Source organism: Ahaetulla prasina, chromosome 2, assembly GCF_028640845.1.
Source record: "Ahaetulla prasina isolate Xishuangbanna chromosome 2, ASM2864084v1, whole genome shotgun sequence".
NCBI classification, from domain to species: domain Eukaryota; kingdom Metazoa; phylum Chordata; class Lepidosauria; order Squamata; family Colubridae; genus Ahaetulla; species Ahaetulla prasina.
Window position 1 is genome coordinate 185153996 of NC_080540.1, and position 126328 is coordinate 185280323.

At 42.7% G+C, this 126328-nt stretch overlaps 1 protein-coding gene and 1 long non-coding RNA gene across 4 annotated transcripts; both read right to left on the reverse strand.

The window, feature by feature from the left end:
- Positions 1–21111: 21111 nt before the first annotated feature.
- Positions 21112–63523, reverse strand: QTRT1 (queuine tRNA-ribosyltransferase catalytic subunit 1). 3 transcript variants are annotated; one of them, XM_058166756.1, is made up of 10 exons: positions 63249–63521; positions 59958–60026; positions 34696–34834; positions 32469–32547; positions 27365–27480; positions 26606–26744; positions 26432–26507; positions 26116–26225; positions 25468–25552; positions 21112–21563 (listed from the first exon to the last, which is right to left on the reverse strand). In XM_058166756.1, the coding sequence occupies exons 1-10, from the start codon at positions 63459–63461 to the stop codon at positions 21411–21413; spliced, it is 1179 nt and encodes a 392-aa protein (XP_058022739.1). In that variant the 5' UTR covers positions 63462–63521; the 3' UTR covers positions 21112–21410. The 3 variants fall into 3 exon arrangements, with proteins under 3 accessions (XP_058022739.1, XP_058022740.1, XP_058022741.1); XM_058166757.1 differs by lacking the exon at positions 59958–60026 and having other exon boundaries at positions 63249–63523; XM_058166758.1 differs by lacking the exon at positions 25468–25552 and having other exon boundaries at positions 21426–21563.
- LOC131190003 (uncharacterized) lies at positions 48916–54628 on the reverse strand. Its single transcript, XR_009153196.1, has 2 exons — positions 51571–54628; positions 48916–50291 (listed from the first exon to the last, which is right to left on the reverse strand). It is a non-coding gene; the product is annotated as an uncharacterized LOC131190003 (long non-coding RNA).
- Positions 63524–126328: the final 62805 nt, after the last annotated feature.

Below are 126328 nucleotides of genomic sequence, written 5' to 3' on the forward strand. Positions count from 1 at the left end.
CTCTCCCCTGAGGGCTACCTGCTTCCCCTCCCCTCCACCTCGGGCCCCACATCCAGCCCGGGACCGGGAGATGTGCACTTCCATGAAAATCTGGCCAGCAGGAAAGAGTGCTGCACTGGGGCTCTTCATGCTCTCCCGCCCCTCTCTGCTTTTTCTCGGCTTCGCTCAGGATGAATGGAAAGACCGCAGGTACCTGGCACTAAGCTCTTGGAAGCAATGCTTGTTAAGGTAAGTCCTAAACTCAACCAAAGGGCTGGCTATGGGTGGGGTGAAGTGGGCAGGGCAGTCTCTGGGTCCCCCGCGGGCCAGATTAATGGATTGGGTGGGCTGTATCTGGCCTGCGGGCCATAGTTTGAGGACCCCTGCTCTATACAATCCCCTTTCCCATTTTCCCACAGTAGAATTTGTGGCAGGCCTGAAGGCTCAAAAATAGAAAGATCGTTTTCAGTTCTGACAGGCTGCCTGTTGTGACCCAGGTTCCTGGACCCAGACTCCTGGACTCGGATGATTCAGAAAATGAGGGAGAAGACCTGGCAAGCCCTGCTTCTCTTGAGCCCTCTCCCTCCCTGGCACCCACTCAAAGGGAGGGGCCGGCAAGGCCTGATTCTCCCGGGCCTTCTTCTGATTTGGCAACGCCCCAAGAACAGTTTTGGAGGGACGCAAGATTACGAAGACTTGATCGGCGTGCGCAGCAGCGGAAGAGTTGGGACAAAGCCAAGTCATAATTGTCATGCAGTGACATCTGCAGAGACTATAAATAGGAGGCGGGACTTCCTGGTTTTTTGTCTTGGACAAAGCAATGAATTTGGCGCGAGCTAATTCATGGAGGGAAGAATATATTCGTGAGTAATTCTGGCCTTATCTATAATTTCCTCGTTATCTCCAGAAACTTGGCAGGCCCGTGGGTAGACGTGGCCAGGACATGTATCTATGTAAATAAAAGGAAAAAAAAGGAAGGCCTCTGACGGACTCTTTGCTGGGAGTATTGGGGGAAGGGAAACAGAACACTGCCCCCCCTCAGAAAAGACAGGTGTCTTGGAAAGAGAATAATACAGGAGGTTAATCATGTTCCTAACCACCTCTCCCTCCCTGGGGGGACCCTTTGGCTTATCAGGTTAATTATCGTGGAATTGTTTGACTAGCCTATCTGCTTTCACATTCCAACTTTTGACCCATGTAGCTTCAGACAAAGGGTACCGTTTCCAGTGTACTAAGTATTGTAACTGACCTCTGTATAGTCTACAATCTATAATAATAATAATAATAATAATAATATTTTAATTTGTATACCGCCCTTCTCCCGAAGGACTCAGGGCGGTGAACAGGCAGATAAAATATAAATACACACAATAATTAAAAACACCCCTTAAAAAACTAATTTAAATGCCCAAAATGTTAAAAAACGTACTCCCCCGTAAAATTATTATTATTATTATTATTATTTAATTTGTATACCGCCTTCTCCCAAGGACTCAGGGCGGTGAACAGGCAGATAAAATATAAATACACACAATAATTAAAAACACCCCTTAAAAAACTAATTTAAATGCCCAAAATGTTAAAAAACGTACTCCCCCGTAAAATTATTATTATTATTATTATTATTATTTAAATTTGTATACCGCCCTTCTCCCGAAGGACTCAGGGCGGTTCACAGCCAAGTAAAAAAAATACACAATACACTATAAATACAATTAAAATACAATTAAAAAACTTATTAAATTGGCCTCAATTAAAATTTAGGACTAAAACCCATTAAAAAACCCATAAACTTAAAAACTAACCCAGTCCAGCGCAGATGAATAAGTGGGTTTTAAGCTCGCGGCGAAAGGTTCGGAGGTCCGGAAGTTGACGAAGTCCTGGGGGGAGTTCGTTCCAGAGGGCGGGAGCCCCCACAGAGAAGGCCCTTCCCCTGGGTGTCACCAGACGACACTGTCGCTACCGACGGCACCCTGAGGAGTCCCTCTGTGAGAGCGCACGGGTCGGTGAGAGGTATTCGGTAGCAGCAGGCGGTCCCGTAAGTAACCCGGCCCTATGCCATGGAGCGCTTTAAAGACGTTCACCAACACCTTGAAGCGCACCCGGAAGGCCACAGGTAGCCAGTGCAGCCTGCGAGGATAGGTGTCACTCGGGAGCCACGAGGGCTCCTCTATCACCCGCGCAGCTGCATTCTGGACTAACTGTAGCCTCCGGATGCCCCTCAAGGGAGCCCCATGTAGAGAGCATTGCAGTAGTCCAGGCGAGGCGTCACAAGGGCGTGAGTGACTGTGCACAAGGCATCCCGGTCTAGAAAGGCGCAACTGGCGCACCAGGCGAACCTGGTGGAAAGCTCTCCTGGAGACGGCCGTCAAATGGTCTTCAAAAGACAGCCGTTCACCCAGGAGAACGCCCAAATTGCGCACCCTCTCCATCGGGGCCAATGACTCGCTCCCGACAGTCAGCCGCGGACTCAGCTGACTGTACCGGGATGCCAGCATCCACAGCCACTCCGTCTTGGAGGATTGAGCTTGAGCCTGTTTCTCCCCATCCAGACCCGTCGGCTTCCAAACACCGGGACAGCACTTGATAGCTTCATTGGGGTGGCCGGTGTGGAAAAGTACAGCTGGGTGTCATCAGCGTACAGCTGGTACCTCACACCGAAGCCACTGATGATCTCACCCAGCGGCTTCATATAGATGTTGAACAGAAGGCGAGAGAATCGGCCCTGCGGCACCCCACAAGTGAGGCGCCGGGCCGACCTCTGCCCCCGTCAACACCGTCTGCGACGGTCAGAGAGATAGGAGGAGAACCACCGATAAACGGTGCCTCCCACTCCCAATCCTCCAACCGCGCAGCAGGATACCATGGTCGATGGTATCGAAAGCCGCTGAGAGGTCTAATAGGACCAGGGCAGAGGAACAACCCCTATCCCTGGCCCTCCAGAGATCATCCACCAACGCGACCAAAGCCGTCTCAGTGCTGTAACCGGCCGGAAGCCGGACTGAACGGGTCCAGATAGACAGTTTCCTCCAGGTGCAGGGGAACTGATATGCCACCATACTCTCTACAACCTTGCGCGAGCGGGTTGGAGACCGACGATAATTACCTAAAACAGCGGGTCAGGAAGGCTTCTTGAGGAGGGGCCTCACCACCGCCTCTTTCAAGGCGGCCGGAAAGGCTCCCTCCAACAAGGAAGCACTCGTAATCCCCTGGAGCCAGCCTCGTGTCACCTCCTGAGTGGCCAGCACCAGCCAGGAGGGGCACGGGTCCAGTAAACACGTGGTGGCATTCAATCTACCCAGCAACCTGTCCATGTCCTCGGGAGTCACAGGGTCAAACTCATCCCAAACAACATCACCAAGACCGCCCTCAGATGCCCCGTCCGAATCACCACAATTTTGGTCCAGACCGTCCCTAAGCTGAACGATTTTATCGTATAGATAACCGTTAAACTCCTCAGCACGTCCCTGCAACGGGTCATCCCGCTCCCCCTGGCGAAGGAGGGAGCGGGTCACCCGAAACAGGGCAGCTGGGTGGTTATCTGCCGACGCAATGAGGGAGGAGGCGTAACAACGCCTCGCTTCCCTCAGTGCCACTAGGTAGGTCCTAGTATAGGATCTAACTAGTGTCCGATCAGCCTCTGAACGGCTGGACCTCCAGGAACTCTCTAGGCGTCTTCTCTGGCGTTTCATCCCCCTCAGCTCCTCGGAGAACCAAGGAGCCAGTTGGGATCTGCGCCGGGTCAGAGGCCGCAAAGGCACGACACGGTCCAAGGCCCCAGCCGCAGCCCGTTCCCAGGCTGCAGCTAGTTCCTCTGCCGTGCCGTGAGCCAGACCCTCAGGAAGTGGCCCAAGCTCCGTCCGGAACCTCTCTGGGTCCATCAGGCGCCTGGGACGGTACCAACGTAATGGTTCCGTCTCCCTGCGGTGTTGGGTAGCGGTCAGAAAGTCCAGGCGAAGGAGAGAGTGATCTGACCATGACAAAGGTTCAATGACTATTTCCTTTAAGTCCAGATCTCTCAACCACTGACCAGAGACAAAAATCAGGTCCAGTGTGCCTCCCCCGATGTGAGTGGGGCCATCCACTACTTGAGTCAGGTCCAAGGCCGTCATGGAAGCCAAGAACTCCCGAGCTACCGTCGATGACGAGCCGGCGGATGGCAGGTTAAAGTCCCCCATGACTAAAAGTCTGGGGGTCTCCACTGCCACCCCGGCAAGCACCTCTAGTAACAAAATTTTAAAAACCCATCCAATAAAAATAAAAATCAGGCTAGTCCAGCCATACGAAATAAATAAGTTTTAAGTTCGCGGCGAAAGGTCCTAAATCTAAAATCATCTTGACTTCATAATGAGTTTCTCTTGTACAACTATGGGAGGAAGTGGTGGTTGGGTTTGAGGTCTTAAACTGGACCCAACTGCGGGTTTCAGTGAATTACAGGGTGTATTTTCAGTGAATTACAGGGTGCATTTTCCCTAAAATGCAGGGGAGGCTAAGCTGAACTGTCACTGAGTTAATTATTTTTATTATTGGAAAAGGACCTAGGAATTTTGGTCCTAATTTCTTGCTAGGCAGCCTCAACCATATATATTTGGTTGATAAAATCTCCCACCCGGAAGGTGGGTTGGAGAGAATGGTACTTGTCTGCCTGTTTTTTATATTCTTCTGACAGCGCTTTTTTCGTATTTTCCCATCCCTTTTAGAGGACTCCATCCATGGAAGGGGGCTCTCTGGGCAGTTCAGGCATGGGGACAAACTCCTGAAAAGAAGTGACCTGAAAAGGGGTCAGTCCAGTGCTGCTGTGCACTGCATTGTCTTTTTTTATTTATTTATTTTTTAATACAAACAAACATAAAAATATCTTCAATCCAGATACAGTGTGTCAGTGGGTTCATTACAAATCTTTTGTGCAATTTCAACATTTACGTATCATTAATTTATCTAATCTTATATTTTGTCAATCTAATATGTATCCAAATGTTTGAATCAATTAATCCTTTAATTAACTATAATATTTCATTCTCTCATTTCATCTAAATTATTCTAAATTGATATTTTATCTTATTACATCATTCATTCCATCATCTTAAATCAATTGTATCATTCAACAATTCTTTCTCTATAAAAACCTCTCTCAAATCTTTTTTAACATATTTCTCCTTTTACCATAGATAAAATAAATCCCATATCTTATAATATTGTTTATCTTCCTGTTCTCTGATTTCAAATGTCAATTTACTCATTTCTGCACATTCCATTATTTTCTTAATAATCTCATCTTGCAATGGTAATTTCTCATTTTTCCATTTCTTAGCAAACATAATCCTAGCTGCTGTTATGACATTCACAATCAAATGTCTGAATTCTTTATTATAAGTTTCAGGTATGATCCCCAATAGGAAAACTTCTGGTTTAAAGTCTATATGCTTCTTTATTATTTTTTCCAACCATGCATGGATTTAAGCTTGGATGCATGGATCTTTTAGCTTCCGTACATGTCCACCACATATGGTAATATGAACCAGGTTCATATTACATCATATTACATTACATGACATTTCCAACATTTTTTGGATTTATTCTTGAACATTCTGGCTATTCTTGTCGGGGTGCCATCTGTAAAACATCTTATACAAATTCTCTTTATACGCAGTAGACATTGTCATTTTATAATTTTGCGTCCACAATTTTTGCCATACCTCTAAGTCAATCCCATGCCAAAAGTTTTCCCCCCAAGCAATCATTGTGTCTTTAACTTGTTCTTCTAATTTAACCTCTAGTAAATATCCATATAGTTTTCTAATTAAATTATCATCCGTACCTTTTAAAATGTTATCTAGGTTAATCAAATTATTATGAAAACCTTCCGTTTTGGAATCTTTATCATATCTGGAGTGTATTTGCAAATGAGAAAACCAATTCATTTTTATACCTTGTGTTTCTAATTCTTGCATAGTTTTTAGTTCATCCTTTTCATTCAACAATTCACTATATCTAACGATTAGTTCCTTTCTAAATATTATTGAATATGAGAATGCCTCAATAGTTGATACCCAGACTAGAATTTTTAAATAATAATTTTTCTTAATCCTTTCCCAGTTTAACAGCAAAGCCTCTCTTATGAAATGTCTTCTGAAATACTCCTGTGTTTTAGCTTCCCCATACCATAAAAAGGCATACCATCCCAATAACAAATCATGACATTCTAAAGTCAATATTCTAGTATTTCTTAATGTTATCCATTCCTTGATCCACATTAAATTTGCTGCTTGGTAATATAATTCCCAATTGGGCAATCCAAAGCTGCCTTTTGTTCTCGCATCTTGCAGTAATTTTAATTTTATCCTGCTTTTTTACCCTGCCAAATGTATTTCAACATTATTTTATTCAATTCTTCAAAGTATCCTTTCCCCAATCTAATTGGGATTGTCTGGAACAAATAGAAGATTCTAGGCAGTATATTCATCTTAATCGCTGATATTTTTTCAATCAGTGATAGTTGTAAATTCTCCCATTTTGCCAAATCTGACACAATATGTTGTTTGAATTTACTATAATTATTCTCTTTAAGTGTACTGCAACTTGCTATCAAATATATTCCCAAGTATTTAACCTTGTTTGTGACCTGCATCTCTGATCGTTCTGCCAATTCAACTTTTTGTTTTATTAACATGTTTTTTGTTAGGATCTTCGTTTTGTCTTTATTTATTTTCAATCCTGCTACTTTTCCATATTCTTCTATCTTGCCTATCAATATAGTTATATATTCTAATGGATCTTCAATAATAAAAACCAGGTCATCTGCAAATGCTTGTAATTTGCATTCTTCCTTTTGAATTTTCATACCTTTTATTTTTTCCTCTTCTCTAATATTTCTGTTTAATACTTCCAGTGTTAATACAAACAACAGAGGTGACAGTGGGCAACCTTGTCTTGTTCCTTTTTGTATTTGAATCGGTTCAATCAATTCTCCATTTATCATTACTTTGGCTGTTTGTTTATGATATATGACTTCTATAGCCTTAATAAACTTTCTACCAAAGCCCATCTGTTCCAATTGTAATAACATAAAACGCCAGTTCACGTTATCAAAAGCTTTCTGTGCATCAAGAAAAATCAAAGCCATCTGTTTTTCAAGATGGGCCTCATAATATTCCAGGGTATTTATTTATTTATTTATTTATTTATTTAATCAAATTTTTATACCACCCTATCTCCCGAAGGACTCAGGGCGGTTTACAGCCAGATAAAATAGAACAAGAATAAATACAGGATAAAAACAATATTTAAAAAACTTATTAAATTAGGCCAAATTAAAATTATAATTAAAACAGTAAAAAAACCCATTTAAAACTAAAATCCTAGGCCAGTCCTGCGCAAATAAATAGATATGTCTTCAGCTTGCGGTGAAAGGTTCGAAGGTCAGGAAGTTGGCGGAGTCCTGGGGGAAGTTCATTCCAGAGGGTGGAAGCCCCCACAGAGAAGGCCCTTCCCCTGGGTGTCGCCAGTCGACACTGCCTGATGGACGGCACACTAAGGAGTCCCTCTCTGTGAGAACGTACGGGTCGGTGGGAGGCGATCGGTGGCAGTAGGCGGTCCCGTAAGTAACCCGGCCCTATGCCATGGAGCTCTTTAAAGATAGTAACCAAAACCTTGAAGCCCACCCGAAAGACCACAGGTAGCCAGTGCAGCCTGCGCAGGAGTGGTGTCACATGGGAGCCACGAGCGGCTCCCTCTATCACCCGCGCAGCTGCATTCTGAACTAACTGGAGCCTCCGGTCCAGGAAAGGCTTCTTGAGGAGGGGTCTCACTACCGTCTCTTTCAAGGCAGCAGGGACAACCCCTTCCAACAAAGAAGCATTGATAATCCCCCGGAGCTAGCCTCATGTCACCTCCTGTGTGGCCAGCACCAACCAGGAGGGGCACGGGTCCAGTAAACATGTGGTGGCATTCAACCTCCCCAGCAACCTGTCCATGTCCTCAGGAGCCACAGGATCAAATCCATCCCAAACAGTCTCAACAAGAGGAGTCTCCAACCTCTCATCTGGATCCACCCAATTTTGATCCAGACCATCCCAAAGCTGAACGATTTTATCGTATAGATAACCACTAAACTCCTCGGCACGCCCTTGTAACGAGTCATCCCGCACCCCCTGTTGAAGGAGAGAGCGGGTCACCTGAAACAGGGCGGCCGGGCGGTTATCTGCTGACGCAATGAGGGAGGAGACATAAAAACGCCTCGCTTCCCTCAGTGCCACTAGGTAGGTCCTACTATAAGACCTAACTAGTGTCCGGTCAGCCTCCGAACGGCTGGATCTCCAGGCACTCTCTAGGCATCTTCTCTGGTGTTTCATCTCCCTCAGCTCCTCAGAAAACCAAGGAGCTGGTTGAGACCTACGCCGGGTCAGAGGCCGCAAAGACACGACATGGTCTAGAGCCCCAGCCGCGGCCAGTTCCCAAGCCGCGAATAGTTCTTCAGCCGTGCCATGGGCAAGACCCTCAGGGAACGGCCCAAGCTCCGTCAGGAACCTCTCTGGGTCCATCAGGCGCCTGGGACGGAACCAACGCATTGGTCCCATCTCCCTGCGGTGTTGAGTGGTGGTCCGAAAGTCCAGACGAAGGAGAGAATGATCTGACCATGACAACGGCTCAGTAACTACATCTCCCAAAACCAGATCATTCAACCACTGTCCAGAGATAAAAATCAAATCCAGTGTGCCTCCCCCAATGTGGGTAGGGCCATCAACTACTTGCGTCAGGTCCAAGGCCGTCATGGAGGCCATGAACTCCTGAGCCGTCGTCAATGACATGCCAGTAGATGGCAGGTTAAAGTCCCCCATGACCATAAGTCTAGGGGTCTCAACCGCCACCCCAGCAAGAACCTCCAACAGCTCGGGCAGGGTTGTTGTCACGCAGCAAGGAGCCAGGTACGTGACCAACAAGCCCAACTGACCTCTATGATCCCACTTCACAAAGATGGATTCACAACCAGCAATCTGAGGAACAGTGATCTCCCTCGGTTCTAGACTCTCTTTTATAACAACCGCCCCCCCACCCCTACCTTGGGCCCTCGGTTGATGGAATGCTCGGAAACCCGGTGGGCACATTTCAACAAGGGGCACCCCCCCTTCCGTGCCCAACCAGGTTTCCGTAATGCCCATCCAGAACTATCTTCATATTATCTTTAATATGTCTTTTGGGCAGAAATCCACTAACCATATTATTTTCCGGGATTCTTTCTCTTTTTTCAATTTATATGCTAACCATCTACCTGGTTTATTAGCATTTTCAAAATAGTTCTGTTTCGCATCTCTAATTTTTTGTGCTAAATCTTCTTTTTCATTTTAATATCCTTTTAATCTGGAGATTTCTGCAGTTCTTCCGCAAATTTCTTGTGACTAATTTGTAGTATTTTGTAGGCTTGTCTTTTCTTAGCATTTCTTTTCCTTGTACAATCTATCATCAAACCTCTTGCATAGGCCTTCATTGTATCCCAATGGTTTTGTACTGATGTATCTTCTTTTTTATTTTCCTTTAAAAAAAAGCCAGTTCCTTCTCCATTTTCTGTACAAATTCCTTATTTTTTAATACTGTGGTGTTTAGAGTCCATCTGGTTCTTCTCCTTTGTTCTTTCCATTTCATCGTCAAAGGGTTATGATCCGCCCAAGTATTGGTTTCTAAATCAATTTCTTCTATATTAAAAATCAATTTCATTGTCATCCATATCATATTTATTCTAGACCATGATAAGTGTCTATTTGAGTAAAAAGTATATTGTCTATTTTCTGGATTTCTTTCTCTCCATGCAACTTTTAAGTTTATTTCCTCTACCATTCTAAAAAAGGATTTTGGAAGAGTCTTTCTACTTTGTTTCGTTGCCTTTTGTGTTCTATAATCTAATTTCTCATCGACTATGCCATTATAGTCTCCCATCATACAGATATTTTCATAGTTCAATTCAATAATAATTTTCGTGTGTAATTTTCTATAGAAGTCTTCATGGCTGTCATTTGGAGCATATATTGCTATTATAAGATTTTCATATTATTATCTATTATTTCCACTATCAAAATTCTACTATTTTCATCTGTGTGTACTACCTTCGCCTCAATTGTGTCTCATATATAAAACTATTCCTCTTTTCTTACATTGTGGCAATAAGGTAAATATTTTCCCCAGCTTTGGTTGTACCAGTAGTTGTCCATGTTGCTTTTTAATATGTACTTCTTGTAAACAGATTATGTCAAACTTTAATTTTTCTAATTTGTGAAATATTTTTCTTATTTTGATAGCTGAATTAAGTCCATTTATGTTTATTGTTATCCATTTCCTCTCTTAGAATTAGAATTTAGAATTAGAATTTTTTTTATTGGCCAAGTGTGATTGGACACACAAGGAATTTGTCTTGGTGCATATGGTCTCAGTGTACATAAAAGAAAAGATACGTTCATCAAGGTACAACATTTATAACACAATTGATGGTCAATATATCAATATAAATCATAAGGATTGCCAGAAACAAAGTTACAGTCATACAGTCATAAGTGGAAAGAGATTGGTGATGGGAACGATGAGAAGATTAATAGTAGTGCAGATTTAGTAAATAGTTTGACAGTGTTGAGGGAATTATTTGTTTAGCAGAGTGATGGCCTTCGGGAAAAAACTGTTCTTGTGTCTAGTTGTTCTGGTGCGCAGTGCTCTATAGCGTCGTTTTGAGGGTAGGAGTTGAAACAGTTTATGTCCAGGTTGTGAGGGATCTGTAAATATTTTCACGGCCCTCTTCTTGATTCGTGCAGTATACAGGTCCTCAATGGAAGGCAGGTTGGTAGCAATTTTTTTTCTGCAGTTCTAATTATCCTCTGAAGTCTGTGTTTTTCTTGTTGGGTTGCAGAACCGAACCAGACAGTTATAGAGGTGCAAATGACAGACTCAATAATTCCTCTGTAGAACTGAATCAGCAGCTCCTTGGGCAGTTTGAGCTTACTGAGTTGGCGTAGAAAGAACGTTCTTTGTTGTCCTTTTTTGATGATGTTTTTTGATGTTAGCTGTCCATTTTAAATTTTGCGATATGATAGAACCTAGAAATTTAAAGGTTTCTACTGTTGATACTGTGTTGTCTAATATTGTGAGAGGTGGAAGTATGGAAGGGTTTCTCCTAAAGTCTACCACCATTTCTACGGTTTTGAGTGTGTTCAGTTCCAGATTGTTTCGGTTGCACCACAAAGCTAGTCGTTCGACCTCTCGTCTATATGCGGATTCGTCATTGTCTCGAATGAGACCAATCACTGTTGTATCATCTGCGAACTTCAATAGCTTAACAGATGGATTGTTGGAGATGCAGTCATTGGTATACAGAGAGAAGAGAAGTGGGGAGAGCACACAGCCTTGGGGGGCCCCTGTGCTAATTGTACAGGTATCTGATGTGATCTTGCTTAGCTTCACCTGCTGCTTCCTGTTATATTCATACTTTGTAGTTAGGGTTTATAGCTCTAGTCAATCTTGATTCACATTGTGTTTTAACTTCCACCCTGCCACCCACAGCGCTGCCTTCTTTTTCAATCATCACTAACAATTCTGTCTCCTGCAGTTCAACCAATGTGACTTCTCCACTTGTCTCCATTTCTTTCTCTTTAAGATATTCTGTATAGAATTTTCTAGCTTTATCTATTGAATTTATCCTATATTTTTGTTGTTGCCATGTAAACACCAGGCCTTCTGGTGCCAGTCATCTATAATTCACACCTTTCTGAAATAGAATTTTAGTCAAAAAATGATATTCTCTTCTCATCTCTCTCACTCTTCTCGGGATTTGTTTCAACACCACAATTTCCTTATCTTTATATTTCAGTATTTTGTCTCTTGCAACCTGCAATATTTGCGCTTTAATCAATTTTTTGGTGAATCTTATATGAACTTTCCTTGCAAGGTTATTCCTCATTGCATATCTTGTATGTACTCTAAAAATCTTGTCAATACCATCCATCATCTTTTCTTTGCTAATTTCTAAGGCTTTAGCCAAAATTTCTACCATTTTCTCTGCCAAGTTTTCTCCCTTCTCCTCTTCTATATTTTGAAATCTAAGATAAAATTCTGCTCTGTCCATCTCCCATCCCAATATTCCACTTTTATCTCATTCAACCTCCTCTAATCTACTGTTGATATTTCTAATTTTTTGGTCTCTTTGCTCTTCTCTTTCTTCAACTTTTTGAAGTCTATCCTTATATTTTTTCATCATTTGGTGTATATTCTCCATCTTTTCATGTTTTTTCTGTTTGTTGCTCATTTTTTTCTTTTCTTTGCTCAATTTTTTCTGACTTCTGTTCAATATTTTCCACTTCTGTTTGTAATTTTTGAATTCCTTGCCAAATCATTTGTAAGGTGACTTCTTTGTCTTTTTCCTGTTGGAGCATTGTTTGAATCGACCTTTGACCTCCCAATGGTGAGTAGGAGGGAGTTAATGTGGCCGATCCAAATGTTGTTCCTTTTCTACTTATTGTAATGTAAAAATCAAGGTAGAAAAAGAAAAAACAGCCTCAAGAATAGTAATAAAAAATAATAATAATAATAATTAAAAAATCTAATAAAAAATCTTCAAACTCTTGTACTTCTTAATCTAATTAGTCCCAAAAAAGTGTGGGGGGAGGGAAAAAGAAAAAAAAATTAATCACTTTTACTTTTTTCAGTCAAAAAGAGAGAAAGGAGGGAGGGAAAGAGAAAGGTCTCTTATAAATTCTCCACTTTGCAGATCTCTTTCCAGAGTCACTGCGATCTTTTCAAAAGTTTTTCCCACTTTCAGACTTCTTTTGCTTGTAGTTCCCAGAAGAGCACCTGAATAAACAAATTTGCAAAGTCTCTTTGATGCTCTCCCCCACTATCTTATCTGAAGTGTAGGGTCCTTGAGGAATACAAAGTTACAAGTTTCTTACACCAGGAGAGAGAAGAGAGAGAAAAAAGTAATATTTCCAATCCACTAGATGGCAGTATTGCTTAATATTTCCCTGCTTTCCCTCCTTAGTCTAAAAAAAGGGGGGGGGGTTAATTTAATACAAAGCCGAAAAATATTAAAAAAGAAAAGAGCACTAGAAATTTTAAGTTTCAACAGAGGAAACCACCTAGTTTCAATTCAGTCCAGTCCAGCTTTACAAACCCAATCAGCCACAGGCATCCACCAACAAGTGAGAGGAAAAAATTTTAAAAGGCAAAGAAAAAAATTTGCTTCTAAAATAGTCTTAATTCTGCCGCTCAACTTCTTTTATTCTCAGTTTTGGTCTTCTTTTAATCTCAGGGTGAATTCTAAGAATTTTTTAACAAAAGAGTCTCTTCGCCACAATGGCACACTTCCTTCCAATTCCTTCCATTCTGGAGCTGTCCCAACTTCAGCAGCTTCTATGGCCGGATTACCGGAAAAAAGGGCTTTTCTGGATCAACCAGGGACTTTGCAATGTCCCTGGGATCATCAGGATGTGCCCTTACCAATCATTGTCTCTATGGGACACTGAGGTCCAAAGCGGGCCATCCAGATAAGAAGATATTGACGGCGATCCTGGAGCTTCCAGGTCACCAGTCGTGCCATCGTGACGTCAGCTCCGCCCTCCTGTGCACTGCATTGTTGTAAGCCACCCCTGCAAATGGTAACAGATCTGCCCAGTTCTCTTGGTAATCCACATAGCATCTGATGTACTGCTCCACCATCGTGTTTGCACATTCCGCCGTCTGTTCGTGCTCAGATGAAAAGCTGAGCTAAGTCCTTGTGTGGACCCAATGGACCTCAAAAATTATCTCCAGAATTTAGCTGTAAAGTGGACTCCTCGGTCTGAGATGATGCGGTGGGGTATTCCATGCAGGTGGTAGATGTGTTTGATGAATAGTTTTTGAATAGAGTTTTTTTGCGGACAGTAGTCTGGAGCAAGCAGTGAAATGGGCTTGCTTTGAGAGCAGGTCAATAACTGTCCAAATCACTGTGGTCCTCCCACTTTCTGGGAGTTCGACTATGAAGTCCATTGTGATTTCTTCCCAAGGTCTGCTTGGGCTTGCTACTTGCTGAAGGAATCCAGGTAGTTTTCTAGGTCTTGGCTTCATCACTGCACACGTGGCACAGCTCCTTACATAGTCTTCCACTTCTGCTTTTATTCGTGGCCACCAAAATTGCCTCCTAGCAATGTGTAGGGTCTTCAGGAATCCAAAGTGGCTGGTCAGTTAGGCACCATGGCTGCGCTGGAGTACTTCACATCTCAGGCTTGCTGTGACATACAATTTGGATCTTTTCCATGCTAGTCACTCCCTCATGGTCAATATGCCTTTATTGTCTGTGAGCTAAAGGTCCACTGGTAGCACCATTTTCAACTTAGCCATCAATCCATCCCAGTTTGGGTTGGGTGGTCGCCTGAAATTTGAAGCTCAAATTTTGTATTTCGTTGTTTTTACCCTGGCTGTAAACTGCCCTGAGTCCTTTGGGAGAAGGGCGGTATAGAAATTAAATAAACTTAAACTTAACTTAACTGAAGGGCCTGAAATATTGAGCCCAGTGAATTTGTTTGGGAGACAGTTTCCTGGGGTTCTTAAGGGTTTCAAGGTTTTTGTGATCAGTCCAGACCTCGAAAGGCATTTTATTTATTTATTTATTTATTTATTTTATTTGATTTTTATACCGCCCTTCTCCCGAAGGACTCAGGGCGGTGTACAGGCATAATAAAACCAACAATACAATATACAAGTTTAAAAATACGATTTAAAAAACTTATTAAATTAGCCCAGTGATTAAAATTTACCATACTAAGACCCCGTTTAAAATTAATAAATTTAACATTAAAATCCCAATTTAAACCAGCCCCGCGCAGATAAAAAGATGGGTCTTGAGTTCGCGACGAAATGTCCGAAGGTCAGGTATTTGGCGTAAACCCGGGGGAAGCTCGTTCCAGAGTGTGGGAGCCCCCACAGAGAAGGCCCTTCCCCTGGGGGCCGCCAGCCGACATTGTTTGGCGGACGGCACCCTGAGAAGTCCCTCTCTATGGGAGCGTACGGGTCTGTGGGAGGCATGTGGTAACAGCAGGCGGTCCCGTAAGTACCCAGGTCCTAAGCCATGGAGCGCTTTAAAGGTCATAACCAACACCTTAAAGTGCACCCGGAAGGCCATAGGCAGCCAGTGCAGGCTGCGCAGGAGCGGTGTTACATGGGAGCTACGCGTAGCTCCCTCTATCACCCGCGCAGCTGCATTCTGAACTAACTGGAGCCTCCGGATGCCCCTCAAGGGGAGCCCCATGTAGAGAGCATTGCAATAATCCAGGCGAGACGTCACGAGGGCGTGAGTGACCGTGCATAAGGCATCCCGGTCTAGAAAGGGGCGCAACTGGCGCACCAGGCGAACCTGGTGGAAAGCTCTCCTGGAGACGGCCGTCAAATGATCTTCAAAAGATAGCCGTTCATCCAGGAGAACGCCCAGATTGCGCACCCTCTCCATCGGGGCCAGTGACTCGCCCCCAACAGTCAGCCGAGGACTCAGCTGACTGTACCGGGATGCCGGCATCCACAGCCACTCTGTCTTGGAAGGATTGAGCTTGAGCCTGTTTCTCCCCATCCAGACCCGTACGGCTTCCAAACACCGGGACAGCACTTGATAGCTTCATTGGGGTGGCCGGTGTGGAAAAGTACAGCTGGGTGTCATCAGCGTACAGCTGGTACCTCACACGAAGCCACTGATGATCTCACCCAGCGGCTTCATATAGATGTTGAACAGAAGGCGAGAGAATCGACCCCGCGGCACCCCACAAGTGAGGCGCCTCGGGGCCGACCTCTGCCCCCTGTCAACACCGTCTGCGACGGTCGGAGAGATAGGAGGAGAACCACCGATAAACGGTGCCTCCACTCCCAATCCCTCCAACCGGCGCAGCAGGATACCATGGTCGATGGTATCGAAAGCCACTGAGAGGTCTAATAGGACCAGGACAGAGGAACAACCCCTATCCTGGCCCTCCAGAGATCATCCACCAACGCGACCAAAGCCGTCTCCGTGCTGTAGCCGGGCCGGAAACCGGACTGGAGCAGGTCTAGATAGACAGTTTCATCCAGGTGCAGGAAACTGATATGCCACCATACTCTCTACAACCTTCGCATGAGCGGGTTGGAGACCGACGATAATTACCTAAGACAGCGGGTCAGGAGGCTTCTTGAGGAGGGGCCTCACCACCGCCTCTTTCAAGGCGGCCGGAAAGACTCCCTCCAACAAGGAGGCACTCGTAATTGCCTGGAGCCAGCCTCGTGTCACCTCCTGAGTGGCCAGCACCAGCCAGGAGGGGCACGGGTCCAATAAACACGTGGTGGCATTCAGCCTACCCAGCAACCTGTCCATGTCCTCGGGAGCCACAGGGTCAAACACAGAAAATGTCACCAAGACCACCCTCAGACGCCTCATCTGAATCGTCGCAATTTTGGTCTAGACCGTCTCGAAGCTGAACAATTTTATCGTATAGATAACCGTTAAACTCCTCAGCACGTCCCTGCAACGGGTCATCCCGCTCCCCCTGGTGAAGGAGGGAACGGGTCACCCGAAACAGGGCGGCTGGGCGGTTATCTGCCGACGCAATGAGGGAGGAGGCGAAGCAACGCCTCGCTTCCCTCAGTGCCACCAGGTAGGTCCTAGTATAGGACCTAACTAGTGTCCGATCAGCCTCTAAACGGCTAGACCTCCAGGAGCTCTCTAGGCGTCTTCTCCGGCGTTTCATCCCTCTCAGCTCCTCGGAGAACCAAGGAGCCGGTTGGGATCTGCGCCGGGTCAAGTCCAGACCCTGGGGAGCATGAATATGTGTTTCTTTTGCAAATCTGAGCTCTGTGTCAAAAGTTAGGTTTTCTGGCTGAATTGAGTCCTACCGTCCTACCGCCATTTCTGAGATACAGCTTGTTATATTTCCTCAGGGAAAGCTCAGCTCTGAAAATGAAATGTGATTTGGGGTTTCCAGACCCTGGGGAACATGAATATGTGTTTCTTTTTCAAATCTGAGCATTTAGTCCTACTTCTAATTCTAATTACATACATGCAGGACAATGGTTGGAAACTAATCAAAAAGAGAAACCATCTGGAATTAAGGAGAAACTTCCTAATAGTGAGGACAATTAATCAGTGGAAGCTTGCCTACAGAAATCATGAGCGTTGCATCATGGGAGGTTTTTAAGAGACTAGGCCAGGGGTCTCCAACCTTAAACACTCAGAGCCATTTGGACCCATTTCCCACAGAAAACAAAACACCGGCAGCCACAAAACCTGGATGGGCCACTCCCACCCAATCACATGACCCTCCCAGCCATGCCTACCCAGGTTTTATGACTCCCGGTATTTTCTTTTCTATGGGAAACACAGGTATCTCTCTCTCTCCTTCTTTCTCTCTCCCCCCTCTCTTCCTCTTTCTCCCTCTACCTCCCTTCCTCTCATCTCTCATCTCCCTTTCTCCCTCCCTCTCCCTCTCATCTTTCCCTCTCTCATCTCTCTCTCTCCCTCCCTCCCTCTCCCCCACCCCCACTTCCCAACCCACTCAGCCAGGGAATAACTGTAAGGAAATTCAGCCACATTCTATCTGGCTCTGGAAAGATACAAAAATAAACCTTGCGTTGCACAAGGAGTGACTGTCAGGCTGTTATATCACAGCACCACGAGGTTGCCACCATAGATTGCTGCACACACTTCAGAGAAGCATCATCCCAAGCAGCAGCACACTCACACAGGCACAGATATGCATCCTGCAACTTGGTCCAAAGTGGCTGGAAAATATAGTCCCTGGGTGCCCACGAAGACACTTAGCAGGCATAGTAGAGGACGACATCCCCCTCCCCCATCACAAGGCAGTGTCCCCTGAATCCTTGCAAAACTGGGCAAAGGCAGAGAGAAGGGAGAAGACAGAGCCGAACCAAGCTGAATCTGTCTTGCTGCCCATCTGCAACAGGAAACGGGGGGCCGTTTCTTCCAGCCTTGGTGCTGGACGTGCCCCAAGAGAGCAAGTTGCCAGTGGCAAGTCGGGCAGGGTCGCATTGTGTCTCTGCATCATAATGGGCTCCAGAAAGAGTAGAGGACCCAGTCCCCCCTCCTTGTGAAGTGTGCTTTTACTGTGCTGCGTAAGGTGCTGTGAGAGCAGGCCATGAAGGGGGTATTGGGTCTTCCCTTCACCCCACACCAAAAGAAAAGCTAGCTGGGCTTTTCCTTGTAGAAGATCCCCTACCCTTCTCCCCCCTACCTCCCACCCAATCCCATTTTGGGACAGAGGAGTGTGCGCTGGAAACACGTGTTGGGGCAAGGTTGGAGCACGCCTTCTGACCCTCCAGTGTTCAGCTCACAACCCTCTGCGCTCCTCCAGGCCCAGCTTGCTGAGGAGGGAGAAGCAGCCCTGACACCTTCGCTGCCACCCTCCACAGCCCCAGCCATTGCTGCCCGGCTTCCTCAAAAGCGCAGTGCATTTCAAAGGTGGCAGCTTGCATTGGAGGTGCCAAACACTGTCCCACTGTGAGAGTTGGGCCAGGCCTCTCCACCATCCGACTTGCTAAAGGGGGAATTTCTGTCAGGCGAGCAGCCCCCCCCCTCCTGCTGTGCTTTTGTGTTCGGCACTTGGCTGGGGGAGGGGAGCACTTCCCCATGCTGCTCCCTTCTTGGCCCTGCCAACGAGGGAGAAGGAAGGCCAGGCTTGGGGGATGGCCCCCACCCTGCAAGTTCTGCCCCCACCATTCTTTCCCAGCCCTCTTTGCTGGCGGCAACAGCAAATGTACCAGGTGGAATCCTGTTGCTGTGCAAAGGCAAGTACAGGGATGCTACTGTCCTGCACTAAGGCTCCACCCATCACCGCTGCCGCAACAGTGACAGCTCTTTCATCCCTCCGCCATGACAGGGTTACAGGGAGCCGCAGCAGAGTGGTGAAAGAGCCGCATGCAGCTCCGGAGCTGCGGGTTGCCAACACCCGGTCTAGGCAGCCACTTGTCTGAAATGGTATAGGTTCTCCTGCATGAGCAGGGGGCTGAAGTAGAAGACCTCCAATGTCCCTTCCAGCTCTGCTCTGCTCTGCTCTGCTCTGCTCTGCTCTACTCTAATTATTTCTTCTATTTCTATTCTATTCTTAAAAAAAATGGCAGGGAAAGCTGATTACAAGAAGACTTGGCAATGGCTAAGAGCAGGAAAGTTGAAGAAAGTGACCCAGAAACTAATTTTGGCTGAACAACACCAAGCCTTAAGGACAAATGCATAGAAAACCAGAATTGAGAAGTCAGCAATAAGTGCCATCTATGCAAAAAAGCTGAAGAAACAATGGACCAGTGGTCCATTGTTTCTTCGGCTTCTTTGCATAGATGGTACCTACTGGTAAGCTGCTGCACGATCACAAACACGGAGTACAAGCAATATCATGACACAGTATGGTGGAGTGGAAGATCCACAAGAAATATCATTTGTGTGCAAGCAAGAACTGGTGGGATCATAAAATAGAGAAAGCCATAAAAAATGAAGATGTTAACTTGCTCTAAGAAAAACAAAAAAGTCTGGATAGTCGATGTGGCAGTGTGACAGCAGAATAGAAGAGAAAGAATTGGAGAAGATAACAAAATATAAAGACATAAAAATAGAATGACTGTGCCAAAGGCAAGCAAGGGTAGTACCGATAGTAATGGGTACCTTGGGTGCAATCCCAAAACAACTGGAGCACCATTTGAACACCATTGTTAGTGGCAAATTTGCCATCAGTCAATTGCAAAAGTTGGCTTTACTGGGAACAGCTTTCATTCTGCAACGCTATCTGTAACACTATCAAACATCCAGATCTGCCTATCCTAGGTCCTTGGTAAGGGCTTGATAAGACAAAAAAGTCAAATCCAGTCTGAACATCTGGCTGACTTCACAATGAATAACAACAACAGCAACAAGAATTGTGGAGGAAGAATTCAATGGTTGTACCAATAGTAATAAGAACCCTTGGAGCAATACCCAAAGATACACGGAAATTTTGAACTTAGCAAAAACCACCTTACTCGGAACTGCCTATATATTCAGACGTTATCTTAACAGCTCTGAGGTCCTTTGTTAGGACTTGAACTGTTACCAGTCCCAGACTATGAGTTGAATCTATAAGAACATTTTCCCACTATTTTCTTATATTTTTCTTTTCGGTAGGTTTTTTTACTTTTTAGTTTGTATTTGTTTTGTTTTTCTTGTAATTAGTATAAAAATATAGTGTAAAAAGATTTAATAACTTTTTATGTTGATTTATTGCAGTAAAGAAGCCATTTCTAGTTGTGACAAGATGGCAAATGGAACATTGTAATACAAACATTGCTCTTTTGCAATGCTCTACCATTTTGCTGATATTAATTCACATTCTGGATTGCAAATGCAAGACTTTTTGATAAAATCAAGAGTCAAATGTTCTTCCTCCTGTCTGCATAATATCATGGGCTACAAGTCAATTTCTTGGAGCAGCAGACAGAGTTGTAGCTGATGGAGCTGATGTGGTATCAGGCTGTTTGTTTGGGTCCATGTGAGAAAAGTATTTCAGTTTCCCTTGAAAATTGATTTTGTATAGATGCAGAGCTCTGGCTCCATTTTCTGTAAAGCACCAAAGACATTTAAACAAGCCACTGGCTCTTATGTGCAAATCATGCTCATGGCCTGATAGCCAGCTTGAAAACAATTTCAGTGAAGGAATATGCATACCATACACTCAACATTTCTGAGGAGAAAAGAAGGAAGCAGGAGGCAATGCTAGCAGAGAATTCTGCTTTTGGTGTCTGATGTCAGCAATAATCCTCTTCCGGCTTCAATTTTTCCATGTAAATTCCTTGTTTATCTGTAACAATGATACCTGTGTGTTTCAATGCTGTTCACCAATGCCAGCCTCATATTTTTTTCCCCCTCCCATGGAAGAAGAAAACTGGAATGTTGATCAGGGACAAGGAGCTAGTGATTGTACTAGAAAAACCCTTAAAAAAATCAGGGCAGGGCATGCTGCTACATATGTATTCATCTCTCTTCTTTATTTTTGTCTTCCTTCTATTTCTATATTTCCCTTTGTATGAATAAAGCTTTTACAACAGCCCAAGATCAATGATGCAAAGTTAAGCTTATAAATTTTAAATAATACGCACTGAGGCACACATTCAAACAAACCATTTAGCCAGCATAAATTTTAGAAAATTTAATGAGAAGTTTACAGCTATAAGAACTACTACTACTTTTGTAGTTCAGCTAGAAAGAACTTCTAGGCATCTTTAATTTAAACTCCGACTACTGTGACAAGACCATTGTGCTAGATTACCAGACAAGGAACTCAACTTTTCTCCACCACTCCTTGGAGAGAAGTTTTCAAGTTTTATTATTACCCAAGTAATTGTTCTGGAAAGCAAGGCTGAGTCAACCATGAAAGGGCAACCAAACCCAAGGAAAGTCTAGGACCCAGACTGTTTCTTGATGTCTCTTACTCCAGGTTAATTCCAACTGAGGCCAGGGCCTCCATAGCCCATTGGGGATAGCTGCTGCAGTTCCCATACATAGTCTTCATGAAATTCTGAACAAACTCTGGAAACTTTTGCTCAGCTATACTCTCGCGGATCGAATGCATCAGGTTCATCTGGAGGAAAAAAATGAATAGGTATTATACAGAAAGAAACATGTTGAGTGGGAAGAATAAATAATGATAACCCAATCCAATAGGTAAATTAGAGACTGCACCAATAAGTAAATTAGAGATTAGAGACCCCCAACTTGTGATCTGTGGTGGCCTATTGGCCAACAGGCTGCATGAGTGGTTGGCTAGCGCATGCATGCCTGTGCACCCCCCCACTTGTGCTAGCATTGCTGAGAGCATCGTGCACATGCTTGCAGCCCCATTCTCACATGCGGGTGTAAAGGCCTATCCCTCCCTTTCCCTCCAGCCTCCAATCCAGAAAGGTTGCGGAACTCTGCTGTAGAGCATGGATAAAGGCTCCAAGAATTATTTGCTTTATATGGACAGCCATTATTGCCTAATCTGAGGTCTCTACTCTTTAAGTCTTAAATAATTTCTAGAGAAATCTCTCTGTTACTACTGGCTACTCATGCTGGGTTATCCAGTGCTATACTCAAATGGGAGACAGCATGTACTGGCCAATTTCTCTGAAGGTGAAGAATACAAACAGAAGGCATATTCTATAATTACCTTGGCAATAATAATAATAATAATAATAATAATAATAATAATAATAATAATAATAATAATAATAATAATAATAATAATAATTATTTAATTTGTATACCGCCCTTCTCCCGAAGGACTCAGGGTGGTGAACAGGCAAATAAAATGAAAATGATACATTTCAATAAAAACAATATTTAAAAAACTTATTCCAATAGCCTAAATTTAAAATACAATACAAAATATAAAATAAACCCCATAAAATCCATATTTAAAACCCTATTAAGCCAGTCCTGCTCGAAAGAATAGATATGTTTTAAGCTCGCGGCGAAAGGTCCGGAGGTCTGGAAGTTGTCGAAGTCCTGGGGGAAGCTCATTCCAGAGTGTTAAGCAATGGCAATGTTAAGATGTGTGAACTTCAGTTCCCAGAATTCCCCAGCCAGCGAGACTGAGAATCACTGATCTAGAAGAAATGCTCAAGAAGCATCCCAACAGCACATTTTCTCTAACAAGAAACATCCTGGTATGTCTACTGCCTACTTATCTGACTTCTATCTACCGTATATAGAGCCAGTTTGGTCTAGTGATTAATTACCAGACTAGAAACCAGGAGACTGCGAGTTCTAGCCCCGCCTTAGGTATGAAAGTCAGCTGGGTGACCTTGGGCCAGTCACCCTCTCTCAGTCCAATCCACCCCACAATAGTTGTTGTGGGGAAAATAGGAATGCTGATGGAAGGGATCCAGACACAGAAATACAGATACTGTTTATAGCCAAAAATTTGCATACACAGCGGAAGTCCCTATTCTGGTCTTATTATCAAGAGATAGAGTAAATGAATATCTTAGACCTGCCATCCAAAATTATTAACACCTTTGTACAGTTAGCTCAAGACGTGGCTACCACTTTGAACGTTAGTAATTGTTTTGTATGTGGTGGAACCATTATGGAAGGAAAATGGTCTTGGGAGGCACAGGAATTGAACTATTCTGTAGTATTAGAGATGGAATGAGAGGGAAACTTAACGGCCACCCCAGGGAAGGATGCTAATTGGGCCCTGACCTTGAACTTAGTGGGTTCAGTCTGCTATGCCCGAAACCACTCAACAAATTGTCTCCAGGTAGGATCCTAATCCAAGTCTATCTAATGGATAACATTATCCAAGTCTTTCCACTTGGAACAATGGCAAATGGTGGTCAGGCCAAGGACGCACGCCCTCAGTAGAGGCAATGGCCCTTTCAAGTGTTTCCCTTCTCAGCTCCTATATCTCCCAGCCCCATAATACCTCTCTCATTTGGTTTCCCAGATGATATGTTATGTATTGGATATGTGGAAAATTTGCCTATGCCCAACTCCCAGCCAATTGGTGTAGGACATGTGTGCTTAGAATAATTAGACCAGGATTCTTCCTGTTACCCCTCCGACAGCGTCAAGTCTTAGGAGTACCTGTGTATGATGAAGTAGGAAATCTCCGGAAAAAACACCATATTGACACCTCCTTGATTGGGAAGGTGAGGGTAGGTAATTGGATGGACAATGAGGGGCCCCTGGAAAAAAATATTCATGTATATGGGCCAGCCACCTGGGCAGAGGATGGCATGTGGGGATACCGCACTCCTGTTTATTTGCTAAACCGATTGATCAGGTTACAGGCAGTGGTGGAAATAATAACAAATGAAACTGTGAAAGGTTTAACTAAGTTGGCCGCTGAAAGTGTGAAGTCCAGAACCTATATCATGCAGAATCGCTTAGCTCTAGATTATCTCTTGGCCAAGGAAGTGTGGGGGGGGGGTATGTGGGAAGTTTAATTTGTCTAACTGTTGTATTGAAATAGATGATAGTGGAAATGTTATCCAGGAAATAACAGATAAAATGGTGAAAATAGCCCACGTACCTGTTCAAACCTGGAATGGCTTGAATCTCGGGGAGGTTTTCTCTGGATGGTTCCCCAAACTCCCTTGATTGCAGGCAATTGTAGCCCTTATTGGATTAATTGCAGCAGGATGTGTAATTTTACCATGTATTCTCTCAATCCTTGTTCGTATTATTTCTAACAGCCTTTCTATGTTAGTGGAGAAGAGAGCAACTGCCCAGGCACTAGCCATGTGGGAATATGAGCAGCTGGACGCAAGGGACATACCAGATTATGAAACTACATAGTAATCAGATGATTGGTGTGTAGTCTCAAAAGGGGGGGAATGATGTAGATCCCCCAAAGTAAGGGTACCAATATACACCAAAAGTTGAATACTTAGAAATCTATAAGGCTTAAAGGAATTTTCCTATCATATAAGCAGAAGTAACATAGTATCTTGCAGAGGCGTTCTGTCGCAGCAACCGACAGGAAGATGTGAAATCTTGCTAACTTTTATCCTTTGTGACCTGTGTACCAGCTACTTTCTGTAACGTGATGTTGAAAGAGGAGGGCATCGAAAGCGACATATGAATCAGGTGGTATAAGATATCTTCCATAAATGGACATTATTATTCATTATTATGAATTGACATTCAAGTTAAATGTCAACTTCTTCTTTTCTTGTTATCTTACTTTCGGTAAGAAAGTAAGTAATTAAATTAAATTAAATTAAATTAAATTAAATTAAAGTAAGTAATTAAACCTTGTTTTTCCTCTCATTCTTTGTTATTTCTCCTGATTTAAAGACTTAACTTTTTAACTTTCTGTAACAAACACAGTTAAGCAAATCCCAGCTTATTATAAAGTGTAAGCCTAATTACAGCATATACATAATAAATTATATAACTGATAAATTTTGCATACTTTCCCTTTCATTGTAAACAATGATTGGCAAAGGGTAGAAAAGAATAAACGAAACAAAGGATTAGATAAGGAAAAAAGTAAGAAAACAACTAAATTGAACTTCCCAAATTTAGATAAGAAAATTTTGATTATGATTGCATAGGCAGATGTCTTGGAACTTAAAGAGAGAATATAGAATTTAAAAAGTGAGCAAGAGAAAAAAGCTTTCTGTTCACTTTGATAAAAATTACGGTAAAAGATAGAAAAGTCAATTTAGCACTTATATACTGCTTCTTAGTGCTTTATAACATTCTTTAAGTGATTTACAGAGTCATCATATTGCTCCCAACAATCTGGGTCCTCATTTTACTGACCTCGGAAGGATGGAAGGCTGAGTCAATTTTGACCTGGTCAGGATTGAACTCCTGGCACTGGGCAGTGTCAGCCTGCAATACAGCATTCTAACCTCTGAACCACCACAGTTCACCTATTGGATCTATTTTCTTAGCCTTATTTCACAGCCCATATGCTGCAGGTCCCTAGTATGCATTAGCTATACTGCTGCCCATTTAGCAGATGCTTTATGGCCTCTGAACAGACTAACCTGGTACGCAATATTATGGATGGTAATGTGGTGCTTGGCAGCTGAATCAATAGGATAGAGAGCACTCAAGAAAGCTCGGCTATATCTGTTAAGACACAAATAAACAAGGAGATCCTCTTGTAACCCGAAGTTTATGGAAGACTTTGATACATCAAGAGTTAGAGAATAAGGGGGAAATGTTTTTGTTTTTTACAATACAAGATAAAATACAGAAAATTAGACCTAGTATCAGCTGAGTGAAATTATATCAGACAATTCAGACATCAGTACTTTTACAAGATGGAGAATCCAAATGCACTTCTGTGGCCATTAACTCAATAAAAGAGGAAGAATGCAAAAATTGTTGTGTAGCATAGAGAAGTCAAAGAAAATTTAAGATGAGGTAGCTGGACTTTTCAAACTGAAGACAATTCTAAATTAAATGTTTTACTGCATTTTTATTCCACTCAGAATGATGTCACCACATTTTATCCTCACATCACTGATTGAGATCAATTGGTTTGAATAAGCATATGTAGCTGATAAAGATTATATGCTGAATTTTTTGACTAAATGAGGATCTGAATTTAACTTTTCCTTTAAATTAATTAAGCTCTTTTTTGCCATTCCTATTTGTTTAAAAATACACTCCAACCCAAGCACACAAACCTCTGGCAGGTAGGGCAAGTACAGTTTTCATCAATGGGCCGGAAATCCTTGGCATATTTCTTGTTCTTCAGCTGTAGGGAGCCCCAAGGGACCAAAGCTGAACCAAAGCGCTGGAAATGAAAAGAGGCCCACATATTTCAGAGATACCACTGAAAACAACACTGGTTGCCTAGGGGATGGGTATTTCAAATCCCTACAACCCCCCCCCCTACCCTATTTTACAGTGTTTCAATGCCAATCTGTTTCTTTGCATCAACTGGTGAAACTGCATTCAACTTGCCACTCCATTTCCTCCCAAGTTGATGCATGTACTTACTGCTGTCCTTGTGGGATAGACACAGTCAAACATGTCACAGCCCAGGGCTACACACACCACCAGATCAGTAGCATAACTTTGAGCAGAACAGAGATAAGAAACATGTATCAGGTGAGCAACTGCAAAAGGTGGATATCCTTATCCCATTTAATAACACGGTTTGTTTGTTCCTACCCAACTCCCATAAGGTAGCGAGGTTTGTTCCTTGGGAGATGTTTTGTGCTGAGGGCTACCATCCTCCAGAAGTGATCTTTGGCCTCACCACCACTCAGACCTCCAATAGCAAAACCTGGCACATCTCGTTTAGTCATCTCTAGCAGGTGGCAGGGGGTGGGAAGGAAAAGAGACAGATGAAGGACACTAGTGTATCTAAAACTTATTATTTATATATTGTAGTAAGTTTTAAAAGGGACGCGGTGGCTCAGGGGCTAGGACGCTGAGCTTGTCGATCGAAAGGTCAGCAGCTCAGCGGTTCGAATCCCTAGTGCTGATGTGTAACGGGGTGAGCTCCCGTTACTTGTCCCAGCTTCTGCCAACCTAGCAGTTTCGAAAGCCTGTAAAAATGCAAATAGAAAAAATAGGGACCACCTTTGGTGGGAAGGCGTTCCGTGCGCCTTTGGCGTTGAGTTATGACCACGGAGACAGCGCTGGCTCTTCGGCTTGAAATGGAGATGAACACCGCCCCCTAGAGTCGGCAATGACTAGCATGTATGTGCGAGGGGAACCTTTACCCTTACCTTGTAAGTTTTACAAACCATTTTGGCAAACAAATGCCCAGGAGATAATTGAAAGTTTCAGAGTTTTTAGCCCTTATCACAATCAGAATCACAGATGAGACTTTTAGATCATCCCAATTCCCTTGCAGTCTGTTCTAAAATAGTGGCAGTTTAAAAGAGCTGGAATTGACCAGTTTCAAAATAAAAGTGACCTTACCTTCCAGACATTTGTTTCGAAAGATAGGATCCAGCCCACCCTGAATAATAGCAAATAAATTCTGCTGGTTAGGTTTGCTGTGTGCTGCAATACATCTGTCCAACCAGCGAATAGACCTGCAGCAAACATTGTATTAATTTCATTTGTTATTTCATTTTATTATAGAACTTAAATTAAATCAAATTGGCAACTGAGTGCTTTATAGCAATTTATTTAAATAGATTTTATTTGATTTGAATGCTGTGGCTGTAGCTGAAGTCAATAACATTTTGGAAGTATTGAGATTCCATTGCCTTTATAAATTTATATTTATAAAGAAGTTGAAAGGATATAGATAAAGCTGGCATAATTTATTTACACAATAACTAGAATACTATGCTTTAATATTTTTTTGTGGAGTAATGCCAGGTTGTTTTAAAGTTAGTTATTGTCCTTTGAGCTTAAAATCAAAATATAATTTTGATTGTAAATATTTAGCATCTCAGAAAATATTCTGAACAGATGGTTAAGATTGCTTTGCTTTTGGAGATGCAATTCAAAAGATGAAATCCTAACTCATACTGGGCTTATCCTATTACTGCCACCATTGAAATTTTGAAATTCATAAAGTTATCTGCATGGATTAGAATGATTTTTCCTTCACAATAAGCAGTATATTCTCTTGACTGTAAAGTAAAGTCTTCCTTATAACCAGTTTAATTCTTGGTGGATACGAACATGTTCATAACATACGTTTTGGGCTGTAATATGGAAATGGTTCCAGTATTTTCTGGACATCTCCTTGTCTATCTTTATGAGGAAGTCAACTAGTTGCTTCCATATTTGGAATTAAAGTGTGAGGGATTTGGACACTTTGCAGATATGGGGTACAGTAAATTGGTAAAATCTGTTATTTGTAAACATATGAATTAGTCCTTTTGCAACCATAGCTGGAAGAAGACTGAAGAAAGATTTGAATATTCTGGTCAAATTTCCTCAAATAGTTCTATTTTATCAATTTCCATATATATTTTTCTTTTAACTTTCTCCGATAATGTCAAATTCAAGTCTAAGAGCTTCCTGAAAATAAATGCTTCTCTGATAGTCTTCAACTTCAAAATTAATTCTATATTCAATCCTACCCCACCTCCAGCCCAGCATAAAATTGCATATATTAGTCTACCTTTGTATGTGCCTACAAGTTCTGTTGGACAAATTCCTCTAAATGTCTGCTATGTAATAAACAATTATTCTGCTGAGTTCAGGGACAATTGGAAATTGATGTCCAACATCTCTGGGGGGCACCAATATGGATAAAACAGGTGAATCAATCTTTTATAGGCATCAGTTATTCACTTTTGGCATATTCTTATTTGGTCACAAAGGATACCAGGAATGCAACAATAGGCATATTTGTCTCCCTTACTTCTTGTTTTCAACCCTTTATTCAGCAAGGGTTCAGAAAGTTCCAAGAGAACACTGCATAATAGACATCCTTTAAAATTGCTTAAAATTCCATATAAATTGTTAAGTTTCCCAAGATTTTAGCAATCTCAAAAGATTTAATGCCAAGCAAGGTCTTTGGACAATCTTATACAGAAACATCTAATCTGAAATGGAAACAGATCTCTAGAATTGATCCAGAAGCCTTTTTCAGTCCCTTTATTTGAGAGGTGCTAAGACTCAGGGGCTAGGACATTGAGCTTGTTGATCGAAAGGTCGGCAGCTCAGCGGTTGGAATCCCTAGTGCTGCCGTGTAATGGGGTGAGCTCCTGTTACTTGTCCCAGCTTCTGTCAACCTAGCAGTTTCGAAAGTACGTAAAAATGCAAGTAGAAAAAATAGGGACCACCTTGGTGGGAAGGTAACAGTGTTCCGTGCGCCTTTGGCATTGAGTCATGCTGGCCACATGACCATAGAGACGTCTTCGGATAGCACTGGCTCTTCGGCTTTGAAACGGAGATGAGCACCACCCCCTAGAGTCGGCAACGACTAGCACGTATGTGCGAGGGGAACCTTTACCTTTACCTTTAAGAGTGGAACTGCTGTATTAAATACATGTTCTCTATGAATATATAATGGTATAGATAGTCTTTAAATTATGACCATTGGTTCAGGGATTGTTCCAAGTTACAATGGGGATGAATGAAGGGGATTTATGACCAGTCTTCGGAGTTGTGTCCATTGCAGCATGCCTGTGGAATGTGATTACGATTCCAGTATTGGCAACTGGCTTGCAATCACAATGTTTCCCACAGTTGTATGACCATCATCTGTGATCTTCCCACCATCTGGCTTCCCACAAGCAAAGTCAATGAGGAAGCTGGCAGGAGGTTGCAAGTCAATTCTGTTCCCACTGCTTTTTCTTCTGAGAAGCCGATGGATAGCATGGGGATCTCATATTCCATAGTGCCTGGTTGCACTCTGTAGCACCCACTGGCTCATACTCTGCAGCGGTGACCCATGGCACCCACCATACTCTGTAACATTCACCTGCAGCATCCACCCACATGCTGCACTCCATAGTGCCTGTGCATAGCATGCACTTGCCTATACATACTCCATATTGCCCACCTGTGACCTGCAGTTCTCATCCACCAACCTGCTTGCCTTTCAATGCCTCTTCTTATGTTGCAATCACATGTGGTCCCTATTTAATAACCCATGTGGCCTTTGCTTAATGACAGCAACTAGGACTACCATGATTGCTGTCACTAAACAATGTGATCACATGACATTACTGTTTATGACATGACCTAGCAATGGAAATTTTCTTTTGTAACCTGAGGACTTCCTATATGATAATCTTGCTGGCCCTGTGTGTCGAATCAATAGAACATGCATAAACTATCTTCCTCGTAGGGTTGATTAGGAGAACCTCTTGTTTTCCACTGATTTTAGTAGTAAGATATTAGTGATACTGAGGAGGTCCATTAGATAGAGAAATGGAAGTCTTTATCTCCCATCTCATGACCTCATTTAAGATTTTGGGTTACACTGCTAAATGGGAATGGAACCAAGTTATCAGCCTGGCTGGGCGCTCCGCCCCCCAGTGTGCTTACAAGACGCAGCAAGTGTGCAGGCACTGATGGTATCCAGCAGCAGCTGCAGCCCGCCAGTCCCTTGGTCGGCTCACTCGGGCTGCGGAGCACGCACAGCACAGGTGACTTGATTTCCAGTCCAAGCAGTTGGAGGCAGAGGTGCTGGGGGGGGGGGAGGTGATCCAGATGCGCTGCATGGGCTGCAGAAAAGCCAAGAGTTGGTGGGGTGGAGTGCTCAGCCAGTCATGGGAGGCTCATATTCATGCGGTGGCACCAGCAGCAGATGGAAGACAAAGGCGGAAGGCAGGCAATCCTGATGCACCGTGTGGGCCTCAGGCAAAACGACACATGAAGGCGATCCTCCTGCGGCTGCCCGCTCTGGCTCACTAATTCTTGCCTTTTCCATGGCCTATGTGGCACATCTGGATTGTCCGCCTTGCCCCCCACACCTCTGCCTCCATCTGCTGCTGGTGCCACTGCATGAAGACGAACCTCCTGCAGCTGGCTGCTGCTACAGCCCAGTGATTCTCCGGTTTTGTACAGCCTGCACAGTGCATCTGGATCCAGTGTCTTCCCCCTGCCTCTGCCTGCTGCTTGGACAGGTAATCAACTCATCTACAGTGTGCAGGTTGAGGCTACTACCTGACACCATCAGCCCATGCGTGCTCGCTGCCTCCTGTGCTGGCCACGCCCACCCATTTCACTAGGGCTTATTTTGGGAGGTAGGGCTTATATTAGGAGGATGCTTAAAATCAGATTAGGTCTTATTTTGGGGTAAGATTTTAGGGGAAACATGGTATATAGGTCATATAAAATGCCACGCATGATCCATGGGCTGCCCATCTATACTATTATAAGAGATCTAAATATGTAGGCATAACCTTTTGCATATTGTCCTATAGCACAATGGCATGTAGGTCAATTCAGTCTTTCTGAATTGGAGTCCCACAAGAAATTGCTAGGGGTTCTGCATGGTTGAAAAAAAAGCAAACAAACATTTTTGAACTTTGAGCATTGCACAATTTTTGCACAAATTTTGGAAATTTATATGTTTTATTATTATTTATTAAATTTATATATCCATTTTGTTGTCAAAAGTGACTGGGTTGCAACTCAGCTGCCAACTTGCTGCTTTGCTGTTGCTATAAATGGACTGTGTGGGTTAAAAATGGTTAAAAATGAATTATGTTACGAAGTTTTTATATTTTTTGTAATTTTTATGAAGGGGCTCTCAAAGACATTGCTAACAGGAAGCTATCTGTTTGGAAAAAACTATGACTTTCTCCTAACTTCGAATGGTAATTTTGCACTTATTTATTTCTTTTTTCAGATATTATATTCTTTCCAACACAATAGAATGTTGGAAATAAATTACATAAAGGGGCTTAGTACTGTCATCAGGATAGCTCTCCAAAACTTGAACAAACCTATGTCAAATTTGGTATCAGTAAAACAAAGTTTGAATTTGAAAATGAATCAAACCCAATTTTCCAGAAAAAAATCCCCCAATGCCCCCTGTGGGAGAGGCCCTTGGTAAGAACTGCTAACTCCTCCATTGTAAGCTCCTCTGGTGATCTGACTGAATGTAAGTAGCTGTCCTGTACTTTCCCATGCACATATACACACAAGCATGTATAAGAGGAACTCTAAGAGACATCAAAAACCCACATACAGATGCAACATGTGATTTCATATCACCGAAGAAAATACAGTTGCTTCTTATGGCTGTTGCCAATCAACATACTTTAAAGAATTTCTGAAGCTATGCACTGCATGATTTTCCTAACTTGTTTGATTCCACAGTAATCCAAACATTGTCTCGCAATATTTTGCAGCTGATGAGTTTTTTCTGAAGTCACTTCAGAAAGTCTTATATGCTTAAAAATAAAATGAAGGGAACATGTATGATTAAATAGCATAAAGCTAATTTTATTGGCTACCACTAAGCACAAGTTTCAAAGCTTCCTGGTAATAGACAAAGTTTTCACCAAAAAGCCAAGTGTACAAGCCACACAGAAGCCAAGGATTGGGAGATGCTTAACGGAGCTGGCAATGTAATCAAAGAGTTGATTGACACAGCACAAACCTTAACATGGCATCCTCCACACGTGGGCCACTGAGAGTGCTGCTGATCACATCATCTAACTGCATTATAATGTCAGAGCCTAGGGGGAAAATACAAGTTAGCTAAGATCAATCAATAGGGAAATGGAGGATAAAGTTGCCTGAATAAATGTTAACAATATTTAGTTTATAGTCTGTACTATTTGATCTATGAGGCACATATAGGACCTACAATGAGAAAGCTTTAAACAAAAATAGGAGAAAACCACCTTGTTCTAGCTCATTTCCAGAAAACGTGGAATGAACATCCAAAGAAGTTTTACTTTTTATTTATAAATTTATTTTATTTATTTTGGTAATTTATATACTATAAGGTCCAAATTGGTTCACAGCAGAAAACAAATAGAACTGATAAATATCAAATCGAACACAAATACAAGTAACTTGTGTGATTCTAGGCCGACCATATCTAGAAGTGGTGAAGGCACATAAACAGGGTGAACAAAAGCCAGGAAAAACTCCCTCAGGTGATGAAGCTCCCACAACTTCTGAAGGCAAGCTGTTCCATTGGTTAATTGTTCTGTTAGAACATTTCTCCTTATTTCTAGGTTGAATCTCTCCTTGGTCAGTTTCCATCCATTATTCCTTGTCTAGCCTTCAGGTGTTTTGGAAAATAGGAAACCCTTCCCCACCAACAAAGCAAAGACTCAGGGATACAAAGAAATCCTGAAGCCTCAAAAACTACTTTTTGACTCATTTTTGGATCCCAGACTTTGTAGCTTCTGTCCCTCTGGCTAGTGCCAGGCAGCCTAGTTGTGAATGAGAAGGGGAGGGAGAGAGGGAGGGAGGGAAGGAGAGAGAGAGAGAGAGAGAAAGAGAGAGGGAGAAAGAGAGCACAAATAGATATACTTTATAATCAGTAAAAACTTGCTGTTATTTTAAAATCACTGGGTCTCCATGTATTTTAAAGAACTGTTTGTGCCTCTGTTCAGTTGAAAGTGATTTGAGTGTGGCAATTTTCCAGGGCTGTGAGCGTGTGTGTGACTGACTGACCATAAGCTAAACAAATGCGAGCACACTTGTGTAACATCTGCAATAAACTATAAAAAATATAAAATTGTCTTATAGTATAACAAAGTATCACCAAATAGCAATAGAACTGAGACTTATATACTCCTTCACAGTGCTTTACAGCACTCTAGAAGCAGTTTACAGAGTTGCCCCCAACAATGTGGGTCCTCATTTTATCCACCTCAGAAGGATTGAAGGATGAGTCAACCTTGAGCCTTGTGAGAGTTGAACTACCAAATCGCAGTCAGCCGGCAGTCAGCAGAATTAGCCTGCAGTACTCATTCTAACCACTGCACCACCATGGCTCTTAACATCATAAATGTTATAAATGACATAATATCAGTATATCCAAGGTAGTAAAATCAGTATTTCAAAAGATAATTAAAATAAACAATGAGGAAATACATAACAAATAAAAACCTAGCAAACTGACTTCTATTTATTTATAACAAGTAAAACACATTTAAAGACTTTTTAAAAAGCATAATAAAGAAAAGGTCGAATGTATAGATTAAATGAGAAAATTCCAGTGTGCTGGCCCTCAGCCCTAGCTGATTCTGAATGTGCATCTCTCTATAACAGAACAAAGAGAAGGCTGTTCTGGCAGAATGTAGCTTTCAGGAATACTATATGGGGAAAGCAGTACCCTCAAGCAGGAGGGGAGGAGCAGGAGCCATTTGAAGGAATTGATAGGTAACAAATAAAACACCTGAATGATAGGATCTAGAAGGCAAACAGCTTAGCTAAAAGCAGGTGCTCTGAGCTCCCAATGTGACATTCCATACAGAACATTTTCAAATCATTATAATTTCACTACTTCTTTCAAGAACTTTATTCCCACACAGATCGATTGCAACAGTCTAATTGGGAGGCTAGCAGTGCATGGGCAACAGTAACCAAATCTTATCTCATCAAAAAGGAGCACAGTAGATAAATCATTCACTAACAGGAAAATAAGAAATGCAGTATGCATTTAAGTATGCAAATAGAGTCAAGTAGCGTGTTTATGAGCTACTGAACTATTTTCTGCAGTTCTATTTTTTTAATAAATTTTAATAAATTCTTAATCGGGTACTTCTGACATGATGGATAATCATGTCTGACATGATGGATAATCATGAAACAAAATGAAGTGTTAGATTGGCCAGTCATATTATTATACAAAACGGAATAGTTACCAAGAGCATTCTGTATTTCAATGGATTTTTCTGGTGTTAGCAGGATCTGCTTGCCATCGTAAGGAGAACAGAAATGTACTCCCTCTTCTGTCACCTTGGAGAACTCCACCAGAGATACCATCTGAAAACCACCACTATCCTGCAGAAAAGACACTTTGAAAGGAACTGAGAAGTAAGAAAACTGGTACTGCTAATTGTGTAATGGTAACAAGTATCCCTTCATACATGAGCTGCATTCACCACCAGCCCTATAAGGTGCCCCACACATTTACACATTGCACCAAATCAAAATCAAGCAAATTATACTACGGCTTATGTTAAATAATATGTTAAACCAGACCTCTACATACTTCCACTATGGATTATGTAAGCCAGTAATATAAAAATGACTGGGTTCAGGCATTTTGCTGACCCAGGTTATGTTTTATCAATATTTTTATACAAGTTACAAATGCTGGATTTGTAATTGCTTTACCCAATAAATTGTGGTTTATTTAACTTAATGACTGGGTTAGGACAAAAAACTCATATTACAGCATTAGACAGCATTAGACAGACTCGGGCAATATGCTAAACAGCATCTCACAATAATCCTTTAACTTTCAAAACAAGTTAAAAACATTACAAAGAACCAGTAACATGTCTTGAATGTTGTCAGTACACTAAAGGAATGTATATAGGTAGTCCTTGATTTAACAACCATTCTTTTAGTGACCATTTGAACTTAAAATGGCAGTAAAAAAGTGACCTATGACCAGTTTCACATTTATAACCATTTACTATGTTCCCCATAGTCATGTGATCAACATTTGGGCCCTTGACAATTGGCAAGTATTTATGACAGTTGCATGGCCCCAAGGTCATGTGATCACCATTTGTAACCATCTCAGCCAGCCTCCAACAAGCAAAGTAATGGGAGAAACCAGATTCATTTAATGATTCATTTCACAACACAAATTGTAAAATGGGGCAAAATTCACAACTGCCTTGGTTAGCAATAGAAATTTTGGGGTCAATTTGATTGTAAGTTGAGAACTACCTGTAACCACATATGTCTAATGTAACTCTATGGTTTTAAAAGAGTTATAGAGGCTGGCAAAGGGCAGAATAGCTGGCAGAACAGTTCAACTGCAAAACTCAAAACAGTCCAATCTAAATGAATATTAAGTGAAGGCATTACTGGCTATTCCTCTGATAAGATTCAAATTTACATTTCATAATAATAATAAAAACAACAACACCATGTTTCCCCAAAAATATGACCTTCCCGAAAATAAGTCCTAGCTTGATTTTACATGTGTACCTAATATAAGCCCTAACCCCAAAATAAGCCCTAGTTAAGACCCCGCCCACTCTGTTCCACCATCCGGTTGTACAAGGTGGGGTGAGGCCCATGCGTAAAAATCAAGCTGGAGTGGCGGTGTAGAGGTAGAGCTGCCCCACACCCGCTTACCTTAGGACTGCTGCAGTCAGGCCTCCCATGCCCCAACACCTGTTGTGTCGTTGCTTTACTTCTGAGGCCGCTTACAGCCATACACTATGTGGCTCGTCACACCAGTGCCGCCACTCAGGGAATGAAGCTGCATGACACACTGTGCCAGTGCCCCTGCTTGTGACATCCCTCCATGGGACGCCTGGCTGAGGTGGTCCTAACATAAGCAGGTAAGACATACCTCAAAAATAAGACCTGGTGCTTATTTTGGGGCCAAAAAGAAAATAAATCTAGGTCTTATTTTTGGGGAAATAATAATAATATAATAACAACAACAACAAGAAGAATCCTATGAAACACAAAACTGGGATACCAAATCTCAAGCCAACATGGCAAGATAAACTATCTACTATACATGGGCTGCCTTCCTTCCCCCACCCCATACCTGATCCTGCCTTCGTGACACCAAAAGAGCATTTGGGCAGTTGGGCTACTTTTCTCCCCCCACCCCGTCAGAGGTGCTATTCAGCAGGTTCTGACAGGTTCTGGAGAACCAGTAACGGAAATTTTGAGTTCAGAGAACCAGTAAATACCACCTCTGGCTGGCCCCAGAGTGGGGTGGGTATGGAGATTTTGCAATATCCTTCCCCCAAGAATGGGGAGGGAAGGGAGATTTTGCAGCATCTTTCCCACTACGCCCACCAAACCACGCCCACAGAACTGGTAGTAAAAAACTGAATTCCACCACTGCACCCCATACCTGATCCTGCCTTCCTGACACCAAACAGGCAGTTGGGCTGCTTTTGTTCCCCCACCCCTTTTTATAATGGAATAAAAGTAAAAATAAAATGGGAAAACTAGAAATTGAATGATGGTATTATTAAGTATCTTTAATAATATTGTGATTGGCACTGTAATAATATATTGAAACACTAAGCAATTAAATAATGAAAGAATATATTTTAATATAAACATGTGTATTATTATCAGAATTATATAGATTTGATGGTTGTAAAGAATATTAGAATAATTTTGTATGTCTAAATAACATTGGGATTGGTATTAGAATTGTGTATTGTAACATTGAATAATGAAATAATGAATGATTGTATCTTAATACAAATAGATGTGAAGAGTGAAATATGGAAGGTAAGTTAAAAATGAACAGGATTCAAAACACCAAAGTGGGCGAGAGATGTTGGATAGAAAGAAAACATCTTTTAATAAAAGGGTGACATGATTAGAAGTTAGAATAGAGATAGATTTTCCGGTGGCGTCATTGTAGCAGTGTGGGGGAAAGAGAACAGTCTCCGTTCCTAATCCCCGAATATTCCACGTTTTGGGAACCTTCGGGGTGCAGAGAGCCTGGAGGGCTTTGCGGACTAGAGGGGAAGTCCGGAGGGCAGCAAAAGTGAAAGGCGATCACCAGCTGCTGAGAAGGACACCCCTAAAGAGCATAATTATAAAGTTGTTTGGAAATGGTATTTGACTCCAATAAGATTGTCACAAATGGATAAAAAAATTAGTAAAAAATGTTGGAGGTGTGAGATGGAATTGGGGACTTATGAACATATGTGGTATAAATGTGATAAGGTTAAAAAGTTTTGGCAACAATTGGAGAAAATGATATTTGAAATGATGGGGAAAGTAATAATATTGAGAGTGGAAACTATATTATTGTTGGTAATTAAGGAAATAGAATTAACAAAATATGAAAAAGAATTGATTAGAATTATGATTATAATAGGCAGAATTATAATAGCTAGATATTGGAAATTAGATGTGATTTTTAGAATAGAAGAGTGGAATTCTGAAATGTGGAAATTAGCCTTAAATGATAAAATGACATGTGATATTAAAATTAGAAGTGGTGTGTATAAAGAAGATATTTTCTGGAAGACTTGGAAACCATTCGTGGACTATGCGCTTGGAAAATTGGACGCTTCGGTACCTGTACCTCGAGAACGTGGATTTTGGCAATCATGAGGACATATCCGAAGACCCAAATCTTCCTTTTTTTATGTATAGCACAAGGGTGCAATAATGTATTTTCTTTTTTGTTTGTTGGAAAAAAGTAATAAAAAAAAAAAAGAGAAGGACCAACCCAATGTGAAGGTGTCTGCCATCATGCTATGCGGACCCGAGGCTGCAATGAGCCAGAAAGTATAGGGAAGTGAAGATTTTGATAACAGACCGTGACATTGAGCAGACTTGAGTATTCCGAGAATTGCAAGGCTTACGATCATTTGGAAAAGTGAGTCCTGGCAGTTTGGTGAGAAGAGAACTCCAGCGGAGAGATCGGGCGGCGACTGGGCGGGAGGAGCAGTGATTCAGCATAATATATCTAACCGCTAAAGTGACAAAGAAGAGGAAGGACTAAGGAAGAACTAAGCAGTTTAAAGAATGATTTTGCAGCAAGACAGGGGGACTCTCTGAAGAAATGGGAGAGTGAACAAGAAGAGAGAGCTGACGGCCCAGAGCAACAGGAAGAGAAGGAGGAAGGAGATAGAGCAGACAACAGACTGTCATGATTGCAAGAGGCTTAAATACCCAAATGTGACTGCAGAGAAGGATTTTATTGCCGTAACAGAACTCTTGAAATTTGGGTCTGAGGGACCAGACTAATCCAAGATTAATTAAAGACGGAGAAAGACAATAACTTTACATGTGAGGTATTGAAGACCCAGGAGAAATAAAGAGATCTAAAATTGGGTGAAGATATAAGGATTCACTTATACTTAGGACCAATTCATGGAACTTTATATCTAAGGCATATTTTTCACTTATTACTTAATTATGGACTAACTTTAAAGTATTTAAGAGGATTTAAAAAGATTAAATATATCTATTTAGTTTATATATACTTAGTAATGGAAATCTAAGCATTTATGAACTAATAATATTTACAAACTTCGTAGGGCATGAAGTGAGAAAAATAATATATGTATTTAGTTTTTTATTATTTTATTAATCTGGAAACTTTTAGAACTATAAATAGAATTAATTCTAGATATATATTAATCAATGGAGTAGTTTAAAGCTTTGATTTATTTACTTAACATATATAGATTATTAATTGTGAATTATATGTATAGTCATATCCCCTTTTTTACCTTTTTCTGATAATTCTGATAGCTTTATTGCTATAGTTGATCTGTAACAGGGTTAGATATTACCAGTGGAACTGAATGCTTAATATTCAATATTTAATAAGACAAAGCAAGTAAAAGGGGGGGATAAATAACAACTGATAATATAAATTGGATAATAGTGTGGGATAACATCTATAGAATATTGGAAGAGCAAAACAGAGTTTTGAAAGAAATGACGAGCATCACAACAACGACCCTAAAGGCAGGGAAAAAAACATCATCATATCCAACAATAACAACAGCCTCCCCATCAAACCAACGGCTGACAGAGGGGTCATCAAAGATGGAAAAAACTAATACGACCCCAAGCATGCAAACGATGCAAGATACATTGACATTGATCCAAGAAACAATGATTAAAATGCAGGAAACAATGTTTAGCAACCATGGAGAATTGAAAGTGGATATCCAGAAACTGGACAATAAAATGAATTCAATACAGGAAGCAATCCAGAAGAACGAAGAAAAAATAAACATAGTAGAAGCCAAAACAGAACGAACGGGAAAAAAGTAGATCTGCTAGATCAGAAATTGATGGTAATCAATAAGGAACTCAAAAATTCAATAGTCCAGTTGGAAATGGAACAGGCATCCTTCTACTTAAGATTTCAAAATGTGAGGGAGGAAAAAGATGAAGATATAAGGCAAATAGTGGCAGACATAATAGCAGAATCTCTTCAAAGAGATATACAAGAAACTCTTAATGAATTGGACGAGGTGTACCGAATCCAAACGAATTATGCTAGACACCATAAACTGCCCAGAAAGGTTCACATTAGATTTGCCCGAAAGAAAATCCGGGACATTGTCTACAACATTACACAAGAAGAACCAATGATATATAAAGAAAAAGAAATCATTACACTAAAACAAGTCCTGAGAAGGGGTCAGAGAACAACGTAAGGACTATCGTTTTCTGGCTTCACAACGAAATATCCTATTTAGGTGGATATTGCTGGAAGGAATGCTTGTCACCTGGCAAGGCAAAAAGGTGAAAATTGACAGTTTAGAGATGGCACAGGATCTTTTTAACCAATTAAAAAGGGTAAGGAGGAAGATCAGAGTAGTAAAGAGGAGATGGAGAATGCAAGTCAAGAAGAACATTTACAGCAAAGCCAGGAAGAGAAAGGAGGAGCCCGGGAAGAGAGAAGTAAAGAAGAAAAGGAAGGAAAAGAAATAGGAGGTATTAAGACTAGAACTCAGATAGTTACAAGGTCCAGTAGATACTAACACACAGCTTATAGTGAATAAGATGGAAGATTTGAAATTATTATCGATAAACGTGAATAGATTAAATGTTACGGCAAAAAGAAGAGAAATATTCACAAAGTTAGTTAAGCAAAAAGCAGATATTGTGTGCCTCCAAGAGGTACACATCCAAAAGCAGGATGAAAAATATCTAGAGTATAATAAATTAGGGAAACTATATACAGCACTGGCAGAAAAGAAGAAGAAAAGGGTGATGGCTTACATCAAAGAAGGAATAATAGCTGATCAACTCTATGCAGACCCAAAAGGAAGAACTTTGATGATAGAAATAAAAAAAGGAAATATACCAATTTTGTTAGTAGTAATTTATGCGCCTAATAAAAATCAGGGATAATATTATAAAAAATTGCACGAAAATATAATTGCGACAGGCTACAGGAATATATGTATTGTGGGTGATTACAATGGGATAGTCGATATGAAAAAAGATTATACTGGCAATAAAAAAAAACAGGAAAAACAGACATATTACCCAAACCCTTTTTTAGAATTTTTTTTTTTTTTACATTTATATCCCGCCCTTCTCCGAAGACTCAGGGCGGCTTACATTGTGTAAGGCAATAGTCTCATTCTATTTGTATATTTATATACAAAGTCAACTTATTGCCCCCCCCAACAATCTGGGTCCTCATTTTATCTACCTTATAAAGGATGGAAGGCTGAGTCAACCTTGGGCCTGGTGGGACTAGAACCTGCAGTAATTGCAGAATGATAGAAGAATTAAATCTGACTGACATGTGGAGAATTCTACACCCAAAAGAAAGTATTTTATTGTATTTTATTTTATTGATCACATTTGTATACCGCCCTATCTCCCGAGGGACTCAGGGCGGTTAACAGGCATATAAAAAGAACATATAAAAAGAACATATAAATACAGATTAAAACACTAATAAAAAACTTATTCTAACCAGCCTGATTACCAAAACCAATTAAAATCAATATAAAATTTAAAATTTCAAAAATTTAAAAATCTAAAAAACCTAGTCCAGTCCTGCGCACCTAAATAAGTGTGTTTTAAGCTCACGACAGAAGGTTCTAAGGTCCGAGAGTTGGCGAAGTCCTGGGGGGAGCTCGTTCCAGAGGGCGGGAGCCCCCACAGAGAAGGCCCTTCCCCTGGGCGTCGCCAGACGGCACTGCCTAGCTGACGGCACCCTGAGGAGTCCCTCTCTGTGAGAGCGCACGGGTCGGTGAGAGGTATTCGGTCGCAGAAGGCGGTCCCGTAAATAGCCCGGCCCTATGCCATGGAGCGCTTTAAAGGTGGTCACCAACACCTTGAAGCGCACCCGGAAGGCCACAGGTAGCCAGTGCAGCCTCGCAGGATAGGTGTCACCGGGAGCCACGAGGGCTCCTTCTATCACCAGCGCAGCCGCATTCTGGACTAACTGCAGTCTCGGATGCCCTTCAAGGAGCCCCATGTGAAACATTGCAGTAATCCAGGCGAGGCGTCACGAGGCGTGAGTGACCGTGCATAGGGCATCCCGGTCCAGAAAGGCGCAACTGGCGTACCAGGCGAACCTGGTAAAAGCTCTCCTGGAGACGGCCGCCAAATGATCTTCAAAGGACAGCCGTTCGTCAGGAGGGCGCCCGTTACGCACCCTCTCCGTCGGGGCCAATGACTCGCCCCAACAGTCAGCCGCGGTTGCAGCTGACTGTACCGGGATGCCGGCATCCACAGCCACTCTGTCTTGGAGGATTGAGCTTGAGCCTGTTTCTCCCCATCCAGACCCGTCGGCTTCCAGACACCGGGACAGCACTTCAATAGCTTCATTGGGGTGGCCCGGTGTGGAAAAGTACAGCTGGGTGTCATCAGCGTACAGCTGGTACCTCACACGAAGCCACTGATGATCTCACCCAGCGGCTTCATATAGATGTTGAACAAAGGCGAGAGAATCGACCCTGCGGCACCCACAAGTGAGGCGCCTCGGGCGACCTCTGCCCCCGTCAACACCGTCTGCGACCGATCGGAGAGATAGGAGGAGAACCACCGATAAACGGTGCCTCCACTCCCAATCCCTCCAACCGGCGCAGCAGGATACCATGGTCGATGGTATCAAAAGCCGCTGAGAGGTCTAATAGGACCAGGGCAGAGGAACACCCCTATCCCTGGCCCTCAGAGATCATCCACCAACGCGACCAAAGCCGTCTCCGTGCTGTAACCGGGCGGAAACCGGACTGGAACGGGTCTAGATAGACAGTTTCATCCAGGTGTAAGGAAACTGATATGCCACCATACTCTCTACAACCTTCGCCGCGGCGGGTTGGAGACCGGACGATAATTACCTAAAACAGCTGGGTCCAAGGCAGGCTTCTTGAGGAGGGTCTCACCACCGCCTCTTTCAAGGCGGCGGAAGACTCCTCCACCAAGGAAGCGCTCGTAATTGCCTGGAGCCAGCCTCGTGTCACCTCCTGGGTGGCCAGCACCAGCCAGGAGGGCACGGGTCCAGTAAACATGTGGTGGCATTCAACCTACCCAACAACCTGTCCATGTCCTCGGAGCCACAGGGTCAAACTCATCCCATAAAATATCACCAAGACCACCTCGGACGCCTCCCTGGGCCACTGCAATTTTGGTCCAAACCGTCCCGAAGCTGAGCGATTTTATCGTATAGATAACGTTAAACTCCTCAGCACGTCCCTGCAGCGGGTCATCCCGCTCCCCTGATGAAGGAGGGCGAGTCACCCGAAACAGGGCGGCTGGGCGGTTATCTGCCGGCGCAATGAGGGAGGAGGCGTAGCGCCTCGCTTCCCTCAGTGCCACTAGGTAAGTCCTAGTATAGGACTTCACTAGTGTCCGATCAGCCTCGGAGCGGCTGGACCTCCAAGAACTCTCCAGGCGTCTTCTCCGGCGCTTCATCCCCCTCAGCTCCTCGGAGAACCAAGGAGCCGTTTGGGACCTGCGCCGGGTCAGAGGCCGCAAAGGCACGACACGATCTAAGGCCCCCGCCGCGGCCCGTTCCCAGGCCGCAACCAGTTCCTCAGCCGTGTCGTGAGCCAGACCCTCAGGAAATGGCCCAAGCTCCGTCCGGAACCTCTCAGGGTCCATCAGGCGCCTGGGACGGAACCAGCGTACTGGCTCCGTCTCCCTGCGGTGTTGAGTGGCGGTCAGAAAGTCCAGGCGAAGAAGAGAGTGATCTGACCATGACAGAGGTTCAATAACTATTTCCTTCAAATCCAGATCTCTCAGCCACTGACCAGAGATAAAAATCAGATCCAGAGTGCCACCCCCAATGTGAGTAGGGCCATCAACTACTTGAGTCAGGTCCAAGGCCGTCATGGAAGCCGTGAACTCCCGAGCAGCTGTCGATGACGAGCCGGAAGATGGCAGTTAAAGTCCCCATGACTAGAAGTCTGGGGTCTCAACTGCCACCCCAGCAAGCACCTCCAGGAGCTCAGGCAGGGCAGCTGTCACGCAGCAAGGAGCCAGGTACACGACCAGCAAGCCCATCTGACATCTATGACCCCATCTCACAAAAGGATTCACACCCGGCAATCTGAGGCACAGTGGTCTCCCCCGGCTCTAGACTCTCTCTAATCCCAACCGCCACCCCACCACCCCTACCCTGGCCCCTCGGCTGATGGAATGCTCGAAAACCCGGCGGGCACATTTGAACAAGGGGCACGCCCCCTTCTGGGCCCAGCCAGGTCTCCATGCGCCCATAAGGTCCGCGGCACCCCTGAATAAGATCGTGAATTAGGGGCCTTATTGGCCACGGACCGTCGTTGCACAACATCAGCGAGGCCAGGGCCCTGAGGGTCCTGACCATCCGGGAAGCGGGAGAAGTTTGAGGGCTCGGGCGCGCGATCGCCTGCAGACATCGGCGCGCCCCCTAACACGATGTGAGCCCCACTTCCGCCATATCTGCCCCTCCCTAACCGTGGAAATGTCACCACCTCAACCAATGGAGCACCAACCCCCATGACCTCGGACCCACCAACCCCGCCACGAGCATGCGAGGAACTGGACTCCCACCCGGCGGGTTTCCCCAACACCCGCCTTAAATCCTCCCACCCACCCCAACCCAAACCTATCGATTTCCTCCCCTTAAAAACCCCTTTAGCACCTCCTTAAAAACCCGACAGGTTCTTCCCCTACCTGACACTACCTCCCCTTTAAAAACCCTTATTAAAAAACCTATCTACAAAACCCCACAGGTTCTTTTTTTTCGCATGCCACCTCTGTGGGTCCCAAAACCCGTCATAGAGGCCGGCCCTCGATAATGTGGAGGGCCATTTCTGCGAGGCGGGGGCACCTCGCAGCTGCAAGAGTTCATCAGAAGAATAGCGCGTCGTAATAGAAGATAAGATCGGCGAAAGGGGTCCAAACTCCGAGGGATAAAAAAGATGGCAAAGATTAAAGATGTTATCCAAATAGAGATTGAAATAGGCCTAAAATGATGGTAAATGATGATAATACTAAACCAGCATGCTGGTAATCCCAATAAGGGCAGACCCAGAGTAAAACCACAAACAGTCCAGATGGTAGTCTGTCGAAGGTCTGAGACCAAACATCCTGGGATAGAAAAGGTGGAGAGGGGGTTACTCCAGTCATAGGCAATATCGGCTGCTATTAAGTCTCCTGCATCTTCCAATAGGCCTAAAGGGCCAGCGACCGGCCAAGGATACCAATAAGGCCAGAAAAGGCGTAGCAGATGTTAACCGTCCAACGAGGGTCTCCAGGCAGGCAAATCCATCGCACCTCCATCGCCTTCCCGCTATCCTCCAACCACCACCACCTCCAATCCAGGATAGAACACACAATCCAGGGGTCCTTCAAATCCAGCACCCCTAGTGCATCCTCACCCGGTGCAGAGGCCGGACGCTCAAACCTCTCCTACCGAGGGCCCAACCTCTCCCACAGGTTGAGCCTCTCCGAGAGGCTGGAGGATAGGAGAGACGCCATGGTCACAATCTGGCGGCAGGGAAAAGGCACAGACGACTTGGGCGGAAACAGATGGAACTTCTCAGTCGCTGTCGCCATCGTCCAGGTCGGAACAAAGGTCCGAACCCGAACGGCACAGCGCCACCAAGCCGATAAGATGTAACAGTCAAATGAAAATATAGAGGTCAGATGTGGAAAACGGGAGGCAGACTAGCTATAAAAAGCCAGGCCAAGCCAGCCAAGACCGACGCCAACCGCAGGAGCCAGCTGAAAAATTAAAAAATCGGCCGGAAAAAAAAACGGCCGAGGAAACGCCGAATCAACGTCCCCGCCCTCAGGCCCGAAAAAAACATGGCCGCCGTAACTTCGCCGACTGCTTACCCGACCCCATTCTCAGCAGCCGTGGGCTCAAAAGAGACCAAAAGCCTCTCTCCACGGCTGCCGCTCTGATGACAGTCCAGGTCGGGGCAGCAGGCGGCTAGACCGGCGGTTTGGATAAAGCCATCCTCGGAGGGCCCCACAAACGCCGGAGCCGGATCTTCAACGCTGCGCCATCTTGCGCATGCGCAGAACCATTCTTCAAGTAAATTTACATTTTACTCCAATCTCCATGCATCTTTAGTCCAGAATCGACACGATCTGGATGAATGAGGAATTAGGCATAGAATTAGAAAAAATTGAAATTTCCCCAAATACCTGGGCAGATCATAATCCTCGAGTTAATTTGGAGAGGCCAAATGAAAAAAAATAATAGATGGATGTTAAACCCCCAAATTTTAAAGGAGATGGAATACATAGAAAGAATAATGAAGGAATTTGCATTATTTTTTAAAGAAAACAAAAAACATCATACTTCCGTAACAAATCTATGGGATACGATGAAAGCTTATTTAAGGGGGATAACAATAGCTTATATGGCAAAGAAAAATAAAGAAAAATGGAAGGAACATAATATCCTAATGAAAGAAATTGAAAAATGGCAGAACCAACTACAAACAAAACCAGGAGATAATTTAATCAAAGAAACTTTGACTCTTGCTCGACATAAATTAAATTTACTAGAACAAGCAGAAATTGCAAGAAAATTAAAATTTTCTAAACAGAACTTCTTTGAACACGCTAATAAAACTAGATGGTGGTTGGCTTACAAGCTGAAGGAGAAAAAGGAAAGAATTATCCAACAACTATACGATGAGATGGGGATTCCACAAAATAATGAAGAAGAGAAAAAGAGAATACTACAAGATTACTATATGAACCTTTACAAACAAAAGGAAACAGTAAAGGATAAAATTGATAATTACCTATTGGAAGAACGGCTTATGCCACTAGAAGAAGAAAAAATGGTAATGTTAAATAAAGAAATAACACTAGAAGAATTAAGGGGGGCAATCCTAAGACTTAAAAACAATAAGACACCAGGACCGGATGGTCTCCCAGGGGAGGTCTATAAAAAATTGAATGAGATTATAGAACCAGTCCTATTAGAAATATGTAATGAAGCTCTGCAAGAAGCAAAACTACCAGACTCGTGGAGGGAGGCTCACATCACTTTAATTGCGAAAGAAGGTACAGATAAAAATCAAATTAATAATTATAGACCTATATCCCTATTAAATGCTGATTACAAAATATTTATGAACATAATTGCAGAGAGGATGAAGAGAGTGTTGAACGAGATTATACATTCAAACCAAAATGGCTTTCTACCAAATAGACAAATAAAGGACAATATAAGAAGAATAATAGACACATTGGAATATTACGAAGTGCACCCAGGGAAACAAATGGCCCTTGTTTTTCTGGATGCCCAAAAGGCCTTCGATAACCTCAATTGGCAATTTATGATAAGGCAAATTAGAAATATGAAAATGGGAACTAAATTCAAAAATATGATAGAAGCAATTTACTCGACGCAAAAGGCAAAAGTAATAATAAATGGAGATACCACTAACACCTTCCAAATAACCAAAGGGGTACGCCAAGGATGTCCACTCGCCAGTCTTTTTCATCTTAACATTAGAAGTATTCCTAAATAGCATAAGAGCAAATCAGGAAATAAAAGGAACAAAAGTTAAAGGAGAAGAATTCAAAGTACAGGCCTTCACGGATGACAAGGTATTCATCATTGAAAAGCCTTTGGAATCTGGTCCCACCCTAATACAAGAAATAGAAAAATATGGAGAAGTGTCTGGACGTAAAATCAATAAAGGGAAAACTAAAATGATAAGTTAAAAATTTAATAACCAAACAGAAGGAAGAATTGGAAAAGGAAATGGGTTTACAAATTGTAAAAAAAATCAAATACTTAGAGATATGGCTAATGGCAAAATGTTCATCACTTAAGGAAGACAATTATATGGTATTAGCTCAAAAATTAAAGAATGATTTGGAAAGATGGGGGAGGTTACAACTTTTAGGTAGGATAGCAGTTATTAAGATGAATGTCCTACCTAAATTGCTATACATATTCCAGACAGTTATTATTAGACAGAATTTTTTTTGGAGGACTTAATAAAATTACCACAAAATTTGTTTGGGCAGGAAAGAAGCCAAGAATTAAATTATCCTCTCTTCAAGATAGTAGAGATTGGGGTAGCTTTGGACTTCCAGTATGGGAACTCTACCACAAGGCGGCATCTTTGGTTTGGATAAGGGAATGGGTCAATTTAAATAATAGAAGAATTATAGCATTGGAAGGCCACGACTTACAAAAGGAGTGGCACGCCTTCACGTGGGATAAAGGAAGTAAGACACATTCATATTTTCACAGACATAGAATAAGAGACACATAAGGTACGGAATTGGCAAGACATAAGGAAAAAACACAACATGAAAATTCCTGGCTGGTTATCCACTATGGAGGCGATGATCCATCCCAACACACTAGACATAAGTAAGATGCCAAGGTATTCGGAAATATTAGACAAACAGGGAAAACTCAAAAATATTCAGACATTAAAGGAACAGGGAATATCGACAGATTGGTGGCCATATTTACAATTGCAATCCAGATATAAGAAAGACATGGAAGAATTCAGAATCAATATGGAACCAAATCAACTAGACAAATTATTGATAGGCCCGGAAGGAAAATTAATATCTAAATTATATAAATACCTATTAGAGTTTGATAGAATGGAAGAGGTGGTGAAAGAACCGATGATCGCATGGGCAAAGAATATAGAGCACAATATAGATTTAGATAATTGGGAAATAACCTGGAATAAAAATTTAAAATTAACCAATTCTACTGCTTACAAAGAAAATCAATATAAAATGCTTTACCGCTGGAACCTAGCACCAGCTAGATTGGCCAAAATGTACCCAAATCTAAGCCCAAAGTGCTGGAAATGTAATCATCAAGGTATCTTCTTTCATGTCTGGTAGTTGTGCCCTGAAGCGAAAAAGTCAAGATACAGGGATGGTTACAGGATATAACACAATGCCAAATTGAACTGAACCCAGAAACGTTTCTCTTGGGAATGTTTAAGACAAAACTTGATTTAAAAAAACAAGATATTTGATTTTGCACATTCTAACAGCAGCAAGGATTGCGTTCGCACAACATTGGAAACTCAGTAACATACACCAGAGAGTCTGATTATCCAAAAAGTATATGATTGCGCAGAAATGGATAGGCTTACAAGCCTATGGATAGAATTACAAGAAAAAGAAGATTCAGAATACTATGCGGTCTGGGAATATTGGTACACATGGACAACCAATAGAAATAGAAAACAAAATATATATAAGGCCATTGATGATTATATGTATATAATGTATATAGAAATTATATGGAAGGTAGATCCGAAATATACAATAATGTCACAGTTCTGTTGAATATGTATGATTGTTATGAAAAAAGAAAACCGTAATAAAAATAAAATTAAAAAAAAAAAGATAGAAATATGAGAAAGGGGGAATATTAGTGTATACATTTTTACATAATAAAATAAAAGCAATAACAACAAGGAAGCTTAGAAATTGAATGGCAGTATTATGGTATCATCAAATAATATGGTGAGTGGCATTAGATCAATATATAAAAACATGGAATAATTAAATAATGATAAACTATAGCTTAATATAAATGTGTATTATTATTAGAAATATATAAGTTGGTTGAATGTAATAACTATGAATTCTTCTAGTTTTATTTGTATTAGAATGTATGACACCAAGGTGCCACACTGTTCACGCATTATATGTAAAATAAAGTATATGTAAAATAAAATAAAAAACTTACATAAAAAAAACTCAGTATCATGAAAATGTCCTGTTCACAAGAAACCAACACCTCTTCTACTGGTCACTTGATGAAAATGGAATCTAAACTAATGTTCACTCATGTAAAGAAAAAACGTTGACCTTTTGGAAAGAACTGTGGGAAAACCCAGTGGAATATAACAAAACTGCCTCCTGGATCAAAGATACTCAAAAACAAGCAACACGAAACAAAATGGAGAATACTGTAATAACAACTGGTATGGTTGCAAAACAAATAAAAAAAGTCAAGAACTGGAGTGCACCTGGCCTGGACAAACTTTATGGATACTGGTTAAAACACTTAACCATCCTCCATCACCAACAATGTTCAAACTTTTAACAAGAATACTGCGACTTCCAGTTGATGTTGCACCCCAAATGATTGGAAAATAGTGGAGCTCTGCTGGGGTCTGTGAAATGCAGCAGGCAACTGCTTCCTGGGAGACCCTATGGGGTTAAGCTGCCCTGGAGGGGTGGTGAAGAAAGGAGAGGCGCTTTGTTGATTGCGAGGAAATCGCAATTTCCTTGTTGATCCAAAGAAAGCTCTCCTGAACAGCAGCAGGGACGACAGCCATTTTTGGTCAGTCACAAGCTGGAACAAAAATAATCACAAAGAGAGAATAGTACTGTTTAAAGATAATGAGGTAACAACCCCAAATGGAAAAGATAAAGAAATAAGTATAAATTGGGAAAATAGTATAATATAAATTGATACTTAAAAAGAATATACTATAATTATAATGAGCACATTAAGGTTAGAAGCTGGAAGATAAAAATTCTGTGTATGAAATTGTATGAACTCTGAACACTGTGTGAAAAATACGTTAACCCAGTCGTTAAACTGTCCACAAAAAATGTTGGTTGTTAAAGAAAAACTGCAACTAAAACATACAAACACACACACCCCAAGAATACTGGCAAATTCAGTGTTCAATCGTCTGATGAAAAACAGTTTGTATCTGGTAGAACAAAAAAGAAGTTATAAAAAATCAAGAGGAACAAAAGATCAGCTGCTCATTGACAAAATGGTACTAAAAAATGCAAAACGAAGAACAAATTTAAATATGTCATGGATCAATTACAAGAAGGCATTTGTCACACACCCCACAGCTGGATTAATGCCTGTCTGGAAAACTTTGGAATCAGCAAAAATATTTGTACATTTCTGAAAGCAAATATGCAAAAATGGAAAAAAGTTCTAACAGCAAATGGGGAGAACATTGGTGAAATCAACATCAGAATAGGAATCTTCCAAGGGGACCTACTACTGTTCAACCTCGCATTAATTCCACTGACAATAATCCTTCAAAACACAAAACTGGGATACCAAATCTCAAGCCAGCATGACAGGATAAACCATTTATTGTACATGGACGACTTAAAACTGTATGCAAAAAGCCCCACTGAACTTAAATTAATACTCAACACAGTTCAAGTGTTCAGCAGCGACATCAGAATGAACTTTGGACTTGAAAAATGTGCTATTGTGCTATGGCTGGCAGCAACTTGTATCAACCATCAGAGCCAGTCTGATGGCTCTATATTTGTGATACATTTTTAGATGTTCAAATGTTTAGTTGACTGAGTTTCACGTTTAATGAATAAAAGTTAATAGTAATAATAAAAGAAAGAAACAGAAGGTTTAATACTTGCTGCTCAAGAACAAGCACTACAGACTAATGCCATGAAAGCAAAGATACAAAGATCCATTGACTTTGCAATGACAAACTGCTGACTTTGCAATGACAAAGTTGAAACTGTTTCACACTTAATATGTGAGTGCAGCAAAATCGCCCAAACTGATTACAAAGCTAGACATGATTAAATTGCTAAATTAGTCCACTGGTCACTATGTAAAAAATACGACATACCTGTATCCAAAAAGTCATGGGAGCACAAAGTAGAAAAAGTTACCAAAAATGAGACGGTGAAGATCTTGTGGGACTTTCGAATACAGACAGATCGTCATTTGGAACACAACATGCCAGATAGCGCAGTTGTCGAGGGCCAAAATGTACAGTTTATTGATATTGCTGTACCAGGAGACACCAGAGTTGAAGAAAAAGAATTGGAAAAAATCATGAAATATCGCGACCTGGCCATCGAAACTACACGGCTATGGATGAAACATGTAACAGTGATACCCATTGTCATCGGGGCACTTGGTACCATGTCCAAGAATTTTATAAAACACATCAAGAAATTGCAGCTTCCAGTGGAACTGCAAAAAACTGTGCTATTCGGAACATCATATATTTTAAGAAGATGGTTGATATCTAGGATACTGACAGAAACCCATATCAACCATTAGCATCAGTTAATGGTATTTTGGAATATTTTTAAATGATCAGTTGACTGAGTTTCATGCTTAATGAATAAAAGAGATAATAATATCCTCAGTGACCTTGATGGGGCTTGTGTGCTCTAAGGAAATTAAAGCTTTGCCAGAGGTTAAACCATACTGGACTATAGGAAGAGTCAGACAATGAGTGTGTCTCCCATAAAAAAATGTGGTGAGATGGAGATGCCGTTTGGCTCTGTTGGTGATGGCGACGGTGTTTTAGACCGCCAGCCTTTGGATTACGTTAGAATCGCTAAGGCAGCGTAAATCAGCAGCCTAGCGATTCGGAAAATCTCCCCCTCGGGAGAAGAGGGGAAGGTGAGCAGATGGGTGAAGGTAGAGCTTTCCTAAAACCCCTGAAATGATTTCGGGGGTTTGAATGGTTAAGCTCCCTATTAGCCCAAAGCACTCTGAATCCAGGGCTCTGCTGCATTTGCAGAAATAATCATCACGACCAAGCTCCGGGACCTATATTGGATTATAAACTTATTTTATACAGAACAGAACGGAAGCAGGAGGTCTGGAAATGCAAGTAACAATTTTCTTAACTCCCTGTGGTTTTGTTGCAACTTGAAGGCAAAACCGATAAAGGCGCCATTAACTTAAAGACTTAATAACTGGGAAACGAAAGTGTGAAAATTCCTTTCGCGCTGGGTAGAGTGCTGCCAGAGGCTGTTAGAAGTCATTAAACTATAAAAGGATAAAAGGAAGAGACTTTAAGACTGTATTCTTTGAAAATACAAAAGATCTTTTGTCAATTTGGATTAAAGTGAAACGAAAGTTTAAAAGATGGCAGCCAAATAAACAAAATTAACAACCTCTAGGAGTGCAGGAGTTTCTCCAGCCCATACTGCTGATACAAAAGCATTAAATTTAGAAGTACTACAGGAGAACCTGAAAGATTTCGTAAAGGACTCTATAAATTTACAAACTTCTCTTATTGAAGAGAAACTGAAATAGATGACAGAACAGATGTTAGAAATTCAAGAAGGGAATAAAGAGATTAGAGATAGTCTTGTACTAGCAGTTCAAGGCTTGGCAATCAATTTGAATCTGTTAGAAGAAAATGTAGAGGAAATAAAGCAATCTAATTTAAAACTGGAAAATAAGATGGAAGAGGTTCAGGCTAAAGTGGAAAAAACAGATGATGAAATTGTATTGGTCCAATATAGGGCATGGAATTTGCTTTAAGAATTAGAGGCTTACAGGAAAATAAGAAGGGATATTTGAAAGAATTTTTTCTGAAGCATTTGCAGAGATAATAGGAGTGCAACCAGATGAAGTGGCATACCATATTGACAAAATTTACCGTGTGAATTCTTGGATTGCCAGACAAAAGCAGTTGCCAAGAGATGTGGTTATTTACTTTACAACTCGAAGAATGAGAAATGCAATTCTGCAAGGATCTTATAAAGGGGGGAAGTTCAGGTAGCTGGACAAGAAATTTTAATTTTGAAAGAAATTCCCCCTAAAATGTTGAGAAGCAGAAAAGAATATGCATTTCTGGTGGAGGAGCTCAAAAAAAGGCAGACTGAATATAGATGGGATATCCCAGTGGGGATAATTGTGTATTATGCAGGGAAACCACATCGTCTTAATACAATTTGGAAAGCAAGAGATTTTTATGTTAATGTATTGAAAGCTGGAAGCCCATCATCACCAGAACCTAGAAGAAGGGATGTTGAAGAAATAAGAAAAAGGGAAGCAATGAAGCAGGCACAAGACCAAGCGGCAGTTATAGCTATGGAGGAAGATTCTTTACAAGTGTTGGATATATCTAAAGGGGGAGAAGTACCAAAAGAAGGAGTAAAAGAACAAAGGATGATGAGAGCAGCTACTAAACGCAAGGAACAGGAAGTTAAGCTCCAACAAATTCAAGTGGCAGAGGCTACTAAAACAGAAGCTGTGGGAGGAGCAAGACCCAAAGAAAAAGCGGAGCTACATTGGGCATTCCAGCTTCCGACTGCCAAAAATGGCAACTAGCTTTTTATCCTGGAATGCTAATTGTTTAAATTCACCACAGAAAAGGAGGAAGATATTTCATTATTTGAAACAATTTAAAAATGATATAGTTTGTTTACAAAAAACACATATTAGATCTTTGGACCAAAAATATTTGATTAACTCAAGGTTGGGTACACATTTCGTTGCTTCGGCTTCAGAGAAAAAGAATGGCATTGTTGTTTATGTAAAGAAGGACTTAATAGCGAAGTTAATCGAGACAGATAAACAAGGAAGATATACTGCAATTGAACTGTTATTGGAAGGGAAAAAGACACTTTTAATTGGAGTTTATGCTCCTAATCAACAAGAATTTTTTTAAAAAATTTTACATAATAAAATAGTACAATGGGATTATAAATCATATATATTAATGGATGATTGGAATGGAGTGTTGGATACACAGAAAGATAAAAAAGGTTTACAGCATATTTCAAGTCGTGCAAAATTGCCAAAGACTTTCTTTGATACGAGGGAAGATTTGGAATTAAAGAGATGTTTGGCGTGAATGTAATACGGAAGAGAAGGATTTTACTTTTTTCTCTGATAGACATCAATCTTTTTATAGGATTGACTTTATATTAATTACCAATGATTTGTTTTCTAGGGTGAAGAGAACCAAGATATGTGCAAGAATTTTGTCTGATCATAGTCCGGTTTGGATTGAATTTGAATGGGAAAGGAAGAAAATCGTGGAGATTGAATGAAAATTTGTTTAAATATGAACAAAATGTAGAAGAGTGTAAAAACAAATGAAAGAATTTTTTAATATGAATATGCAAAAAGGCACATCTATTGAGATAGTTTGGGACGCAAGTAAGGCTTTTATGAGAGGTGTACTTATACAAATGAATAATAAATATAGAAATAGGTTGCAAAAAAAAGATTGGAATTAGAGGAGGAAATCAGAAAGAAGGAACAGTTACTTATAAAGAATCCAGAAGATAAGAAAACAAAAGAATTAATAAATATCTTAAAAGGACAGTTTAATATGATGATGGCAGATCAAGTGGCAACTAATTTACAATATGTCAAGCATAATACATTTAATAATGCTAATAAGCCTGGAAGGTGGTTAGCTTATTTAATAAGAAGTTAATCGAGACAGATAAACAAGGAAGATATACTGCAATTGAACTGTTATTGGAAGGGAAAAAGACACTTTTAATTGGAGTTTATGCTCCTAATCAACAAGAATTTTTTTAAAAAATTTTACATAATAAAATAGTACAATGGGATTATAAATCATATATATTAATGGATGATTGGAATGGAGTGTTGGATACACAGAAAGATAAAAAAGGTTTACAGCATATTTCAAGTCGTGCAAAATTGCCAAAGACTTTCTTTGATACGAGGGAAGATTTGGAATTAAAGAGATGTTTGGCGTGAATGTAATACGGAAGAGAAGGATTTTACTTTTTTCTCTGATAGACATCAATCTTTTTATAGGATTGACTTTATATTAATTACCAATGATTTGTTCTCCAGGGTGAAGAGAACCAAGATATGTGCAAGAACTTTGTCTGATCATAGTCCGGTTTGGATTGAATTTGAATGGGGAAAGGGAAGAAAATCGTGGAGATTGAATGAAAATTTGTTTAAATATGAACAAAATGTAGAAGAGTGTAAAAAACAAATGAAATAATTTTTTATTATGAATATGCAAAAAGGCACATCTATTGAGATAGTTTGGGACGCGAGCGAAACTTTTATGAGAGGTGTACTTATACAAATGAATAATAAATACAGAAATAGGCTGCAAAAAAAAAAAAGATTGGAATTAGAGGAGGAAATTAGAAAGAAGGAGCAGTTACTTATAAATAATCCAGAAGACAAGAAAACAAAAGAATTAATAAATATTTTAAAAGGACAGTTTAATATGATGATGGCAGATCAAGTGGCAACTAATTTACAATATGTCAAGCATAATACATTTAATAATGCTAATAAGCCTGGAAGGTGGTTAGCTTATTTAATAAGAAAGAAGCAGAAATCACGTATGATTGGTAAGATAGAATATAGAGGTAAAGAAGTATTCCAACAAAATTTGATTAAAAAAGCCTTTTTAGAATTTTATACAAAATTATATGCTGGAGATTTGATTAAAGATATAGAAATAGAAAAATACTTACAAGAGCAAGGTATATATGAGCTTACAGTAGAGCAAAGGGAAGAATTGAATCAACTTATCACCTCAGAGGAAATAATTTTAGCAATTAGACAGCTCAAAAATGGGAAGGCGCCCAGAACAGGTGGTTTAATGTTCGTTTACTATAAGAACTTGCAAAATGAAATGGTAGAACCATTGAAGGAACTATTTAATAGAATACAATTAGGAGGGGAGGTGCCTCCCTTGTGGAGGATGGCTTTTATCTCATTAATACCAAAGGAGGAGCAAGATTGTAATAAACCAGAAAATTATAGGCCAATATCATTATTGAATACTGATTATAAGATTTTTGCTAAAATATTAGCAAATAGATTGAGGCCAGTTATGTGTCAAATAATACATATTGATCAATCAGGATTTATTATAGGTAGACAAATGAGATATAATATGAGATATATTGTAAATTTATTGGAATATTTAGAAAGGAACAGCCAAGTCCCAGCAGCGCTCTTCTTTTTGGATGCTGAGAAGGCTTTTGATAGATTGCACTGGCAGTTTTTATTTAAATTAATAGAAAAAATGCAATTTGGAGACGATTTTATACAAGCAATTAAAGCAATATACCAGAAGCAGACAGCACAAATAATAATTAATAATAGTTTAACAGAGTCTTTTAGAATTGAGAAAGGGACAAGACAGGGATGTCCTTTGTCTCCATTATTGTTTATTTTAACTTTAGAAATTTTATTGAATAGATTACGTGGTGCAAGCCAAATAAAGGGAATAAAAATTAAACATCAAGACTATCGATTAAGAGCGTTTGCAGATGACTTGGTCGTTACTTTATCTCAACCTATTAATTCTGCTATATATTTGAAAGAGATAATTGATCAATATGGTAAGGTATCTGGATTTAAAGTGAATGAACAGAAGACTAAGATAATAACTAAAAATATGAATATTAAACAAAAAGATGAATTGGAAAGAATAACTGGATATGAAATAGTTAACAAGGTTAAATATTTAGGAGTATATATTACAGCATCGAATGTGAAATTATATAAAAATAATTATGAAGTATTGTGGCAGAAAGTACAGAAGGAAATGGAACATTGGAAGAATTTACAATTATCCTTACTGGGAAGGATAGCAGTAATAAAAATGAATGTTCTGCCGAGGTTTTTATTTTTGTTTCAAATGATACCAGTATTTAAAAAGGATGCAAATTTGCAGGAATGGCAAAAAGGGATTAGTAATTTTATTTGGATGGGTAAAAAACCAAGAATAAAATTAAAGATAATGCAAGATACATGTGAAAGATGGGGGTCTAAAAATGCCGAATGTGAAATTGTATTATGATGCAGTTGTTCTTTCATTGATCAGTGATTGGTTTAATTCAACAGAGGAAAGAACCTTGAACATAGAAGGTTATGATTTGTTGTATGGATGGCATGCCTATTTATTCTATGATAAGAAGGTGGATAACATTTTTAAAAGTCATATTCTTAGAAATGCTTTGTTAAGGGTGTGGAAGAAATATCAATACAAGCTAGATTATAAAATACCAATATGGGTAATTCCTAGATATACGATAGAGAATATAAATATAGAACAAAAACAAGAGGTGGTTACTTATAAAGAACTTCTTTTTGTAGAAAAGGGTAAGCTACAACTAAAATCTTTAAACAAACTCAGAGATGAAGGCATGAATTATACTTGGTTTCAGTATGGACAGTTGCAAGCTAGATGGAGATTAGATGAGAAAATTGGTATTATGCAAAATGAGGAAAATTTGGTAAAACAAATTAGAGATCAAGGTCCAATGCATATTAAGAGGTTGTACAATGTATTGATAGAAACACTCTGAAACAGAACTAGTTAAGGATTGTATGATAAAATGGGCACAAAATATTCAACAACCTATAATGATGAAAACATGGGAAAAAATATGGGTTAGAAATGTCAAATTTACACAAGCACAAAGTTTAAGAGAGAATTTTTATAAAATGTTTTATAGATGACATCTAGACCCTAAAAAATTGGCATGTATGTATTCAAATATGCAAGCTAAATGTTGGCGATGTGAATGTGAGCATGCTACTTATTTTCATATATGGTGGACTTGTAAAAAATCAAAGCATTTTGGATTCAAATATGATGGATTATGCAGAATATTTTGAAAAAGAAGAGAAAATTTACTCCACGGTTGTTTTTATTGGGTATAATTACAGACTGTACAGTTATAGAGACTAAGTTGATTCTAAATTTAATAACAGCAGCGAGACTTTTGATTGCACAATACTGGAAGAGAGAAGATTTACCTATGATTGAAGAATGGACACTTAAAGTATCAAACTTAGCAGAAATGGCAAAAATCTCTGCGTATTTGAAAGAACATTCACAAGAAAAATATGTATTGGAGTGGAGAAGGTGGATTGATTATGTTCGAAACAAGTATCGGACTAAAAAGTACCAAATAGTCTATGAATAATGTTATGAATGGCATATATTAATGTATATGTTTAAATGAGAAAGGGGAGTTAAGGGGGTGTTGGAAGAGTGTGGATATGACTTAGATTTTTGTGGTATTTTAGATTATGATTGATAAATGTTATACCCTGCATTCTGTTCTGGGAAGTCACCCGGGGGAGGGGGGAATTGGTGGGGGGAGAAGGAGGAGGGAGGAGAGATGGGGGAAGTGGGGGAGGGAAATTTGTTCTTTGTAAAACTTTTTCAATAAAAAAAAATTGGTGAGACATAAATTACACAAATTCATACTGCCTTGGTTATTCCCCAAATTAACAAGGACTGTACAAGATGTTGGAGTTCCTGGACATCTGGTTAAAACTGGCTACAAGACCCAGGACTGTTGGCTAAGTAACCAGAGTCAGCAGCTGCAGAACTACTGGAAGAAAAGCAATATTAAGGATTATTGCTCGTTGTACCGTCAGGGTTTGGAAATGGGGCACAAATGATATTGTGGCCATTGGTTTTCTTCAAGCAGTGCGTTTTGCTTATCTTCTCTGCTCAATATGATGTAGCACATCATTCATTTTACTAATAAGGATAAATCTCTTCCCATACCCACCTCTCACATTTAATTACTAAGATTCCGATTTCTCAGCTCAGATATGCAGCTACTGGCTGAGGTTGAAATTCTATATACGCTGATTAAGGCAACAAGTTAAAAAGCCAGAGATACTGAGTCCTGCTTTAGCCATGAAAGCCAGCTTTCTTGGGCCAGTTATTTTATCTCAGTCCAAACCATCTCACAAAGTTGTTCTGGGGAAAGTGGGAGGAGGAAGGTATGTTGGGTATGTTTATTGCCTTGAGTTGTTTGTAAAAATAATTAAAGCTGGATTCAAATAAATAAATAAATTCCACTGAAGGAATGAAATTTGCTTTTAAAGAAAAATGCACAGGATCAGAGTATATGCCCAAGACCTCCATTTATGAAACACAACACGTATTTATTTGTCAAGCATAATCTTTTCATGTGATTACTGTACACGATGAACAAAATTTTGCCAGTCCTGCTTTCCTGGGTTTTTTATTGGATGCAGAGTGTACTAAAAATCTTTTCACCACTTGGAAAGACAAAAGAATTATATGGTTTATCAAGCACTTCCATAATTTAATAATACAATTCCACATGCATGTGCTTACCATCTCTCACACCCTGCTTTTACTTCCATATCTGTGATATAGGTCACTGTTTCCTATTTTTCTTAACTATAATAAAGCTCAATTATACCAAAAGGGTTGATTTTCCAGGTACAGACAACTTCCTCAGTCATACTCACTGTGAGTAGGTTTCTTGGCCAGTTCATAAAGCTATGGAGTCCATTAGCTTTTTTGATAAGCTCTGGTCCCTGAAACAGCATGAAAGATTGTCAAGAGTGCCCATCACATTACTAGCACCAAGATCTTTAGCATGTTGCATGAACCCACCCACTATTGCTTACAAACTATGAAATATGATTTCATAGCCAGCAGTGTGCAGCAGCTGCTAAAAAAGCCAACACAGTTCTGGGCTGCATAAACAGAGGGATAGAATCAAGATCACGTGAAGTGTTAATACCACTTTATAATGCCTTGGTAAGGCCACACTTGGAATATTGCATCCAGCTTTGGTCTCCACGATGTAAAAAAGATGTTGAGACTCTAGAAAGAGTGCAGAGAAGAGCAACAAAGATGATTAGGGGAATGGAGGCTAAAACATATGAAGAACAGTTGCAGGAATTCGGTATGTCTAGTTTAATGAAAAGAAGGACTAGGGGAGACATGATAGCAGTGTTCCAATATCTCAGGGGTTGCCACAAAGAAGAGGGAGTCGGGCTGTTCTCCAAAGCACCTGAGGGTAGAACAAGAAGCAATGGGTGGAAACTGATCAAGGAGAGAAACAACTTAGAACTAAGGAGAAATTTCCTGACAGTGAGAACAATTAATCAGTGGAACAACTTGCCTGCAGAAGTTGTAAATGCTCCAACACTGGAAATTTTAAAGAAAATGTTGGATAACCATCTGTCTGAGATGGTGTAGGGTTTCCTGCCTGGGCAGGGGGTTGGACTAGAAGGCCTCCAAGGTCCCTTCCAACTCTGTTATTATTATTATGATTTAGTATGTTGGGCTTTATCAATAAATAATAGCTGAACTATGCTATATGCAATATTGAGCTATGTTTTGCCAATCTTGGCAAGTTCACAGTTAAACTAGTTCCAAATAGATGCACTATGCATTCAGTGATTTTATGCAAACCCCAAAGGGTAAGGGAATAAACACAAACCTCTGGTTATTTGTGTCACTATAACATCTGTGTGTATGCTTTAGAGGCCAAACAGAGACAGTCTACATGGGATAAATGATACAGTAGTTATCAAGCTAAACTAGAAACTAAGAAATTTCTGGTTCTATTTGTTACCTTCGCTATATGCTTACTATGAATCCTGGGTAAGTAATTCTGAAATGCTCATAATCGGTTGCAATACAATGATTCTATAAGGATAAGATGCTTATGAAGTGTTTGAAACTACAATGTACAAATTAATTATTTCTTTAAATTATAATCTATCCATGTACTGTTATTGGAAACAAAAGCCATTATCAGAACAGGGATATATGCTGATGAGATGTACAAACAGGCAAATTAACTTAATCAAATCCAAAACATTTAAGAAAGAAATCTGAAGAGACAGATTTCTGTCTATGTTCTGTCTTGCTGGCTATGTTGTTGTAAGAGAAGTGGCAGAATTTGGGAGTAGGGGGATCAGTTTAGAATCACTATGTACAAGTGAACAAAGTCCAATCCCCCTTTGAATTCTATGGATCCTTAACTAACTCCAAGCAGGTGCTCACAGTTAGTTGTGAAGATTCCTGTGCATAGGTGTTTAGCAATAAATAAATCAGTTTATTTTATTATATTTGTGCACAGCCCATCTTGTCTAGAGACAATATTTAATTAGACCTTTAAATGTGGATCTGGTCTTTCACACCTGACAACTGTATACACTAGATATTTCAGTCATTAATGATGTTTTTGCTCAATTTTTTAGGCATAAACCCCATATAAACCAAATCCAAGACAGTGAATAAGCAGCAAATAGAGGAATTAGCACTTTTTCTATCTTGTGTTAATTTATTATAATAGTTTTACTATTACTGCATTTCATCAACTTCATATTATTCAGTGAGAAAGTGGAAAGAGAATGGCTGTCTATTCTTATAAAATAGTTACCCCATGATTAATTTTGACACAAGTAATCAAATATCCTGGGTTCTTGAATGAACCACAAACTAGCTACAATAGGTGAATTTATACAACAAACTAACAGCTCAAATACCATCAGAATTTTTGGTTTCATCTTATTATTTAAATACAGCCCATTTATGGGTAGCTAACTTATGGTTCAGTGTGTTGCAAAACCCGGGGGAACTTGATTAGTAACAAACATTAATTTCAGATTGAAGCTCAGATTAAGACCAAAAGAAACATGCTGTATTCAAAGAATATAATAAGCCATGGTTTGAATAACCATGGTTTTAATAAAGTATAGTTGAATGATTCTATAAAATGTAAAACACATAAATAAGCTGAAGGGAACATATATACTAAAATACTAGAATTAGTAGGAAACTTGTTAATGATATTTGATGTCTTGGTCTCTTGTTTGTATAACTGCACATGGTAAATATCTGTTTCCCATAACACTGACATATATATATTATGCCCTTTTGTGGTTAGAACATAAATATGCCATCATGGATAGTTATGGAGGTCACACTGACTAAATTCCTGAATTGTTACTGATACCTCATCCCACCAATGACAGTCTCTGGAAATTGTCAGAGTCCATCATTTGATCTCTCCCCACCCCACTCTGGCTGAGAACATGTATGTCATCCTCCAGGAAATCAAGTGGTAATTAAGAAGACAAATGGAAAAGATAACACCACAGAAAGAAGTAAGATTACATTCATTGACCCTTACTATTGTGTGACCCGATGTAAATCCAGAAGTTAGTTTACATTCACTGACTTATACTATGGGAACATGCAAACCAGATTCCAGAATACGCAGATGCCAGAGTTGAGGATTTATGACTTTTTGGGTATAAGAGGACATGCTTTCTGTCATAAGTTCGTAGTTCTTCCTTGCATGTATGTATGCACCATTATGTGTTTGGAACAGCTAACCATTTAAGCTTGATCAAGATTAAACGCTATTTTACTCAAGCCTCTGTTTAAGTCTCTTGATTGGCAGTTATGAGCTTAGACATATTAATAAATGGACTTTACAAAGCTAAGTACATTATGACTTGATGGTGCATGTTATGAAAATCCAGCCCCAGCTAAAGTTCAATCTTCCAAATCAAAGTGGCTGAGGGTTGTTTTGGGTTGTCCTCTAGAACAAATATTGTAGATATCCTGGGAACACTTGTCACATATCACACTGCTAAAAAGTTATATAGTACGTGTTAAAACTTTCTCGTACTAGGTCCCAGTAATTAGTTGTCCAAGACAACTACATTAAAACTCTAGTTTTCTCCCTAAGACTGACCGGTACAACTTTAGTTTATACGGAAGGCTCGACTTACGGGTCGCATGCCCAGATGATAGGTGTTGCTTAAGCACAGGCGGCATCCCAGCGCATCTAGCTGCAGGGCGGTGAGCCCTTTCATGGTTCCCTGCGTGCCGACAGGCATGAAGACCGGGCAATCAACAAGACCATGCGGCAGCCGCAGCTCACAAACGCGAGCCCTACTCTGCCTGCATTCCGCCACCACGCGCAAGGAGAGCGTTGCCGACATAGCAACGGGATCTGCAGCCAGCCATCATATGACGCCACTGCCGGAGGCGGGGTTGCGGTGGCGCAAAAGCCGAAAAGCCACTTCTCTCCTGCAATAGGAATAAAAGATATTCCGCCCTCTTTTCCTTGCCCTTTGGCTCAAAATGTCATTGGTCGCCTCTAAGCCACGATTATAGAACTATCAAAAAATAGAGAGACAACTTTGTTGACTATGATCCCTTCACCAATAAGCATTCGAAATGGCTCACATTGCAAACAAAACAACAGCTTCCGTAGGAAGAGCCCCATGCACTGCTATATGCTATAACTGGCAACTCTATAAGAACTCAGTGCTATTGGTGGTTGGAGTAGGACTCTGACAGTTTGGCGTGGAAGTCTGCTTCTATGAGGGCTTGTTAGCTTTAGTACAGTTCTGTTGTTTTTCCTCTGAATACTTCACATCTTGGCTGCCTTGTCAGTTGCTATTTATGGGCTAACAATAGATACAAATGCAAATAATTTCAATTTATTTAATCATGCACAGTTAGACAAGTCAAGACTTTTTGGGATTTATGAAATAGATCTGAATGAAGAGGATATCAGTAAGGTAGCCCTAGCTTTCTGAGACAAAATCAGTTTTCTGAAGGACCTGGAAGAGACACTAGTGTGGAAAGCTCCCCCCCTCCGCCCTGAATGAAATATTTTGAGGAATATTAAAAAAGGCAGAATATTATATTTCCCTAAATGAGAAATGGAGAAACATGTTTTTAGAGGCATAAAGCCGCCCCCAGTCTTCCTTCTTTTTTTTTAATAAAGTTTTTTATTTTTAAATATACATCAACATTATTACCAGGGCAGTGTGGAATCTGAGGGTCATTCGTTTTGGCACAAAAATAAGGATACAAATGAGAATTAATTAATGAAACTTACGTGGTTCTAATATTATTATACATATTTATGTCAGCACATAGTCCTTCATTCTTCAATTAATATATTTGCTACACCCTTCTAGTAGTAATAGCATTCTTGAGCATACCTGATAACATCCTTTTTCAAAATCTGATTTTAACCTCTACCTTTCACTTAGAATGTGTTATGCAAAAAGATGTATAACATTCCCCCTATTTCTCATTTCTTAGTCTACTCTAATTCTTAATACAGCCAATCTTGTTTTTTTAAAAGGGATCCTTCCTATCTGTCATCTCTCACTCTCTTAGAAGTTTCATTTTTCTTTTTAACTTGCCTTGCATACTCCTCCCTTGGATCCTCATCTACATCTTTCATATTCAACCCAGCCATTATTTCCAACTCCGCTATTTTTGTGGCTAATCTACCCCCAATACTGCCAAATCCTCATTCTTTTCCCCAAAAGTATCTTTCACTCTATTCAGTTCTATTTTTCTTCTTCCTAGTGTATATTCTCCCAACTTTATTTCACCTAATTTTATTATCGCCTCCTTTTCTCCTTGTACTATTTGTTGTATAGTCTGTTCTATCTCATCCTCTAAACTTCCAGTTGTCTCCCTTGTTTCCTGGATTTTATTATCTTGATTCATTATTCCTTGTTGCACATTTTCAGTCTGTCCAGTTATATTGTGTAGTAAATCTTTTATCTCCCTGAAGCTTCTCGTCATTGTATCATTAAAACCTTAGAGTCGTGATGGTGAACCTATGGCACGTGTGCCACAGGTGGCATGCAGACCCCTCTCTGCAGGCACACGAGCCGTCGCCCCATCTCAGCTTCGCCGTGCTTGTGTGCACTCCTCCCACTAGAAAACTTGTTTTCAGGTCTCTGCGCGGGGGGTGGGGCACATGCAGGAGACATTTGCATATGCACAGGGGGGTGGGGCACACCCATGGGGGTTGCGCACATATGCATGGGTTTGCATGTGGGGATCATGTCTGGGGAGCAGGGGCATGCAGGGCGGGTGGGTGTTGTGTGTAATTGCATTATGGGTGTGTTGTGCGTGCTTTTTTGGCACGGTGCCAAAAAGGTTAGCCATCACTGCCTTAGAGCAAGGGTCTCCAATCTTGGTCCCTTTAAGACTTGTGGACTTCAACTCCCAGAGTTCCTCAGCCAGCTTTGCTGGCTGAGCGACTCTGGGAGTTGAAGTCCACAAGTCTTAAAGGGACCAAGGTTGGAGATCCTTGCCTTAGAGTGTTGGGAGAGCATCGGAAGCATCACGGTGAGACTGGCTGGAAAATAGCAGGCTCCGATGAGCTCTGCAAAAATCCAGCCAGACAAACCGCTGTCAGGGTGGTCTTTGGACCAGAACCATCCTGTAGGGACAGTGAAGAAGGAGAGGTGTCTTGGATGACTAAGAGGAACAGGCAAGTTCCTTGAAAGGTCAGAGGCAGCTCTTTGGACTGCCTGCAGGGGTGGCGGCCATTGTAAAATGACCGCTCTGAAGCTGGGGCAACCGGACTTTTTGTGTTTGAACAGTGTGCTGGTACTGGGTGAATGATTGGCTGTGACCTGCAGGGCGCCCCTTCTTTGTGTGCCCCATTGGGGCCCCCTCTGACAAAGAGTATTTGGTGTGGGAACATGGACCCTCACTCCCCTGTGTTGACCTTGCAGCGATGTCAAACCGGAAGTCACCCCCCAAGTCTTTTTTAATAGCCCACAGCAGATGCCAGCACTTAAAAGATAAAGAGCTTATTATAAAAATAACCATCTAGATGTCTCTATTCATAAGCAAAGCAAATACTGTAGGCAGAAATCCATTCAAGACAGGGTATTTTGAAACTGCTTGCAGCAAAGTTTGAAAGCTAACAAAAGCATAGGATTTGAAGCAGCCCCTCACCCAAGATCTAATGCAGGATGAAAGCCATTAGCCACAATTCAGCAATGGGTTCTGGGCTTGCTAGGTGCCCAAAGGATCAATTACAGTGAGTTTTATACTTACTTCACTTTTTGATATTTAGATGTTTTCTGAAAAGATCTGATTGTATGTCTTTTGATTAGATAACCCTCCTTTTCCTGATTATTCAGGAAGGAAAAAGTTAATCTCAGCCCCCGGGAATCATTAGAATTTAGTGAAAATGTAAATCTGATGACTTTCTGTATGTTATTGCTTTAATCCTGTTAATCCTGATTGTTTTAGCTGAAATTCCTAAATTTGGTGATGTTAATTATGGCCTGGGGTCCTGATGCTACTCCCATCAAGCACATGGTGAGGACATCCTTTATCAACCTCCAACCTGTTAAGCAGAATTTCCAATGGAAATATGGCGGCTTACTAGTACCCCTCTTCCCTTGGTCTGGTACTGATTCTCCATGGTTTTATACTTAGAACTATTTTCTAAGTTAAAAAAAACTTCCCTGGGGAAGGGGAAGCTTTGGAAATTAATCCTTTTGTTTCTCTGGATGGCTGGATGCTCTAATTGGGTATGTCTGTGGCTGGGAATGGGGCAACCAAGAAGCAAGTTCACTGCAGAAGAACACCATGTTTAAAACAGACAATAAGGCCAGCTACGGTTTCTTAGAACACTACATTTTTGGATATTTACCTTGTTGGAAGAAATTTCCAGGTCCAGTTCCAAGCTGGGGGAAAAGCACTGGAAACAACATGAAGGTTGATTGGAAAGTAAGGTTTATTGATGAAGCAGAACCACCAGGGTTTGTGGTTCTGGTGCAGCTAATAAAATGGAGTTGAGAGTGGGTGGTTTTTATACCTTCTTTGGGCTTTGTATCTGAGCTTCCTGTTTCTGTGCAAGAACATGTCCTTTATTGGCTGTTGTCAGATTCCTATGGGGTCATGTAGGTGTTATGTAGGGGTCATAACTGGCTCTATAGGCAAAAAAGGAGATGCAAATCCTAGGTCTTTGTCTGAGCTAATTTTGTCAACCTTTTGTCAGTTGCTTATTTGAGTTTCTATCTTGACCCAGTCTTTCTGAATGGATTACCAATTCTGCATTTCTAAAAGTTGGGCTCCTCAGTTTCTGCTTGGGGCAGGGAAACTGAGGCTGGCTTCTGAATAAGCTGGCCCAATCTTTCTTAGTGGGCACAAAATACCTGCTGGGGGCTATTAAGAAAAATTGAGTCTGCTTTTTGTCTTTAAGAGCATGTTTCTCCATTTTTCCTTTAGGGAACTATAATATTCTGCCTTTTTAAATATTTCCCAAAATATTTTATTCTTCTGGAGGGTGGGAGTAGATGCTAACTTTCTACAATCCCCCCTTTGGGCCAGATAAATGTGGATGACACACTTTTACTGGCACATGATTTGGAATTGATCTGATCAGGGAGACTTGATAGGTGCTTTTCATTTTTTTAATGCAAAGAGGCATTAAATAGAGGCAGCAAAGAAGGATAGCCTCAGTCTAATTCTGAATGGGGTAGCTACTTCAAGACAGACAATACAAACATCCTGGACAAATTTCCCTCCCACCAGACAGAAGTCCAAGGTATTCAGGACTTATTGTGCCAACCATTCCTAAATGCCATCACTCCATGAATCCATTAACTGATCATTTAGAATGTGAATGAAGCAAAGAAAGAAAATCTTACAATTAATTTCCGCCCTCCCCCCCCAATCTTTCTATCTGTCTTCTGGGGATTCTTTTATTTATTTATTTATTTATTATTATTATTATTATTATTTATTATTATTTATTATTTATTTGATTTTTATACCGCCCTTCTCCCGAAGGACTCAGGGCGGTGTACAGGCAAAATAAAACAAACAATACAAAGTACAATTTAAAATGCGATTTAAAAAACTTATTTAAATTAGCCCGGAAATTTAAAATTTACCATTTAAAACCCCATTTAAAATTGATAAAAATTTGACATTAAAATTCAATTCAAGCCAGCCCCGCGCGGATGAAAAGGTATGTCTTCAGTTCGCGGCGGAAAGTCCGAAGGTCAGGTATTTGGCGTAAACCCGGGGGAAGCTCATTCCAGAGTGTGGGAGCCCCCACAGAGAAGGCCCTTCCCCTGGGGGCCGCCAGCCGACATTTTTTGGCGGACAGCACCCTGAGAAGTCCCTCTCTGTGAGAGCGTACGGGTCGGTGGGAGGCATGTGGTAACAGCAGGCGGTCCCGTAAGTACCCAGGGCCTAAGCCATGGAGCGCTTTAAAGGTCGTAACCAACACCTTAAAGTGCACTCGAAAGGCCACAGGTAGCCGTGCAGTCTGCGCAGGAGCGGTGTTACATGGGAGCTGCGCGTAGCTCCCTCTATCACCCGCGCAGCTGCATTCTGGACTAACTGAAGCCTCCGAGTGCACTTCACTTTAGTGCACTCCGAGTGCACTAAAAAGAGAGCATTACAATAATCCAAGCGAGAGGTAACGAGCGCATGAGTGACTGTGCACAAGGCATCCCGATCAAGGAAGGGGCGCAACTGCCGAACCAGGCGAACCTGGTGGAAGGCCCTCCTGGAGACGGGCGTCAAATGATCTTCAAATGACAGCCAATCATCCAGGAGGACACCTAAGTTGCGCACCCTGTCCTTTGGGGCCAGTAACTCGCCTCCAACAGCCAGCCCCAGCTGCAGCTGACTGAATCGGGATGCCAGCATCCACAGCCACTCCGTCTTGGAGGGATTAAGCTTGAGCCTGTTTCTCCCCATCCAGACCCGTATGGCTTCCAAACACCGGGACAGCACTTCAACAACTTCATTGGGGTGGCCCCGGGTGGAAAAGTACAGCTGGGTGTCATCAGTGTACTGTTGGTATCTCACCCCGAAGCCACTGATGATCTCACCCAACGGCTTCATATAGATGTTGAACAGCAGGGGCGAGAGAATCGACCCCTGCGGGACCCCACAAGTGAGGCACCTCGCTTATAATTTCATTTCTATACTGCCCTTCTCCCGAAGGACTCAGAGCGGTTTACAGCCATATTAAAATACAGAGAATAAATAACAAATTTAAAAAGAATTTAAAAACAAATATTTAGTAGGCCAATCAACTAAAACGGTCTTAGACCGACATAAAACTCCTTAAAATTACAATGAAAATACACTTAGGCTAGTCCCGTTCGATGAAATAATAAATTCTTCAATTCCCGTTTGAAGGTCCGGAGGTTGGGGAATTGGCGTAACCCCGGAGGCAACTCATTCCAAAGGGCCGGTGCTGCCACAGAGAAGGCTCTCCCCCAGGGGCCGCCGACCGACATTGTTTGGTCAACGGCACCCTGAGAAGGCCCACTCTGTGGGAGCGCACAGGTCGTTGGGAGGCTATCGGTGGCAGAAGGCGGTCTCGTAGATATCCCAGTCCTAAGCCATGGAGCACTTTAAAGGTGGTCACTAATACCTTGAAGTGCACCAGGAAGGCTACCGGCAGCCAGTGCAGGCCACGCAGGATAGGTGTTATATGGGAGCAACGCGGTGCAACCGCATTCTGGATTAGCTGGAGCCTCCTGGTGCTCTTCAAGGGGAACCCCATGTAGAGAGCATTGCAATAGTTCAGGCGGGAAGTGACGAGGGCATGAGTGACCGTGCGTAAGGAGTCCCGATCAAGGAAGGGGCGCAACTGGCGAATCAGGTGAACCTGATAAAATGCTCCCCTGGCGACGGCCGTCAAGTGTTCTTCTAAGGAAGCCAATCGTCCAGGAGAACGCCTAAGTTGCGCACCCTTCCCCTGGGGGTCAGTATTTCCCCCACCACAGTCAGCGATGGCGTAAGCTGACTGTACCGGGACGCTGGAACCCACAGCCACTCTGTCTTGGAGGGGTTGAGCTGGAGCCTGTTCCTCCCCATCCAGACCTGCACGGCTTCAAGACACGGGACCATCCCCTCGATGGCTTCGTTGGGGTGGTTCGGGGTGGTTCGGGGTGGAAATGTATAGCTGAGTATCATCAGCATACAGTGGTATTCCACTCCGAAACCACGGATAACCTCACCCAGCGGCTTCATGTAGATGTTGAACAGGAGAGGCGAGAGAACCGACCCCTGAGGCACCCCACAAGTGCGGCACCTTGAGGTCGATCTCTGCTCCCCTGCCAACACCGCCTGCGAACGGTCAGAGAGATAGGAGGAGAACCACCGATAAACAGTGCCCCCCACCCCCAATCCCTCCAACCGCCGCAGCAGGATACCATGGTCGATGGTATCAAAAGCCGCCGAGAGATCTAACAGGACCAGGACAGAGGAACATCCCTTGTCCCGGCCCTCCAGAGGTCATCCACCAACGTGACCAAAGTCGTCTCAGTGCTGTATCCAGGTCTGAAGCCAGACTGGAACGGGTCTAGACAGACAGTTTCCTCCAGGTATTGGGGAAGCTGATATGCCACCACACTCTCAACAACCTTCGCCAAAAAGTTAAAATAGTTCGTCAATACAGCTGGGTCCAGGGAAGGCTTCTTGAAGAGGGGCCTCACCACCGCCTCTTTCAAGGTGGTGGGGAAGATACCCCCCAACAAGGAAGCGTTGGTAACTCCCAGGATCCAGCCTCATGTAACCTCCCGTGTGGCCAGTACCATCCAGGAGGGACACGGGTCCAATAAACATGTGGTGGGATTCAGCCTACCCAACAACCTGTCCATGTCATCGGGAGTCACAGGATCGAACTCAGCCCAGGTAATATCCACAAGACCCGTCCCCGCCATCCCGCCCAAATCTATCCAATCAGCGTCCAGTTCGTCCTGGATTGTTGCATGGGCCCAGAGGCTGAAGATGATTGATAAGACTTTACAACAAACAATGTCCAGAATCAACAGCATAGAAAGTCTAGAATCAACAGCACTTTATTGAGCATCAGACAAAGTTTATATAGTTTCTCAGTTTCTCATTTCTCACCTAACATACGTGTTACTTCATTATTGGTTAATTGGTCTCCAAGGCACAATAATTGGTTAGTAATTACATCATTGGCTTTTCGTGAGAATACGTGTTCATGCTAGAAAACAAATGCAACAGTGTTTCAGGGCTACAACTTTGTTTCATCCTGCATGCTAAATCTAGGAGGCTTAGGGGATTTTTAACAAACTGTTTTAATCGTTTTTTTAAGGGGAGTTTTAATGGGAATTTTAAGGGGGGGAGGGATATTGACGGGTCTGGGTTGGGGGGGAGGATGGGGGGGGAACCCGTCAGGGAGGGTGCCAAGTCCAACAAGTGTTCGCGGAGGTAATTTAATAGGTCCGAAGATGGTGGGGGAGGGTCTCGTTCCAGTTTATCAGGGTCAGGTTATCAATACGGTAAGCGGGAGAGATATGATGGAAGGGGGGGCCACATCAGGTTTTGGGGGTACGCCTTCGCTATCTAAGAGCAATTGTGTGCTCTGGCCCCCCAGGATTTTCCCGTTCCCCGAGTGGCCAGAGTACTCGGGACCTGGGCCTTCGGCTGATGCTATGTAATGCAAGGTCCGTGGCTAACAAAGCCCCCCTGATTTCAGATCTAATTCAGGAGGAGTCCACGGACGTTATGGGCATTACAGAGACCTGGTTGGGCACTGAAGGGGGGTTCCCCTAGTGGAGATGTGCCCACCAGGTTTCCGAGCATTCCATCAGCCGAGGGCCCAGGGTAGGGGTGGCGGGGTGGCGGTTATTATTAAGGAGTCTGGAGCCGAGGGAGACCACAGATCCAGGCGAGAGTTCCGAGACCCGTCTTGTTGAGGTTGTTTGGGATAATTTTGACCCTGTGACTCCCGAGGACATGGACAGCTTGCTGGGTAGGTTGAATGCCACCACATGTTTACTGGACCCATGCTCCTCCTGGTTCGTGCTGGCCACGCAGGAGGTGACACAAGGCTGGCTCCGGGGGATTACAAATGCTTCTTTGCGGGAGGGGGTCTTTACCGCTGCCTTGAAAGAGGCGGTGGTGAGACCTCTCCTCAAGAAGCCTTCCCTGGACCCAGCTGTTTTAGGAAATTACCGTCCAGTCTCCAATCTTCGCTTCACGGCGAAGGTTGTAGAGAGTGCGGTGGCATGTCAGCTACCCCAGTACCTAGACCCATTCCAGTCCGGCTTTTGGCCCAGATACAGTACAGAGACGGCTTTGGTCGCGTTGGTGGATGATCTCTGGAGGGCCAGGGATAAGAGTTACTCCTCTGCCCTGGTCCTATTAGACCTCTCAGCGGCTTTTGATACCATCGACCATGGTATCCTGTTGGAGGGGTTGGGAGTGGGAGGCACCGTTTATCGGTGGTTCTCCTCCTACCTCTCTGACCGGACACAGACGGTGTTGATAGGGGGGCAGAGATTGACTCCGAGGTGCCTCATGTGTGGGGTGCCGCAGGGATCGATTCTCTCACCCTTCCTGTTCAACATCTATATGAAGCCGCTGGGTGAGATAATCAGTTTTGGGGTGAGATACCAACTGTATGCTGATGACACGCAGCTGTACTTTTCCACCCCAGGCCACCCCAGCGAAGCTATCAATGTACTGTCCTGGTGTTTGGAAGCCGTACGGGTCTGGATGGGGAGGAACAGGCTCAAGCTTAATCCCTCCAAGACAGAGTGGCTGTGGATGCCGGCATCCCAGTACAGTCAGCTGCAGATGCGGCTGTCTGTTGGGGGCGAGTCATTGGCCCTGATGGAGAGGGTGCGCAACTTGGGCGTGCTCCTGGATGGGCGGTTGTCTTTTGAAGAGCATTTGACGACCGTCTCCAGGAGAGCTTTTTATCAGGTTCGCCTGATCCGCCAGTTGCGTCCCTTCCTGGACCAGGATGCCCTATGCACGGTCACTCATGCTCTTGTTACTTCTCGCTTGGACTATTGCAATGCTCTCTACATGGGGCTCCCCTTGAAGAGCACTCTGAGACTCCAGCTAGTCCAGAATGCGGCTGTGCGGGTTATTGAGGGAGCAGTTCGGAGCTCCCACGTAACACCTATCCTGCGCAGACTGCACTGGCTATCTGTTGTCTTCCGGGTGCGCTTCAAGGTATTGGTTATTACTTTCAAAGCGCTCCTTGGCTTAGGACCGGGATACCTACAGAACCATCTACTGCCGTCTTCTATCTCCCAGCGACCGGTGCATTCCCACAGAGAGGGACTCCTTAGGGTGCCGTCAGCCAAACAATGTTGACTGGCGGCCCCCAGGGGGAGGGCCTTCTCTGTGGGAGCCCCTACCCTGTGGAACAAGCTTCCCCCTGGACTTCGACAACTGCCTGACCTTAGGACCTTTCGCCGCGAACTTAAAACCTATTTATTTCGTATGGCTGGACTGGCTTGATTTTTTAAAAAAGAAAAATTTTAATTTGATTTAAATGGGTTTTAAATTCCTGTAATTTTATAGGGTGTAATTTTATCTTAAATTTTTGGCCAATTGAATAAGTTTTTTAAGGGTTGTTTTTAATATTGTATGTGTTTTGTTTCTTGTATTTTATTTGGTTGTTCACCGCCCTGAGTCCTTCGGGAGAAGGGCGGTATACAAATTAAAATATTATTATTATTATTATTATTATTATTATTATTATTATTATTATTATTATTATTATTATTATTATTATTATTATTATTATTGTATATGCTGGGAACGCTGCTTAAATGAGGTTTGCCTTCCAAGATAAGAGCGCTACCCGCATTCCAAAATGCATACATGATGAATAACAAAATATTAGCCCTTCACAAACCCTTCATTTCCTCGCTTTTTGTTTTTAATGAAGAAAAGAGAGATTTTTCAATAGCACACAATTGAATTGGATGCAAAGTAATTGGAGAAGGCTTACGGAAAAGAGCACATAATGAAAGAATGCATTGCATAAAACAACCACAACTTATAAGAAAAACAAATACACTCAAACCATAGAAAAATAATAGTTTTAGCCAAGAAAAATCAGGTAACCAATTAGTTAACCAATCAAAAGGAGAAAAATTTTCATGAACATTATCTTTTATGGAAGCCTGTAAATTAGCTAGTTCATCCTCAATAGTTTTATTAAGTGAATGAAAATGCACAGCACAAGTTCGCTGACCAACCAAGGTACAAAATCCACCTTGACGAGCCAACAAATAGTCTATAGCAAAACGTTGTTGAAGCATATGTTGATTTAACTCTTCAACTGATTGCAGCAGTAGCATTGACTGATTTTTCTAAACGACATGTAAGTTCTAAAATAGAATGTCTATTTTCTTGAGCAATTATTCCTGGATATGATCCCAAGGTAATGACTCCAGTTATTGCTCCAGCAATTGCACGTCCATAGGTAGACAATGCAGAAAGTTGAGTGTCCATGATGATTTCATCAGAACATGCTGGTCCCAAGGCTGCACGCTTCCTGCGAGATGATAATCGACCAGGAACACCTATTTGTACTGGTAATGACAAATATCCAATTGTAGCACATTGATAGTTCTGAGGGTGTATATTTGTTGCATATTTATCAAAGAAGAATCACATAGTAGGATCTTTTAACTGCCAGCCAGTGCAAATTGATCCAACATTAAAGGAATCTTTGGCTTCAAAAAGAGGAAAATTATCAGGATACATATCAGGTACAATATTATGACCCTGTGATGTTTTGTTAATATTACCCCATAACCAATATTTTTGAGTACAATGACTATAATTTCCCAAGTTATTTAAAATACGTTTTGCTTTTGGGTAATCAGACCAATTATTAAGCCAAGTTTGTTTAGCATAACAACAAAAACATAAACCTCGAATAAACTGATTAATATGAAGATAATTCCATTTAACAAAATTCAATTGACTTGGAGGTTTAGAAAATAACCAAGAAGAAGAAATATGTTGAAGTTGCGAAACAATATAAGTAGAAGAGGTAATTAGATTAGGAATAAAAGCAACTTGACCAAGAGCCATAGGAGGTTCATATAAAGTTATGTCATGACCATGAATTAAAAACATATATTGAGCATGACAAATCCAAAGGTTAGGACTGAGGGAAAAAGCAGGAGTTGTTTCAGAAATAGTAGAAACAGAAGGAGGAAAACAAAGAAAACAACACAAAAGAATAGTAATAGAATTAGCAGTTATAACAGCAAAAACTGTAGCTACAAGATTTTCTGGAGTTTGTGGTAAAGAAGCTTTCTTTAGTTGTTGTTGAGCTTCATAGGTAGTAGCTTTAACTTGACCCCAAGTCATAGCAGGAGGATGTGGCGACCTGGGAAGACGAGTCTCCGTTTTGAGATTCGAATTGAAGTTTGGAATGGGATTGTGAAGATTCTGATGCCATGCCATGATAAGGATGAACACCTGGAATCCACACAGCTTGTTTTGTCTGCGGATCCTCAATTGCAGCGTAACCACGACCCCAGGTTATAAGTTTAGCAGGTCCACGCCAAGCGGGATCAGGAGGTTGACGATAGGACACCAGAGGTCGAGAGACAGGATCCTGAATATGAAAATGTAAATTGACTGGAATTTCTGAAAAGGAATCTAAAAAGGTTAAGTAATTCCAAGCATAAAGAGCAATAGAGATCAAATTTTGAACCTTTCGCAGATTGTATGGACCAGATTCAGTTTTCAGTAATTTAGTTAATGTAGCTTTAAATGTTCGATGAGCTTGCTCAATTATAGCTTGCCCTTGAGAGTTGTAAGGAATTCCATGAGTCAACTTAATATTCCATTGTTGACAAAAGAAAACAAAGTCCTTACTAGTGTATGCCGGACTGTTGTCTGTTTTCAGTTGAGTCAGTTGTCCCATTGCAGAAAAAGCAGAAAGACAATGAGATACTGCATCAGAAGTGCGCTCATGTCTAGAAGCAGTAACCCACAAAAAGTGAGAATATGTGTCAATGGATGCATGCAAATAAGTGTATGGTTTAAAATTAGGAAATTGTGTGACATCCATTTGCCAAATTTGATTAGCTTTTGTTCCACGAGGATTTACTCCCATAGGAAAAGGAACAGCAAATTGTTGACAAGAAGTACATCCTCGAACAATATCACGAGCCTGAAAAAAAGGAATATGAAATTGTTTAGCCAAAGACTTAGCATTTTGATGAAAATATGAATGACTGGCAACAGGATCTGAAAATATTATTGCAATATCTTTCAGAGTTTCATCAGCTCGTTGATTTCCTTCTGTCAAAGAATTCTGAAAAGGAGTATGACTTCTAATGTGTTCAACATATAAAGGAAAAACACGTTCTTCCAAAATATGTTTTAGAGATAAAAATAAAGATAAGAGATTGACATCAAGAGAAGCTGAACGATAAGCATACTTTTAAATGTTGTTTTTATCTTGTATTTATTCTTGTGTTATTCTATCAGGCTGTAAACCGCCCTGAGTCCTTCGGGAGATAGGGCGGTATAAAAATTTGATTAAATAAAATAAATAAATAAATAAGGAAGAGATTGCATTGTAAGAAATACATATTGTGAATCAACAATTAAGTTAAGAGATTGGTCAGAAAATAATCTTAAAGCCAAAATGACAGCAGCCAACTCAGAACGTTGAGCAGATGTTTGAATTGAAGTATATTGGTTCCGTCCCAGGCGCCTGATGGACCCGAGTAGGTTCCTGACGGAGCTTGGGCCATTTCCTGAGGATCTGGCCCATGGCTCGGCCGAAGAACTTGCTGCCGCCTGGGAAAGGGCAGCGGCGGGGGCTTTGGACCGCGTCGTGCCGATGCGGCCTCTGACCCAGCGCTGCTTTCGACCGGCCACTTGGTTTACTGAGGAGCTGAGAGATGAAGCGCCGGAAAAGACGCCTAGAGAGCACCTGGAGGGCCAGCCGCTCCGAATCTGACCGAACACTAGTATGGTCACATATTCAGACCTATCTAGTGGCAATAAGGACAGCAAAGCAAGTATACTTTGCTGCCCTTATAGCATCGGCAGATAACCGCCCAGCCGCCTTGTTTAGGGCAACCCGCTCCCTTCTGTTTCAGGGGGCTCGGGAGGACCCCTTTGCAGGGACGTGCTGAGGATTTTGGAAGTTATCTACACGATAAAATCGCTCATATCTGGGACGGCCTGGACACAGATTGGGTAGATCCAGACGGGATGACGCGGGCACGTCTTGAGAACATTGTTTGGGCTGAGTTTGACCCTGTGACTCCCGATGACATGGACAGGATACTGGGGAGGTTGAATGCCACCACATGTTTACTGGACCCGTGTCCCTCCTGGTTGGTACTGGCCACCCAGGAGGTTACACGAGGCTGGCTCCAGGGAATTACCAGCGCTTCTCTGAGGGAGGGAGACTTCCCAGCCGCCTTGAGAGAGGTGGTGGTGAGCCCCTTCCTTAAGAAGCCTTCCCTGGACCCAGCTATTTTGGCTAATTATCATCTGGTCTCCAAGCTTCGCTTTTTGGCGAAGGTTGTAGAGATTGTGGTGGCCTGGCAACTCCCCCGGTATCCGGAGGAAACTGTTTATCTAGACTCGTACTAGTCCAGCTTCAGGCCTGGGTACAGCACAGAGACGGCTTTGGTCGCGTTGGTTGATGATCTCTGGAGGGCACAGGACAGAGGTTGTTCCTCTGTTCTTGTCCTGTTAGATCTGTCAGCGGCGTTCAATACCATTGACCATGGTATCCTGCTGCGGTGGTTGGAGGGCCTGGGAGTGGGAGTCACCGTTTTACGGTGGTTCTCCTCCTACCTCTCTGACTGCTTGCAGACGGTGTTGACAGGGGGGCAGAGTTCAACCCCTAGGCAACTCACTTGTGGGGTGCCGCAGGGGTCGATTCTCTCACCCCTCCTGTTCAACATTTATATGAAGCCGCTGGGAGTGATCATCCGTGGTTTCGGGGTGAGCTGTCAGCTGTATGCTGACGATACTCAACTGTACATCTCCACCCCGAACCACCCCAATGAAGCTGTCAATGTGATGACTCGGTGTCTTAAGGCCGTTCGGGTCTGGATGGGGACGAACAGGCTCTGACTCAACCCATCCAAGACAGAGTGGCTGTGGCACAATCAGCTTACCCCATTGCTGAGAGTGGGGGGTGAATTGTTAGCCCCCAGGGAATCGGTGTGCAATTTAGGCGTTTCCTGGATGCACGGCTGTCTTTAGAAGACCATTTGACGGCCGTTGCCAGGGGAGCTTTTTATCAGGTCCGCCTGATTCGCCAATTGCGCCCTTTCCTGGACCGGGACTCGTTATGCACAGTCACTTCCCGTCTGGATTACTGCAATGCTCTCTACATTGGGCTCCCCTTGAGGAACACCCGGAGGCTCCAACTGGTACAGAATGTGGCCGCACGGGGGATTGAGGGAGCTCCCTGTAGCTCCCATGTAACACCTCTTCTGCGCAGGCTGCACTGGTTGCCGGTGGTCTTCCGGGTGCGCTTCAAGGTGTTGGTTATCACCTTTAAAGCGCTCCATGGCATTGGACCAGGATATTTACGGGACCGCCTGCTGCCGCCAGTTACCTCCCATTGTCCGGTACGTCCAGTGCGCTCTCACAGGGAGGGCCTTCTTAGGGTGCCGTGGGCTAGCCAATGTCGGCTGGCGGCCCCCAGGGGAAGAGCGTTGTCTATGGGGGCCCCAGCTCTATGGAATGAGCTGCCGGTGGGACTCCGTCTCCTCCCTGATCTCCGGACCTTTAAACGCAAGCTCAAGACTTTCTTTTTTCACCAAGCGGGGCTGGCCTGATTGATTTTAATATGGGGGGTTTTAGTGGGTTTTTAAACAGGGTTTTAGCTTTTGAAAATTTTTAGCTAATATTTTAAGTATACAGCGGTCGAATTAGATTTTTAAACTTGTTATAGTATTTTAATTTTTTTTTTTTGTTTACATTTATACCCCGCCCTTCTCCGAAGACTCAGGGCGGCTTACAGTGTATAAGGCACTGGATTTTTGTTGTTTTACTTGCTGTACACCGGCCTGAGTCTTCGGAGAAGGGCGGTATAAAAATATGAATGAATAAATAAAATAAATAAATTTAGAAAACCATTGTTGACCATCTGTCTAAACAATACCTCGAGTAGGTAATCCATCTGTGAAAACTGTTAAAGTTTCAGGAAGAGGAGAACGAACAAAAATAGAAGAAAAAGAAAGATTTAATGTATTTGTAATGACTATGCGAGGATCTTTAGGCAAAGAATAGCTAATATCACCAAGATATTGAGAAAAGGCAATCTGATATGAATCAGAGACAGTCATTAAATGTTCATGTTCAAGTTTAGTACGAGTGAAAGCAATACCTTCTAAGTCTTGACCTGTTAGTTGTAAAGCACATCGCCTTGCCTTCATGATTAATTCTTCTAAAGCTGACTGATAAGGAAAAATATTTCTTGGAGGAGAAGCAGATAAATTTAACAATTCATGAATGTGAATTGCCTTTTCAGTAAAGAGAGAATAAAGACAAGCAGTAAGTAGAGGTGACGTTGGAATTACCTCTAACCATAATCCCTTAGCTGTAGAAGCTATTCTATCAACATATCGCAGTTTAAGTTTAGTTAGAATTTTTTGTAAACAATTCTTCTGCAAAGTGGTGAGAAACACCAAGTCTCCAGGATGCTTGGAATCTTTTAACAAAGAGAAAAGAGGTAACATTTCTCCTGTAGAGATTTGAAAGTATGGACGGGCCCAATTAATGATAACAATTTTTGCCACTGAATTAAAGTATATGAAGTTTGTACTTTCAGTTCAGGTAAGATAGGAATGGAAGAAGTTTGTAAAATTTTATGACCTAAATATGTATAAAGTGCAGTGCGTTGTATTTTTTCAGGAGCTATATAGAGACCCCTGTTGGCCACAATGGCAGTCCATTTTTTCTAGCGAAGATCATGTAAAAATCTCCATTTTCCACTTTTTTATAACAAAAACAGGAGTATTCCACGGACTAGTGGAAGGCTCAATATGGCCAGCATCCAATTGCTCTTGTACTAAGGAATGAAGAGCAATCAATTTTTCAGATGATAAAGGCCATTGCTTAATCTAAACAGGTGTAGAACAAATCCATTTAAGAGGAAATGCCATCGTCTAAAACCAGATGAGCGTTGAGAAGAGAAAGAAGGTCCCTGTCCCCATATATTAGTATGAATATTCCTATAGAAAGAGAGGTAGAGCCAAAACCAGAATCACCACGGTGCCCTGTGCCAGAAGCAGGAACCTCATATGGAAGAAAAAGAAGTTGTGCCACAGAAGAGCCTTTAGAGAGAAGTTGTGGAATATTAACCCAAATTTGCATCAGAATAACCCCAGTATAATCAGAATCAATAACTCCTGGAACTACAAAGCATCCCAATTTATGAGCAGAAGAACATGGTAAAATAAGACCAACTAGTCCAGAGGGAATAGGACCAGAAAACTGTGAAGGAACAACTTTAACTTCTAAGGGAAATTTAAAATCCAAATCTTCCTGAGTAACTAAATCAATCCCAGCGCTACTGGCTGTGGCTGGGGCGGCACATGAGAGGGAGGAGGAGGGGGAGAAGGTAGGGTTATGGGAAAGGCACGCTTTGTTTTCTCCATTGGCAAGTTTCCTGAGCGAAAACTTAATGCCTTCTAACAAACCCTTTGTAAAATTTCCACTAACTCCATAATCTGTAACAGTTCACTTCAACTCCGGTAAAATTTGATATGACAAACCTTCCCATTCTGCTATCTGTTGTCCATCTTGCGGTCCTGGCTGATATTGCACTGGGCACACAGATAACAATTCAGATAACTCTTCCCCAGACATAGCAGCATCTTTCTTACAATTTTCCACCATCTTTTGAAAAGAAGATTGTGGAACGATGTCAGGGGGAGGTTTTTGTCCAGTATCAGGAGGTGCAGAAGGCAGCAAAAGTTTAGTTTCAGATACCGGAGGAAGCACTACAGCAGTAGAATGCTGAGGCAAAGGAGGTGATAAAAGAGAAACTTCCTCATGGCCAAATGTTTCCACAGCATGCCTACACCAATGCCAAACATGCAAAATTTCTATCTCTGCTCTTGTCTCAGAATGCAAAGCTTCACCAATTCTTTCCCACTCTGACAATTTTAAAGAACTGTTTTCAGGATACCATGAACATCTTAAAGCAATTTTTCGTACCAGCCGAAAAAGAGCTTTCTGTGAAACAGCTAAACCTGATTTTTTAAGAACATAAGACAACTCATTTGCATGCTTTCTCTGTCCATTTAAAAGTGAAGACCCCATACTTACAGAAACCTTGAAAGGTTGAGAAGCCCGAAGGCTGAACCTGTCCTCGCCGGATGAAATAAGGGGTCTGTTGTGACCTAGGTTCCTGGACCCGGACTCCTGGACTCGGATGATTCAGAAAGTGAGGGAGAAGACCTGGCCAGCCCTGCTTCTCTTGAGCACTTTCCCTCCCTGGCACCCACTCAAAGGGAGGAGGAGGGGCCGGCAAAGCCTGATTCCCTGGAGCCTCCTTCTGATTTGGCAACGCCCCAAGAACAGTTTTGGAGTGATGCAAGATTACGGAGACGTGACCGGCGTGCGCAGCAGCGGAAGAGTTGGGACAAAGCCAAGTCATAATTGTCATGCAGTGACATCTGCAGAGACTATAAATAGGAGGCGGGACTTCCTGGTTTTTTGTCTTGGACAAAGCAATGAATTGGCGCGAGCTAACTGTCTCAATGGAGGGAAGAATATATTCGTGAGTAATTCTGGCCTTATCTATAATTTCCTCGTTATCTCCAGAAACTTGGCAGGCCCGTGGGTAGACGTGGCCAGGACATGTATCTATGTAAATAAAAGGAAAAAAGAAGGCCTCTGACTGACTCTTTGCTGGGAGTATTAGGGGGAGGGAAACAGAACATTTTGTCCAAGACCTGACTAAAACATCTTCCACCAAAGATGGACCAGCAGCAGGTACAGCAGCAGTTAGAGCAGCTACAAGCGGCTAATCAACAGCTCCAGCAGCAAGTGGCTCACTTGGCAGGCCAACTTGCTGCCAGGAATGTGCCTGCAGCCCCCCCCCCATCCTCCCACTCCTCCTCCTCGTCGCAAGTGCCCGATAACCGTGCCGGATAAGTTTTCTGGGCAGCCTGAGATGTTCCCGACCTTCTTGGGACAGTGCCAGCTCTACATGGCTATGAGGCCAGAGGATTTCCCAGACGACCGGGCTAAGGTGGCCTTCGTGATTAACCTTCTTTCCGGCTCGGCTGCTCAATGGGCCACGCCCCTCTTGCTCCAGGACAGCCCCCTGCTGGCGGACCAACAGCGTTTTTGGCAGCACCTGCGCGCCATGTATGAGGACCCCGTTCGAATGCTGACGGCAACCAGGCGCCTTAAGGAACTCCGTCAAGGGAAACGCCCCCTGCAGGAGTACATCGCCGAATTTCGTCTTTTGTGCCAGGACTCTGACTGGAATGATGCAGCGCTGGTGGACACGTTCCAGGAGGGACTCTCAGAGGAATTGCAAGACGAGCTGGCCCGCGTGGAGGTGCCGCGGACCCTCGACAACTTGGTGCCTCTTTGTCTCCGCCTCGATGCCTGTCTGCAACGGCGACTGTCCCATCGCACCCCCCGGGACCCGCCGTCAACATCTGCACCCCCACTTCCTGCACCACCAGCACCCAGGGTCGCCCCACGTTTTGTAACCGCTGCGGAAGAGCCCATGGAGTTGGGAGCGGCCAGACCTCGCCTGACAGCCCAGGAGCGGAACAGGAGGCGCCAAGAGGGATTGTGCCTGTACTGTGGAGAGCCCGGCCACTTCGCCGCTTCTTGCCCCAGAAAGCGAAGTGGGGCACGCACGCCGGTCCCTGAATCACAGCGTGACCAATCGGGAAATGGAGCAGGCCCGACCTCGGGGAAACCCTAGGTCGGGCACGAACTAAGCCCCCACTGGACGTTGCGGAAGTAGACTCTGGGCCCCCTCGGCATCTGATTCTGGACACACGGATATGGTTGGGGAACCAGTCAGACGGGCTCCAAGCGCATGCGCTGGTGAACTCAGGGGCCACAACAAACTTTATGGACCAGGCCTTTGTGACCCAGTTTGCGGTCCCCGTGGTTCCGGTGGACCCTCCAATGCGGGTAGAGACAATTGATGGGCGAGAACTGGTGTCCGGCCTCATTAAATTTGCCACCCAGCCTTTGCGCCTGGCTATTGGGGACCATGAGGAGGCGATCCAGTTTTATGTCACGGCGGACCTTCATTTTCCCTTGGTCCTTGTGTTGGCCTGGCTTCGGACCCACGATCCTCAGGTGGCCTGGTCGCGGAACGCCATCTCTTTCCCGAGTCTGCAGTGTGTCAATCACATCTGCCACACCTGTGCCGACCAGAACGTCCCCACCGCTGCCATCTACTTGCCTCCTGAGCTGACAGACTTCGCCGACGTGTTCAGCGAGAAGGAGGCGGACCGACTACCCCGCATCGGCCCTACGATTGCCCGTGGACCTTCTGCCCAACGCACCACTGCCTGTGGGACGCCTGTATTCCATGTCGGAGCCCGAGTTGGCCGCCTCAGGGACTTCCTGGACAAAAACCTGGCCCGAGGGTTCATCCGCCTTCAAAGTCCCTCTCTCGGCCCCGGTCCTCTTTGTGAAGAAGAAGACAGGGACTTGCGCTATGCTGTGATTACCGCCGCTAAACGCCATTACGGTGCGGAATCGCTACCCCTGCCGGAGCTACTGGAGAGGTTGCGAGGCCACGATCTTCACCAAGCTCGATCTCCGGGGCCTACAACCTGGTGCGGATGCGAGAAGAAGACGAATGGAAGACGGCATTCGGCACCCGATACGGACACTACGAATACACTGTCATGCCATTTGGGTTGACCAACGCTCCCGCCGTTTTCCAGCACTTCATGAACGACGTGTTCCGAGACATGTTGGATCGGTTTGTGGTTATCTACCTGGCGGACATCCTGATTTACTCCCGGTCCAGGGAAAGCCACCTTCGACACGTCGGTCTGGTTCTGCAACGCTTGCGGGAGCAACAACTCAATGCGAAGCTGGAGAAATGCGTCTTCTTCCGGACTTCCATAGAATTCCTCGGGCATATCATCTCGCCCGAGGGCATAGCCATGGACCCATGTAAAGTAGAAGCTTTGTGTAGCTGGAAAGCCCCTCGTCGGGTGAAGGATGTTCAGCGCCTGCTGGGCTTCGCCAACTACTACTGGACCTTCATCCCGGGCTTCGCCACACTGACGACTCCTTTTACCCAGCTCCTCAGGAAGAAGGTTGCGTTCCGATGGGGTCCCCCGCAGCAAGAAGCATTCACAGCCCTCAAGAAAGCCTTCGTCATGGAACCCGTCCTGAGGCATCCCGACCCGCTCTGGCCTTTTGTGGTGGAAATGGACATGTCCAATGTGGCTCTGGGAGCGGTGCTGCTACAGGCTCCGACGAATGGCGGCACACTTTTTCCCTGCGCTTACTACTCCCGGAAACTCAATCCTTCCGAGCGCAACTACACTATCTGGGAAAAAGAGTTGCTGGCTATCGGGGGGCGTGGCCATGACCGTGGTGGGGTAAGGACCTTTCCTTCACTTCACAGGGCTTATTAATGAAGATTTATGAGAATTTATGCCGTTTGGAATGCACTGTTATGGATGAAAGTTAATAAATCATGAGGTGAAAGTGTTAACAGCCCAGCAGATTGAATTTAAAACTGGTAGGTCATCTGAAACGGCTTGAATTAAGGAGTTTCTACTTAATGGGATGACCGAGGGATGACCGAGCCGGCAGACACGTTAAGTTGTAATAAATTGCTGTATTTTGCTTTTCCAAAATTAACTATCGTGTTCTGTGTTAACAAATTTTTTTTCTATTGCTGAGGCTAAGGAGTGAATATTAAGGACTGAATCTGATAATGAGAAGAATTTAATATACACAGAATTTAATTGAAGAGAAGAGAAACTGATTTTTTGTTGGATTGTTTAGCAGCAAGAGGATTTTACTGAGTGGATAATTTTTTCTTTATTTTTTTTTTCTTGAAAGCAAATTAATAGCTTGTTTATATTACAGAAAAAAAAGATTCTGCTTCGTTTAAGTTGCTTTGTCTTTCTTTCTGCTTTGCTGACGTGGAGGAAAAAATGGCGCTGATTAATGTTAGCTGTGAAGTTCTGTGTTTCTTTGTGGAGTATCCTTGAACTTGAGAGATAACAGTGCATAAGCCGCTTCGCTTCAATTAAAAGACTGTCGTCCTTTGATCTTCACTAAGACCCTCTGTAAAATTGGTTTGGAATCCTAGTTTGGAAAATTTTTTGGTTTTTTTCAAAATGACTCAACAACTTTCAGAAACGCAGCAACTTGCTGCAGCTTTAAATAAAATTGGGGAAAAAATAGCAGGACTATCAGAGCGTATAGATAATTTGACATTGAAACTGACATCCGAAGTGCAAAATTTGAAGCAAGATATGAATGATAACTTTGTTAAACAAAAAGAGGAAATGATAATGATTAAAGATGAAATGGAGCAGATGCATGTGCATGAGGCAAAAGTAGATCGGCAAATTGGCAAAATATTTTATAAAAATGAGCAGCAAGATAAGAGAATTTGTCTTTGGAAGAAGAGATGAGGAAATATAATTTTGTTATCAGAGGAATCTCGGAAGAAAAGGAGGATAAATTGAAACAGCGGGTTCTGAAATGGATTAATGATTTGGATACGCAACTTACGTTCACAATAGCAGACCTGGCAAGTGTTTTAGAATTGGATATAGAAGGCAAAATGGTTCTAACAGGAATGTGCTTGTCAGGTTCGCAAATCTTGGTGATAAGTTGGAAGTTATGGCCAAGGTGAGAGAGTTGGGAGATGCTTTGAAGTTTGAAGGGAAGACTATTCAAGTCTTCCCGGATATATCAAGAGAAGAAAGGACATGGAGATTTTTTTTAAAACCAATTACAAAAGTTTTGAGAGATAATGGAATTAAATACAATTGGAGGCCACCACAACAATTGAAATTTTTTATAAAGGAAGGATGCGTACAATCACCCCAGATATAGATGCATTATTATATTTACGGAGCTTGGACTGATTGAGATGGAGGATTTAATGGAGATAAAAGATCAAATGCTTCAGATGGGTGGAACATACGGAAACATCAATCTCAGAAGAAGAAAAAGGGGCTATTGGAGGCAAGACTCAAAGGGTTAAAGAGGAAAGAAATATCACCTGTGTTGGTTGAACAGAAGAAGAGTCGTGAGGATACAGTAGGAGAAGAAGCAGATAAGAGTCTTGGAAAATACTGAAGCTGAATGCGGTCATCGCTATCTTTTTTCTGAGTGATGAATTTAAATAGACAGCCGAAAGAAGTGGCCCGGCATTGGCACGTCCCTCTCCCCATTCTCTTTATAGAGGCGAAACTGATGAGGATGTGGGGAAGAAGATTGTTTGTACTTTATTGTTTGTTTTGTTTTGTTTTTTTCTGTTTTCTTATTGTTGTTTATATGGTAGTTTAATGTCGGTGGTGGGCACAGAAAGGAAGATGCGGGATAGGATTAAAAATTTATATTTTAAATGGGAGTTATAAAAATAATGTCATGGAATGTGAAGGGTACAGGAATCAGATTAAAAGAAGAAGATTGAGTTTAAGATTAAAAGGGATTTACCAGATATTTTATTTTTACAAGAAACCCATCAGAAATCTGAAGATTCAAATAGAATGTATATAAAAGGTATGCAAATATATGAAAAAGCATTTGGAACTTCAAAAGCTAGAGGAGTTGCAACACTGATATCAGATAGGGTGTACTTTGAAAAACATAAGGTAATTTTGGATGAGGATGGAAGATATGTAATAATTGTTGGAAATCTTAATGAGGAAAAAGTGACACTTGTTAATTTATATTTAGAGAATGAAAAACAAAGAGAATTTCTTGAAAAAATAACAAAAATTTTGGAGAATGAAAGTGTAGGGAAAGTAATTGTGGCTGGGGATTTTAATTTAATCAGAGATAAAATAGACAGTACTAATCCCACCCGCTGTGGAGGAGCAAATAAAATGGGGATTTTAAATATGTGGATGCTTCGAAACGGCGTGGTTGATGTGTGGAGAGAGGTTAAAGGAATTGAGAGAGTATACACTTTTTTTTCCAAGATATATAATACATATTCTAGAATTGATTATATTTTTCTTTCTAAAGATTTGTTGAATAATGTGGATAAGGTAGATGTGGGAATTTTTAAAGACTCTGATCATGCAGAAGTTATGGTGGACTTAGATTTTAATTTTGAGAAAAAAAGAAGCTATTGGAGATATGACGAGAAATTGTATAAAAATGAAAAGGATAAAAAATGGATACTTAAAAAATTGGAGGAAAGTTGGAGATTAAATGATAACGGGGAGGTTAAATTTGAAATTGTTTGGGATGCTATGAAAGCGGTGTTTAGAGGGGAGAGTATCAAACTATCAAGTAGGAAATATAAAAATTATAAAATTAAAATAATTTTATGAACAATGAACAAAGGCTAGCGACAAAAGTAAAAAATAATAAAAAAAGCTTCTTCCAACATGTTAAAAACAAGAAAAAAGTCAAGGAAACAATTGGCCCATTGCTGGGAGAAAGTGGCAAGAAGATGACAAGCAACAGGGAGAAAGCAGATCTACTTAACTCATATTTTGCATCTGTCTTTACACAAAAGGAAAAAACAATCCAACCTATCAAAAACAGCACTACAAAAAACAGATTAGAAACACAAGTTAAAATAGGGAAGAAAATGGTAAGTGAACACCTGTCTACCCTAGACGAGTTCAAATCACCAGGACCGGATGGATTACACCCCAAGGTTCTGAAGGAACTGGCAGACGTGATCTCAGAACCACTGAACTATATCTTTCAAAGATCCTGGAGCACAGGGGAGCTGCCAGAGGACTGGAAAAGAGCTGATGTAGTTCCCATCTTCAAAAAGGAAAAAAAACAGATCCAGGAAACTACAGACCTATCAGTCTGACCTCAATACCGGGAAGATTCTGGAAAAGATAATCAAGCAACGAATCACAACACCTAGAAGCAAACAAAGTAATAACCAAAAGCCAACATGGGTTTGTCAAAAACAGATCATGCCAGACTAATCTTATCGCATTCTTTGACAAAATGACAAAATTAGTAGACCAGAGGAATGCTGTTGACATAATTTACTTGGACTTCAGTAAAGCATTTGATAAAGTAGACCATAACCTACTACTAGATAAAGTAGAAAAATGTGGGTTAAACAGCACCACCACCAGATGGATTCGTAACTGGCTGACCAACCGCCTCAACGCGGTAGTCCTCAACGGAACTACATCCACATGGAGGGAAGCATGCAGGTGGTACCCCAAGGCTCTGTTTTAGGCCCAGTACTCTTCAACATCTTCATCAATGACTTGGACGAGGGATAGATGGGGAACTCATCAAATTTGCAGATGACACCAAGCTGGCAGGAATAAGCCAACACTCCAGAAGATAGGCTCAAGTTACAGAAAGATCTTGACAGACTTGAACATTGCGCCTATCTAACAAAATGAAATTCAACAGTGAAAAAGTAAGGTTCTACATTTAGGCCAAAAATGCAAAATACCAGAGACATGTGGTACCTTGCTCAATAGTAGTACCTGTGAGAGGGATCTTGGAGTCCTAGTGGATAACCATCTAGATATGAGCCAGCAGTGCAGCAGCTGTTAAAAGCCAACACAGTTCTGGGCTGCATAAACAGAGGATAGAATCAAGATCACGTGAAGTGCTAGTACCACTTTATAATGCCTTGGTAAGGCCACACTTGGAATATTGCATCCAGTTATCGCCACGATGTAAAAGATGTTGAGACTCTAGAAAGAGTGCAGAGAAGAGCAACAAAGATGATTAGGGGACTGGAGGATAAAACATATGAAGAACGGTTGCAGGAACTGGGTATGTCTAGTTTAACAAAAGAAGGACCAGGAGACATGATAGCAGTGTTCCAATATCTCAGGGGCTGCCACAGAGAAGTGGGAGTTGCTGTCCAGAGCACCTGAGGGTAGAACAAGAAGCAATGGGTGGAAATTGATCAAGGAAAGAAGCAACTTAGAACTAAGGAGAAATTTCCTGACAGTTAGAACAATTAATAAGTGGAACGACTTGCCTTCAGAAGTTGTGAATGCTCCAACACTGGAAATTTTTAAGAAAATGTTGGATAACCATCTGACTGAGATGGTGTAGGGTTTCCTGCCTGGGCAGGGGGTTGGACTAGAAGGCCTCCAAGGTCCCTTCCAACTCTGATGTTATGTTATGTTATGTTAAAATGGAAAGAGATAAAAATCAGATTAAAGAATTGGAAAATCAATTTTTGCTTACTAAAGAAAAAAAAATTCTTCAGGAGCTTAATATGTTAAGAAATAAAATGATAGAAGAAGATACAGAGTTAGTAAAAAGAAATTTGAGATTTTTAAATAGGAATTTTTTTGAATTTAGTAATAGAAATTCTAAATTATTGGCAAAGATGGCGAAAGATAAAAGAGAGAAGAGAGAAATTGGAGTTTTGATAGATGATAGAGGTATAAGATGTTATAAAAAATTAGAGAAATGTGAAGTGGTTAGAAATTTTTTTCAGAATCTATATTCAAAGAAACCAATTAATCGGGGAAAATTGCAAACCTATTTAGAAAAGTATGTGGTGAAAATTGATCAAACATATAAGGAATTGATGGAAGAAGATATAACACAAGATGAGATTAATGGAATAATACAAAATTAAAATTAGGGAAAGCTCCAGGTGAGGATGGATTACCTGTTGAGTTTTATAAAGAATTTAAAGAATTAATAATACCAAGATTGCAAAAATTATTCAATGGAATATTACATGGTGGGGAAGTACCTTCGTCATGGAACAGAACGGTGATATCCTTAATTCCTAAACCAGATAAGGATTTAGAAAGGATTGAGTCCTATCGGCCCATTTCTTTAATTAATCAGGATGCAAAGATATTTACTGCCATTATAAGTAATAGATTAAATAGATTTATAGATAGATATATAAGTTATAATCAAGTAGGTTTTGTGAAGGGTAGATACATGAGTGATATTGTTAGAAGAGTATTAAATATTATAGATGTAGCTGAATATAATGGTGATAAAATTGGTATAGTATCATTGGATATTTTTAAAGCTTTTGATTCTGTACAATGGGAAACTATTAAAGTAATTGTGGAGGCTTTAGGCTTTGGTAATAAGTTTATACATGTTATTTCAAAATTGTACCAAAAGAGCAGTGCAAGAGTGAAGGTGAATGGAATATTAACTGAAGAGATAAAATTAGAAGCTGGTACGAGACAAGGATGTCCCTGTCCCCAACATTATTTTTATTGGCTATGGAGATATTGACAAAATGATAGAAAAGATGAAGAATTAGAAGGATATAAGGGTATAAGATAAATTTGTATGGATGATACTTTAATTATTTTGAAAATGTAGAGAAAGATTTGCAAAAGATATATAAGCGCTTGATAGAATTTGAGGAAATGACAGGATTGAAAGTAAATTGGTCAAAGTCAGAATTATTGATGGATAGTAATGGTAATGAGTCTGAGAATATGCAAGAGCAATTTGGGATAAGGATTAACAACACATTGAAATATTTGGGTATAGTGCTTTCACTTAAGGTTAAAGAATTGAAAAACTTAATTATGATGTGGTGATTAACGAAATTGAGAAGAAGATAGATAAATATAAAATTTTAAAGTTGTCTTGGTTTGGCAGAATTGCAATGTGTAAGATGATGTTGCTGCCCAAGTTCAACTTTTTATTCGAGATGCTACCACTAAATTTGACAGAGAAAGATATTGAAGGATATCAGAAAAAACTGGATAAATTTTGTAACGGTGGTAAAAGACCTAGATTAGTGAAGAAAATGTGGTATCAAAGTCAAAAGGAAGGTGGATTAGGAATCCCCAAATTATTTAATTATTACTGTGCGTATGGTATCCGGATAGTGGTAAAAATATTTAAAGGTGAAGATAACTATTGGAGAGACTTAGAGTTAAGGGATATAGTGAAATTTGGATCAAGGTGGTTTTTAGATAAAGCAAATTTAAAATCTGTAAGTAGAAGTTATTGGTTAAAGGGATTAAGTAAAATGTGGAATAAATTTGTTAAAATTTTAATTCGGATATAATCTTTTGGGGAGACAATTGGAATTTGGCCGATTAAAAATAATATAAACGTAATGAAGTGATTAAAGAGGAAAATATAGAAATTATTAGAGATTGGATAAAAGTTATGGAAATGAAAGGAGGAATAAAGAAATTATTGAAAAATTAGGGTTAAGTTGGTTTGAAAAATACAGATAGAAAATGGACAAAAAACTAAAGGAAAATTATTCGATAAATAGATGTGAAACTGAATTTGAATATTTAGTATCTCGGATTATGAAAGATGAAATTGGGCTAAAGGGACTCGTTAGTAGGGTTTATAAGATTATAAATTCTGATGAAAATTACAAAGAGTGATGAGGACAAATTGGGAAAAAGATCTCAATATTGAAATACCAGAGTCAGATTGGAATGTGAATTGGAAGAGTAGAATTATGAGAACTTTATCTATAAGGATTAAAGAGCATAATTATAAAGTTGTTTGAAATGGTATTTGACTCCAGTAAGATTGTCACAAATGGATAAAAAAATTAGTAAAAAATGTTGGAGATGTGAGATGGAATTGGGGACTTATGAACATATGTGGTATAATTGTGATAAGGTTAAAAAGTTTTGGCAACAATTGGAGAAAATGATATTTGAAATGATGGGAAAGTAATAACATTGAGAGTGGAAACTATATTATTGTTGGTAATTAAGGAAATAGAATTAACAAAATATGAAAAGAATTGATTAGAATTATGATTATAATAGGTAGAATTATAATAGCTAGATATTGGAAACTAGATGTGATTTTTAGAATAGAAGAGTGGAATTCTGAAATGTGGAAACTAGCTTTAAATGATAAAATGACATGTGATATTAAAATTAAAAGTGGTGTGTATAAAGAAGATATTTTCTGGAAGACTTGGAAACCATTTGTGGACTTTGCGCTTGGAACATTGGACGCTTCAGTACCTGTACCTCGAGAACGTGGATTTTGGCAATCATGAGGATATATCCGAAGACCCAAATCTTCCTTTTATGTATAGCACAAGGGTGTAATAATGTATTTTCTTTTTGTTTGTTTGTTGTAAAAAAAGTAATAAAAAAAGTTTAAAAAAAAAAAAAGAGTTGCTGGCTATCAAGGCTGCATTCGAGGCTTGGCGACACCATCTGGAGGGGGCCCGACATCAGGTGGAGGTCCGAACGGACCATCGGAATCTCGAGCACCTCACCACAGCTCGGAAGTTGAACCAGCAGCAGATCCGGTGGTCGTTGTTTTTTGCCCGGTTCAACTTCCGCGTGACCTACATTCCCAGCGGTCACAACCGGAGGGCGGATGCCCTGTCCCGCAAGCCAGAGTACCTCTGCGCCAAGGACCCCATTCCTCCACGGACAGTGCTGCCGGCAGAAGCCTTGGCCGCAGCACGGGAGCCAGTGGACTTGCGGGCCCAGGTGCGAGAGGCGCAGCGCCAGGACGCCTGGTCGCAGCAAAGGAGGCGGAGGTGGGTCCGCGTCTCCTTGGACCTTGGAGGAGGACTTACTCAAGTTTGGGCGATTATATGTGCCCACAGGACCACTCCGAGCCCTCGTCATGACCCAGTGCCACGACAACCCTGCAGCAGGACATTTTGGGTTCTTCAAGACCCTCCACCTGGTGACACGGACCTTTGGTGGCCCAGTGCGGCATGATATACATGCCTACGTGACATCCTGCGTACCGTGCGGCAAGCCAAGACCACCACGGGGCACCTCCGGGCTCCTCCAGCCCTTGCCGACACCCGACAGACCCTGGGGCGATCTCTATGGACTTCCTGACAGACCTGCCGCCGTCCTCTGGGTTCACCACGGTGCTGGTGGTGGTGGACATGCTCACCAAGATGGCACACTTCATCCCATGCCGCGGACTGCCCACAGCCGCAAAACGCCCATCTCTTTCTGCAGCACATCTTCCGCCTCCATGGTCTACCGGACAGGGTGGTTTCGGACCATGGAGTTCAGTTCACAGCCCGCTTCTGGAAGAGCCTGATGGCGCGTTGGAGGTGCAGGTGTGTCTGTCATCGCACCATCCGGAGACCGACGGGGTACAGAGAAGGTCATCGGTATACTGGAACAGTATCTCCGTTGCTTCATCAACCAGCAACAGGACAACTGGGCGACTACCTGTCCCTGGCGGAGTTTGCTTTTAACAACTCTCAGCACACCTCTACTCAGATGACCCGTTCTTTGCCAATGTGGGTACCATCCGCGCTCTTCCTCTGGCACCACGGACTCTCCTGTTCCCGAACACAGACCTTCCTGACGGAATTGCATGCGGTCCAACAGTTGGTACGTCAGCAGCTGAATCGGGCAAAGGAGGATTACAAACAGTCCGCCGACCGCTCCCGGCAACGCGCCCCGCTGGCAGTTGGAGACCGGTGTGGCTCTCCACCAAACACCTCCCGTCCGACCGCCCGGTAAAGAAGTTGGACCACCGATTCATCGGCCCGTTCCCTGTCGAGGCAGTCATCAACCCGGTAGCCTACCGACTGACCTGCCACGATCCATGCGGATCCACCCGTTTTCACGGTCCCTTCTGGTTCCTGAGGCCACACCGAGTCCCCTTCGAGCCCAACAGCACCCGTCACTGTCGCCGAGGACGGATCGGAGGAATCTGAAGTCCACAGCGTCGAGACTCCCGCTGGCTGAAGGGTCGTTTCCAATATTTGATCGCGTGGAAGGGATACGGGACTGATTTCTCCTGGGTAGATGCCTCCGACGTTCATGCCCCTGACCTGGTGCAGGCCTTCCATGAGCAGAACCCAGCCCGACCGCATCCCGATCGTCAGCCCCGGGGGAAGGGCCCTGCGGTGAGGGATAGTGTTGTGACCCAGGTTCCTGGACCCGGACTCCTGGACTCGGATGATTCAGAAAGTGAGGGAGAAGACCTGGCCAGCCCTGCTTCTCTTGAGCCCTTTCCCTACCTGGCACCCACTCAAAGGGAGGAGGAGGGGCCGGCAAAGCCTGATTCTCGGGAGCCTCCTTCTGATTTGGCAACGCCCCAAGAACAGTTTTGGAGTGATGCAAGATTACGGAGACGTGACCGGCGTGCGCAGCAGCGGAAGAGTTGGGACAAAGCCAAGTCATAATTGTCATGCAGTGACATCTGCAGAGACTATAAATAGGAGGCGGGACTTCCTGGTTTTTTGTCTTGGACAAAGCAATGAATTGGCGCGAGCTAACTGTCTCAATGGAGGGAAGAATATATTCGTGAGTAATTCTGGCCTTATCTGTAATTTCCTCGTTATCTCCAGAAACCTGGCAGGCCCGTGGGTAGATGTGGCCAGGACATGTATCTATGTAAATAAAAGGAGAAAAGAAGGCCTCTGACTGACTCTTTGCTGGGAGTATTGGGGGAAGGGAAACAGAACAGTACTCTTCAAGGGGAGCCTCATGTAGAGAGCATTACAGTAGTCCAAGCGCGAGGTAACCAGAGCATGAGTGACCGTGCATAAGGCATCCCGGTCGAGGAAAGGGCGCAACTGGCGAACCAGGCGAACCTGGTAAAAAGCCCTCCTGGCGACGGTCGTCAAATGATCTTCAAAAGACAACCGTCCATCCAGGAGGACACCCAAGTTGCGCACCCTTTCCACTGAGGCCAATGATTCGCCCCCAACAGTCAGCCGCAGCTGCAGCTGACTGTACCGGGGTGCCGGCATCCACAGCCACTCCGTCTTGGAGGGATTGAGTCTGAGCCTGTTCCTCCCCATCGAGACCCGTACAGCTTCCAAACACCGGGACAGTACGTCGATGACTTCGTTGGGATGGCCTGGGGTGGAAAAGTACAGCTGCATGTCGTCAGCGTACAGATGGTACCTCACCCCAAAACCATTGATGATCTCACCCAGCGGCTTCATATAGATGTTGAACAGGAGAGGCGAGAGAATCAACCCCTGCGGCACCCCACATGTGAGGGGCCTCGGGTCGATCTCTGTCCTCCTGCCAACACCGTCTGCAACCGGTCAGAGAGATAGGAGGAGAACCACCGATAAACAGTGCCTCCCACTCCCAAACTCCCTAACCGGTGCAGCAGGATACCATGGTCGATGGTATCAAAAGCTGCTGAGAGGTCTAATAGGACCAGGGCAGAGGAACAACCCCTGTCCCTGGTCCTCCAGAGATCATCCACCAACGCGACCAAAGCCGTCTCCGTACTGTACCCGGGTCGGAAGCCAGACTGGAACGAGTCTAGATGATTCCTCCAGGTATTGGGGTAGTTGACGTGCCACCACACTCTCAACAACCTTCACCACAAAGCGAAGGTTGGAGAAAGGACGATAATTTCCTAAAACAGCCGAATCCAGGGAGGGCTTCTTGAGGAGGGGCCTCACCACCGCCTTTTTCAAGGTGGCGGGGAAAACACCCTCCATCAGAGAAGCATTTATAATCCCCTGGAGCCAGCCTCGTGTCACTTCCTGTATGGCCAGCACCAACCAGGAGGGACACGGATCCAATAAACATGTGGTGGCATTCAACTGCCCCAACAACCTGTCCATATAGTGGTTATCTATACGATAAAATCACTCAGCTTCGGGATGGTCTGGATCAAAATTGGGTGGATCCAGGTGAAATGTCGGAGACTCATCTTGTTGAGACCATTTGGGATGGATTTGATCCTGTGGCTCCTGAGGATATGGACAGGTTGCTGGGGAGGTTGAATGCCACCACATGTTTACTGGACCCGTGCCCCTCCTGGTTGGTGCTGGCCACACAGGAGGTGACACGAGGCTGGCTCCGGGGGATTATAAATGCTTCTTTGATGGAAGGGATTGTCCCTGCCACCTTGAAAGAGGCGGTAGTGAGACCCCTCCTCAAGAAGCCTTCCCTGGACCCGGCTGTTTTAGGAAATTATCGTCCGGTCTCCAACCTTTGCTTTGTGGCGAAGGTTGTAGAGAGTGTGGTGGCATGTCAATTACCCCGGTACCTGGATGAAACTGTCTATCTAGACCTGTTCCAGTCAAGCTTTCGGCCCGGATACAGCACGGAGACGGCTTTGGTCGCATTGGTTGATGATCTCTGGAGAGCCAGGGATAGGGGTTATTCCTCTGCCTTGGTCCTATTAGACCACTCAGCGGCTTTTGATAACATCGACCATGGTATCCTGCTGCACCGGTTGGAGAGATTGGGAGTGGGAGGCACTGTGGGATCCACAGCCACTCCGTCTTGGAGGGATTGAGCTTGAGCCTGTTTCTCCCCATTCAGACCCGTACGGCTTCCAGATACCGGGACAACACTTCGATAGCTTCGTTGGGGTGGCCCGGGGTGGAAAAGTACAGCTGAGTGTCATCAGCGTACAGTTGGTACCTCACCCCAAAACCACTGATGATCTCACCCAGAGGCTTCATATAGATGTTGAACAGGAGAGGCGAGAGAATCGACCCCTGCGGCACCCCACAAGTGGGACGCCTCGGGGTCAATCTCTGCCCCCCTGCCAACACCTTCTGCAACCGGTCAGAGAAATAGGAGGAGAACCACCAATAAACGGTGCCTCCCACTCCCAATCCCTCCAACCGGTGCAGCAGGATACCATGGTCGATGTTATCAAAAGCCGCTGAGTGGTCTAACGCGACCAAAGCCGTCTCAGTGCTGTAACTCGACCGGAAGCCGGACTGGAACGGGTCTAGATAGATAGTTTCATCCAAGTACCAAGGTAATTGACATGCCACCACACTCTCTACAACCTTCGCCGCGAAGCGAAGGTTGGAGACCGGACGATAATTACCTAATACAGCTGGGTCCAGGGAAGGCTTCTTGAGGAGAGGTCTCACCACCGCCTCTTTCAAGGCGGCCGGAAAGATCCCCTCCAACAAGGAAGCATTCGTAATCCCCTGGAGCCAGCCTCGTGTCACCTCTCGCCTGGCCAGCACCAACCAGGAGGGGCACGGGTCCAGTAAACATGTGGTGGCGTTCAAGCTCCCCAGCAACCTGTCCATATCCTCGGGAGCCACAGGGTCAAACTCATCCCAAACAGTCTCAACAAGACAGCCCTCCGACTTCCCACCTGGATCCTCCCAATTTTGATCCAGACCATCCCGAAGCTGAACGATTTTATCGTATAGATAACCATTAAACTCCTCGGCACGTCCCTGCAACGGGTCATCCCGCTCCCCCTGGTGAAGGAGGGAGCGGGTCACCCGAAACAGGGCAGCTGGGCGGTTATCTGCCGACGCAATGAGGGAGGAGGCGAGTAACGCCGCTTCCTCAGTGCCACTAGGTAGGTCCTAGTATAGGATCTAACTAGTGTCCGATCAGCCTCTGAACGGCTGGACCTCCAAGAACTCTCTAGGCGTCTTCTCCGGCGTTTCATCCCCCTCAGCTCCTCAGAGAACCAAGGAGCCGGTTGGGATCTGCGCCAGGTCAGAGGCCGCAGAGGCACGACACGGTCTAAAGCCCCAGCCGCAGCCCGTTCCCAGGCTGCGGATAGTTCCTCTGCCGTGCCGTGAGCCAGACCCTCAGGAAAAGGCCCAAGCTCCGTCCGGAACCTCTCAGGGTCCATCAGGCGCCTGGGACGGTACCAACGTAATGGTTCCGTCTCCCTGCGGTGTTGGGTAGCGGTCAGAAAGTCTAGGCGAAGGAGAGAGTGATCTGACCATGACAAAGGTTCTGTGACTATATCTCTCAAGTCCAGATCCTTCAACCACTGACCAGAGATGAAAATCAAGTCCAGTGTGCCTCCCCCGATGTGAGTGGGGCCATCCACTACTTGAGTCAGGTCCAAGGCCGTCATGGAAGCCATGAACTCCCGAGCCACTGTTGATGACGAGCCGGCAGATGGCAAGTTAAAGTCCCCCATGACTAAAAGTCTGGGGGTCTCCACTGCCACCCCAGCAAGCACCTCCAGGAGCTCGGGCAGGGCAGCTGTCACGCAGCAAGGAGCCAGGTACGCGACCAGCAAGCCCATCTGACACCTATGACCCCATCTCACAAAGAGGGATTCACACCCGGCAATCTGAGGTACAGTGGTCTCCCTCGGCTCTAGACTCTCTTTAATAACAACCGCCACCCCGCCACCCCTACCCTGGGCCCTCGGCTGATGAAATGCACGGAAGCCCGGCGGGCATATTTCGACCAGGGGCACGCCCCCTTCAGTGCCCAACCAGGTCTCCGTGACGCCTATAAGAATAAGATCATGTATTAGGGGGGCCTTATTTGCCACGGACCGTGCGTTGCATAACATAAGCCGAAGGCCCAGGCTCTGAGGGTCTTGACCATCCGGGTAACGGGAAAAGTCAGAGGGATCGGGGCACGCGATCGCCTGCAAACATCGAGCGCATGCCCCCCTAAACCGATACGATCCCCCCTTCCGCCATATCTGCCCCTCCCACTTACCGTGCAAATAGAACCACCCTCACAAAAAGGAATGCGTTCTCCCCCCTTAACCTCCAAACCCATTAAATAGTCGCCGCGAGCACGCGCAGGAACTGGTCTCCCTCCCGACGGGCTACCCCCCACCCTCCCCCCCACCCAAACCCGTCGGTTTCCCTCCCCCCCTTAAAATCCCCTTTAAAACTCCCCTTAAAAAATCTATTAAAACAGCTGATTAAAAAACCCCTAAGCCTCCTATTTTTTGCATGCCACCTCTCGGGACTCCAAAGCCCGTCCTCAAGGTGGGCCCTCGATAATCTGGAGGGCCAAACCCGCGAGAGAGGGGCATCTCGCAGGGCAAGTAGGTCAGCCGCAGTAAATGTTCGCATCACTGAGAAGGTCCGGCAAAAGGCCCATCCTGGGCTGGTCAAGATGATAGCAGATGACAAAGCAGATGGGAAAGTGACCATGATCAGTCTGTCCTGATGGGAAACAGTTAGAGGTAATCCATATGTGGTAGATGACCAAACCGCTGACTCAGTCAATTCACCACCCCATACAAACAACCCGGGGTGGACTATAGAAGAAGGGGGGAAGGAACGATGATAAAGATGTTATTTGGAGATGTTAAATAATGGAGGGGCATCCGCTGGGCCCGCGGGCCTTCCTCAGGCGCCACCAGATATCCACGCCACTAGGGCAAGGCCACAACCACCTTGGGCCTACCAGGCCATCCGCCGCCTCAAAGCACCGGGGCAGGCTGCCGCCGCCTACCGCCTCCGCCCGGTCATCGCCACCGGGAAAGTCCCATCGCCACCGCAAGCAGGCCACTGAGATCCCCACCATCCGGGAGGGGGCACCAGTCGCCAAAACCCGCCAGCAGTCCCGGGGTTCTACCGGCGCCAACGCCCGACAAAGAGAGCCAGGCCGCCGCCGCGAGTTCAAAGAGGCCGATGGAACCCGGGCAGCCCTCCAGATCTTCATTGGGGCGCAGCCCCTCCGGGGCTCCTCCCATCGCCCCCGGAGACGCCCAAACTCCAAAACCCATCTTCGAATTGCCTGAGTCTTCCAGGCAGTAGTCCAGGGGATCCGCGATGTCAACGCCACCCCCACTGCCGCCGCCGCCGCCGCCAAAACGCCGAAAAGGCTGGCGGCGGCTCGGCAGGCCGCCAGGACTACCTTCAAAGCGCCGTGGCTCCGGGGCTCCCCCCAACGCCCCCCGGAGTCGCACAGCGCCCAGACACCCCCCTTTCGGGTGGCTAGATCTTCTTCCCTCAGGGCGGGGGCCTAAGATGTTATTCAGGCCCCCCCCAGACCCGGACAGAGCCCGAAAAGGCCCATCGCCGCTCCCCCGATTAGCAGGGCGGCGCCATCTTGGACATGCGCTTCCCTCAGAGCCACTAGTTAGGTCCTACTATAGGACCTAACTAGTGTCCGATCAGCCTCTGAACGACTGGATCTCCAAGAAATCTCTAGGCGTCTTCTCCGGCATTTCATCTCCCTCAGCTCCTCGGAGAACCAAGGAGCCAGTTGAGATCTACGCCGGGTCAGAGGCCGCAAAGGCATGACACGGTCTAAAGCCCCAGCTGTGGCCTGTTCCCAGGCCGCGACTAGTTCCTCAGCCGTGCCATGGGCTAGACCCTCAGGGAATGGCCCAAGCTCCGTCTGGAACCTCTCTGGGTCCATCAGGTGCCTGGGACGGAACCAACGTATTGGTTCCGTCTCCCTGCGGTGTTGAGTGGCGGTCAGAAAGTCCAAGCGAAGGAGGGAGTGATCTGACCATGACAAAGGTTCAATGACTAACTCCCTCAAGTCCAGATCCTTCAACCACTGACCAGAGATAAAAATCAAGTCCAGCGTGCCTCCCCTGATGTGAGTAGGGCCATCAATTACTTGGGTCAGGTCCAAGGCCGTCATGGAAGCCATGAACTCCCGAGCTGCTGTCGACGACATGCCGGTCGATGGCAAGTTGAAATCCCCCATGACAATAAGTCTGGGGGTCTCAACTGCCAGTCCAGCAAGCACCTCCAGGAGCTCGGGCAGGGCAGCTGTCACGCAGCAAAGGAGCCAGGTACGTGACAAACAAGCCCATCTGACATCTATGGCCCCACCTCACAAAGAGGGATTCACAACCGGCAACCTGAAGTACAGTGGTCTCCCTCGGCTCTAGACTCTCCTTAATAACAACCGCCAGCCCCCCACCCCTACCCTGGGCCCTCGGCTGATGAAATGCCCGGAAACCCAATGGGCACATTTCAACAAGGGGCACGCCCCCTTCTGTGCCCAACCAGGTTTCCGTAACGCCCATAAGGTCCGCGGAACCCCCCTGAATAAGATCATATACTAGGGGGGCCTTATTGACCACGGACCGTGCGTTGCACAACATCAGCCAGAGGCCCAGGCTCTGAGGGTCTTGACCATCTGGGGAACGGGAGAAGTCTGAGGGATCAGGGCGCGCGATCGCCTTCAAACATCGAGTGCGCACCCCCGAGAAACGATGCGAGCCCTCACTTCCGCCATATCTGCCCCTCCCACTTACCATACAAATCAGACCACCCTCACCAAAAGGAACGCAATCCTCCCCCGTAACCTTCAAACCTGTTAAATGGACGCCGCGAGCACGCGCAGGAACTGGCCCCCCCTCCCAACGGGCTGCCCCCAGCACCCGCCCTTGCCCTCCCACCCCTTAAAAATTCCCTATCTAAAAAACCCCAAAGGCTCTTCCTTGACGCATGCCACCTCTGTGGGTCCCAAGACCCGTCATTGAGGCCGGCCTTCGGTAATAAAGCGGGCCACTCCTGCGAGGCGGGGGCACCTCGCAGGCGCAAGAGTTCCTGTACCGAATATCGCATAAATATCGTATAAATATCGCGTGACTAGAAGAAAGAATTCGACGAGGGATGAAACTATCCCAGGATGGCAGGATATTACACAATAGTTTCTCCAATGGATACCCATTTTCTGATGACTCTTCAAATGGTGGCTGGTACAAGATGACAAATAATATAAAGATGGAAAAAGATGGAGAAGTGACTCAGTCCTAAAATCCATTGAAAATGAGGTAGGTAGTTCTTCTAACATCGCCATCGGTGTCTCTTTTTTTCAGTCATTTCTGGATAAGTCCCCCGGCAGATCGCAAACCGGTCTCCAAGTCTCTTCCATCACAGTTCCAAGGGAACAATCATGGCCAACGAATCCCAAAAGGCCATGTAAAGTGCCGATGACAATGCACATTAAAATAGTGGAATGAAGCAGGCCCATATAGGCCAGGATGCCTCCATTTTAATGTTTTTATTAGGTATTTCTATAATACCTAATCTTTAATCTTTAATTTTTCTCTTTCTTCATGTATCCAATCGTTGCTTTCTTGACATTTGGAGATTATTTTTTTAAATTCTTTTACTTGAGTTAAGTCTCTAGAATAAAAGTTGGAAGTTGTCTCATCCAATTTCAATGCTCTGTCCATGAACAAATCTTTCCACTATTATTGTTGTGAATGTTTTATAATCTGTATTTAGGAGAGAAATTGGCCTATAATTTTGGATTTTTCAGAGTCCTCCTTGGGAATAAGGTAATAATTCCCTCAGTTCAGGTTAAGGGGACTTGTTGCTTCTATTGCTACATTATACATCTCTAACATTATCCTCTGTACTGCCTCTTGTGTTTTTTTATATAGTTCAATTGGTATCCCATCTGGGCCTGGTGACTTATTGTTCTTTTTTTTTTATTAAAAAAGTTTTATTTTAACATTCATATCCAATAACATATTTAGTGTACCATCATATACAATTAATCGGACCTGCCCGGTCACCACCCCCTTCCTTTAATTCTCTTCCCTTCTCTACCTTCTTCTACTTTCCACGACCATCCTCCCCTTCTCTTATCTACATCCTCTCCTCCTTCCTCCCTACTCCTTTCTTCTCCCTCTTCTATCCCTCTTCCTTCCTTTCCTCTTCCTCCTCTTCTCTTTCCTACCTCCTTCTCTCTTCTACTTCCTTCTTTCCCATCATTCTGAAATGGTAGCCAGGCAGCTCCGACCTTACATTAATTATACATCTTCAATCATCCCTGTACATTAACCATCAATCCATTTTCTACCCTCATCCCCCCTCCCCCTCCCTCCCTCCCCCCAACCCCGGGACTTCCCAGAACCGAATACAGGGTATAAAACTAACAGCAAAAATTAAAATATAACACAAATCATAATCCATAGTCACTCCATAAAATCTTAACTCCCCTTCCAGAAAAAAAGAAAATACATTTCTTCCAATCCATTATATATCAGACCATTCCACTCCTAGAGTTCTCAGAAATTTCCGATTGACTTGGTGTTTGTTCTTCAATAAAGTACATAGTTTTTAATATCCAACCTTCATCAACCAATACCAAAACAACGTTCCATCTTCCAATATTCACCAAGGATTCTTTTAAAATGTCTTTCTTCCTTAAGCAGTCTCTCAAGAATAGTTCATATTTCCAACTTAATTTCTTGAATTTTACTGTCCAACCTCCAAAGGTAAACAATAATCCATCTTTTCATATCTTTGATATCATTTATATACATCAAATAGTATTATGGATATATCATTGGTTCAGGTTTTCTTAGGCCTCACAGCCGTGAGAACTTGACTTGACCTTTTTCAGTGCTACATGATATCTAATGCCTGACAGACATGATTTATAGTACCCATAGCATTGCTCCTCAAGTTAAGTTTCGCTTTCCCTGAGTTAGGTTTCTAGTTTCGCTTTCCCTGAGTTAGGTTTCTATTCCGCTGAAATGTATGATTTCTTGTAAATCAGGTGTCTGGTAACTTTCTATATGCTACTTCCTTCCTTGCTGTAGTTACCCCTCCCTGCTAAAACTGCTTAATAAAAGAGACTGTTGCGATCTGTTCGAGGGACACAACATCACCCCGGGCACTTCGTGCTCTCTCATCTTGAGAAACTTCTGGTGTGGTGTCTCTTATTCGACTTCTTTCGTCCTTGCGAGGACCCCCTAAATTGTCTCGGCGAGGGCTGAGACTCGTTCCTGCGGGAACCCAGGACAACATCAACAGGGAACCTCGGACAACGAGTACATGTTGCAGACTCGCTGCGACATAGTATTACTAATATTATTGTTAATCCTATGTTATCTCCCCAATATATCAATTGTAATAATTAAAATCTTCACTTTACCTTGCTTATATCAAATAACATTATTAAAATTACACCTATAACTTATCCAAAATATATCATTTATAACAATTAAATTCTATTTAACCAAATAACAACATTACATCCATCTCTCAAATATAATATTTAATCCAAATTCCTAAATTTTACTATCTATCTTCCAAAGTTAAACAATATTCCATCTTCCTATTCCTTTATACCTCAAATATATCAGATAGTACCCCTAAAATTACACATTTATATCCAAAATAAATCATTTACAAAAATTAACCATAATCATATATAATAGAATTAAACATTCTCCCTCCCCTTATCTTCTGTTTTACACATTTTCCACCATCTATTCACCATTCAACTTAACATCTATTGATAAAGGGTTCCCAATCTTTAATACATTAGTATAGAAATCTCGTGCTTTAAAAACTGTATTGAGAAAATACTTTCTTCCTTTATAATTCACTGTTAAGCCAGCTGGAACCTCCCATCTAAAATATATCTGATGTTTCTTAAGCTTATCCACTAAAAAGGCAAATTCTTTTCTCTTTCTTAACATTTTAGGAGGAATTTCCTTCATCATTATTATATCTTGTCCTAATATTTGAAATTTATTTTTATAAAATGCTTGCAAAATTCCATACCTAATCTTCTTATTTGTAAAATAAATAACCATATCTCTCGGTAAACACTTCTGCCTTGCCAAGCAAGAATTAACACAAAATTTTTTTCAATATTAACTTCAAAATCTTCTGGTTCCACTCCATCTATCTGAGCAAAGGCCTGAGTAAAAATCTCTTTCAAATTTTCATCTCTACATTCTCTTAATCCCCTCACCCTTATAGCATATTCCATTAATTTATATTGTAATATAACCCTTTCTTCATCTGCCCTATCTACCTTAACCTGAATATCATCTATTTTATTTTCTAAATTCAAATTAATTTGAATTTTATCTATTTTCCTTTGCAAATCTAAATTAATTTGGTTAAGTTCATCCAGTCTTTCTTCTGTCTGAATACTAGATAACTAGGGCCGTGGTGGCTCAGGCTGTAAGATAGCCTGTTATTAAAACACAGCAGCCTGCAATTACTGCAGGCTCGAATCCCACCAGGCCCAAGGTTGACTCAGCCTTCCATCCTTTATAAGGTAGATAAAATGAGGACCCAGATTGTTGGGGGGGCAATAAGTTAACTTTGTAAATATACAAATAGAATGAGACTATTGCCTTACACATTGTAAGCCGCCCTGAGTCTTCGGAGAAGGGCGGGATATAAATGTAAATAATAATAATTAAAAAAAAGATAACAATAATGGGGTAATTGATTCCTTTAATTTTTTCATCTCCCTCCTCTGCTCTTCCACCATATCTTTAAAATCCAGAATTTCTTTCTCCATTTCCTTAAATTTTTGATCTATTTCTGAGAGATGAGCCTCCATAAGCTCCTGTAAAAAAATTCCTTAGACCTTCTTTAATATCTTCTTTTACTTTCCGTATCTGAACTGAAGAAATTTCCAATATTTTAGAAGTGGTTAAATCTCTTTGCTTGAAAGCCATTTTTAAACTAAACTTATTGTTCTTTTGTTTGCTTTGCTTTTTCTTTTCAAATTCACTTATTGTTATTGGCTTATTTAGCATTTCTTTTTGTTCTTCAGAAATTTTATTTATTTTGCTCATCTCTATATATTTATTGATTTTCTCCTCTATATCTTTCTGCTTTTATAGCTTTCCAAAGAAGTTTTGTATTATTTGCTTTTTTTCTTCTCATCCAGATTGTATTGTACCATTTTCATCTTGGAGTTGTTGTATTATTTTCCTTCCTTTTTCTTTTCTTAGTTTATAAGCTATCTATCATCCTGTTTTATTGGCATTTTCGAAATGGTTTTGTTTTGCTATCCTAATTTTCTGTGCTATTTCTTTTTGTGTTATCAAATTAATCTTATGTTTGATAATGTTCCATTTCTCTTTTATCTTTTTATGTTGTGGGTCTTTTTGTGCTTCTTATTCTATATTTTTTAATTCTTCCCCCAAACTTTCTAATTGCTCTCTCTTTTCTTTATTTTTCTTGGCATTATATGCAATAGTCAATATAGACTTTTGTGGTATCCCACAGGTTCTGTATCAAGGTATCTTCCTTTTTGTTTATTTGAAAAAAATATTTTCAATTCCCTCTCTACCATCTGTATTTTTATCTTTGCACAAATTTTGATTCATTGTCCATCTTTTGTTTCGTTTTTGGCCTCTCCATTTTAATATAATCAGATTGTCAGCCTCCACTTTATTTTAAGTGTATTTCACCTACTGTACTGTTTTACTGTTTTATTGCTTCGTTAATGGTTTTCTTCTTACTGAATGTCTTACATGATTTATGGGGGAGGGGGGAGGTTTGTACTGTTACCAGCGTTTGGCTGTCATTTCAGTGTAGGAGGAGATAGTCTTTCAAACAGACGTTTGAACTGATTTGGCACGTGAATGTAACGGGAGTTGCCTGCTTCGCATTCCATCCAGAAGATTGACAGAGGAAGAATGCATAAGAGCTAAGGAGCGTGCATAAGAGCACAAAAGTGCCTACCATTCCTGTCCTATTATTCCCTTTCATTATATCAAATTAATATAGTTATTAATATATATATTAATAGTAAAATAGTTATTAATAGTAGTTATTAATAGTTTATTAATAGTAAAATAGTTATTTTACTTATATATATGTTTTTCTTTTATGATGTGTTGTTGTTTTATGTCGATGTTTACGTATACTGTTGTGACAAAAAAAAATATCGGAAGTGAAACTACACGTGGCCAAGGAGGAAGACGACATTGGATTATGACTATTTGATCTCTGGTGGGAGGAGGGGACAGGAGAGGATATGACATCTGTGTTTATAGTATACCTTCCGTTCTGGCTTAGCTTTCTTTGCAATCTGACGTGTTTAGTAAAAATTACCAATCTCTTCAAACTGATGGAGTTGGGTCTTTATTTTCTTAAACATTGGAGGCAGGCTGACACGGATTATGGTCTGCCCAATCATTTACTCCAATTTCAACATTTTAGCAGAGTGATGTTGAACAATTTCAACATCACTCTGCTAAACAAATAATTCCCTCAACACTGTCAAACTATTTACTAAATCTGCACTACTATTAATCTTCTCATCGTTCCCATCACCAATCTCTTTCCACTTATGACTGTATGACTATAACTTTGTTGCTGGTAATCCTTATGATTTATATTGATATTGATTGTTCCTGATTGCTTATTTGTACTCTGATTATCATTAAGTGTTGTATCATTAAGTGTTAAATTGTACCCTATGACCATCATTTGTGTTGTAAATGTTGTACCTTGATGAACGTATCTTTTCTTTTATGTACACTGAGAGCATATGCATCAAGACAAATTCCTTGTGTGTCCAATCACACTTGGCCAATAAAGAATTCTATTCTATTCTATTCTATTCTATTCTATTCTATTCTATTCTATTCTATTCTATTCTATTCTATTCTATTCTATTCTATTCTATTCTATTCTACTATTTCATTTTGGATTTCTGCTGCTGTCCAGGCCATATCGATCCAGGACCACGACTGATGTGGGGATGAGTAGAATGTATATTGTTTATGTGTTCTATGTCTCTCTCTCCATATATCTCACAGGTCAAACTCAGATACTATATCAAATAAGGCTCTCGGTAATACACTTTTCTTCTTTTTGTTGTTTTTTTACTACTTTTATAGTCTTTCTGAGCATCTGCTACAGAATTAAAATCTCCAAACATACAAATCCTTTCATACTTCATATCCAATACCCTCTTATGTACCTCTTTAAAGAATTGCTGTTGGTTTGTATTACTATGAGTAACAATTGTTTTTGTTCTATCTCCAGTTCCAGCAGCATCTACCTTCATCATCTGCATATCTTAAATTTGCTTTTATTTTATCCTTGACATAAATGGCAATACCTCCAGTCTTTTTATCTGCTAAAGTTGTGTATAATGTTCCTAATTTCCTATTCTTTAATAATCTTCTATATCCTTTTTGTATATGTACCTCTTGGAGGCATATCACTTCAGCTTCCAATTTCCTTAATTTATTAAATATTTGTGTTCTCTTTTTTGGAATCCATTAATGTTTACCAAAAAAAACTTAATTGTTTCTCCCATTCTCTGTTTGATCTGCCTTTTTGTGCTTCTAGTCTCTCTTACTACCGTTTCTTTTTCTCCCTCTCTTTCTACCCTTCCTTCTCCTTGTTTTGTGTATCTTTCTCTCTTTCTCCTTCTTCCGAGTTCTCTTCCTCCTGACTTCTAGTCTCTAATTCTTCTCTGCTCTCTTGATCTCCCCCCTGCACAAAGTGCTTTTCATAAAAAAGCACTTGCTTTCTCCAATGTGTCAACTCTGTATTTTTTTCTCTTGCCATGTCACGAGTAAGCCTTCAAGTATCAGCCATCGAAACATTACTTTATATTTAATTAATTGGGTTGATAGAAATTGATACTGACGTCTTTGGTCTCTTATTCTTCGTGGAACCTGTTTCAATACTATAATTTCTTTACCTCTATAAGTTAGCGTTTCCTCTCTTGACCTCTTATACACTTCATCCCTTATTGTTCATTTCGTAAATTTAATGTGTACCTCCCTTGCCAACCTATGCCTTCGTAATTCGTATATACTCGATATGTTTCATCAATGTCTCATCTTATTTCCTGTTTATCTTTCCCTAGTATCTCTGCCACAATTTCTGCCATTTTCTCTCCTAACTCCTCTTCTTTCTCTTCAACAATATTTTGAAATCTAAGGAAATAAGAAGCCTTCTCTAATTCCAAAATATGATCGATTCTGCCAGTTCTCTATTTATTTGCATGGTTTTCTGTTCCCATATTTCCCTTTGATTATCCATCTGTTCTATTTTTGTTTCCACCTTTTGGATTCTCTGTTCATTTTCCATCATTGTTTGCTTGTATGTTCCCTATCTTATTCATATCTTTATCTCATTTCTCATTTCCCCAATTTCCTCTTTAATTTCTTTGTGATGTACCCTTGTCTCAGGAATGAAATCTAAAAATTTTCCCTACCGGTTCTGTGGGCGTGGCTTAATTGGTGGGCGTGGCTTGGTGGTCAGATGGCTTGGTGGGCATGGCCAATAACAATAAATAATAAAAATAATAAACAAAGTTTAAAAAAACAATAAGAGGTACTAAAAACCAACTTTCACACTTTACACACACACAACACAACTGACTCACATACATTGTAAAAGCAGCTGCACTTCACACTTCACATAGCCACAAAAAGCTCAAAAACCAACTTTCACACTTTACACACACACAACATAACACAACACAACTGACTCACACACAATGTAAAAGCAGCTGCACTTCACACTTCACATAGCCACAAAAAGCTCAAAAACCAACTTTCACACTTTACACACACACACACACACACACACACACACACACACAATGTAAAAGCAGCTGCACTTCACACTTCACATAGCCATAAAAAGCTCAAAAACCAACTTTCACACTACACACACACAACACAACACAACTGACTCTCACACAATGTAAAAGCAGCTGCACTTCACACTTCACACAGCTACAAAAAGCTCAAAAACCAACTTTCACAATTTACACACACACACAACTAACAACTATTGCCTTATACACTGTAAGCCGCCCTGAGTCTTCGGAGAAGGGCGGGGTATAAATGTAAACAAAAAAAACCAACAAAAAAACAAACACACACACACAATATGCCACATACAGCTTTCTGAGATTTTGTGTGTTTGTGTAGTTAGAGTGAAACACTACAGAAACACACCAAATCTCAGAAAGCTGCACAAATATTTTATTTTATTTTATTTTATTTTATTTTATTTTATTTTTTTATTTTATTTTTTTATTTTATTTTATTTTTTTATTTTATTTTATTTTATTTTATTTTATTTTATTTTATTTTATTTTATTTTATTTTATTTTATTTTATTTTATTATTTTATTTTATTTTATTTTATTTTATTTTATTTTATTTTATTTTGGACTTCAAATCCCAGAGTTCCTCAGTTAGCAAAGCCAGCCAGTTGATCACCGAGGAAATACCGTATATACTCGAATATAAGCCGATCCGAGTATAAGCCGAGGTCCCCAATTTTACCCCAAAAACTGGGGTAAACTGGGGACTCGAGTATAAGCCGAGGTGGAAATGAGGCACCTACCGGTTGAAACCTCCTCCTCAGCTGAGAAGGCTGGCGGCTCCCCGCCCGCCCTCTCACTGCACCGCAGGGCTTCCCCCGTCCGGTAAAATGTGAAAAAGAAAAAAAAACTCGAGTATAAGCCGTATATACTCGAGTATAAGCCGAGGGGCTTAAAAAAAAACAAAACTCGAGTATAAGCCGTATAGACCCGAGTATAAGCCGAGAGGACGTTTTTCAGCACAAAAAACGTGCTGAAAAACTCGGCTTATACTCGAGTATATACGGTAGATTAGCAGAATAGATTGATTCTGTCTGGGCTGAAACTGAAACTGCTTTCCAGCTGCAAAGAGAGCCATGTGTTCCTCAGTAATCAGGTAAGTGCCTTAGAGTTAGAATCTCTACTTTTACTTGTAGAAAACATGTTTTCTACAAGTAAGAGTATAAGTAAGGTTCTGCTGTGTTTTACTTTTAAAGGCCTGTTTCTGCTGAAGCAAAACCGGCTTTTAAAAGTTAAAAAAAAAACTTCTGCAGATGGTGCGGCTCAGCAGAGGCAGGGGGGTGGGACCAGGGATTTTTGCTACCGGTCCTCCGAACCAGCAGCCATTATCGCTACCAGATCGCGCGATCCCCTCCAATCCGGGAGCATTTCACCCCTGCCTTGTCTCCTCATTATTCTCTGCTATTGCTTCCTGGGTCTTCAATATTGTTTCCTGTATCGAGACTTCCTGTGGCGCCGCATCGTTGATGGCAGTCTTTTTTAGACTGCCAGCCCCGTGATCTCGTAGAGCTGTTCAGACAGTGCAAATCAGCTGTCTGGCGGCTCAGAAACCTTTTCCTCAGGCAAAGAGGGAGAGGTGAGCAACCGAGCTGAGGTAGAGCCCCCCCGGAAAGCCCCAGGAATGATATTGGAGGCTTGAGGGTGAGAGCTCCCTCCCAAGCTTGGAAAAGCTCTGGATCCGGGACACCTCTGCAGAAGGCAGAGCAAAACGCCGCATCCACATCTGCTATCAATTTTAAACTTGGAATTGATTAATAAGCAGACAGAGCAAAATCAGGAGTACCAGCAGTTGCAAGTATCAATTTTCAACTCCCCAGTTATATTATATATTTTTTGCCTTTTTTTTTTGGTTGGAATGATCTAAGAAGAAGAAAGGAAATGGCGTCTCTAGTGTAACAAGGTGTGAAAATGAAAGTTAAAGGAAGTGCTCGTTAAAGCTGTCAGCGCTGGAATTACATGAAGAGGCTATGCCAAAGGAATGATTTTAAATGATTTGATTAATTTAATTACAGTGTTTAAGAGAAGATTTGAAGATTCCCTTCCCCCCCTTTTTTTCTTCTCTTCTCCTTTTGTAGAGCTTAAAGTTTAACAAAAATGGCTTTTATGCAAACTAAGTTAAGTGCTTTTAAGGACGTTGAAGTTTTGCCAGTTCAAATACATAAGCTAAAGGAAGACATGAAAGAATATCTAAAGGGTCTAATAGATCAAAAATTTAGTAAAATGGAAAAAGAAATATTGGAACTTAAAAACACACTGGAAGCTCAGAATAAAGATATGACTGAAAGTGTGGGGGTAATAGCTCAATGTTTTTCAAAAAGTATGATCTGGTTGGAGGAAAGAATGGAAGAAACTGATCAAGTTAATTTGAATTTGGAAAAGAAAATAGAGGAGGTTCAGAATAATCAAATTAATTTGAATCTGGGAAATAAAATAGAGAAAACTGAAAAAGCAATCTTGGAACTTAAAAATAAGGTGGAACCTTGGAATAAGGATTTGAGTGAAAGCATGCTGGCAGCTTTGCGATGTATTGGAGAAAATATGATTCAGTTGGATGTCAGAATAGAAGAAATTAATCAAGCTAATTTGAATTCGGAAATGAAAATAGAGGAGGCCCAGAATAATCAATTTAACTTGAATTTGGAAAATAAAATAGAGGAAGTTCAGAGTAAAATGGATAGGGCAGATGAAGAAATTGTTATATTGCAATATAGATTGATGGAGTATGCTTTGAGAGTTAGAGGAATGAAGGAAAATAAGCAGGAGAACTTAAAAGAGATTTTTGTACAGGCTTTTACAGGTATAAACAGAGAGCATCCAGTAGATTTTGAAGTTCATATCGAAAAAAATTATCGAGTTAACTCATGGATTGCAAGACAAAGGTAGTCACCAAGAGATGTTGTCATTTATTTCATGAACAAGGAGATTAGGAATGGAATTTTACAAGCATTTTATAAAAATAAAATTCAAATATTAGGACAAGATGTATTAGTGATGAAAGAAATTCTTTTTAAAATGTTAAGAAATAGAAAGGAGTTTGCCTTTTCGGTGGAAGAACTTAGGAAACATCAGATACAGTATAGACGGGATGTTCCAGCTGGATTAACAGTGAATTTTAAAGGAAGAAAGTTTTGTCTTAGTACAGTCCTCAAAGCAAGAGACTTTTATACTAATGTACTAGAGGCTGGAAATCCTTTATTGTTAAAAGCTAAGATGAGAACAGGAGACGAGATGGCAAAAGGGTGGGAGAAGGAAGTAAAACAAGTGCAACGTAAATATGGGCCTGTAATTGCCGAAGAAGAAATAGTAGGAAAAATAGGGGAATAGAGGAACAAATGGGGTGGGTAACTACTAAAAAGGTACAAAGGGGAAACAAAAATCGGCGCTACATGAAAAGAATTTTTTCTTAAGGGAAAGGATAAATTATAATTGAAATTGAATATAATATAAGAATATAATATAAGAAGAAAGGTTAATTTATATATGGTTTCTGTAAGAATAGTTAATGGGAATTTGTAAAAAATTTATTTGTACTTGTTTGAATTTATAATGTGAGTTATTGGTTTATATATGGTTGAATTGTTAATAACTGTATTATTTGATCTGGGAGAGTCCTGATAAAAATAGAAAAAGAAATATTGTATTAGGGAATGTATGAAAAATGGTTATAAAATACCTGGTAATTTATAGTGATGGAAATAGGGGGAATAATTAGGATTAAATGTAAATTATATTGTTTGAATTAATAATTTGAAGGTTTAGTAACATACAGTGATGGAAGTATGGGGAAGAATCTGGATTAAAGCTAAATGGTATTGTTTGAATTTATAATTTAAATATTTGTGTGATTGTAGTGTATTGTAGTGTGAACTACACTACTGTAGTGTACTGTACTGTGTACTGTACTGTGTACTGTAAACTATTTTGGATAAAATTTGATTTGGGGTTAAATAAGGTAATGATAAAAATAGAATAAGAGATGGAGTATTAAGGATTGAAAAATGATATTATTGGTTAATAAGTATGACAGAATTATAAATCTGGTGGATCATATAAGACATTACTTTGAAGAAAAGGACTAAATTGACTTTAAATCTAATATTGGCAGTTGGACTTTCGCTACTGATACACTGGAAGATGGAGCACTGTTTATATTTGAAGATTGGACTAATTTTAATGGATTTAAGAAAGAAAACAGAAACTTTAATGTACTCAAAGAATGTCTACAAAAGAATATTTTTCGTGTATGTGAAGACTATCTACAAGAAAGATATACACTGGAATGAAAAAATGGATTGACTACATTTAAATCAAATTTTAGACTGAAGTGTCAAATAGTTTATGAGTGATTGTAAGAATTGAATTGTATTAATGTACTTGTTTATATGGGAAAGGGGAGTTAAGGTTTCAAAGGGAGAGGAGAGATTATGGATTATGGTTTATTGGTGTAATTTAGCTTATGATTGTTGGATGCAATAACCTGTATTCTGCTCTGGGAAGTCCTGGGGGGGGAGAGTGGAGGGGGGGGGAAAAGGAGAGGGAGGAGGGTGGGGGGATGGGGAGGGAATTAGGAGGTGACACGAGGCTGGCTCCAGGAGGTGCCACTCAGGAGGTGACACGAGGCTGGCTCCAGGCGATTACAAGTGCTTCCTTGTTGGAGGGAGTCTTTCCCGCCGCCTTGAAAGAGGCGGTGGTGAGGCCCCTCCTCAAGAAGCCTTCCCTGGACCCGGCTATTTTAGGTAATTATCGTCGGTCTCCAACCCGCCAGCGAAGGTTGTAGAGAGTATGGTGGCATATCAGTTTCCCCTCCACCTGGAGGAAACTGTCTATCTAGACCCGTTCCAGTCCGGCTTCCGGCCCGGTTACAGCACTGAGATGGCTTTGGTCGCGTTGGTGGATGATCTCTGGAGGGCCAGGGATAGGGGTTGTTCCTCTGCCCTGGTCCTATTAGACCTCTCAGCGGCTTTTGATACCATCGACCATGGTATCTTGCTGCGCCGGTTGGGGGGACTGGGAATGGGAGGCACCGTTTATCGGTGGTTCTCCTCCTATCTCTCCGACCGGTCGCAGACGGTGTTGACGGGGGGGCAGAGGTCGACTCCGCGGCGCCTCACTTGTGGGGTGCCGCAGGGGTCGATTCTCTCGCCCCTTCTGTTCAACATCTATATGAAGCCGCTGGGTGAGATCATCAGTGGCTTTGGTGTGAGGTACCAGCTGTACGCTGATGACACCCAGCTGTACTTTTCCACACCGGGCCACCCCAATGAAGCTATCGAAGTGCTGTCCCGGTGTTTGGAAGCCGTACGGGTCTGGATGGGGAGAAACAGGCTCAAGCTCAATCCCTCCAAGACAGAGTGGCTGTGGATGCCGGCATCCCGGTACAGTCAGCTGAGTCCGCGGCTGACTGTTGGGAGCGAGTCATTGGCCCCGATGGAGAGGGTGCGCAACTTGGGCGTTCTCCTGGATGAACGGCTGTCTTTTGAAGACCACCTGACGGCCGTCTCCAGGAGAGCTTTCCACCAGGTTCGCCTGGTGCGCCAGTTGCGCCCCTTTCTAGACCGGGATGCCTTGTGCACAGTCACTCACGCCCTCGTGACGTCTCGTCTGGATTACTGCAATGCTCTCTACATGGGGCTTCCCTTGAGGGGCATCCGGAGGCTTCAGTTAGTCCAGAACGCGGCTGCGCGGGTGACACCTATCCTGCGCAGACTGCACTGGCTACCTGTGGCCTTCTGGGTGCGCTTCAAGGTTTTGGTGAACGTCTTCAAAGCGCTCCATGGCATAGGGCCGGGCTATTTACGGGACCGCCTACTGCTACCGAATACCTCCCACCGACCCGTGCGCTCTCACAGAGAGGGACTCCTCAGGGTGCCGTCGGCGCGACAGTGTCGTCTGGCGACGCCCAGGGGAAAGGCCTTCTCTGTGGGGGCTCCGCCTCTGAACGAACTCCCCCCGAGACTCCGTCAACTTCCGGACCTCCGAACCTTTCGTCGCGAGCTTAAAACGCATTTATTCATCTGCGCAGGACTGGGTTAGTTTTTTAAATTTATGGGTTTTAATTGGGGGTTTTAAATGGGGTTTTAAATTGTATCTAAATTTTTAGGCCGTTATTGAATCAGATTTTTATATAGTTTTTAATTTGTATTCTATGTATTGTGTTTTTTACTGGCTGTGAACCGCCCTGAGTCCTTCGGGAGAAGGGCGGTATACAAATATAATAAATAAATAAATAAATAAATAAATAAATAAAAGTGGTAAATTTTTTTGTAAAACTTTTTCAATAAAAAAAATATATTGTTTCCTGTATCAGTTGTAATGCTATCTGCATATTTTGTAAACTTGTTGCCTGTTGTTTTTTTCTTTCCCTATCATAGTCAATATCGATCTTTGGGTTGTGGGAGATTCTGTTGGTGTAATATTTGTGGCTGCTTTTTTGCCTGTTTGTTTATTGTCACTGAGCTAGACATCTTTATTGCCTGTACAATATTTTTCAATGTTAGCGTACACCTCTATTCAGGTGTTCTTTAAGGTTTGCTTTTACTATACTTTAACTACTCTATTTTCTTATTTTTGTCCCACACTTATATATTATTATCTGTTATATTAATCTTATCACTTTTATGTCTCTATTCACAGAACTTATAGATATACAGTATTCTAAATATCTAAATATCTATTTTTCCTCTTATTTAAATACGTATCTTTCTTTACAATGTAATACCTATTCTTCTCTCAGCTCGTTTATACAGTTATCAGTTACACATCTATACCTTAATTCAATTCATTCATCCCATTTCAGTTAAATCAGTGTCAATAATCACTTTTCTTCTTGTAACTTATTATCCATTCATGTTTATCTGTTGCAACCTTGCATCAGTCTTTGCCTTTAGTCCACCAGTCCACTAGTGGACATCTTCCGTCCACTTTCCTGTTTATTTAATGCTTCCAAAATATTTACTGAACACTTCATTCACACTCTCCGTTCTTAGTCTTTACCCTCCTCCATTTGTTTTAGATAATGTCTATTAATTACTCCTCTATTTGGACTCTCTCCTTCTCCGTGCTTTTCTTAAACTGGTCTGTTTCTTCCTTCCTGGCTTTATCTCCCTTCTAGAAGCCGCCTTCTCAACACTTTGTGACTTTTCTCATTTTGTCTTGCTAATTTCATGCCATCTCTCACCAAGACCTCCTCACCTCTTTCTAGGGTCTCTCGTCTCTGGAACAAAGCTGTTATTTTCACTTTTTGCCTCTCACTTTTGAGAGAGTCAGCACTCCAAACCGATCTTGGAGACCGGCTTTTTCTTCTTTATAATTTAAGAGTGCTGCTCCAATCTAGTCGGGGGTTTGCCATCCACCCAACCTCTCGGCTTCCTCTTTAAATTGTCATTCTCTACATGTTCAGCAATGCCCTAAAGTGGCTCCTAATGAAGATATAGGGCCGGGCTACTTACGGGACCGCCTACTGCTACCGAATACCTCTCACCGACCTGTGCACTCTCACAGAGAGGGACTCCTCAGGGTGCCGTCAGTTAGGCAGTGCCGTCTGGCGACACCCAGGGGAAGGGCCTTCTCTGTGGGGGCTCCCACCCTCTGAAACGAACTCCCCGAGACTCCGTCAACTTCCGGACCTCCGAACCTTTCGTCATGAGCTTAAAACGCATTTATTCATCTGCAGGACTGGGTTAGTTTTTAAATTTATGGGTTTTAAATGGGTTTTAATTGGGGTTTTAAATTGTATCTAAATTTTTAGGCCGTTATTGAATCAGATTTTATATAGTTTTAATTTGTATTCTATGTATTGTGTTTTTACTGGCTGTGAACCGCCCTGAGTCCTTCGGGAGAAGGCGGTATATAAATGTGATAAAATAAATAAATAAATAAATAAATAAATAAAAGTGGTAAATTTTTTTGTAAAACTTTTTCAATAAAAAAAATATATTATTTCCTGTATCAGTTGTAACGCTATCTGCATATTTTGTGAATTTGTTGTCTGTTCTGTTTTTTCTTTCCTTATCATAGTTAATATCGATCTTTGGGTTGTGGGAGATTCTGTTGGTGTAATATTTGTGGCTGCTTTTTTGCCTGTTTTGTTTATTGTCGCTGAGCTAGACATCTTTATTGCCTGTACAATATTTTTCCACTTTAGCATATATCAGTACACCTCTATTCAGGTTTTCTTTAACTCTAAGGTTTGCTTTTACTACACTTTAACAACTCTATTTTCTTATTTTTGTCCCACACTTATATATTATCTATTATATTAATCTTATCGCTTTTATGTCACTATTCGCAGAACTTATATACAGTATTCTAAATATCTAAATATCTATTTTCCCTCTTATTTAAATACGTATCTTTCTTTACAATATAATACTTATTCTTCTCTTAGTTCATTTATACAGTTATCAGTTATGCATCTATACCTTAATTTAATTCATCCATACCATTTCAGTTAAGTCGGTGTCAATAATCACATTTCTTCTTGTAACTTATTGTCCATTCATGCTTATCTGTTGCAACATTGCGTAAGTCTTTGCCTTTAGTCCACCAGTCCACTAGTGGACATCTTCAAATCCACTTTCCTGTTTATTTAATGCTTCCAAAATATTTACTGAACACTTCATTCACACTCTCCGTTCTTAGTCTTTACCCTCCTCCATTTGTTTTAGATAATGTCTATTAATTACTCCTCTATTTGGACTCTCTCCTTCTCCGTGCTTTTCTTAAACTGGTCTGTTTCTTCCTTCCTGGCTTTATCTCCCTTCTAGAAGCCGCCTTCTCAACACTTTGTGACTTTTCTCATTTTGTCTTGCTAATTTCATGCCATCTCTCACCAAGACCTCCTCACCTCTTTCTAGGGTCTCTCGTCTCTGGAACAAAGCTGTTATTTTCACTTTTTGCCTCTCACTTTTGAGAGAGTCAGCACTCCAAACCGATCTTGGAGACCGGCTTTTTCTTCTTTATAATTTAAGAGTGCTGCTCCAATCTAGTCGGGGGTTTGCCATCCACCCAACCCTCTACGGCTTCCTCTTTAAATTGTCATTCTCTACATGTTCAGCAATGCCCTAAAGTGGCTCCTAATGAAGATATAGGGCCGGGCTACTTACGGGACCGCCTACTGCTACCGAATACCTCTCACCGACCTGTGCACTCTCACAGAGAGGGACTCCTCAGGGTGCCGTCAGTTAGGCAGTGCCGTCTGGCGACACCCAGGGGAAGGGCCTTCTCTGTGGGGGCTCCCACCCTCTGAAACGAACTCCCCCCAGAACTTCGTCAACTTCCGGACCTCCGAACCTTCTGTCGCGAGCTTAAAACACATTTATTCATCTGCGCAGGACTGGATTAGATTTTAAATTTATACTGGTTTTAATGGGTTTTATTATTTATATTGCTTTTTAATAATTCGGCCATGTAGAATAAGTTTTTTAACTGTTATTTTAGTCTGTATTTATATGTACTTTTTTACTTGCCTGTGAACCGCCCTGAGTCCCTAGGGAGATAGGGCGGTATATAAATGTGATAAAATAAATAAATAAATAAATAAAATATTTCAAGCTTCAGGAACAGAGAATCGTCTCCTCGCCTGCTTCACGCTAACATCACCTCCAGGAAGTCTACCTTTGCTTCTAACAATACTTCATTATAAATTTCCAGCATTATTGGGCCTAAAGTATCCTGTAAATACTTATAAAATTCTGCTGGTAGCCCATCTGGTCCCAGTGTTTTATTATTCTTTTGCCTCTTCATCGCTTCTGACAATTCCACCATTGATATTCATTTATTTAATGTAACTTGCACTGTTTCAGGTACTTTATGTAGTTCAGCTTTTTCCAAATATTTTTTATTCTCTTTTCTGAGGTTTTCTCCTGCTCATACAGCTTTTCATAATATTCTTGAATTATTATTTTTTGTCCTCGTTTTGATAATATAGAGTTCCTTTCTCATATATCAATCTATGTATCAATTTCTTCTCTTTCTCTGTTTGCAATTTATATGCCAACCATCTTCCTAGTTCATTCACATTTTCAAGGAAGTTTTATTTATTTATTTTATTTATTTATTTGATTTTTATACCACCCTTCTCCCGAAGGACTCAGGGCGGTGTACAGGCAAGATAAAACATACAATGTAAAAATTAAAATGCAATTTAAAAAACTTATTTTAAAATTAGCCTGAAAAAATTAAAATATGCCATGAACTAAAAACCCCATTTAAAATTAATCAAATTTACATAATTTAAAATTAAAATTCAATTCAAGCCAGCCCCGCGCGAATAAAAAGGTGTGTCTTCAGTTCGCGACGGAATGTCCGAAGGTCAGGTATTTGGCGTAAGCTTGGGGGAAGCTCGTTCCAGAGTGTGGGAGCCCCCACAGAGAAGGCCCTTCCCCTGGGGGCCGCCAGCCGACATTGTTTGGCGGACGGCACCCTGAGAAGTCCCTCTCTGTGAGAGCGTACGGGTCGGTGGGAGGCATGTGGTAACAGCAGGCGGTCCCGTAAGTACCCAGGCCCTAAGCCATGGAGCGCTTTAAAGGTCATAACCAACACCTTAAAGTGCATTCGAAAGGCCACAGGTAGCCAGTGCAGTCTGCGCAGGAGCGGTGTTACGTGGGAGCTACGCATAGCTCCCTCTATCACCCGTGCAGCTGCATTCTGTACTAACTGAAGCCTCCGAGTGCACTTCAAGGGGAGCCCCATGTAGAGAGCATTACAATAATCCAAGCGGGAGGTAACGAGCGCATGAGTGACCGTGCACAAGGCATCCCAATCAAGGAAGGGGCGCAACTGCCGAACCAGGCGAACCTGGTGGAAGGCCCTCCTGGAGACGGCCGTCAAATGATCTTCAAGCGACAGCCGATCATCCAGGAGGACACCTAAGTTGCGCACCCTACCCTTTGTGGCCAGTAACTCGCCTCCAACAGTCAGCCGCGGCTGCAGCTGGCTGAATCGGGATGCCAGCATCCACAGCCACTCCGTCTTGGAGGGATTAAGCTTGAGCCTGTTTCTCCCCATCCAGACCCGTATGGCTTCCAAACACCGGGACAGCACTTCAACAACTTCATTGGGGTGTCCCGGGGTGGAAAAGTACAGCTGGGTGTCATCAGCGTACTGCTGGTATCTCACCCCGAAGCCACTGATGATCTCACCCCACGGCTTCATATAGATGTTGAACAGCAGGGGCGAGAGAATCGACCCCTGCGGGACCCCACAAGTAAGGCACCTCGCGGTCGACCTCTGCCCCCCTGTCAACACCGTCTGCGACCAGTCGGAGAGATAGGAGAACCACCGATACACGGTGCCTCCCACTCCCAATCCCTCCAACCGGCGCAGCAAGATACCATGGTCGATGGTATCAAAAGCCGCTGAGAGGTCTAATAGGACCAGGGCAGAGGAATAACCCCTGTCCCTGGCCCTCCAGAGATCATCCACCAATGCGACCAAAGCTGTCTCCGTGCTGTATCCAGGTCGGAAGCCGGACTGGAACGGGTCTAGATAGACATCTTCATCCAGGTATTGGGGTAGCTGTCGTGCCACAGCACTCTCTACAACTTTCGCAACAAAGCGAAGGTTGGAGACTGGACGATAATTACCCAAAATAGCTGGGTCCAGGGAGGGCTTCTTAAGGAGGGGTCTCACCACCGCCTCTTTCAAGGCGGCAGGGAAAATCCCTTCCAACAAAGAAGCATTGATAATCCTCTGGAGCCAACCTCGTGTCACCCCCTGAGTGGCCAGTACCAGCCAGGAAGGGCACAGGTCCAGTAAACATGTCGTGGCGTGAAGCCTCCCCAACAACCTGTCCACGTCCTCGGGAGCCACAGGGTCAAACTCATCCCAAGCGGACTCAACAAGACGTGCCTCCTCTCCCTCGCTTGGATCATCCCAATTTCGGTCCAGACCGTCCCGGAGCTGAGCGACTTTATCGTATAGATAACCACTAAACTCCTTGGCTCGTCCCTGCAAAGGGTCATCCCGCACCTCTTGGTGAAGGAGGGAGCGGGTCACCCGAAACAGGGCGGCCGGGCGGTTATCTGCCGATGCAAGACATCGCAGGGAGACGGAACCTACACGTTGGTTCTGTCCCAGGTGCCTGATGGACCCTGAGAGGTTCCTGACGGAGCTTGGGCATTCCCTGAGGATCTGGCCCGCGGCACGACTGAGGAACTGGCAGCTGGGGCCTTGGACCATGTCGCACCTTTGCGGCCTCTGACCCAGCGCAGATCTTGCCCGGCCCTTGCTTCTCCGAGGGACTGAGGGAGATGAAACGCCGGAGAAGACGCCTAGAGAGCATCTGGAGGTCCAGTCGCTCCGAAGCTGATCGGACACTAGTTAGGTCCTATTCTAGGACCTACCTAGCGGCAATGAGGGAGGCGAGGCATTCTTACGCCTCTATAATCAAATGGAGTCAGGGTTTTCCTTTCTTGGGTATTGATTGGAGGCAATCTGACAGCATGGAAAATTTAGCAATCCATTAACTAATACATACAAATTAAACGTTTATTTGTTTTCCTCCTGGGGGTGTTTTATTTGCTTTTGTTTGACTTTTCTTTTTACTAGATCATTTTTAAAGTTGTTTACAAGTCTAGTGCTCCACTTTAGAAAAGTTTTGCAGCAATTCTTCTCAGCCCCAGGGTTACAATCAACATATATCTCTCTCCATCTCCCTCTCCCTCCCTATCTCTCTCATGAAAAGTATGCTAAAAGAGCAAATGGCAGTGGGGCAGATTCCCCTGGCCCCAGTATGGTCCAACGATCCCAGCACCATGGGGAGGGGGGGGGGGCAGAGAAATTCACTCCCACCACAAAACCCCAGCTGAAAAGCCTCCTTGGAGAGCATTAGTCAGACAGCCCCTTTCAAAGCCTGTTGAAGTCTCCCCCCTCAACCAGCAGGGGTGATTAAATGCTATCAGTGTGGACAACTGGGACATCAAGCTTCTGAGTGCCTGGCCCCTGCCCCAGTTCCACAACAATGTCCAGTCCGAGGCAAAAGGGCTCAAAGGAAGGCCCCAGACACCAGTTGATTTGTCAGGCAAGCTGTAGCGGTTCCCCTCCCCACTGAAGAGAGTGAGGAACCTCCAGCTGAAGAAGCCCCTCCCGATGAGGCTAGCAGAGAAGATGACCCAATGGTGACTGCACCTATCCCCCCTTTTCAATTAAAGTGATACTGGTGGTGCCAGAGATGGGGGAGCAAGGAGAACTACCAGCAATAATAGATACAGGTTGTACCAGATGTCTAACTGGACTTCCAATTGTTGAACAATTGGGGATCAAAACAAGAGCCTTAAAGCACCCAATTAAATTTCACCAGGTGGATGGGACATTAATTGGGGGAGTCCCAGCCACCCAAATTACAGAACTGATTAATTAGAAATTGGAAGACATCATGAACTCATCTGATTTATAGCAACCCCAAACATGTCAGAATCTGTCATACTGGGCCTGGCTTGGCTGGACAAATGGGGCCCCACCATTAAATGGGAAGATGGATACCAGAAAATCATAATGGGTATCGGCCCTCTGCCCCTCCTCCCAAGAAACATCCAACTCATAAAGGCCAGCTCCCAGAAACAGCAGCCGCTGGGTCAGACAGGTCCCCATGTGAACCCCAGATTTCTAAGACATATACAGACTTGGCCGAAGCGTTTAGCAAGGAGGAATGTAACATCCTCCCCACTCATTGGCCATGGATTGCGCCATCGAATTAGAACTGGGAGCCAAGTTACCAAAACCCAGGGTGGAATCCATGACGCCTGCTGAAATGACCGAGCTGAGGAAGTACATTGACACCAACCTAGCCAGAAGGTTCATCAAACCTGTGAAATCCAGGATGGCCACCCCTGTATTGTTTAAAAAGAAAAAAATGGAGGCTTGAGATTATGTGTGGACTTTAGAGGCATTTGCATACAAAATACCTACCCCCTACCACTAATGAAAGATTTGCTGAACCACTTGTCAAAAGGCAAGATTTTCATCAAATTAGATCTAAGGGAAGCCTACTACCGGGTTCGCATAAGAAAGGGAGACAAATGGAAGACTGCTTTTAACTGCCCCCTGGGCAATTTCCAATTCTGGGTCGTGCCTTTTGGACTTCAAGGGCCCCCCGCAGTCTTCATGCAACTGATCAATGAAGTTCTGCATGAGCACCTATATAAGGGGGTCCTTGTTTACCTGAAAGGCATTCTTATATTCAGCAAAAATATGGAAGAGCATATCAAATTAGTCAGGCAAGTGCTGAAAAAACTCCTAGCGGCCAAACTTTATGCAAAGCTGTCAAAATGCAGGTTCCATAAGCAGTCCTTGGACTACCTGGGCTACAGGGGGTCAAATCAAGGAATCGAAATGGACCCAGGGAAGGTGAAGGTGGTGCTAGACTAGCAACCCCCATGAACACAAAGCTTCCTGGAGTTTGCAGATTTTTACAGGCAATTCATCCCTTCCTTCACTGAGGTTCCTCTCCCCTTGACGGAATTACTAAAAACCAGTCCATCTCCCACCAAGCCAAAACCTAGCCAACCCCTAGCTTGGACAATGGACTGTCAAAAATCCTTTGAGCAATTAAAATACCTATTCACAGTGGAGCCGATCCTCCAGCACCCTGACCCAAATAAACCATTTATAGTCCAGGCTGATGATAGTGATGTGGCGGTGCCAGCTATTCTAATGCAAAGAAATGCCCAAAATGAACTAATGCCGTGTGCTTACGTATCAAAAAAATTAACGGACAGGGAGTGCAGATGGGCAGTAGGGGAGAAGGAGGCTTTTGCATTGCGATGGACTCTCCTATCCTGGAGACACTTCTCTTGGAACTGCTGATCTTCGCACATGCATGCACGCCAGAAATCAGAAGACCATGTGGCTGACGTGCATACGCACACTGGAAAAAGGAAGATCATCTTCCTGGACCGCGCATGCACAATGGCCGGCTGCTCTTCCAGTTTCCATTGTGCACATGCATGTGAAAACCAGCTGACCAGCATGCTGGAACCCAGAAGAGCAACTGGTGACGGGACACATGCCATAGGTTCACCATAACAGCTCTAGACTATACAGGGGTTGTTTATAGTATTTGGTACACTGGAAAGGTTACCCGTTGTCTGAACCTACATGGGTGAAAAGTTGGGATGTGAATGCTGATGCTCTAGTAAAGCAGTTTCATGATAAATTCCCTGAGAAACCAAAGGGTCCTCCTGGAGGGGGGAGAGGGGGTTAAGAGGTTATGTACAAGGCGTTAACCCCATCTTTTCTGTTTTGTCTGTTTTATTTTCCAGGGGTTTTTTCGGGGGGGGGGGACGACACCTGTCAGCTTTGAAAGCCATATTAGGCTGGAAGCTTCCATGCTGCCACTTTCTCATGTGTGGGAAAGTAGGAGGTTGTCTTTAGATATAATAGCATTCTTCCTGTCGGTCAAGGTCAGGCTGATCCTGCATCTGCAGAAGGAGTGGTCAGAGTGGTCTCGAGATGGGAGAGTTGGCAATTGGAGCATGTGATTGACTGCGGAGTCAGGGGATGGTTTTGGGGATTTTGATTTACTGAGGGAAAACCTGGACCTCTCAGATTCGGGTTTTCCTAGATGTGCCAGTTTACCTATCCTAGTAAATAGAACTTTGAAAGATGCTTGGAGTTTTTACTTGGAGTTGGGGGGTTTTCTGGAATGCTGACTCTCTTCTCTGTCTGTCAAGAAAGAAAAGTCTTCTAGAAAAGCAAATGGGGTGAGGAAGAGAAACCTTGCTGAGTTCCATTCCATTCAGTGGTGGGTTTCAACCGGTGTTATCGTTCGCTCCGTGCAAGTGCATTGCATTTAGAAACAGCTGAGGCACGGCAATCTGCTCTGCTACGCCTTTCAGCTGGGTTAAAAATGACCAAACATAGGTAGGTATAATGCAGAGGTAGGCAGGAGGGCCCAAGTGACAGTCAGAGCGAACCAGTTTGCTCTCAGTTCACCATTGCCGCTACCGGCTCACCTGAATCGGGCTGGGGCTCTGTGTGCTCTCCCACCCCTTTCTGCTCTGCATTGCCCAGGATTAATGGAAAGCACGCAGGTACCTGGCACTAAGCACGACTCTTGGAAGCAATGCGTAATTATGCAGCAGATTCAGCCTCTCCCGTTGGATCCCTTCAGCTTCCCTCCCCCACTTGGCAGAGTGACAGTGGACTGAAGTCCCTGGTAAATCTTCAAGCTCTTTCCTCAGCAAAAGGCATGCTCCTTTTTTGGCCGGCTGAGTGCTTCTAGGGGTGGGGCAGAGCAAAAACGGACCTCCCGGGCCCTCTGTGCGGCTCATTTTTCCCTTCCCTGTCCCCAGAAGAACTCTGCCGACCAAAAACAAGGTCGTCAAAGGCCTCCCGGGACCTCCGCGCAGCCAGCTCTCCCCATCCCCAGAAGCACTCTGTATGCCAAAAAGGAGGTGTGCAAAGGCCTCCCGGGACCTCTTCATGGCTTGGTTTTTCCCTCCCCTGTCCCCAGAAGCACTCTGTTAGTATCAGGCTGCCTCTGATTATATTTAGGAAAGAATACACCTTGACTTCTTTTGTAATAAAGAAAAGTACTTTTACTAAATACATCCGGACAACAGCAGTGTAAAGTTGGATCTGAGACAGAATATGGCTAACATCCCATATCTCTTGTTAGTCCCTCCTTCCCACAAAGGTCAGGCAGGCCTGGTCCAATGCCAGCTCCTTCTCGCCGCCTATGGTAATCTTCTTCCAAAGGTCTCCGACAATTTCTTATCTTTGGAATGCAGGGTACGTTGGAAAGCCTGCGTGTCTGCCGTTTATGCTGATTCAAACATTAGCTGCCCCCTCCCCTCCTTTTATGTCAGACGACACTCTTAAAGGGCCCTGTTCTGTTAATCTGAATAGGATAGTATACATCTTAGGTTCATGGCTATTTTACATTAACATACTGACACTGCAATCTAACTACTGAATACAAATTGCACACATATATCACAAATAGAGTGAAGCTTGGAGTGGAGGCTGACAGTTGGCCTTATCTTGCAGTTCAGGCCTGCGGGGCTTGCTAAGGTAAGTCCTGCACTCGTCCAAAGGTTGGGGGCTGGCAGGTGGCCAGGATGAGGTGGGCGGGGCAGCCTCTGGGTCCTTTGCGGGCAGGATTAATGACTTGGGCAGGCTGTATCTGGCCC

Coding starts and splice junctions, on each gene's coding strand:
- QTRT1 (XM_058166756.1), bottom strand. CDS start 63,461: ATGTCGGCAACGCTCTCCTTGCGCGTGGTGGCGGAATGCAGGCAGAGT. Junction 34,835..59,957: donor GGCCAAGAAACCTACTCACA/GTGAGTATGACT, acceptor TCTTTTCTGCAG/GATAGTGGTGGTTTTCAGAT. Junction 27,481..32,468: donor GTGGAGGATGCCATGTTAAG/GTTTGTGCTGTG, acceptor TGTTTGCTGCAG/GTCTATTCGCTGGTTGGACA.